The 143,039-nt window shown below is 48.3% G+C and overlaps 1 protein-coding gene across 4 annotated transcripts; it reads left to right on the top strand.

Annotated features, from left to right (window-relative positions):
• Positions 1-49,839: 49,839 nt before the first annotated feature.
• CAB39 (calcium binding protein 39) lies at positions 49,840-142,257 on the top strand. 4 transcript variants are annotated; one of them, XM_075937496.1, is made up of 10 exons: positions 49,840-50,204; positions 51,818-51,964; positions 79,744-79,901; positions 111,469-111,633; positions 126,065-126,183; positions 129,464-129,632; positions 130,339-130,398; positions 131,201-131,266; positions 136,780-136,923; positions 139,676-142,257. In XM_075937496.1, the coding sequence occupies exons 3-10, from the start codon at positions 79,788-79,790 to the stop codon at positions 139,862-139,864; spliced, it is 1,026 nt and encodes a 341-aa protein (XP_075793611.1). In that variant the 5' UTR covers positions 49,840-50,204; positions 51,818-51,964; positions 79,744-79,787; the 3' UTR covers positions 139,865-142,257. The 4 variants fall into 4 exon arrangements, with proteins under 4 accessions (XP_075793611.1, XP_075793612.1, XP_006114306.1 ...); XM_075937497.1 differs by lacking the exon at positions 51,818-51,964 and having other exon boundaries at positions 49,842-50,204; XM_006114244.2 differs by lacking the exons at positions 49,840-50,204; positions 51,818-51,964 and adding an exon at positions 90,382-90,513 and having other exon boundaries at positions 79,766-79,901.
• Positions 142,258-143,039: the final 782 nt, after the last annotated feature.

The following is a 143,039-nucleotide window of genomic DNA, read 5'->3' as shown; positions in this document are numbered from 1 at the left end:
GGCTGGACTTGATGACTCCTGAGGTCTCTGCCAGCTCTATGGTTCTGCGCCAGCTCTTCCAGGTTGTAATCTAGTCTCCACGGGTGAGTAGATTACATTATTTGTCGAGCCCTGGACATTGGAAAAGGTTCATAAAAGGGCAACAAGAATGATTAGGGGGTTTGGAACAGGTCCCATATGAAGAGAGATTAAAAAGACTTGGACTTTTCAGCTTAGAAAAGAAGAGACAAAGGGTGGACATGACAGAGGTCTATAAAATCATGACTGGTGTGGAAAAAATGAATAATGAAAAGTTATTTTATTGTTCCCATAATATAAGAACTAGGGGTCACCAATTGAAATTAATGGGCAAGTAGGATTTAAAACAAACGGAAGGAAGTTTTTCTTCATGCAGTGCACAGTCGACCCGTGGTACTCCTTCCCAGAGGATATTGTAAAGATTAGGACTTTAATAGGGTTCAAAAAAGAACTCAATAAATTCATGGAGGTTAGGTCCATCAATGGCTGTTAGCCAGGATGGGTAGGAATGGTGTCCCCAGCTTCTGTTTGTCTGGAAATGGATGACAGGAGAGGGATCATGTGATGATTATCTGTTGTGATTACTGCCTTTGGAGCATCTGTCATTGTCCACTCTCAGCAGATAGGATACTGGGGTAGATGGACCTTTGGTCTGACCCAAAGGTGCCAGTATGACCTTTCTTATGTTCTTATGTAATGTTTAGCAAATCTGACATGTAAATACCTTGCAAGGCTGGTTATACAAGTGCAATACAAATGCTTGTTTTCACTTTTAAGTAGAGAGACCAGATGTCCCATTTTTAAAGGAAAAGTCCCATATTTAAGCCCTTCTGCAGGTGCTCCTAATTCTTTAAACCAATGGGTAAATTGTCCTGTGTTTTTGGTTTCTTACCTCCCATCACTACTGGTGGATCCTAATGCTGGCCAATTCCTTGCTTGCCAGTCGCACACCTGTAACCCACACACCTATTGAGTGTGGTTCATTGTCCCATGTAGTGGCACTTAAACCATTTTCAGTGAGAGATAAGAATGAGTGTGCTCTACAGCCTAAACTGAGAGCCAGATGGCTGTATAGCTCAAGCTGTAGCGGCACCTACCCTAAGCTCTGGAGGTCCCAGGTTTGAATGTGCCTGCAGGTTATACACGCATGAGCACTGAGCAAGTGGGTCCAGTGCCTGATTATGGGAGTAAATGTGCAAGGCTGAATGTTGGGCAAAGCTGCCACAAGCATGTGGCCATCGCACTCTAGAAACTCTCCATGCCGGATAGCTACCAATCCATAGCAAACCAGTTCGGCGTGCGGAGATCCACCATCAGAGCTGCGCTCATCCAGGAATGGCAATCTCTGGCCACTGTGCCGGGGAGGGGGGAGGACGGTGTGTTCAAGGAGGAGATGGGCTGCCCTAGGGAAAAGACGTGGAGGTGGTGCAAGTCCCCTCCCCAGGAGCATTTGTTCTGTCCCAGCCATGCTATGGGCTGCCCACGGTAGCCAGGATTGCAGGGAGGGTTGCTCGTGGGCGTGTGGGGTAGTGGCGGGGAAGGAGCACTCTCAGCCACCCTGGCACCCCAGTGACTCTGGGTTTTGTGTGTCCCTCTGCAGGTGGTCAAGGCCATCAATAGAGTGCTGCTCTGTAGAGTTATCTGCCTCACTGATTTTGACATGGTCATTGAGGGGTTTGGCGCCCTGGGCTTCCCCAACTGTGGGGGGCGGGGAGAGCAATTGACAGGACACACATCTCCATCCATGCCCCGGAATACCTGGCCTCCCTGTACATCAATTGGAAGGGATACTTCTCGGTCATCCTGCAGGCTGTGTCTGACCACTGGGGCCAGTTCGTGGACATCAACGTGGGTTGGTCTGGCAAAGCACACGACGCGTGGGTTTAAAACAACTCCTCTGTGTGCCAAAGGCTGCACACTGGGACTTTCTTCCTCGACCACCACATCAGGGTCGGGGACGTGGATATGCTTGTGTGCCTGGTGGGGGATGTGGCCTATCTCCTACAACCCTGGCTGATGAAACCCTACACGGGACACCTCAACCCCTCCCAACAGGCCTTTAATACCAAGCTCAGCAGGGCCCACATCTTCGTGGAGGGGGCATTCGGCTGGTTGAAGGCCCATTTTAGATGCCTCCTTACCCATGACTGAGCTGGACCATAGGTGCCCCGTGGGTGCATTTGTGGCTGGAGGAGCCGGAGGAGGGTCTCGCTTGTTCTTGGTGTTTGTGGGATGGGGCTAAGCCCCAGTGCCCGCCGAGCCCCTGAACTCCGCTCCAGTGAGCTGGGAGCTGGCTGCCATGAGCAGCCACCATGGCCGCGGCCTGCCCCACGGGACTCAGCATCACCAGCAGCAGCTGCAGCCGCAGCCGCAGCCATCCCTCACCACCCTCCAGGAAGTGCCCCAGCAGGAGCCGTACCTCAGAGCAGCCAGGTGTGGGGCTCCCAGCTTGGGGCAGCCTCCGTGGGGCTCCCCGCCTGCTCCTCCTTGGACCAGAATACCACCCCTGGCAATGTGCCGCCCCAAGCACGTACTTGTTTTGCTGGTGCCTAGAGTTGGCCCTGCACAGCACAGGCTGCTGCATACTCCACAGTCAGCAAAGCCCACACGCGCGGTCTGTGGGTTCCCTCTCCCTCCTTCCCAAGCCCTGCATAAGGGGACAGTGATGGCACTCACATGTTGAGGCCTCCACATCCTCGGATGACACCGGTGACTGGCTTGCTGGGATGGCTCAGGGGTCCTGGGTGCAGGGCACGCTCCCTCCAGGCTTCTGCAGCTCCTGGCCGTCCTCCTCCTCCTCCTCCTCGGTGTCATGGGCAGGGCCCTCTGCCTCAGTGTCGATGACCACCTGGGGGGCACGGACCATCTGACCCCCCCCCCCCCAGGATGCGGTCCAGGGCATCATAATAGGGGCAGGGATCTGGGTCAGACCCTGTTTGTGAGCTTCCCCGAGGCCCTGGCATAAGCCTGCCGTAGGTCTTTTATTTTCATGGGTACCTGCTCCTGGGTGTGTATGTGGCCTTTGGTGGCCAGGCTGCAGAGCTGGCCCAAGATACAGGCTGACTGGGCTACCACCCAGGGCGCCCCATTGTAGGGGGTGCCACACGAGGCTGCCAGACTGGGCGGGGGCAGAGCCGCGCATATGCCAGGCACCTGAGGCAGGGCCATGCATGTGCTGGGGCGCCTGGGGTGGGGCTGTGCATGTGCCGTACTCTCGGGGGCGGGTCCAAACTCCCAGGGCCCGGGGCGCATGAATGGCTCCCAGCCTGCCCTGCCAGGCTGTCAGCCATCTGCCTGTAGAAGGCCACTTTCCTGCATCTAGTGAGGAGATCGTGGACATTGGAGGCCTCCCCCACAAACCTCAATGAGGTCCACAAGCTCTGCACTAGACCAGGAAGGCACCTGCCTTTTGTGGCCCCTGGCAGGCTTCTGGGAGCTGCCAGCCTGCTCCTGGGGAGTGGTGGAGGGGTGGGTGCCACTGGGTTGCTGGCTCATGCTGGGCAAGGTGAACGGACTGCTGGCTCTGTGCTGGCAGGCTTGCAGCTGGCACAGGCACCGTGGCCAGAGTCTACCCCTTTAAGGGCCAGAGCTGGAGGGCTGGGCGGGGGGAGCAGAAGAGTTTTCCTAGTTGTTCCCAGAGTGGCCACCAGGGCACCCTGGGAAGGGCTGGAGGCCCCCTATTTCTAAATAAGCATCTACACAACGCTTAGTTTGATTTAGCTATTTCGAATTTGGCGCTATTCCTCGTGGAATGAGGTTTACCAAATTCGAAATAAGTGCCCTGTTATTATGAATTAATTTCAAAATAGCAGTTTGGCTGTGTATACGCTAGGAAAGTTATTTTGAAATAACTTTGCTGTGTAGACATACCCTCCCTCACTGCCTCAGGCTGGGCTGGCACCCAGGGAAAGCTGAAAACCTGCTGGCCAGGAGGAGCCAAGCCCTGCATGTGCCAGAGCCCCACACAGGGTTGGCCTGGAGAAGTTTCTCCACACTTCAGCTAAGCTCTGGAGGGGTAGGGAAGATGCTATTTGTAGCCTGTTTGCACCACAACCCTGCAGGTCCTTAGGCAGGGACACTTAGCACCCTCTTCACATTCTGCGCCTGTCCTAGGACTTGCCCCTGGGGAGTGCAGGCCCACCCTGTCCCCGAGGCACCATCTCCTGCTGAGCCAGCTCTCTGGCCTAGTTCAGCCAGGTCCTCTGAGCCCTGATGGTCAATGCATTCTTGGGGCTTAACTCCTTCCTGCCCATGCTGTAGCCAGTGGACTGGAGGCAGCTGGGATATGTCAGTGGCCAGCAGCAGCTGCACTGTTTGGGAGGGAACAGATGACCTATCCCCTCTCTCCCACACAGTGCTGAGAGGCTGCTGCTTGCCACATTCCACTGTGAACAGTGACAAAAATCTGGGGAGGGGCACCTCTGAACCTGGGTGCCCCCCACATATTGCCTTGAGAAGATGTGGTGGCAGATACCAGGAGAAGTGTGTGTGTCCTCCAGGCAAAGCCAGGCATAGAGGGTAGAGAGCACTGGGTAGGGAGAGGTGGGTCAGATTGGTTAATCACCTCCATCTGCTTGGAAGAAGTGTACAGAAATGTGTCTGTTTCACCTTTCCCTGTGCAAACCTTTAAGATAAGAAGATAAAAGATTATTCCAGCTGCACAATATTTTTTAAATAGGAACTCAGTCAATGTTAGTTTTATGTTAATTTGTACATTTGCACTGCATGGTTCTGAATGATTGAACGTGAGTATTGAATATGAATATGAATATCAATATGAATATTTTAACCTGTATTCACAATAGGGAAATATGGTCACCTTATGGGATATGGCAGCGTCCTCTCTATCTGTAAGGAAGTAGGCAAGCCAGGCCTAACTGCAGTTAGGCCACAGCCAGGTTGCCTATATGAAGAGGAGTGAGTTGCATCTCTCTGTATTAGGAAATAGCTGCTTTGTCTCAGGTTAGTGGTTATGGTGTGTAATTGTTCTGAATTCCAAAAAAAAAAGTAATGTTATTTTGCAACCTTCCAGCGAGAGTGTTTTATAATTTTTGTCTACCTTTTCTGTATGTACACCATAACCACAGTCTGGAAATCAAGCTCCTTAATTATAAGACACTCTTTTTAGGAGTCTAAAGTTAGAAAATCTTAGATATGTGAATGCATATAGGTGTATACATATGCTTGTGTTTTGCCTTAGACATGCAAGGAGCATCAAATCTAATCTTGGCTAGTTTTTGCCAGAAGTCTCTTTAGAGGATTCAAATATATATTGGAGTTCTCTCACCTCTTAATGGAGGAGGCATCCTCCAATTATCCATAACATTTAGGCAGATAACACCAGAACTTCTAATGTTCTATATAAGCAGGAAAAAATACTTTAAATTAGGGTTTGTCAATAACTTCTTTATAATGCTTTAACAAAAATAAATACAAAACTAGATTAATCTTTTTCCTTTTCAGACTGTATTTGAAAAGATCATGCAAATTGTTCATTAGCCTGAGACCATCTCATCACCATTTTATGTCACCCTGAGAAGTTCTGTGTAGTTCTCTCAGGTCAGCATTATGATGCCCTGAAGGTTTGGGATATCATTAAACTCTGCTTCAATAGAGAATTTAGAAATTTTAATCTCCCCTCTCATGTAATGTGATGACAAGTCTTGTAGATAAATTTAGGGGAAGTGAGAAAATCTGAAAATAAACCAGAAGCATATTGGGAAGCATGAAGTGAAAAATAGCTAAAAGCCAGAGCATTTGGCTATACAATTAAAGCAGGTTGATATGAAGTTCTGTGTCCAGCTTTGCAGTTTTGTCTTTTTTCCATCCATAAAACATAAACTACTTTGAAGAGTAGAATATGATTCTTTCCTGGTGTAATTCCACTGAAATTAGTTGTGAGAAAATGAGCTAAGTGATTTTGTTTCTTTCATTTATCTGGGGCCCAACCATTCTAAGCTCTATAGGGGTATGTCTACACTACCCCCCTAGTTCGAACTAGGGGGGTAATGTATGCATACCGAACTTGCTAATGAAGCCCGGGATTTGAATTTCTTAACCTTAACCTCTGATATACAATATTCTTATTCTGCATGCTTAGCACGCAAGGGTTTCTTCAGCTCACACAACCACGTCCCTTGGCCTTTTCTCTGAGACCCTGTCTGGGAGAACACGCTAACACTCCACTCATAAAGCTCCTACTTTAAGTCAGTTCCCATGTTGCAACCTTCTGGGAGAGGAGGACTGGATGGGACTTCCTCCAGGGGCCTGTAATCTCTGCTATTAAACTGGCTAGACAGGTCACTCTTGAGCAATGTCAGCACAAGCAGAAGTTCCTTATCCAAAAGAGATGAGGGTGGTAAGTGTGTGATTCATATACACACATGCAATATAAAGTACTTTAAGATTTCAAAGATTAAAATTACACAAGGAGTGTATAGGCATTTTAATTATTTTAACAGGAGCCCATTCCTGAAATGAATTGGTATAACCAATTGATGCTAAGTGTCTTTGGATCAAAGGAACAGAAAGCAATGAAGTATCTGCTAAAACAGCACTCCCTGCCATCATATAGTGCAATATAGGTATTCAGAGCTACTAGTTTGTCTAGACTTATCTCCAAAGAATTGCATTTCCAAGAGTATCACAGTAGGAGATGGATAGTGTTTCTGAGGCTTTTCTTCTTAATGTTGAAAGTGCTGCTTCTAGGAGCAGTGTGAGGTTCCCTTTCTTCAGTAGTCAGAGCCAATTATTACTTGTGATATCCTTACTTAGGTTAGTTGCACCATATTCCACAAATGCCTCATACATTTCAGTGGGGCTATGCATGATGTAGTAGTTTAGGACAGTGATACAGTAAATTCAGGATTCACTGGTGTGGCATTCTGACAGTTCTCCAGTGATGATAAATGTTTGGCTGCATGTATATCTTGCCAGTTCTGTGGAGGTAGCTAGCACTTTACAAGAGTAAGAAAGGATATAGCCAGGGGTAGGAGAATGTACATAAGGAGGAAGGGCAGAGTGGATACTAGTCTAATAGGTCATATTGGAGGTACAATGTCCATGCCAAATGGGGTAAAGAATGTGAGTCAGGTGAAACAGCAAAAATTAAGATGTTTGTACACCAATGCGAGGAGCCTAGGTAACAAAATGGAGGAACTAGAGCTACTGGTCCAGGAAGTGAAACCAGATATTATAGGAATAACAGAAACATGGTGGAATACTAGGCATGACTGGAGTACAGGTATTGATGGGTATGTGCTATTTCGGAAAGACAGAAATAAGGGTAAAGGTGGTGGAGTCGCATTGTATATCAAAGATGAGGTAGATTGTAAAGAAATAAAGAGTGATGGAATGGAGAAGACAGAGTCTGTTTGGGCAAAAATCACATTGGGGAACAAAACTATCAGATCCTCCCCTGGGACAGTGCTTGGGGTGTGTTATAGACCACCAGGATCCAATTTGGATATGGATAGAGACCTCTTTAATGTTTTTAATGAAGTAAATACTCATGGAAACTGCATAATCATGGGAGATTTCAACTTTCCAGATATAGACTGGAGAACAAGTGCTAGTAATAATAATAGGGCTCAGATTTTCCTAGATGTGATAGCTGATGAATTTTTAGATAAAGGAAATGCAGTGGATCTAATCTACCTCGACTTTAGTAAGGCATTTGATATAGTACCACATGGGGAATTATTGGTTAAATGGGAAAAGATAGGGATTAATATGAAAGTAGAGAGGTGGATAAGCAACTGGTTAAAGGGGAGACTACAGCGGGTCATACTGAAAGGTGAACTGTCAGGTTGGATGGAGGTTACTAGCTGAGTTCCTCAGGGATCAGTTTTGGGGCCAATTTTATTTAATCTTTTTATTGCTGACCTTGGCACCAAAAGTGGAAGTGTCCTGATAAAATTTGCAGATGACACAAAGTTGGGAGGTATTGCCAATTCAGAAAAGGATCAGAATATCATGCAGGAAGATCTGGATGACTTTGTAAATTGGAGTGATAGCAATAGGATGAAATTTAATAGTGAGAAGTGTAAGGTTATGCATTTAGGGATTAATAACAAGAATTTTAGTTATAAGCTGGGGACACATCAGTTGGAAGTAACGGAGGAGGAAAAGGACCTCGGAGTCCTGGTTGATTATAGGATGACTATGAGCCGCCATTGTGACATGGCCGTGAAAAAGGCTAATACGGTCTTGGGATGTATTAGGCAAGGTATTTCCAGTAGGGATAAGGAGGTGTTAGTGCCATTATACAAGGCATTGGTGAGACCCCATTTGGAATACTGTGTGCAGTTCTGGTCTCCCATTATTAAGAAGGATGAATTCAAACTGGAACAGGTACAAAGAAGGGCCACTAGGATGATCCGAGGAATGGAAAACCTGTCTTATGAAAGGAGACTGAAGGAGCTTGGCTTGTTTACTTTAACCAAAAGAAGGCTGAGGGGGGACATGATTGCACTCTTTAAATATATTAGAGGGATAAATACCAGGGAGGGAGAGGAATTATTTAAGCTTAATACCAATGTGGACACAAGAACAAATGGATATAAGCTGGCTAGTAGGAAGTTTAGACTTGAGATTAGACGAAGGTTTCTAACCATTAGAGGAGTGAGGTTCTGGAACAGCCTTCCAAGGGAAATAGTGGGGGCAAAAGATCTATCTGGTTTCAAGATTAAACTAGATGGCTACGTCTACACTGGCCACTTTTCCGGAAGGGGCATGTAAATTTCACGAGTCGTCGTAGGGAAATCCGCGGGGGATTTAAATATCCCCCGAGGCATTTAAATAAAAATGTCCGCCGCTTTTTTCCGGCTTTTAAAAAAGCCGGAAAAGAGCGTCTAGACTGGCCCCGATCCTCCGGAAAAAGTGCCCTTTTCCGGAGGCTCTTATTCTTACTTTGAAGAATAAGAATAAGCGGCGGACATTTTTATTTAAATGCCTCGGGGGATATTTAAATCCCCCGCGGATTTCCCTACGACGACACGTGAAATTTACATGCCCCTTCCGGAAAAGTGGCCAGTGTAGACGTAGCCGATGGGTTTATGAAGGGGATGGTTTGATGAGATAACATGATCTTGGTAACTAATTGTCCATTTATTATCAGTGGGAATAGGTCAATGGAGGGATGATAGGAGTTACTATAGAGAACTTTCTGGGTGTCCGGCTCGTGAGTCTTGCCCACATGCTCAGGGTTTAGCTCATTGCCATATTTGGGGTCAGGAAGGAATTTTCCTCCAGGGAAGATTGGCAGAGGCCCTGGAGGTTTTTCGCCTTCCTCTATAGCATGGGACACAGATCACAGCTGGAGGATTCTCTGCATCTTGGGGTCTTCAAACTATTTCTTGGGGGCTTCAATTTCTGAGATATAGGTGAGAGGATTATTCTAGCAGTGGGTGGGTGAGATTCTGTGGCCTGCACTGTGCAGGGGATCAGACTAGATGATCATAATGGTCCCTTCTGACCTTAAAGTCTATGAGCCCCCAAAGACCACAGACCTGAGTCTCTTAAAATAAGGAATAAGAGATCTTTCGGAAAAGACGTTATTTTCCGAAAGATCCACGTCTAGACTGGTGCTTTTTTCCGGCAAAGCTCCGAGCCGGAAAAAAGCGGCAGCCAATTTTATGCAAATGAAGCAGGGGGGATTTAAATACCCGCTTCATTTGCAATTGCTATGTGTCTAATATGCATCCCTTTTATGGAAAAGGGATGCAGTCTAGACACAGCCTCTTTGTTTAATCCTAAGGTGATAGTGTCAAATTTGCAGATGAACTGTAGCTCTGCAGTTTCTTTTTGAAGTCTGTTTTTAAAGTTTTTTTGTTGCAGGATAGCTACTTTTAAATATGCTACTGTGTGTCCAGGGAGATTGAAGTGTTCTCCTACAGGTTTTTTAATATTACCATTCCTGATACCTGATTTGTGTCCGTTAATTCTTCTATGTAGGGACTGTCCAGTTTGGCCAATGTGTATGGCAGAGAGGCATTGCTGGCACATGATGGCATATATTATATTGGTAGATGTGCAGGTGAATGAGCCCATGATGGTGTGGCTGATGTGGTTAGGTCCTGTGATGGTATCGCTGGTGTAGGTATGTGGGCAGAGTTGGCACGGAGGTTTTGTTGCAGGGATTGGTTCCTGAGTTAGAGTTACTGTGGTGCACTGTATAGTTGCTGGTGAGAATTTGCTTCATGTTGGCAGGGTGTCTGTGGGCAATGACTGGCCTGCATCCCAAGGTGTGTGAGAGTGAGGGATCATTGTCCAGGATGGGTTGTAGATCACTGATGATACATTGGAGAAGTTTTATCTGGGGACTGTAGGTGATGGCCAGTGGTGTTCTGTTATTTTCTTTGTTGGGTCTGTCTTGTAGCAGGAGGCTTCTGGGTACACTTCTGACTCTGTCAATCAGTTTCCTCACTTCCTCAGGTGGGTATTATAGTTTCGAGAGTGCTTGGTGAAAATCTTGTAGATGTTTGTCTCTGTCTGAGGGGTAGGAGCAAATGCGGTTGTATCTTAGTACTTGGCTATAGACAGTTGATCGTGTGGTGGGTCTGGGATGGAATCTGGAGGCATGTAGGAAGGCATAGTAGTCAGAAGGTTTTTGGTCAGATGAATCTGGAGATAGGGATGTGTTTATGTGACCATCACCTATTTGCACTGTAGTGTCCAGGAAGTGGATCTCTTGTGTAGACTGGTCCAGGCTGAGGTTGATGGTGAGGTGAAATCACAGTGAAACTCTTCCAGAGCCTTCTTCCCATGGGTCCAGATGAAGATGTCATCAATGTAGCGTAAGTAGAGAAGGGGTGCTAGTGGACGAGAGCTGAGGAAGTGTTGTTCCAGGTCAGCCATTAAAATGTTGGCATATTGTGGGGCCATCCAGGTGCCCATAGCAATGCCACTGGTTTGGAGGTATAAATTGTCCCCAAATCTGAAATAGTTGTGTGTGAGGATAAAGTCACTGAGCTCGGCCACCAGTTGTGCCATGGCATCATCAGGTATACTGTTCCTGACAGCTTGTATTCCATCTACATGTGGGATGTTAGTGTCGAGAGCCTTTATATCCATGGTGGCTAGGATGGTGTTTTCTGGAAGATCACCAATGCATTGTGGTTTTCTCAGGAAGTCAGTGGTGTCTCAGAGATAGCTGGGAGTGTTGGTGGCATAGGGTCTGAGTAGAGAGTCCACATATCCAGAAAATCCTGCAGTGAGAGAAATGCCAGAGATGATGGGTGTCCAGGATTTCCAGATTTATGGATCTTGAGTAGTAGATAGAATAACCCTAGTCGGGGCTCTAGGGCTGTGTCTGTGTAGATTTGTTCCTGTGTTTTGAGCAGATGGTTCAGTTTCTTAGTGTATTCCTCAGTGGGATCTGATCTCTCCAATACCACATTCTACAGGCCACTTCCTCAGATCAGGAATGGTAATATACAAAAACCTGTAGGATAGTGGTTCTGAACCTTTTCGGTCCATGTACCCCTTGGTCTCAGCTAAATACATCACATACCCCTCTCGGTAATAATATTTTTTTATAACTAAATTAAATAAATTACCTATACTTGAACATACTTGAACCTCACATACCCCCTGACAAAGGCTTCACGTACCCCTGGGAGGGTCCATGACCCCCTGGTTCAGAACCTCTGCTGTAGGAGAACACTTCAATCTCCCTGGACACACAATAGCAGATTTAAAACTAGCCATCCTGCAACAAAAAAAACCTTTAAAAACAGACTTCAAAGAGAAACTGCGGAGGGCAGAAGAAGAGGGTCTCTTTCTGGTCTGGTATGGAGATCCTGGATCTCATTGAGGTCTGGGGAGAGGAGGCTAACCTCCAAGATCTCTGCAACAGGTGTAGGAACACAGATGTATATGGCTGGATGGCCAGAAGGATCACATGTGTACCCAGGAGCAGGTGCACATGAAGATCAAGGAACTCTGCCAGGCCTACACAAAGGCTAGGAAATGCAATTCCCAATCAGGAGTTGCACCCCAATCATGCTGTTATTTTGATCAGCTGCACTGCACCCAGAGAGGCGTTTCCCCCACCCCCATCATTTACTGGAGTTGCCAATTTGCCAGCCTCCAGGAGGCTGCCACATAGGAACAAGTTGCCCCTTTTCACAGGGTTTCTGGAGAGGCCTGTCTTACTTCTGACTCCGCGGTTGGACACCTTCCCACCATAAGCCACTGCTAAGGAGGCTGGGGTCACAGACACACACAGCAGTACCACACATTACACACAGTCATACTCACACTCTCGGGTCAGCATCCACTCCCAGCCAAGCATGGCAAGGCAGAGGACGCTGAACACCTGCACGGAAACCTGCTGGGAGGAGGAAAAGGTGGTGACCCCAGTAGCATCCCTCCCTGGCAAGCACCATCTGCTGCTCACACACACCTCCTCCAACAACTTCTCCCCCTCTGCTCAGAGGGCAGGAATAGAAGTCCTCTCCCTATGGAACACCACCTGTGTTGGACTTGCCTCCTCCAGCCTGCAGGCTCCTGGCTTGGCCAGCACCTTCTTATGCCTGCTTGTCCACAGAGCATAGGGGGTAGCGAGGCTCCCCTGAAATGTCCATGCCCCTGCAGGACAGTGCCCACTGCCTAGGCCACAGATGGCTTACTCGAAGCACACCTCCATCGTCTGAACCAAGACCTTTCGGTGTCAGCTCAAAGATGAGGGCTAAGCTTTAGGCACAGTGTTTCCTGGGATGACGGCTTTTCACAGCTGGCCAACTGCAAGTGTGCTGTGCACCTCCCTCACCATCCTCCCAACCACCTCCCTCACCATCCTCCCAGCAAAGCGAGAACTGCTGGTGAAGACAACCCTGTGAGGACCTGGAGCGGGAACACGTCATCTGCCTTCATGCCCTCCAGCAGGGGTCTCAAGCAGGAGGAGCAGAGGGGGGAATGCAGACTTGGAGGAGAACTGTGCTGACCGGCAGCTGCACTGCACCATCTGTCAGGAGCTGTCCCAACAGACCCAGACTCCTGCCCTTGCCCCTGCTCCTGCCCCTCCAGCTTTTCCCTCTATTCCCCCCATGGCCACTAAAGCCCTGAACATGAAACGCTGGGACCACCCAAGGCAGGTGCCAGTCTCAGCCGCATCGCTGAGTCCCCACTCCTTCCCTCCCAGGTTCTTTCCCTAGTCTCTGCAGTTATATTCACTCCATATGAAAATAACAGAAAGTATATTATTTTAAACCACCAAGTCTGGTTTATTTTAACTACCTGGGAGGTCAAGGGAAGGGAGGAGTGGGGGAGGAAAGGCACAGAGGGGCAATGCAGAGACCTCTTGTGGGGAGGCCCTGGCGAGAGTGTCACAGATAGATCTGGCTGAAACACTCCCTCAGGACTTCCTAGATGAGTGCAGCCCCTGGTGGGCCTGCCGGATGGCTGCTCAAAGGCCCTGGCCAACCACTGAGCCTCTGCCCCCCAACCCTGGCAGGAGCCTTATTCTTGCACAGGTTGTGCAGGACACAGCAGGACACTGCCATTTGGGGGATGTTCCATTTGCCAAGGTCCAAGAAGATGAGAAGACACTGAACCTCCCCTTTAAACGGCTGAAGGTACTCTCTACAGCGATGCGGCACCTGCTGGCATTGAACCTTTCCTTGGTCAGGTCCTGGTGTCCCGTGTAGGACTTCATTAGCCAGAGGAGCAAGGGGTAGGCTGTGTCACCCATAATGCACATTGGCATGTCCACATCCCTGACCCTGATGCTGCAATCAGGAAAAAATGTGCTGGCATTCATCCTCTGGAAGAGGCTGGAGTTGTGGAATGTGTGGGTATCGTGCACCTTCCCCAGCCACCAAACGTTAATGTGGGGGCCCCGGTGGTCTATGAGGGCCTACAACACCAGTGAGAAGTACCCATTCCTGTTAATATAATTGGAGGCCCAGTGGTCAGGGGCTGGATGCGGAGGTGGATACTATTAATGTTCTCCCCTCCTTGCAGTTGGGGAAACCCATTGTGGCAAAACCAGTGACGGTGGGGTCCAAATCGCCCAGGATGACAACCCTGCACAACAGGATGGCACTGATGGCCCTCACCACCTGTAGAAGGATACAAACAGAGAATCACAGGGTTGCTAGAGCCCTCAGGAGGTCCCCAAGTCCCTTCCCACACCAGGAGCAACCCCAACTAGCAAATAGCTTCCAAATAGCAATAGTGACTCACTTCTGGAGGGGGATGGTGGGTCGCATACGGGTGTCCTGTTGCCTGAGGGCAGGGGTGAGCCACTTGCACAGCTCCAGGATGGTATTCTTCTGCATGCAGAAGTTCTGGAATCACTGCTTGTCATCCCAGCACTCCATGATGATCCGGTCCCACCATCAGAAAAGGTGTCCCAGTGCCAGAAGTGGCAGTGAAGTGGGCTGGGGGAGGGGGGGTTGTGCTGCATGAGAAGCATGTGAAGTGGGGTAAGGTGATGCCCCAGAGTGAGCTGCGGGTCCTGGTTCTACAGTGCCATGTGGGCAGCCTGCATTAACTGCACCAGAAGGTGCAGCATGAGGTCTAAGCCAGTGACTGCCTTGCAGCAGGTCTGACTCCATGGCAGAAGTGCTATGGCATACACAAGGGCAACCAGAGCACGCAGAGAGACGAGTTTGCTCTCCCTCAAGGAGTTAGGCAAAGGTGAAGAGTCTGAGACATGGCTGTAGAGGGGAATCCCTTTAAGCACAAGCCTCAGCTAGCCTCAGGCAGCAACTCCAGGAAGTGGCAGCTGTCCTGATGCCCTGCCCAGAGTGTTTCAGGGGGATTTTAAATGCAATTCAAGTTCCAATCAGTCTGGACATATGTCAGCATAAATCCGTGCTCTTTCAATGGAGATTTGTAGTGTGAGTGCCAGTAGGATGAAAAACTGTTCTTACTGCTATGAAGGAAGTTAATTTGTAATAGATTTACAGGTATAATTCTGTTGCCAATTCTTTTTCTTTAGCTGGCTAGGTTTACTTTTATCAGAATACAGTAGTATTAAAATTTTATTTAATTATAATTTGAAACCTTCAGTAGAATTAAATAAGTTATAGCTTGCCAGGGAGCAAGTTTTCCCTCTTACTGGCAGCAATGAAATGTATCCATTGTTATACTGTAAATAGTTTTTCCCACTTCTAGTGAATGGAAGTGTGGTGTGACAATAGAGGTATCTTCCAGAAACATTTCCATGGCTAGTGCTATGACATTGAAAAGAAATAAGGGTATGTCTACACTACAGCTTTATTTTGAAATATCTTATTTCAAAATAGTTAATTCAAAATAAGTTATTTCGAAATGATGCGTCTACACAAAAAATACATTTTGAAATAGCTTTTTGCTAAATCAAAAGAGCGTGTCCACACTGATTGGATGCTGAATTGCATTTAAGGAACTGGTTCCGGCAGGGAATTAGGTCAGTAGTTGCTTTGTGTGGCTGCTGTCGGAGGCTATCTGAGGCTTGTGCTTAAAGGGACTCCTCCCCTCGCCCCCCCGGACAGCAAGTTCTCAGTTTTCCTTGTTAGCTTGCCAACCTCACTGAGGATATGTCTACACTACAGGACTAATTCGAACTAAGGGTATGTCTACACTACCACCCTAGTTCGAACTAGGGTGGTAATGTAGGCAACCGGAGTTGCAAATGAAGCCTGGGATTTGAATTTCCCGGGCTTCATTTGCATAAAGCTGGGTGCCGCCATTTTTAAATGTCCCCTAGTGTGGACTCCGTGCCGCGTGTAGCCGGTGTCCTCTGGCTCCTCCTTCTCGGTGTCAGGGACGGGTCCCTCTGCCCCAGGGTCAATCACCACCCGGGGGGCATGGACGGCGTGAGCCCCCAGGATACGGTCCCGGGCCTCAAAGTGGGGGCAGGCCTCCGGGTTGGCCCCTGGCTGGCAGGCCCAGGAGTAGGACTGCCGCAGGTCCTTGATTTTACAGCGGACCTGATCCCGGCTCCGCTGGTGGCCTCTGGTGGCCAGGCTGGCAGCCATGTGGCTGTACACGGCCGTGTTCCTGTGGCTAGTGTGGAGATCGTGGACATTGGAGGCTTCCCCCCAAACCTGGATGAGGTCCACGATCTCCGCACCTGACCAAGCGAGCGCCCGCCTCTTGTGTCCCCGGGCAGGTTCCTGGGAGCTGCCAGCCTGGTCTCGGGAAGAGGGGGAGGGCTGGGTGGCATCGGGTGGCTGGCTCATGTTGTGGCAGGTGCAGGGTCTGCTGGCTGGGTCCTGGCAGGCTTGCAACTGGCACAAACACTGTAGCCAGCCCGTGCCCCTTTAAGGGCTCCGGGGCCGGGAGGGGGGCAGAAGAGTTTCCCTGGTGTTGGCCAGAGTGGCCACCAGGGCAAGTTGGGAAGGGCTAGCCTCCAACTAGTTTGAATTAAGGGGCTACACAGCCCTTAATTCGAACTAGGCGTTAGTCCTCGTAGAATGAGGTTTACCTAGTTCGAATTAAGCGCTCTGCTAGTTCGAATTACGTTCGAACTAGCGGATCGCTAGCGTAGCACCTATCAAAGTTAATTCGAACTAATGGCTGTTAGTTCGAATTAACTTTGTAGTGTAGACATACCCAGAGGGACAGCAAAGCATTTTTCTCTCTGCCTCCTTGGTTGCCCTCACTAGGGACACCACAGCACTCGGCACCATGGAGCCAGAGTCACCCCTGGGCACTCTGATGCTTCTTTTGGATCTTTCGCTGCAAGCCTGGCAGCAAGTGCTGGAGACTGCCTGGCACCATCTGTGGCGGCCCAACCAGCAGCGACTGGTGGGACCACATTGTCCTGGAGTGCTAGCGAGACCAACAGTGGACTCAGAACTTCAGGATGAAGAAGGACACCTTCCTCGAGCTCTGTGAGTGGCTCACCCCTGCTCTGCGGCGATGGGACATACACATGAGGCCCACCATTCCCCTCCACAAGCGTGTGGCCATCACCCTCTGGAAGCTCTCCATGCCAGATAGCTATCGATCCATGGCAACCAGTTCGGCATAGGGAAATCCACCATCAGAGCAGTGCTCATGCAGGTATATGGCAGTCTCCAGCCATCGTGCTGGGAGGGGGGAAGGAGTGGATGGGCTGCCGCAGGGAAAGGTGGGGAGGGGGTGCAAGTCCGCTCCATGGGAGGGTTTGTTCTGTCCCAGCCACACTTCTTGCTGCCTGCGGTGGCCAGGATTGCCGGGGCAGGGCAGGACGGGGTGGGAGGGTGTTGCTCCTGGGGCGCGGGGGGTGCAGGTCAGTGGTGGGGAAGGAACACCCTCGGCCACCCTGGCACCCCAGTGACTCTCAGTTTTATGTGTCTCTCTGCAGGTGATCAAAGCCATCAATAGAGTGCTGCTCTGCAGAGTCATCCGCCTCACGGATTTGTACACGGTCATCGAGGGGTTTGGCACCCTGGGATTCCCCAACTGTGTGTGGGGGGGAATCGACGGGACACACATCCCCATCCATGCCCCAGAACACCGGGCCTCCCTCCACATTAGCTGGAAGGGGTACTTCTCGGTCATCCTGCAGGCTGTGTCTGACCACCGGGGCCACTTCCTGGACATCGATGTGGGCTGGTCTGGCAAAGCACACAATGCGCGGATGTTCCGCAACTCCTCCGTGTGCCAGAGGCTGCACGCCAGGATCTTCTTCCCCGACCACCACATCAGGGTCGAGGATGTGGACAAGTCTGTCTGCCTGGTGGGGATTGCGGCCTACCCGCTACAACCCTGGCTCATGAAGCCCTATATGGGACACGTCAACCCCTCCCGGCAGGCGTTTAATGCCAGGCTCAGCAGGGCCCACATTGTGGTGGAGGGGGCTTTGGCCAGCCAGAGGCCCGATTTTGATCCCTGCTCGACCTCTCCAAGAGGAATATTCCGCACGTGGTGGCGGTGTGCTGTGTGCTGCACTTGTGTGAGCAGAAGGGGGAGGCTTTCCTGACAGCCTGGATAGCAGAGGCTGACCACTTGGCTGGCCTGTATGTGCAGCCCTGCATGGCTGCCAGCCGGGAGGCCCATCGGGGGGCTGTCCATATCTGGGAGGCCCTGTGGGAAAGCTTCCAGCCAGAGGAGGAGGGGTGAAGTCTCCCTGGCGTGCCCCACTTGGGCCTTGGGCCTTATTCCAGCCTCAATCCTTCCACTTACCCCTCCCTAGCCTCCCTTTCTGATGTCAAATAAAATGTATTTTCAAAAATATAAACTCTGTTTATTTAACAAAACGGGGGGAGGGTTATGAAACTCTGGGGAGACTGGGGAAAGGAGAGGGGAGAAAAGAGGGTGGGAGAGGAGAGGGGGAAAACTGGGAGGAGGGAGCTGAAAGGGGGAAGCAAGGGGAGGAAGGGGGAGGAGAAGCTCAGGGATCAGGGGTGGGGATCTCACCGGGCCAACTGTCTCCCAGCACGACGGGTGCGGGGACCTCGGGGATGGGGAGGAGGATGTGGAAGTTGAGGTTGGGGGGTGTGGAGATTGAGGAAGGAGAGGCAGGAGGGGGAGAAGGAGTGGGAGGAGGAGCAGGAGCTGGGGAGGCAGCACGCTATGCACCACGGTCTGCAGATGGGCACAGATGGCATGACCCTGGGCAAGCTGCTCCCGCCAGAGCTCCAAATCTCGTTCCACTCAGCGGTCGAGCGTGTGGTGTAGGGTTCGCAGTGCTCCCAGGTGCTTCTTTCAGTATCCCTGCAGTGTTCCGCTGGTCCTCCTGCGGAGCCCTGGTGCGCTGTAATTTCAAATTAACTTTGATGTGTAGACATACCGTAAGTGTCCAACGTCAGCAGCAGCCCAAGGAATGAAAAGGAGGAATCAATCAGATTGTTGACCACTTGCAGAGCCCAGGTGGGATGGTGCGCCCTGCACGTGCAGCTGGTGTGGCTGTGGAGAAAGAAGAGAAGTGGTCAGTTCACCCTAGGGACACAGTGGATGAAGCCCAGCCCCCCTCTACAAGGTGAGGATGACTGTTCCCTGCACCATCAGATCCGATGTATTTGAACAGAGGCCATGGTCGGATTGTCCGGCTACCCCCGGGAATGGGAGCTGCCCCGAGACTGCACCCATGCCCCTGTGCTGTGTATAGTGTGGCCGAGGTGGGGGAAAAATGTCCCATGCTTCTGTGTAGAGGGGGCTTGTGAAGGAAAGGTGTCCTGATGTGTCCCACCCCGGGGTCAGGAGCACGTCAGGTCTCTTCACACGTGCATGTGGCTATCAGGCCATGACCTCTGTGTGGCTCGGAGCTGGAGTCACCTGCCCAGGGTGGCACGGCATGTGCTCGCACGTGCACAGGTTGCTGCGTGATCCGTGGTAAGTAAGGCCCCCAAGCGCGGTCCCTGGTCTCTCTCCCCACCCCCCCAGGAAGGGGATAATGATGGCACTTACATGATGTGGCCTCCCCGGACGACCCTGGTGATTCCACTGCTGGGACAGCTTGGGGGTCTGGGCGGCGTGGCACCCTCCATGGCATCCTCCATGGCGGCTCTTCCTCTGCACTCTGGTCAGGGCCCTCTGCTCCCGGCTCGCTGACCCCTGGGTTGGCACAGACCATCCCACCCCCCCAGGGCCTCGAAATAGGGGCAGGTGTATGCCCCTGTTGGGGAGCTGCGCCGTGTGGCCCTGGCATATCCCTGCTTCAGTTCTTTAATTTTCATGTGCACCTGTTCTTGGATGAGCATGTGGCCTCCCCCCAAACCTCAATGAGGTCCTTGATCTCCGCACTAGTCCAGGATGGCGCCCGCCTTCTCCAGCCCCTGGCTGGCTCCTGGGAGCTGGGGGACTGGGTGGTAGAGGGCTGGCTGGATCTGGCTGCCTGGTTTATATTGGGGCCACTGGGTCAGGGTCAGTGACTGCTAGCTCTGTTCTTGCAGGCCTGTAGCTGGCACATGCAGTGTGGCCAGAGTCTACCCCTTTAAGGGCTCCGGGGCTGGGGAGAGGAGAGGAGTTTTCCTGGTTTGGCCCAGAGTGGCCACCAGGGCTCCCTGGGAAGGGCTGAAGGCCCCCTATTTCAAAATAAGCGTCTATACAGCGCTTAGTTCATATTAGCTATTTCGAATTTGACATTATTCCTCGCAGAATGAGGTTTAACTAATTCAAATTAAGCACCCCGCTATTTCGAATTTATTTCAAAATAGCGGTTTGCCTGTATAGACGCTATTAAAGTTAATTCAAAATAACGGCTGTTATTTCTAATTAACTTCGATGTGTAGACATACCTTAAGGCTACGTCTATACTGGCAGCTTCTTGCGCAAGAACTCTTTTGCGGAAGAGTTCTTGTGCAAAAACTCTTCCAGAAGAGAGCGTCTACACTGGCATGTGCTTTTGCACAAGAGATGTGCTTTTGCGCAAGAGCATCCATGCCAGTGTAGACGCTCTTTTGCGCAAGAAAGCTCTGATGGCCATTTTAACCATAGGACTTTCTTGTGCAAGAAATTCATGTTGCCTGTCTTCACTGGCCTCTTGCGCAAGAACAGTTGCGCAAAAGGGCTTATTCCCGAGTGGGAGCATCAGAGTTCTGGCGCAAGAAGCACTGATTTCATACATTAGAACATCAGTTTACTTGCGCAAGAACATGCAGCCAGTGTAGACAGGCAGCAAGTTTTTGCACAAGATCACGCCAGTGTAGACACAGCCTAAATGTCCAACTTCAGCAGCAGCCCGGGGAATGACAAGGAAGAATCAATCAGATTCTTGACCATTTGCAGAGCTCTGGCAGTTCAATTTAGTTGTTTCAGTCTGGGTCTGATCCAGAGTCCAATGAAGATAATGAAAAGACTCCAAGCTTTTTTTTATTCATGGTCAGGTAGCAGAGGATCTTCAGCATAAATTAAGGATTTCATAGTCCTGACATTTTTCACCAAACTATTTTCTCCTAGATTAGCTGTCAGGAATTACCAGGCTGAATGTTGGTCTCTGTGTGATATTATTAATATTACATATTTGTATTATGGTGGCCCACAGGATCCCTAGTTATGGACCATCATCCATAGCACTAGGCACTGTGCAAACCTAGAATAAAAAGTTTCAGAGGGGTAGCCGAGTCAGTCTGTAATAGGAAAAACTTAAAAAACAACAAATAGTCTAGTAGCACTTTAAAGACTAACAAAACATGTAGATGGTATCATGAACTTTCATGGTCATCTGAAGAAGTGGGCTGTGCCCATGAAAGCTCATGATACCATCTACATGTTTTGTTAGTCTTTAAAGTGCTACCAGACTATTTGTTGTTTTTTAAGTTTTCCAGAATAAAAAGACAGTCACTGATCCAAAGAGCTGACAGTAACTGATGTCTAACGGGGCTACTGTATTCTTGAATATTGTATCTGATATTTTTACATTATTCACTCATGAAAAGAATGTGGGAATAGGGCCACGAAGGCAGAAATAAATACATTAAACCAGCTACTCTGCCTTCATAAGTCCCTTACTATATATGCTAACTGTTTTTATTAAAAAAATCTGTTCCATCTTGCATTTTTCTAGGACGTTGGCAGTCCCTTAACCAGCCCAGGATAATAGCTTTGTGTGGCTGGATAGCTTGTCTCTCACCAACAGAAATTGGTCCAATAAAGGAGCATCTGGTCTCTCAAAAACACAGTGTCAGACTACAGAACATTAAAGTTATATTCAAATGAACACCTCTCAGAAAAGATTTAAAAAAAATACTGTAACAAAGTCGCATTACTAAGATATAATTATTCTTATATCATGAACCTCTGTACTTCAGTACCTTAGGGTATGTCTACACTACAAAGTTAATTCGAACTAACAGACGTTAATTCGAATTAACTTTCATAGGCGCTATTCTAGCGCTCTGCTAGTTCGAACTTAATTCGAACTAGCGGAGTGCTTAGTTCAAACTAGGTAAACCTCATTTTACAAGGACTAATGCCTAGTTCGAATTAACTACAGTGAACCCTCGTTTATCGCGGTAGATAGGTTCCAAACCCTACCGCGATAGATGAAAATCCGCGAAGTAGAAGTAGGATCCTCAAAGCCTCGGGGGAAGCCGGCGGGGGGGGGGGGGGGGGGCATCCCAGGCGCGCCTGGGCTGCTCCCCCGCCGGAGCCCCTCCGCGGCTTTCAAAGCCTCGGGGGAAGCCGGCGGGGGGGGCATCCCAGGCGCGCCTGGGCTGCTCCCCCGCCGGAGCCCCTCCGCGGCTTTCAAAGCCTTGGGGGAAGCCGGCGGGGGGGGCATCCCAGGCGCGCCTGGGCTGCTCCCCCGCCGGAGCCCCTCCGCGGCTTTCAAAGCCTCGGGGGAAGCCGGCGGGGGGGCATCCCAGGCGCGCCTGGGCTGCTCCCCCGCCGGAGCCCCTCCGCGGCTTTCAAAGCCTCGGGGGAAGCCGGCGGGGGGGGCATCCCAGGCGCGCCTGGGCTGCTCCCCCGCCGGAGCCCCTCCGCGGCTTTCAAAGCCTCCGGGGAAGCCGGCGGGGGGGCATCCCAGGCGCGCCTGGGCTGCTCCCCCGCCGGCTTCCCCCGAGGCTTTGAAAGCCGCGGAGGGGCTCCGGCGGGGGAGCAGCCCAGGCGCGCCTGGGATGCCCCCCCGCCGGCTTCCCCCGAGGCTTTGAAAGCCGCGGAGGGGCTCCGGCGGGGGAGCAGCCCAGGCGCGCCTGGGATGCCCCCCCGCCGGCTTCCCCGGAGGCTTTGAAAGCCGCGGAGGGGCTCCGGCGGGGGAGCAGCCCAGGCGCGCCTGGGATGCCCCCCCGCCGGCTTCCCCGGAGGCTTTGAAAGCCGCGGAGGGGCTCCGGCGGGGGAGCAGCCCAGGCGCGCCTGGGATGCCCCCCCGCCGGCTTCCCCGGAGGCTTTTTAAAGTTTTGGTAACCGCTACTTCGCGGTTCGACCATCGCGGATTCACGTATATACATAATGTAATGAAAAAAGTCCGCGAAGTCGTGAATCCGCGATAGTCGAACCGCGAAGTAGCGAGGGTTCACTGTAGTTCGAATTAAGGGCTGTGTAGCCACTTAATTCGAACTAGTGGGAGGCTAGCCCTTCCCAGCTTGCCCTGGTGGCCACTCTGGCCAACACTAGGCAAATTCTACTGCCCCCCTCCCGGCCCCGGAGCCCTTAAAGGGCCACGGGCTGGCTACAGTGTTTGTGCCAGTTGCAAGTCTGCCAGCACCCAGCCAGCAGACCCTGCACCTGCCACAACATGAGCCAGCCACCCGCTGCCCCCCAGCCCTCCCTCTCTTCCTGGGACCAGGCTGGCGGCTCACAGGAGCCTGCCTGGGGCCGCAAGAGACAGGCGCACGCTTGGTCAAGTGCGGAGATCGTGGACCTCATCCAGGTTTGGGGGGAAGCCTCCAATGTCCACGATCTCTGCACTAGCCACAGGAACGCAGCCGTCTACAGCCACATGCCTGCCAGCCTGGCCGCCAGAAGGCACCAGCGCAGCCGGGAGCAGGTCCGGTGCAAAATTAAGGACCTGCGGCAGTCCTACTCCTGGGCCTGCCAGACAGGGGGTGACCTGGAGGCTTGCCCCCACTTTCAGGCTCTGGACCGCATCCTCGGAGTTCACACCATCCATGCCCCCCCGGGTGGTGATTGACCCCAGGGCAGAGGGATCACTCCCGGACACGGAGGAGGAGGAGCCGGAGGACGCTGAGAGCCAGGAGTCTGCCGGGAGCCTGCCCAGGACCCAGGACCCCCGAGGCACCCCACTGAGCACGTGTCCTGTGTCGTTCGAGGCTGGGGAAGCCTCCACCTGTGAGTACCAATATGCTCCCCTTATGTGTACGGGGGGGAGGGGTGGGTGGGAGAGGGAGCCCAGGGACCGTGCGCCTGGGCCTTGCCCACCATGGAGCAGCAGCTCGGTGTCATGCAGGGGCCCTGGCCTTGCAGAGGGGGGCTGGGTTTCACCCACCTGGGCCCCAGGGAGAATTGACCGCTGCTCTTGTTTCACCACAGCCGCAGCACCTGAGACTGCAGAGCGCACCACCCCGCCTGCAACAGCCACCCGCGCCCGAGCCAGCAGGTGTGCCAGGAAGGACCTTCGGCTGCGCCAGCGGAGTTTGGAGGTGCTGGAGGAGCAGAGCCGTGCCCTCAGAGGCCACCTCCAGACCCTGGTGGACAGGTTCCTGCCTCCTCCTGCTCCAGCTCCTGCAGCTGCCCTAGCTCTCGCTCCTCCTCCAACCCCTGCTGCCCCTGCTCCCCCTGCTCCTGCTCCCCCTCCCACTCCTGCTCCCCCTCCCGCTTCCTCCGCCCCCCCGTCCCTCCTGCCCCACCCTCCACAGTCATTGCCCCCTGAGGCCCCCGCACCCACAGTGCTGTGAGACGGGAGAGCCAGCCCAACCCCCAACCCTGAGCTTTCCCTTCCCTTCCTCCCTCCTCCCTTTCCAACTCCCCCCCCATGTTTCCCCCTCCCCTCTCCCACCCTCACTCCTCCCTCCCCCCACGCCAGTTATATACAATAAAAAAAGATTTTGTTTGCCAAAACAGGTGTCTTTATTTTACATTACTTAGGAGGGGCGGTTAAGGAATGGAAAGGGGAAGGGGGGGAGGGTGGAAGAAGGCCCCAGTGGGGCATGCAGGGAGAGTTCAGTCCTCCTCCTCCACCTGGAAGCTCTCCCGCAGGGCTTCCCAGATCCGGACGGCCCCCCGCTGACGGACAGCGGCGGTGCGGGGCTGAGCGTAGTGTCCAGCCATGCGGTCAGCCTCAGCCATCCAGGCTGGCAGGAAAGCCTCCCCCTTTCGCTCACACAAATTGTGTAGCACAGAACATGCTGCCACCACGGGAGGGATGTTGTGCTTGGCGAGGTCAAGGCGGGTGAGGAGACGCTCCACTTCTGCTATTTCAAAATAGCCCCTCACCAGGGCCATTCTAAGTTATTCCTCCTGGGGCTCTGCCTCAGAGTGCAGAAATCGGGCTTTCAGTCGCCCGAAGGCCCCCTCTATCACGATGCAGGCCCTGGTCAGCCTCGCATTGAAGGCCTGGCGGGATGGGTTGAGGTGCCCCGTGTAGGGCTTCATGAGCCAGGGCTGTAGGGGGTAGGCCGCATCCCCCACCAGGCACACGGGCATTTCCACGTCCCCAACCCTGACGTGGTGGTAGGGGAAGAAGGTCCCAGCCTGAAGCCTCTGGCACACGGAGGAGTTCCGGTACACCCTGACATCGTGTGCCTTGCTGGACCAGCTCACATTAATGTCCATGAACTGTCCCCGGTGGTCACACACAGCCTGCAGGATCACGGTGAAGTACCCCTTACAGTTCACATACTGGGAGGCCTGGTGTTCCGGGGCACGGATGGAGATGTGTGTCCCGTCGATGGCCCACCGCAGTTGGGGAAGCCGAGGGCGCCGAACCCCCGGATGACGGCGTCCGGGTCAGCGAGGTGGACCACCCTGCGGAGCAGCACCCGGTTGATGGCCTTGACCACCTGCGGAGAGACACAGCAAAGTACGAATCACTGGGGCGCCTGGGTGGCTGGGAGAGTTCGTGCCCTGGCAGTGCCCCGCGCCCCACTCCCGGAAGCAACCCCCCCCGGGCGGCGTGTAGTACGGCTGGGAGAGACCGGCCCCTCCGGTGCGGCGCACTTTTGCCTCCTTCCCCCCCAACCCCCGTTTTCCCTGGGGTGGCACATCCCCTCCTTGCAGTCCCCCGTCGCCCCCGGTAGGGAAAAGACTTTCTTTCTGTCTTCTTCAGTAGCTGGAGAGAAACTGCCCAAAGTCAAAGGAGGGAAAAACCAAACATTCCTTTGTCCCAGTTTGAAATTTCTACCTATATTCCTATTGGCCAACTCTACCTGGCTTAGGTATAGTTATCCTTTTAGTCCCCAAGCTATTGGCTACCCCTCATGATCATAGCACCTCCCTATCTCTGTAGTCCAGCAATGTCAGTGGTCCTGTTGGACCAGGGACGTTGCCGGACCAGAGAGTTCCGCTTTAGGGAGGTACAAACTGTACCAGTAAAACCCAGGGAAATTTAACATTGGGAATTAACTAAGTGAAACGTATCGGAGGGGTAGCTGAATTAGTCTGTATTCACAAAAACAATTAATAGTCCTTTGGCACCTTACAGACTAAGGGTATGTCTACACTACCACCCTAGTTCGAACTAGGGTGGTTAATGTGGTCAATCGAAGTTGCAAATGAAGCCCGGGATTTAAATATCCCGGGCTTCATTTGCATCTTGCCGGGCGCCTCCATTTTAAAATCCCCGGTAGTTTGGACTCTGTGCCTGCGGCTACACACGGCACGGAGTAGGTAGTTCAAATTAGAAAGCCTAATTCGAACTACCTACTCTGTGCCCCGTGTAGCCACGGGCACGGAGTCCGAACTACCAGGGATTTAAAAATGACGGTGCCCGGCAAGATGCAAATGATGCCCGGGATATTTAAATCCCGGGCTTCATTTACAACTTCGATTGACAACATTAACCACCCTAGTTCGAACTAGGGTGGTAGTGTAGACATACCCTAATAGATTTATTTGGGTGCAAGCTTTCATGGGCAAAACCCCACTTTGTCAGAAGCATTTGTTAATATTTAAGGGTATGTCTACACTACCCTCCTAATTCGAACTAGGAGGGTAATGTAGGCATACCGCACTTGCAAATGAAGCCCAGGATTTGAATTTCCCGGGCTTCATTTGCATGAAGCCGGCTGGCGCCATTTTTAAATGCCGGCCGTTCGAACCCCGTGCCGCGCGGCACACGCGGCACAGAGTAGCTAGTTTGGATTAGGCTTCCTAATCCGAACTAGCTGTACTCCTCATTCCACCCTTGTGTCCTGCCCCAACACCAAATGGTGGGACTACCTGACACCACGAGGTGTACCGGTAGTTCGGAATAGGAAGCCTAGTCCGAACTACCTAGTTCGAGCCCCGGATAGCCGCGCTGCACGGGGTTCGAACCAGCGGGGTTTTAAAAATGGCGGCTCCCCGCTTATGCAAATGAAGCCTGGGAAATTCAAATCCCGGCCTTCATTTGCAAGTGCAGTATGCCTACATTACCCTCCTAGTTCGAACTAGGAGGGTAGTGTAGACATACCCTCAGGGAATTTGTTTGGGGATTTTATTACAAGTTGCATATTAAACCTGCGGAGGGATTTACTGCCTTCTCTCATGTGTGAGTCCTTTGGGTTGTACTGGACCTAGTCAGCCTCACTGCTAAACCACTGCAGAGAAGAATTTTGCAGTCAAAAGTCATCAAGGGCCCCAACAAAGTACACGTACCACCGGGACACTGATCTTACAGTTGCTGGGCACCGGCGACCCTAAAAATAGTGTTTTACCCTGTTCTGTTATATTTGTCTCCTGTTTAATATAATTGTGTTTATTATAGTGTATGGCTGTGTCTAGACTGGCAAGTTTTTCCGCAAAATCATCTACTTTTGTGGAAAAACTTGCCAGCTGTCTACACTGGCCGCTTGAATTTCCGGAAAAGCACTGATGATCTCATGTAAAATCATCAGTGCTTTTCCGGAAAAACTATGCTGCTCCCATTCAGGCAAAATCTTTTTCCGAAAGACTTTTGTGCAAAAGGGCCAGTGTAGACAGCATAGTACTGTTTTCCGCAAAAAAGCCCCGATCGTGAAAAAGGCGATCGGGGCTTTTTTGATGATTGTGAAAGACCATGTTTGATGAATACTTTATACCACAAAGAAATTTGGTTTATGAAGAGCATGTTTTCACCTGAGAATTTAAACAAAGGGGAAAATGCTGGTTGTTTGATAAGAGCTTTGCATATGTTTACTGAAAAATGTGTTGTTATCCTTTGCAAAGTTTGAATTGTGGTAGCTATGGTAGAACTCCCAGTATAGATAAGACCCTAGGGGTTATGGAATTCAACTACTATGTTATCCTGAATTCCCCTGAACACCATGGCTGTGTCTAGACTGGCCAGTTTTTCTGGAAAATCAGCCACTTTTCCGGAAAAACTTGCCAGCTGTCTACACTGGCCGCTTGAATTTCCGCAAAAGCACTGGCGATCTCATGTAAGATTGTCAGTGTTCTTGCGGAAATACTATGTTGCTCCCGTCTGGGCAAAAGTCCTTTTGCGCAAAACTTTTGCGCAAAAGGGCCAGTGTAGACAGCCCAGATTTGTTTTCCGCAAAAAAGTCGTAATTGCGAAAATGGCGATCGGGGCTTTTTTGCGGAAAAGCGTGTCTAGATTGGCATGGACGCTTTTCCGCAAAAAGTGCTTTTGCGGAAAAGTGTCCATTCCAATCTAGACGCTCTGTTCCGCAAATGCTTTTAAAGGAAAACTTTTCCGTTAAAAGCATATGCGGAAAATCATGCCTGTCTAGATGTAGCCCATAAGATGATTTGTGGAATTGTTCTTCTAGTAACCAAGATGGGAAATTTCAGGGAAAAGGCTAGACTAGAAACAGTTTGGCTATGTCTACACTGGCCAGTCTTGCGCAAGAATATATGCAAATGAGGCGTGGTGATGAATATTGCCACGCCTCATTTGCATACTTAATGAGCTGCCATTTTGTGCAAGGAGTTGAAAATAAGCAGCAGAATGGCTCTTAAGTAAGAGGGGGCTTTTGCGCAAGAAGGAGCAGTCTACACTGTGTCCCAGATAGTCTCATTTATGTACCTCTCTGCCTCCCTTAGCTCCTCCTGTTCAGCCACCTTGGTCCCAAAGCCCATACATGGTCTTCAAGGGTCAGAAGTTCTTTGCACCAAATACACACATACGCCACCTACCACCCTACTGCGTGCAGTGGTTGAGGAGTGGTGCTGTGGGGGGCATTGTGTGCTGTGCATGGGGGGCTGGAGCTATGAGGAGTAGTGTTCTGTGGCTGGTAGTGGTTCTGTGGTGTGGGAGTAAGGCATGGGAAGGGCATGGGTTTATTTAATCTACAGAAGAGATGAGAGGGGGTATTTGATAGCAGCCTTCAGTTACCTTAAGGGGGGTTCCAAAGAGGATGGGGAAAGGCTGTTCTCACTGGTGACAGATGACAGGACAAGAAGCAATGGTCTCAGGTTGCAGTGAGGGAGATCTTGGTTGGATATTAGGAAAAACTATTTCACCAGACAAGCGGTGAAATACTGGAATGGGTTACTAGGGAGGTGGTGGAATCTCCATTCCTTATTTTTCAGAGGAGCAGCCATGCTAGTCTCTAATTGAAAAAAACCTTAAAATACTGCTAATAGTGCTGCAGTACTTTAGGGTGCTTCTACATAGCACAGTTATTTTGAAATAACTAACGTTATTTCGAAATAATAATATGAATTCTACACAGCAATTCCAGTATTTCGAAATAAATTTGAAATTATGGATGGCTTATTCCAACTTCTGTAAACCTCATTCCACGACGAATAACCCCTATCCTGAAATAGCTATTTCAAAATAGCTGTAATATGGATGTTCCACTGCTGCTATTTTGAAATAGCTCTTCCCTAGGGCCACTCAAACTAATTACTGCCCAGTGCCTCCTTGGGCTCTAAATTGAGGTAGCACATCTCCATTAGGGAAGTCTACCTCAGACTAATTTTGAGGCTTCCGTATAGTGTAGACATGCTATTTTGAAATAATTTATTTCAGAGTAGTTTTTTTCTCCAGAATAACTTATTTTGAAATAAGTGTGCAGTGTAGACATCCCCTTAGGGTATGTCTACACTAGCCCCCTAGTTCGAACTAGGGAAGCTAATGTAGGCATTCGAACTTGCAAATGAAGCCCGGGATTTAAATATCCTGGGCTTCATTTGCATCGTACCATCTGGGTGCCATTTTTAAATCCCCATAGTCCGAACTAACAGCCCCCCGCTACACTTAGTTCGAGTTAACTGTTACACCTCATTCCACAAGGTGGGGGCCAAACTAACCCCTATTGGTAGGAGGATGGTGGGAAAAGTTCTTGGGGGGGGGGTCACATGACACCTTTTACTTCTGGTCATGTGTCCATCTTGCCCCGAGAATGTTACCTCCAGAGGTGTGGCCAATGGGGGTCAGGGGCGTGGTTAATGGGGTCAGGGGTGTGGCTAACGGTGGTCAAAGTGCATTTTAAAAAAAAATTCTTTGGGTGCACACCCTAATGAAATGTGCTGCACACGCCTATGATTCTAAGGTTAGTCTATGCTGTGGTTGCATGGGGCATAGGAATGATTCTCAGTTGGATCAGTGTGTGGGGCAGTGAGTGTGCACCTCAGGTGGATGAATGTGCTTTGTGGGGAGGCACATGGGAGAGATTAATCTGTACTATGGTTGCAAGCCACAGTGCTGTGGGCAGTTTGTGTGTGCTGTGTCTGTGGGGGGCTGTGGGCAATGCTGTGGGTGGTTAATGTGTGCTGTATCCTTGGGGGGCAGTGGGCAATGCTGTGGGGCAGTCATTGTGTGATATGTCTGGTGGGAGGATGGTGCTGAGGGACAGTTAGGGTACGTCTAGTGTGTGCTGTGTCAGTGGGGAACAGAGAGCGGTGCTGTGAGGTGATTAGTGTGTACTGTGTCCACTGGAGACAGGGAGCAGTGCTGTGGACAGAATTTGCTATGTCCCAGATGAAAAAGGGGTGATGAAATCTCATGATACCATCTACACGTTTTGTCTATAAACTGCTGATCATTTGTTGTTGTTTTTTTTACAGTGGGGGCAGTGTGTGATGTGTCTGTGGGGGTAGCCATTGGTGCTGTGGAGGAGGTTAGTGTGTGCTGTGTCAGTGGGGGACAGAGGGCAGCGCTGTGGGGGTGGATAGTGTGTGCTGTGTCCGTGAGGGATGGGCAGTGCTGTGAGGGTGGATAGTGTGTGCTGTGTCCGTGAGGGATGGGCAGCGCTGTGAGGGTGGATAGTGTGTGCTGTGTCCGTGAGGGATGGGCAGCGTTGTGGGGGTGGATAGTGTGTGCTGTGTCCTGAGGGATGGGGCAGCGCTGTGGGGCCGGTTAGTGTGTGCTGTGTCCCTGAGGGATGGGTAGCGCTGTGGGGCCGGTTAGTGTGTGCTGTGTCCCTGAGGGATAGGGCAGTACTGTGAGGCCGGTTAGTGTGTGCTGTGTCCCTGAGGGATGGGCAGCGCTGTGGGGCTGGTTAGTATGTGCTGTGCCCTGAGGGATGGGCAGCGCTGTGGGGCTGGTTAGTGTGTGCTGTGTCCCTGAGGGATGGGCAGCGCTGTGGGGCCGGTTAGTGTGTGGTGTATCCCTGAGGGATGGGCAGCGCTGTGGGGCCGGTTAGGGTGTGGTGTGTCCCTGAGGGATGGGCAGAGCTGTGGGTCCGGTTGGTGTGTGCTGTGCCCTGAGGGATGGGCAGCACTGTGGGTCCGGTTCGTGTGTGCTGTGCCCTGAGGGATGGGCAGCGCTGTGGGGTCGGTTAGTATGTGCTGTGTCCTGAGGGATGGGCAGCGCTGTGGGGTCGGTTAGTGTGTGCTGTGTCCCTGAGGGATGGGCAGCGCTGTGGGGTCGGTTAGTGTGTGCTGTGTCCCTGAGGGATGGGCAGCACTGTGGGGCCGGTTAGTATGTGCTGTGTCCTGAGGGATGGGCAGCGCTGCGGGGCCAGTTAGTGTGTGCTGTGTCCCTGAGGGATGGGCAGCGCTGTGGGGTCGGTTAGTGTGTGCTGTGTCCCTGAGGGATGGGCAGCACTGTGGGGCCGGTTAGTATGTGCTGTGTCCTGAGGGATGGCCAGCGCTGTGGGGACGGTTCGTGTGTGCTGTGTCCCTGAGGGATGGGCAGCGCTGTGGGGACGGTTCGTGTGTGCTGTGTCCCTGAGGGATGGGCAGCGCTGTGGGGCCGGTTAGTGTGTGGTGTGCTCTGAGGGATGGGCAGTGCTGTGGGGCTGGTTAGTCTGTGCTGTGTCCCTGAGGGATGGGCAGTGCTGTGAGGCCAGTTAGTGTGTGCTGTGTCCCTGAGGGATGGGCAGCGCTGTGGGGTCGGTTAATGTGTGCTGTGCCCTGAGGGATGGGCAGCGCTGTGGGGTCGGTTAGTGTGTGCTGTGTCCCTGAGGGATGGGCAGAGCTGTGGGGTCGGTTAGTGTGTGCTGTGCCCTGAGGGATGGGCAGCGCTGTGGGGCCGGTTACTGTGTGCTGTGTCCCTGAGGGATGGGCAGCGCTGTGGAGCCGGTTAGTGTGTGCTGTGCCCTGAGGGATGGGCAGCGCTGTGGGGCCGGTTAGTGTGTGCTGTGCCCTGAGGGATGGGCAGCGCTGTGGGGCCGGTTAGTGTGTGCTGTGCCCTGAGGGATGGGCAGAGCTGTGGGGCCGGTTAGTGTGTGCTGTGCCCTGAGGGATGGGCAGCGCTGTGGGGCCGGTTAGTGTGTGCTGTGTCCCTGAGCGATGGGCAGCACTGTGGGGCTGGTTAGTGTGTGCTGTGTCCCTGAGGGATGGGCAGAGCTGTGGGGCCGGTTAGTGTGTGCTGTGTCCTGAGGGATGGGCAGCGCTGTGGGGCCGGTTAGTGTGTGCTGTGCCCTGAGGGATGGGCAGCGCTGTGGGGCCGGTTCGTGTGTGCTGTGCCCTGAGGGATGGGCAGCGCTGTGGGGCCGGTTCGTGTGTGCTGTGCCCTGAGGGATGGGCAGCGCTGTGGGGCCGGTTAGTGTGTGCTGTGCCCTGAGGGATGGGCAGCGCTGTGGGGCCGGTTAGTGTGTGCTGTGCCCCTGAGGGATGGGCAGCGCTGTGGGGCCGGTTAGTGTGTGCTGTGTCCTGAGGGATGGGCAGCGCTGTGGGGCCGGTTAGTCTGTGCTGTGTCCTGAGGGATGGGCAGCGCTGTGGGGCCGGTTAGTGTGGGCTGTGTCCTGAGGGATGGGCAGCGCTGTGGGGCCGGTTAGTGTGTGCTGTGTCCTGAGGGATGGGCAGCGCTGTGGGGCCGGTTAGTGTGTGCTGTGTCCCTGAGGGATGGGCAGCGCTGTGGGGCCGGTTAGTGTGTGCTGTGCCCTGAGGGATGGGCAGCGCTGTGGGGCTGGTTAGTGTGTGCTGTGCCCTGAGGGATGGGCAGCGCTGTGGGGCCGGTTAGTCTGTGCTGTGTCCTGAGGGATGGGCAGTGCTGTGGGGTCGGTTAGTCTGTGCTGTGCCCTGAGGGATGGGCAGCGCTGTGGGGTCGGTTAGTGTGTGCTGTGTCCCTGAGGGATGGGCAGAGCTGTGGGGCCGGTTAGTGTGTGCTGTGCCCTGAGGGATGGGCGGCGCTGTGGGGCCGGTTAGTGTGTGCTGTGTCCCTGAGGGATGGGCGGCGCTGTGGGGCCGGTTAGTGTGTGCTGTGTCCCTGAGGGATGGGCAGAGCTGTGGGGCCGGTTAGTGTGTGCTGTGTCCCTGATGGATGGGCAGCGCTGTGGGGCCGGTTAGTGTGTGCTGTGCCCTGAGGGATGGGCAGCGCTGTGGGGTCGGTTAGTGTGTGCTGTGTCCCTGATGGATGGGCAGCGCTGTGGGGCCGGTTAGTGTGTGCTGTGCCCTGAGGGATGGGCAGAGCTGTGGGGCCGGTTAGTGTGTGCTGTGCCCTGAGGGATGGGCAGCGCTGTGGGGCCGGTTAGTGTGTGCTGTTTCCTGAGGGATGGGCAGCGCTGTGGGGCCGGTTCGTGTGTGCTGTGCCCTGAGCGATGGGCAGCGCTGTGGGGCCGGTTCGTGTGTGCTGTGTCCTGAGGGATGGGCAGCGCTGTGGGGCCGGTTAGTGTGTGCTGTGCCCCTGAGGGATGGGCAGTGCTGTGGGGCCGGTTAGTGTGTGCTGTGCCCCTGAGGGATGGGCAGCGCTGTGGGGCCGGTTCGTGTGTGCTGTGTCCTGAGGGATGGGCAGCGCTGTGGGGCCGGTTAGTGTGTGCTGTGCCCTGAGGGATGGGCAGCGCTGTGGGGCCGGTTAGTGTGTGCTGTGCCCTGAGGGATGGGCAGAGCTGTGGGGCCGGTTAGTGTGTGCTGTGCCCTGAGGGATGGGCAGAGCTGTGGGGCCGGTTAGTGTGCGCTGTGTCCTGAGGGATGGGCAGCGCTGTGGGGTCGGTTAGTGTGTGCTGTGTACCTGAGGGATGGGCAGAGCTGTGGGGCCGGTTAGTGTGCGCTGTGTCCTGAGGGATGGGCAGCGCTGTGGGGTCGGTTAGTGTGTGCTGTGTACCTGAGGGATGGGCAGAGCTGTGGGGCCGGTTAGTGTGTGCTGTGTCCCTGAGGGATGGGCAGCGCTGTGGGGCCGGTTAGTGTGTGCTGTGTCCCTGAGGGATGGGCAGCGCTGTGGGGCCGGTTAGTGTGTGCTGTGCCCTGAGGGATGGGCAGCGCTGTGGGGCCGGTTAGTGTGTGCTGTGCCCTGAGGGATGGGCAGCGCTGTGGGGCCGGTTAGTGTGTGCTGTGCCCTGAGGGATGGGCAGTGCTGTGGGGTCGGTTAGTGTGTGCTGTGCCCTGAGGGATGGGCAGCGCTGTGGGGTCGGTTAGTGTGTGCTGTGTCCCTGAGGGATGGGCAGAGCTGTGGGGCCGGTTAGTGTGTGCTGTGCCCTGAGGGATGGGCGGCGCTGTGGGGCCGGTTAGTGTGTGCTGTGTCCCTGAGGGATGGGCAGCGCTGTGGGGCCGGTTAGTGTGTGCTGTGTCCCTGAGGGATGGGCAGAGCTGTGGGGCCGGTTAGTGTGTGCTGTGTCCCTGATGGATGGGCAGCGCTGTGGGGCCGGTTAGTGTGTGCTGTGCCCTGAGGGATGGGCAGAGCTGTGGGGCCGGTTAGTGTGTGCTGTGCCCTGAGGGATGGGCAGCGCTGTGGGGCCGGTTAGTGTGTGCTGTTTCCTGAGGGATGGGCAGCGCTGTGGGGCCGGTTAGTGTGTGCTGTGCCCTGAGGGATGGGCAGAGCTGTGGGGCCGGTTAGTGTGTGCTGTGCCCTGAGGGATGGGCAGAGCTGTGGGGTCGGTTAGTGTGTGCTGTGTCCCTGAGGGATGGGCAGAGCTGTGGGGTCGGTTAGTGTGTGCTGTGTCCCTGAGGGATGGGCAGTGCTGTGGGGTCGGTTAGTGTGTGCTGTGCCCTGAGGGATGGGCAGTGCTGTGGGGCCGGTTAGTGTGTGCTGTGTCCTGAGGGATGGGCAGCGCTGTGGGGTCGGTTAGTGTGTGCTGTGCCCTGAGGGATGGGCAGCGCTGTGGGGTCGGTTAGTGTGTGCTGTGCCCTGAGGGATGGGCAGCGCTGTGGGGTCGGTTAGTGTGTGCTGTGCCCTGAGGGATGGGCAGCGCTGTGGGGCCGGTTAGTGTGTGCTGTGTCCTGAGGGATGGGCAGCGCTGTGGGGCCGGTTAGTGTGTGCTGTGCCCTGAGGGATGGGCAGCGCTGTGGGGCCGGTTCGTGTGCGCTGTGCCCTGAGGGATGGGCAGCGCTGTGGGGCCGGTTAGTGTGTGCTGTGCCCTGAGGGATGGGCAGCGCTGTGGGGCCGGTTAGTGTGTGCTGTGCCCTGAGGGATGGGCAGCGCTGTGGGGTCGGTTAGTGTGTGCTGTGTCCCTGAGGGATGGGCAGTGCTGCGGGGCCGGTTAGTCTGTGCTGTGTCCTGAGGGATGGGCAGCGCTGTGGGGCCGGTTAGTGTGTGCTGTGCCCCTGAGGGATGGGCAGCGCTGTGGGGCCGGTTAGTGTGTGCTGTGCCCTGAGGCATGGGCAGCGCTGTGGGGCCGGTTAGTGTGTGCTGTGTCCCTGAGGGATGGGCAGCGCTGTGGGGCCGGTTAGTGTGTGCTGTGCCCTGAGGGATGGGCAGCGCTGTGGGGCCGGTTCGTGTGTGCTGTGCCCTGAGGGATGGGCAGCGCTGTGGGGCCGGTTAGTGTGTGCTGTGTCCTGAGGGATGGGCAGCGCTGTGGGGCCGGTTCGTGTGTGCTGTGTCCTGAGGGATGGGCAGCGCTGTGGGGCCGGTTAGTGTGTGCTGTGCCCCTGAGGGATGGGCAGTGCTGTGGGGTCGGTTAGTGTGTGCTGTGTCCTGAGCGATGGGCAGCGCTGCGGGGCCGGTTCGTGTGTGCTGTGTCCTGAGGGATGGGCAGCGCTGTGGGGCCGGTTAGTGTGTGCTGTGCCCCTGAGGGATGGGCAGTGCTGTGGGGCCGGTTAGTGTGTGCTGTGCCCCTGAGGGATGGGCAGCGCTGTGGGGCCGGTTCGTGTGTGCTGTGTCCTGAGGGATGGGCAGGGCTGTGGGGCCGGTTAGTGTGTGCTGTGCCCTGAGGGATGGGCAGCGCTGTGGGGCCGGTTAGTGTGTGCTGTGCCCTGAGGGATGGGCAGAGCTGTGGGGCCGGTTAGTGTGTGCTGTGCCCTGAGGGATGGGCAGAGCTGTGGGGCCGGTTAGTGTGCGCTGTGTCCTGAGGGATGGGCAGCGCTGTGGGGTCGGTTAGTGTGTGCTGTGTCCCTGAGGGATGGGCAGAGCTGTGGGGCCGGTTAGTGTGTGCTGTGTCCCTGAGGGATGGGCAGCGCTGTGGGGCCGGTTAGTGTGTGCTGTGTCCCTGAGGGATGGGCAGCGCTGTGGGGCCGGTTAGTGTGTGCTGTGCCCTGAGGGATGGGCAGCGCTGTGGGGCCGGTTAGTGTGTGCTGTGCCCTGAGGGATGGGCAGCGCTGTGGGGCCGGTTAGTGTGTGCTGTGTCCCTGAGGGATGGGCAGCGCTGTGGGGCCGGTTAGTGTGTGCTGTGCCCTGAGGGATGGGCAGTGCTGTGGGGTCGGTTAGTGTGTGCTGTGCCCTGAGGGATGGGCAGCGCTGTGGGGTCGGTTAGTGTGTGCTGTGTCCCTGAGGGATGGGCAGAGCTGTGGGGCCGGTTAGTGTGTGCTGTGCCCTGAGGGATGGGCGGCGCTGTGGGGCCGGTTAGTGTGTGCTGTGTCCCTGAGGGATGGGCAGCGCTGTGGGGCCGGTTAGTGTGTGCTGTGTCCCTGAGGGATGGGCAGAGCTGTGGGGCCGGTTAGTGTGTGCTGTGTCCCTGATGGATGGGCAGCGCTGTGGGGCCGGTTAGTGTGTGCTGTGCCCTGAGGGATGGGCAGCGCTGTGGGGTCGGTTAGTGTGTGCTGTGTCCCTGATGGATGGGCAGCGCTGTGGGGCCGGTTAGTGTGTGCTGTGCCCTGAGGGATGGGCAGAGCTGTGGGGCCGGTTAGTGTGTGCTGTGCCCTGAGGGATGGGCAGCGCTGTGGGGCCGGTTAGTGTGTGCTGTTTCCTGAGGGATGGGCAGCGCTGTGGGGCCGGTTCGTGTGTGCTGTGCCCTGAGCGATGGGCAGCGCTGTGGGGCCGGTTCGTGTGTGCTGTGTCCTGAGGGATGGGCAGCGCTGTGGGGCCGGTTAGTGTGTGCTGTGCCCCTGAGGGATGGGCAGTGCTGTGGGGCCGGTTAGTGTGTGCTGTGCCCCTGAGGGATGGGCAGCGCTGTGGGGCCGGTTCGTGTGTGCTGTGTCCTGAGGGATGGGCAGCGCTGTGGGGCCGGTTAGTGTGTGCTGTGCCCTGAGGGATGGGCAGCGCTGTGGGGCCGGTTAGTGTGTGCTGTGCCCTGAGGGATGGGCAGAGCTGTGGGGCCGGTTAGTGTGTGCTGTGCCCTGAGGGATGGGCAGAGCTGTGGGGCCGGTTAGTGTGCGCTGTGTCCTGAGGGATGGGCAGCGCTGTGGGGTCGGTTAGTGTGTGCTGTGTCCCTGAGGGATGGGCAGAGCTGTGGGGCCGGTTAGTGTGTGCTGTGTCCCTGAGGGATGGGCAGCGCTGTGGGGCCGGTTAGTGTGTGCTGTGTCCCTGAGGGATGGGCAGCGCTGTGGGGCCGGTTAGTGTGTGCTGTGCCCTGAGGGATGGGCAGCGCTGTGGGGCCGGTTAGTGTGTGCTGTGCCCTGAGGGATGGGCAGCGCTGTGGGGCCGGTTAGTGTGTGCTGTGCCCTGAGGGATGGGCAGTGCTGTGGGGTCGGTTAGTGTGTGCTGTGCCCTGAGGGATGGGCAGCGCTGTGGGGTCGGTTAGTGTGTGCTGTGTCCCTGAGGGATGGGCAGAGCTGTGGGGCCGGTTAGTGTGTGCTGTGCCCTGAGGGATGGGCGGCGCTGTGGGGCCGGTTAGTGTGTGCTGTGTCCATGAGGGATGGGCAGCGCTGTGGGGCCGGTTAGTGTGTGCTGTGTCCCTGAGGGATGGGCAGAGCTGTGGGGCCGGTTAGTGTGTGCTGTGTCCCTGATGGATGGGCAGCGCTGTGGGGCCGGTTAGTGTGTGCTGTGCCCTGAGGGATGGGCAGAGCTGTGGGGCCGGTTAGTGTGTGCTGTGCCCTGAGGGATGGGCAGCGCTGTGGGGCCGGTTAGTGTGTGCTGTTTCCTGAGGGATGGGCAGCGCTGTGGGGCCGGTTCGTGTGTGCTGTGCCCTGAGGGATGGGCAGCGCTGTGGGGCCGGTTAGTGTGTGCTGTGCCCTGAGGGATGGGCAGAGCTGTGGGGCCGGTTAGTGTGTGCTGTGCCCTGAGGGATGGGCAGCGCTGTGGGGCCGGTTAGTGTGTGCTGTGTCCCTGAGCGATGGGCAGCACTGTGGGGCTGGTTAGTGTGTGCTGTGTCCCTGAGGGATGGGCAGAGCTGTGGGGCCGGTTAGTGTGTGCTGTGTCCTGAGGGATGGGCAGCGCTGTGGGGCCGGTTAGTGTGTGCTGTGCCCTGAGGGATGGGCAGCGCTGTGGGGCCGGTTCGTGTGTGCTGTGCCCTGAGGGATGGGCAGCGCTGTGGGGCCGGTTCGTGTGTGCTGTGCCCTGAGGGATGGGCAGCGCTGTGGGGCCGGTTAGTGTGTGCTGTGCCCTGAGGGATGGGCAGCGCTGTGGGGCCGGTTAGTGTGTGCTGTGCCCCTGAGGGATGGGCAGCGCTGTGGGGCCGGTTAGTGTGTGCTGTGTCCTGAGGGATGGGCAGCGCTGTGGGGCCGGTTAGTCTGTGCTGTGTCCTGAGGGATGGGCAGTGCTGTGGGGCCGGTTAGTGTGTGCTGTGTCCTGAGGGATGGGCAGCGCTGTGGGGCCGGTTAGTGTGTGCTGTGTCGTGAGGGATGGGCAGTGCTGTGGGGCCGGTTAGTCTGTGCTGTGTCCTGAGGGATGGGCAGCGCTGTGGGGCCGGTTAGTGTGTGCTGTGTCCCTGAGGGATGGGCAGCGCTGTGGGGCCGGTTAGTGTGTGCTGTGCCCTGAGGGATGGGCAGCGCTGTGGGGCCGGTTAGTGTGTGCTGTGTCCCTGAGGGATGGGCAGCGCTGTGGGGCCGGTTAGTGTGTGCTGTGCCCTGAGGGATGGGCAGAGCTGTGGGGTCGGTTAGTGTGTGCTGTGCCCTGAGGGATGGGCAGCGCTGTGGGGCCGGTTAGTCTGTGCTGTGTCCTGAGGGATGGGCAGTGCTGTGGGGTCGGTTAGTGTGTGCTGTGCCCTGAGGGATGGGCAGCGCTGTGGGGTCGGTTAGTGTGTGCTGTGTCCCTGAGGGATGGGCAGAGCTGTGGGGCCGGTTAGTGTGTGCTGTGTCCCTGATGGATGGGCAGCGCTGTGGGGCCGGTTAGTGTGTGCTGTGCCCTGAGGGATGGGCAGCGCTGTGGGGTCGGTTAGTGTGTGCTGTGCCCTGAGGGATGGGCAGAGCTGTGGGGCCGGTTAGTGTGTGCTGTGTCCCTGATGGATGGGCAGCGCTGTGGGGCCGGTTAGTGTGTGCTGTGCCCTGAGGGATGGGCAGCGCTGTGGGGTCGGTTAGTGTGTGCTGTGTCCCTGATGGATGGGCAGCGCTGTGGGGCCGGTTAGTGTGTGCTGTGCCCTGAGGGATGGACAGAGCTGTGGGGCCGGTTAGTGTGTGCTGTGCCCTGAGGGATGGGCAGCGCTGTGGGGCCGGTTAGTGTGTGCTGTTTCCTGAGGGATGGGCAGCGCTGTGGGGCCGGTTCGTGTGTGCTGTGCCCTGAGCGATGGGCAGCGCTGTGGGGCCGGTTCGTGTGTGCTGTGTCCTGAGGAATGGGCAGCGCTGTGGGGCCGGTTAGTGTGTGCTGTGCCCCTGAGGGATGGGCAGTGCTGTGGGGCCGGTTAGTGTGTGCTGTGCCCCTGAGGGATGGGCAGCGCTGTGGGGCCGGTTCGTGTGTGCTGTGTCCTGAGGGATGGGCAGCGCTGTGGGGCCGGTTAGTGTGTGCTGTGCCCTGAGGGATGGGCAGCGCTGTGGGGCCGGTTAGTGTATGCTGTGCCCTGAGGGATGGGCAGAGCTGTGGGGCCGGTTAGTGTGTGCTGTGCCCTGAGGGATGGGCAGAGCTGTGGGGCCGGTTAGTGTGCGCTGTGTCCTGAGGGATGGGCAGCGCTGTGGGGTCGGTTAGTGTGTGCTGTGTCCCTGAGGGATGGGCAGAGCTGTGGGGCCGGTTAGTGTGTGCTGTGTCCCTGAGGGATGGGCAGCGCTGTGGGGCCGGTTAGTGTGTGCTGTGTCCCTGAGGGATGGGCAGCGCTGTGGGGCCGGTTAGTGTGTGCTGTGCCCTGAGGGATGGGCAGCGCTGTGGGGCCGGTTAGTGTGTGCTGTGCCCTGAGGGATGGGCAGCGCTGTGGGGCCGGTTAGTGTGTGCTGTGCCCTGAGGGATGGGCAGTGCTGTGGGGTCGGTTAGTGTGTGCTGTGCCCTGAGGGATGGGCAGCGCTGTGGGGTCGGTTAGTGTGTGCTGTGTCCCTGAGGGATGGGCAGAGCTGTGGGGCCGGTTAGTGTGTGCTGTGCCCTGAGGGATGGGCGGCGCTGTGGGGCCGGTTAGTGTGTGCTGTGTCCCTGAGGGATGGGCAGCGCTGTGGGGCCGGTTAGTGTGTGCTGTGTCCCTGAGGGATGGGCAGAGCTGTGGGGCCGGTTAGTGTGTGCTGTGTCCCTGATGGATGGGCAGCGCTGTGGGGCCGGTTAGTGTGTGCTGTGCCCTGAGGGATGGGCAGAGCTGTGGGGCCGGTTAGTGTGTGCTGTGCCCTGAGGGATGGGCAGCGCTGTGGGGCCGGTTAGTGTGTGCTGTTTCCTGAGGGATGGGCAGCGCTGTGGGGCCGGTTTGTGTGTGCTGTGCCCTGAGGGATGGGCAGCGCTGTGGGGCCGGTTAGTGTGTGCTGTGCCCTGAGGGATGGGCAGAGCTGTGGGGCCGGTTAGTGTGTGCTGTGCCCTGAGGGATGGGCAGCGCTGTGGGGCCGGTTAGTGTGTGCTGTGTCCCTGAGCGATGGGCAGCACTGTGGGGCTGGTTAGTGTGTGCTGTGTCCCTGAGGGATGGGGAGAGCTGTGGGGCCGGTTAGTGTGTGCTGTGTCCTGAGGGATGGGCAGCGCTGTGGGGCCGGTTAGTGTGTGCTGTGCCCTGAGGGATGGGCAGCGCTGTGGGGCCGGTTCGTGTGTGCTGTGCCCTGAGGGATGGGCAGCGCTGTGGGGCCGGTTCGTGTGTGCTGTGCCCTGAGGGATGGGCAGCGCTGTGGGGCCGGTTAGTGTGTGCTGTGCCCTGAGGGATGGGCAGCGCTGTGGGGCCGGTTAGTGTGTGCTGTGCCCCTGAGGGATGGGCAGCGCTGTGGGGCCGGTTAGTGTGTGCTGTGTCCTGAGGGATGGGCAGCGCTGTGGGGCCGGTTAGTCTGTGCTGTGTCCTGAGGGATGGGCAGTGCTGTGGGGCCGGTTAGTGTGTGCTGTGTCCTGAGGGATGGGCAGCGCTGTGGGGCCGGTTAGTGTGTGCTGTGTCCTGAGGGATGGGCAGTGCTGTGGGGCCGGTTAGTCTGTGCTGTGTCCTGAGGGATGGGCAGCGCTGTGGGGCCGGTTAGTGTGTGCTGTGTCCTGAGGGATGGGCAGCGCTGTGGGGCCGGTTAGTGTGTGCTGTGCCCTGAGGGATGGGCAGAGCTGTGGGGCCGGTTAGTGTGTGCTGTGCCCTGAGGGATGGGCAGAGTTGTGGGGCCGGTTAGTGTGCGCTGTGTCCTGAGGGATGGGCAGCGCTGTGGGGTCGGTTAGTGTGTGCTGTGTCCCTGAGGGATGGGCAGAGCTGTGGGGCCGGTTAGTGTGTGCTGTGTCCCTGAGGGATGGGCAGCGCTGTGGGGCCGGTTAGTGTGTGCTGTGTCCCTGAGGGATGGGCAGCGCTGTGGGGCCGGTTAGTGTGTGCTGTGCCCTGAGGGATGGGCAGCGCTGTGGGGCCGGTTAGTGTGTGCTGTGCCCTGAGGGATGGGCAGCGCTGTGGGGCCGGTTAGTGTGTGCTGTGCCCTGAGGGATGGGCAGTGCTGTGGGGTCGGTTAGTGTGTGCTGTGCCCTGAGGGATGGGCAGCGCTGTGGGGTCGGTTAGTGTGTGCTGTGTCCCTGAGGGATGGGCAGAGCTGTGGGGCCGGTTAGTGTGTGCTGTGCCCTGAGGGATGGGCGGCGCTGTGGGGCCGGTTAGTGTGTGCTGTGTCCCTGAGGGATGGGCAGCGCTGTGGGGCCGGTTAGTGTGTGCTGTGTCCCTGAGGGATGGGCAGAGCTGTGGGGCCGGTTAGTGTGTGCTGTGTCCCTGATGGATGGGCAGCGCTGTGGGGCCGGTTAGTGTGTGCTGTGCCCTGAGGGATGGGCAGAGCTGTGGGGCCGGTTAGTGTGTGCTGTGCCCTGAGGGATGGGCAGCGCTGTGGGGCCGGTTAGTGTGTGCTGTTTCCTGAGGGATGGGCAGCGCTGTGGGGCCGGTTCGTGTGTGCTGTGCCCTGAGGGATGGGCAGCGCTGTGGGGCCGGTTAGTGTGTGCTGTGCCCTGAGGGATGGGCAGAGCTGTGGGGCCGGTTAGTGTGTGCTGTGCCCTGAGGGATGGGCAGCGCTGTGGGGCCGGTTAGTGTGTGCTGTGTCCCTGAGCGATGGGCAGCGCTGTGGGGCTGGTTAGTGTGTGCTGTGTCCCTGAGGGATGGGCAGAGCTGTGGGGCCGGTTAGTGTGTGCTGTGCCCTGAGGGATGGGCAGCGCTGTGGGGCCGGTTAGTGTGTGCTGTGCCCTGAGGGATGGGCAGCGCTGTGGGGCCGGTTCGTGTGTGCTGTGCCCTGAGGGATGGGCAGCGCTGTGGGGCCGGTTCGTGTGTGCTGTGCCCTGAGGGATGGGCAGCGCTGTGGGGCCGGTTAGTGTGTGCTGTGCCCTGAGGGATGGGCAGCGCTGTGGGGCCGGTTAGTGTGTGCTGTGCCCCTGAGGGATGGGCAGCGCTGTGGGGCCGGTTAGTGTGTGCTGTGTCCTGAGGAATGGGCAGCGCTGTGGGGCCGGTTAGTCTGTGCTGTGTCCTGAGGGATGGGCAGCGCTGTGGGGCCGGTTAGTGTGTGCTGTGTCCTGAGGGATGGGCAGCGCTGTGGGGCCGGTTAGTGTGTGCTGTGCCCTGAGGGATGGGCAGCGCTGTGGGGCCGGTTAGTGTGTGCTGTGTCCTGAGGGATGGGCAGTGCTGTGGGGCCGGTTAGTCTGTGCTGTGTCCTGAGGGATGGGCAGCGCTGTGGGGCCGGTTAGTGTGTGCTGTGTCCTGAGGGATGGGCAGTGCTGTGGGGCCGGTTAGTCTGTGCTGTGTCCTGAGGGATGGGCAGCGCTGTGGGGCCGGTTAGTGTGTGCTGTGTCCTGAGGGATGGGCAGTGCTGTGGGGCCGGTTAGTCTGTGCTGTGTCCTGAGGGATGGGCAGAGCTGTGGGGCCGGTTAGTGTGTGCTGTGCCCTGAGGGATGGGCAGCGCTGTGGGGCCGGTTAGTGTGTGCTGTGCCCTGAGGGATGGGCAGCGCTGTGGGGCCGGTTAGTGTGTGCTGTGCCCTGAGGGATGGGCAGCGCTGTGGGGCCGGTTAGTGTGTGCTGTGTCCTGATGGATGGGCAGCGCTGTGGGGCCGGTTAGTGTGTGCTGTGCCCTGAGGGATGGGCAGCGCTGTGGGGCCGGTTAGTGTGTGCTGTGCCCTGAGGGATGGGCAGCGCTGTGGGGCCGGTTAGTGTGTGCTGTGCCCTGAGGGATGGGCAGCGCTGTGGGGCTGGTTAGTGTGTGCTGTGTCCTGATGGATGGGCAGTGCTGTGGGGTCGGTTAGTGTGTGCTGTGCCCTGAGGGATGGGCAGAGCTGTGGGGTCGGTTAGTGTGTGCTGTGTCCTGATGGATGGGCAGTGCTGTGGGGTCGGTTAGTGTGTGCTGTGCCCTGAGGGATGGGCAGCGCTGTGGGGCTGGTTAGTGTGTGCTGTGTCCTGAGGGATGGGCAGTGCCGTGGGGTCGGTTAGTGTGTGCTGTGCCCCTGAGGGATGGGCAGCGCTGTGGGCCCGGTTAGTGTGTGCTGTGCCCCTGAGGGATGGGCAGCGCTGTGGGGCCGGTTAGTGTGTGCTGTGTCCTGATGGATGGGCAGCGCTGTGGGGCCGGTTAGTGTGTGCTGTGCCCTGAGGGATGGGCAGCGCTGTGGGGCTGGTTAGTGTGTGCTGTGCCCTGAGGGATGGGCAGCGCTGTGGGGCCGGTTAGTGTGTGCTGTGCCCCTGAGGGATGGGCAGCGCTGTGGGGTCGGTTAGTGTGTGCTGTGCCCCTGAGGGATGGGCAGCGCTGTGGGGTCGGTTAGTGTGTGCTGTGCCCCTGAGGGATGGGCAGCGCTGTGGGGTCGGTTAGTGTGTGCTGTGCCCCTGAGGGATGGGCAGCGCTGTGGGGTCGGTTAGTGTGTGCTGTGTCCTGAGGGATGGGCAGCGCTGTGGGGTCGGTTAGTGTGTGCTGTGCCCTGAGGGATGGGCAGCGCTGTGGGGTCGGTTAGTGTGTGCTGTGCCCCTGAGGGATGGGCAGCGCTGTGGGGTCGGTTAGTGTGTGCTGTGTCCTGAGGGATGGGCAGCGCTGTGGGGTCGGTTAGTGTGTGCTGTGCCCTGAGGGATGGGCAGCGCTGCGGGGCCGGTTAGTGTGTGCTGTGCCCTGAGGGATGGGCAGCGCTGTGGGGTCGGTTACTGTGTGCTGTGCCCTGAGGGATGGGCAGCGCTGTGGGGCCGGTTAGTGTGTGCTGTGCCCCTGAGGGATGGGCAGCGCTGTGGGGCCGGTTAGTGTGTGCTGTGCCCCTGAGGGATGGGCAGCGCTGTGGGGTCGGTTAGTGTGTGCTGTGCCCTGAGGGATGGGCAGCGCTGGGGGGTCGGTTAGTGTGTGCTGTGTCCTGAGGGATGGGCAGCGCTGTGGGGTCGGTTAGTGTGTGCTGTGCCCTGAGGGATGGGCAGCGCTGCGGGGCCGGTTAGTGTGTGCTGTGCCCTGAGGGATGGGCAGAGCTGTGGGGCCGGTTAGTGTGTGCTGTGCCCCTGAGGGATGGGCAGCGCTGTGGGGCCGGTTAGTGTGTGCTGTGCCCTGAGGGATGGGCAGAGCTGTGGGGCCGGTTAGTGTGTGCTGTGCCCCTGAGGGATGGGCAGCGCTGTGGGGCCGGTTAGTGTGTGCTGTGCCCTGAGGGATGGGAAGCGCTGTGGGGCCGGTTAGTGTGTGCTGTGTCCCTGAGGGATGGGCAGCGCTGTGGGGTCGGTTAGTGTGTGCTGTGCCCCTGAGGGATGGGCAGCGCTGTGGGGTCGGTTAGTGTGTGCTGTGTCCTGAGGGATGGGCAGCGCTGTGGGGTCGGTTAGTGTGTGCTGTGTCCCTGAGGGATGGGCAGCGCTGTGGGGCCGGTTAGTGTGTGCTGTGTCCCTGAGGGATGGGCAGCGCTGTGGGGTCGGTTAGTGTGTGCTGTGCCCTGAGGGATGGGCAGCGCTGTGGGGTCGGTTAGTGTGTGCTGTGTCCCTGAGGGATGGGCAGCGCTGTGGGGTCGGTTAGTGTGTGCTGTGCCCTGAGGGATGGGCAGCGCTGTGGGGTCGGTTAGTGTGTGCTGTGCCCTGATGGATGGGCAGCGCTGTGGGGCCGGTTAGTGTGTGCTGTGCCCTGAGGGATGGGCAGTGCTGTGGGGCCGGTTAGTGTGTGCTGTGTCCTGAGGGATGGGCAGTGCCGTGGGGTCGGTTAGTGTGTGCTGTGCCCTGAGGGATGGGCAGCGCTGTGGGGCCGGTTAGTGTGTGCTGTGTCCCTGAGGGATGGGCAGCGCTGTGGGGTCGGTTAGTGTGTGCTGTGCCCTGAGGGATGGGCAGCGCTGTGGGGTCGGTTAGTGTGTGCTGTGTCCCTGAGGGATGGGCAGCGCTGTGGGGCCGGTTAGTGTGTGCTGTGCCCTGAGGGATGGGCAGCGCTGTGGGGTCGGTTAGTGTGTGCTGTGTCCCTGAGGGATGGGCAGCGCTGTGGGGCCGGTTAGTGTGTGCTGTGTCCCTGAGGGATGGGCAGCGCTGTGGGGCCGGTTAGTGTGTGCTGTGTCCCTGAGGGATGGGCAGCGCTGTGGGGCCGGTTCGTGTGTGCTGTGCCCTGAGGGATGGGCAGCGCTGTGGGGCCGGTTAGTGTGTGCTGTGCCCTGAGGGATGGGCAGAGCTGTGGGGCCGGTTAGTGTGTGCTGTGCCCTGAGGGATGGGCAGCGCTGTGGGGCCGGTTAGTGTGTGCTGTGTCCCTGAGCGATGGGCAGCGCTGTGGGGCTGGTTAGTGTGTGCTGTGTCCCTGAGGGATGGGCAGAGCTGTGGGGCCGGTTAGTGTGTGCTGTGCCCTGAGGGATGGGCAGCGCTGTGGGGCCGGTTAGTGTGTGCTGTGCCCTGAGGGATGGGCAGCGCTGTGGGGCCGGTTCGTGTGTGCTGTGCCCTGAGGGATGGGCAGCGCTGTGGGGCCGGTTCGTGTGTGCTGTGCCCTGAGGGATGGGCAGCGCTGTGGGGCCGGTTAGTGTGTGCTGTGCCCTGAGGGATGGGCAGCGCTGTGGGGCCGGTTAGTGTGTGCTGTGCCCCTGAGGGATGGGCAGCGCTGTGGGGCCGGTTAGTGTGTGCTGTGTCCTGAGGAATGGGCAGCGCTGTGGGGCCGGTTAGTCTGTGCTGTGTCCTGAGGGATGGGCAGCGCTGTGGGGCCGGTTAGTGTGTGCTGTGTCCTGAGGGATGGGCAGCGCTGTGGGGCCGGTTAGTGTGTGCTGTGCCCTGAGGGATGGGCAGCGCTGTGGGGCCGGTTAGTGTGTGCTGTGTCCTGAGGGATGGGCAGTGCTGTGGGGCCGGTTAGTCTGTGCTGTGTCCTGAGGGATGGGCAGCGCTGTGGGGCCGGTTAGTGTGTGCTGTGTCCTGAGGGATGGGCAGTGCTGTGGGGCCGGTTAGTCTGTGCTGTGTCCTGAGGGATGGGCAGCGCTGTGGGGCCGGTTAGTGTGTGCTGTGTCCTGAGGGATGGGCAGTGCTGTGGGGCCGGTTAGTCTGTGCTGTGTCCTGAGGGATGGGCAGAGCTGTGGGGCCGGTTAGTGTGTGCTGTGCCCTGAGGGATGGGCAGCGCTGTGGGGCCGGTTAGTGTGTGCTGTGCCCTGAGGGATGGGCAGCGCTGTGGGGCCGGTTAGTGTGTGCTGTGCCCTGAGGGATGGGCAGCGCTGTGGGGCCGGTTAGTGTGTGCTGTGTCCTGATGGATGGGCAGCGCTGTGGGGCCGGTTAGTGTGTGCTGTGCCCTGAGGGATGGGCAGCGCTGTGGGGCCGGTTAGTGTGTGCTGTGCCCTGAGGGATGGGCAGCGCTGTGGGGCCGGTTAGTGTGTGCTGTGCCCTGAGGGATGGGCAGCGCTGTGGGGCTGGTTAGTGTGTGCTGTGTCCTGATGGATGGGCAGTGCTGTGGGGTCGGTTAGTGTGTGCTGTGCCCTGAGGGATGGGCAGAGCTGTGGGGTCGGTTAGTGTGTGCTGTGTCCTGATGGATGGGCAGTGCTGTGGGGTCGGTTAGTGTGTGCTGTGCCCTGAGGGATGGGCAGCGCTGTGGGGCTGGTTAGTGTGTGCTGTGTCCTGAGGGATGGGCAGTGCCGTGGGGTCGGTTAGTGTGTGCTGTGCCCCTGAGGGATGGGCAGCGCTGTGGGCCCGGTTAGTGTGTGCTGTGCCCCTGAGGGATGGGCAGCGCTGTGGGGCCGGTTAGTGTGTGCTGTGTCCTGATGGATGGGCAGCGCTGTGGGGCCGGTTAGTGTGTGCTGTGCCCTGAGGGATGGGCAGCGCTGTGGGGCTGGTTAGTGTGTGCTGTGCCCTGAGGGATGGGCAGCGCTGTGGGGCCGGTTAGTGTGTGCTGTGCCCCTGAGGGATGGGCAGCGCTGTGGGGTCGGTTAGTGTGTGCTGTGCCCCTGAGGGATGGGCAGCGCTGTGGGGTCGGTTAGTGTGTGCTGTGCCCCTGAGGGATGGGCAGCGCTGTGGGGTCGGTTAGTGTGTGCTGTGCCCCTGAGGGATGGGCAGCGCTGTGGGGTCGGTTAGTGTGTGCTGTGTCCTGAGGGATGGGCAGCGCTGTGGGGTCGGTTAGTGTGTGCTGTGCCCTGAGGGATGGGCAGCGCTGTGGGGTCGGTTAGTGTGTGCTGTGCCCCTGAGGGATGGGCAGCGCTGTGGGGTCGGTTAGTATGTGCTGTGTCCTGAGGGATGGGCAGCGCTGTGGGGTCGGTTAGTGTGTGCTGTGCCCTGAGGGATGGGCAGCGCTGCGGGGCCGGTTAGTGTGTGCTGTGCCCTGAGGGATGGGCAGCGCTGTGGGGTCGGTTACTGTGTGCTGTGCCCTGAGGGATGGGCAGCGCTGTGGGGCCGGTTAGTGTGTGCTGTGCCCCTGAGGGATGGGCAGCGCTGTGGGGCCGGTTAGTGTGTGCTGTGCCCCTGAGGGATGGGCAGCGCTGTGGGGTCGGTTAGTGTGTGCTGTGCCCTGAGGGATGGGCAGCGCTGGGGGGTCGGTTAGTGTGTGCTGTGTCCTGAGGGATGGGCAGCGCTGTGGGGTCGGTTAGTGTGTGCTGTGCCCTGAGGGATGGGCAGCGCTGCGGGGCCGGTTAGTGTGTGCTGTGCCCTGAGGGATGGGCAGAGCTGTGGGGCCGGTTAGTGTGTGCTGTGCCCCTGAGGGATGGGCAGCGCTGTGGGGCCGGTTAGTGTGTGCTGTGCCCTGAGGGATGGGCAGAGCTGTGGGGCCGGTTAGTGTGTGCTGTGCCCCTGAGGGATGGGCAGCGCTGTGGGGCCGGTTAGTGTGTGCTGTGCCCTGAGGGATGGGAAGCGCTGTGGGGCCGGTTAGTGTGTGCTGTGTCCCTGAGGGATGGGCAGCGCTGTGGGGTCGGTTAGTGTGTGCTGTGCCCCTGAGGGATGGGCAGCGCTGTGGGGTCGGTTAGTGTGTGCTGTGTCCTGAGGGATGGGCAGCGCTGTGGGGTCGGTTAGTGTGTGCTGTGTCCCTGAGGGATGGGCAGCGCTGTGGGGCCGGTTAGTGTGTGCTGTGTCCCTGAGGGATGGGCAGCGCTGTGGGGTCGGTTAGTGTGTGCTGTGCCCTGAGGGATGGGCAGCGCTGTGGGGTCGGTTAGTGTGTGCTGTGTCCCTGAGGGATGGGCAGCGCTGTGGGGTCGGTTAGTGTGTGCTGTGCCCTGAGGGATGGGCAGCGCTGTGGGGTCGGTTAGTGTGTGCTGTGCCCTGATGGATGGGCAGCGCTGTGGGGCCGGTTAGTGTGTGCTGTGCCCTGAGGGATGGGCAGTGCTGTGGGGCCGGTTAGTGTGTGCTGTGTCCTGAGGGATGGGCAGTGCCGTGGGGTCGGTTAGTGTGTGCTGTGCCCTGAGGGATGGGCAGCGCTGTGGGGCCGGTTAGTGTGTGCTGTGTCCCTGAGGGATGGGCAGCGCTGTGGGGTCGGTTAGTGTGTGCTGTGCCCTGAGGGATGGGCAGCGCTGTGGGGTCGGTTAGTGTGTGCTGTGTCCCTGAGGGATGGGCAGCGCTGTGGGGCCGGTTAGTGTGTGCTGTGCCCTGAGGGATGGGCAGCGCTGTGGGGCCGGTTAGTGTGTGCTGTGCCCTGAGGGATGGGCAGCGCTGTGGGGCCGGTTAGTGTGTGCTGTGTCCCTGAGGGATGGGCAGCGCTGCGGGGCCGGTTAGTGTGTGCTGTGTCCTGAGGGATGGGCAGCGCTGCGGGGCCGGTTCGTTGCGCTGAGGGGCAGGATGCCGGAGGCCGGGTCTGTGTGTACCCCGCAGGGTGAGTGCTACGTGTGCTGTGGCCGGAGAGGGTCCGAGGACGGTCACTGCGCGCTGGGCCCGTGGGCGGCGGGGGCGGTGCTGTGGGCGGGAGGGTTTAGTGCCGAGGGTGGGGGCGGCCATTGTGTTTGCGCTACCAGCATAGCAGTGGTGCGGGGCTAAGCGTGTCCAAGGGCCGTTCCCAACCGAGTTTATTGGCAGACCCGTTCCGGTTGCTAAGCGCCGGTTCCGGTCGCGCAGTCGCGGCGCGGGGTACAGTTGGGAGCGGCCGCGGCTGCCAGGCAGGCGGTGCCTACACCGGGCGCGTTTGTTCCGCCGCGCCGCCAGGGGCAGCAGAGCGGCTGCGGTAGGGAGTCGGGCGCAGGCCGCCGCAGCTGCAGGGCGCTGAAGGGCCGCTGCGCAGCACCGTGGGGCGGGGGAGGGAGCGAGCGACAGACCGTCAGGCGAGCGCCTCGCGTCGTGTACCTCCTCCAGAGCCGCTAGGGTGGGAGCGGGCTCAGCCGGCAAGGTCCCGCTGGAGACGCCAACGACCTGTCTCCCGGCCGCAGACACGACCCCAAGAAGAGGGAGGCACCCGCCACCAGGCCCAGTCCGCGCCGAGCGAAGGTACAGTCACGCTGCCGCCGCGAGTCCCGGCTGGCCTTTGCCGCCGAGCGCGGGCCTGGGCTGGCGGCGGATTGCGGCCGTGGAGCCCTTAGGGCCTGAAGGCGGTAGTGTCTGGAGCCTCCCCCCACTTTACGTCCCGCGGGCCTGTGATGGGGGATGCTAGTGTGAAACCTCCCCCCCCCCCCCGACCCCTCGGGAAGAGAAGAAGGCTCCTGTTGAACTTTGCTCCTGCCTCCCCAGGCCCCGTGGCGGGGAGAGGGAGAGGCTGGGGTGAAGGTCTCTGTGGTCTTTCTCTTCCTCAGTACTTGAGTGAGGAACTTCCCCTGTGGGTAGAGCTGGGTTATCTGGAAACTGTCTCTACTTTCGCCTCCCCCACATCAGGGTAGGCCCTTTCTCTGTAGGGCAGGCCTAGACTCTTGGTCTCTGCTCGAGACAATTCTGTGTCTTCGGCTTGACAAATATTTAGGGGGAGGGCTTCCATGCTTCACTAGCTGCTTCTGCTGCTCTTGGGTTGATGTTGACACGCATTGTTTCCTCTTTAGAGCTGGGGTTTGAACAGACTTCCTGTTACAAAACCGGCAGAGACAAAAATCTGCTTGTCAGTGTCTTGAGAGGGGAAAAAGATCTGCCTTAATGAGAGGAGGATGTACTTCACCTTTTCAGCTGTGGAGAATGAATTGTAGTCTGACTAAAGAGAAATTAATGGCCTTGCTAGTGAGTTGATCTCCCAGGGCAGTAATGATGAGGAAAAAGAATAGAGTAAGTGACTTCACCTTTGCAAAATTGCAGCACACAGTAGCCCAGAGTAGGTCAATATACAAAAGATAAATGAGGCCTTTCAGTAATTGGGCTGTTTTAATCTGTATAATTAACAAGCCCAGTACCTGGTTTTTTTAGTTGCTTTGTACTGAAATAGTAAATAGTGGGGTAGAATTTGGGAATGCCAACAAGGATGGTGACTAGGAAGGGTCAAAGCCCCTCTGCTCCTGACACATTACATAATTTTTTTGCCTAGGGCTGATAGAGTTCACCCTCTGTTTTAGACCCCTCCCCAAAACAGAACCCATGATTAAGGTTGAGAATTACCTTTGGTTAGAATGCTCAGTCCCTTGCAAATTAACAGATTAGAATCTAGGGTCACATCTAGACTTGTGGGAAGATTGACACTGCCGCGGTTGAGCTTCTGTTGTTCTATTTAGTAGGTCTAGTAAAGACCTGCTAAATCGAATGCTGAGGATGTCCCTGTCGGTGCCATTTCTCCCATTGACCTCTTGCTGTGGGAATAGTGCTGAAGTTTGGCTTAAGGTACAGCAACTCATAGTTGAAATTGAGTACCTTAAGATGACCTTCCCCCGTAGTATAGACCTGGCCTAGGACATTTCATTATAAGTTTATTTTAGATTTTAGCAGTTTGTAAATGAGAGGCTTTTAGTGGTGATATAGCTTTGTGCACATCTTGAATTGCTTTGTGTGTGTAGATTGGTTTTAGGTCTATTTTGAAGAGGATGAATGACAGCTAATGTTGTTTATATTTAATTTGTATGCTGCCTTTCATTCTGAAGGTTCCCCAAATGCTTTACAAATGTAACAAATTGATATATAAACTATAACAGGGACCACTTCATCCATCACTGAAATGGAACCACTTCTGGGATGTAAAACGGCTACTGTTTAACAACGCTCAGCAACACTGCACAACAGTTTAGGATGGAACTGAAGAAGAATACTGTTTCCAAATGAAACCACAGGGAGAATTTTAGGTAGGCAAACTAATTATCTAAGTTAGAATTTGGTTAGGAGGACTGCACAACATTTGCCCCTATTTCGGTTACATGCTTTTTTATCTTTATATTACAGGAGACTGACTCTCAAATATTGTATATATATATAAAATTTTCCAATGTGACACAATTGCCAGTACTAGGGCCTGATCATACAAATTTACTTATATGCATAGTCCTCATAGGACTCAATGCAGGAATAACTCTGGATGTGAAAATAACTTGGCAGGATTGGGCTATCACTTAGCAAAGGGCTCCCATAAAATCTAATGTGACCTAACATTTTTGTGAAGGGACTATTTTCTCTTGTTTTGTCAGAGATTACATTTTGATTTTAACTCATTTTTATTTTTATGAAAAATAGTAATCTAGTTGTAATTTATTTAAAACTTGTATTTTACCTGAAGAAAATATGTTAGTTAACACATCCGGTGCATGGGAAAAGATTAAACTTTACCACTTTTCAATTTCTTTAAGACAAGAGACTTATTCTTTTAAAAATAATTATATAAAATGTGGCTCTAAAAAGGTACTTTGCCTTTAAAAACAAAATATTTGAAAATTAATATTTTTTTACTTCTCTGTCAAACACTCCAGTACAAGTTCTGTGCTTCCCTTACAGCAGTTCAAGGTATCATCAGGTACTAGGGATTTTAAAATTTGGTTAAATAGATAATCATGCGACAGTTGAAAAATCTCAGCGGTTATATGGTTACGTGCTGTGGGCTCTGCCGTATAAATAAGCTTAAATAACATAATATCTTAAATAAGCTTTATACCACAGAGCCTGCAGCGAAGCCTCCTTGGGAGCTGGGTGGCTAGCCCCTGCCATCTCCACTCCCAGGGAGGTGGTTTCTCTGCCACAGTGAAGCCACTTCTCAGGGATCCAGGCAGTCAGTCCTTGCCCACCGAGCTCCCGGGGAGGTAGCTTTGCTGCCCTGCTGCAGAGAAGCTGCCTCCCTGGCAGCCTGAGTGTGATTGACACTGACTATATCAATAAGCTGATGCCTATTGGTTTATGGGGGGGGAACCTTTTTTAGGTTGGGGGCTTCTGACCCACAGAAAAATCAGTTGGGGGCCACACACAAGCGAGAAGAAAAAAAAAATACCTACAAACCCTCACTGACGTCCACCCCATCTGAGAAGGAGAAAGACACTCCTCACATTCCCCTCGCACACCAGAGCTTAGGGAGGATCCAGGCTAGTAGACTTTGTGTACTTCAGTCCTGCACGGGGGGAAGTGTTGGTGGGGGGCTGGAGAGCTAGCATGGGCTCCTCAATACTGGGGTGGGGAGAGCTCTGAACCCCGAGGGCCAGATCCAGACAAGCTGGGGGCTGCAATCGACCCTCAGGTGTTAGATTCCCCACTGCTGAAACAGTTACTCAGTTATACTTTATCGTTCCTATCAGGAAATGCAACTTTCTTTACGGTGTTTAGGTGTTTATGAGGTCATAAACAGAGGAAATACAATACTATGATCCGAAAATATTATTTTGTTCACTTTTAAGTAATACAGAGAGTTTCTTATTTAACAAAGTATATTTTAATTATTATATACATATACATACACACACACGTATGTATGCATGCATGCATGGCTTTTCTAGTTAAAGAAGTTTAACGGAATAATATTGCATAAACCAGAATAAGCAAATTAGTTGTTAGTGTCAGAAGTTAGTTGCTATTGTGAGAAGTATCATTTGACACTTCATTCAGTCTTCTTGTGCAATGGTACAAAACTGATCTTTAAAAATAACAAAAAGCATAAAATATTGTCCCACAGACCTACTTGTGTTTGTAAGAGTGCCATTGACTTGCTATTATAAGAGAATTTTTTACATTTAGTATCCATAGTTGTTTGTGACATAAGTGATTGAGCCATATAGTTTTAAGATTTTTCTTGAATTGCCTTATTGTGTAGTTGGTTGACTGATGATAGTTTAAGATTTCTCTCATAGAAGATACAGCCTCATCTTATGCAGGGGTACTTTATCTTATCATAAATTTCTGGTAACATAGAATCATAGAATACTAGGACTGGAAGGGATGTCCAGACGTCATTTAGTCCAGTCCCCTGCCCTCATGGCAGGATCAAATACTGTCTAGAACATCCCTGATAGACATTTATCTAACCTACTCTTAAATATCTCCAGAGATGGAGATTCTACAACCTCCCTGGACAGTTTATTCCAGTGTTTGACTACCTTGACAGTTAGGAACTTTTTCCTAATGTCCAGTCTTAACTTACCTTGCTGCAGTTTAAGCCCATTGCTTCTTGTTCTATCCTCAGAGGCCAAGATGGACAGGTTTTCTCCCTCCTCCTTATGACACCCTTTTAGATACCTGAAAACTGCTATCATGTCCCCCCTCAATCTTCTCTTTTCTAAACTAATCAAACCCAGTCTTTTCAGCCTTCCTTCATAGGTCATGTTCTCTAGACCTTTAATCATTCTTGTTGCTCTCATGTCTTGCTCACAGCACACCTGTTAATGCATCCCAGAATCATGTTTGCTTTTTTTGCAACAGCGTCACACTGCTGACTCATTCAGCTTGTGGTCCACTATAACCCCTATATCCCTTTCTGCCATACTCCTTTCTAGGCAGTCGCTTCCCATTCTGTATGTGTGAAACTGATTGTTCCTTCCTAAGTGGAGCACTTTGCATTTGTCTTTATTAAACATCATCCTGTTTACCTCAGACCATTTCTCCAATTTGTCCAGATCATTTTGAATTATGACCCTAAACTAGATGCAGACAAAAGTGTACAAACATGCTAAGAAAACACCATCTCTTGGAAATCCTTGATTTCTGTTGTAAAATGTTTATTCAGTAAGACAGTGGTCACTAACCAGTAGATTGGGATCTACCAGTTGATCTTGGAGCCTCTGGCAGGTGATCCTGCTGGTTTGATCAGGAAGCTCTCAAGCTCTGGTACATCAGTTGTCCTTCCACCTGCTGTCATGGTGTACCTGCCCTCTGCTTTGGAGCTGCTGGCCTGGGAGCCTCCTGCTTGCTTTGCAGGGTGTGGTAGGGAGGTGTGTGTGTGTGTTGGGGGGGGGGGCCCTAATATCAGTGTCCCCCCACCACCACTTCTATTCCTGATCTCCACACAGAAAGAAGGGGATGGAGGGAGCTTGGCAATGCAAATCTGTCACTCTCACACACTCTGTGTGTGTCATTCTCACAAACACACACTGTCCTTCACTCATCTCCCGACCCAACACATACATGAAGGGTTGTTGTTACTCTTCACTGCTGGCAAAGTGTGCTTTTTTTGGTTTTGGACTGGTCTCTGCATTTCATCATTTTTGTTTCTCTCTATTGCTTACATTTAATTATTTTAGTAGTGAGTTCTAAATTTCTAACACATAAAATGCCTAAAATATGGTGCTGTATTCTGTCTACTGTGTGGTTCCTCAAGTTCTTTTTGAAACCTGGAATTACTAGGCTCTAGTGCCTCCAGAGTTCATTCTAGATCATGTGAGGTTTTTGTGAGAGGTAAAAATGAGATCACTATTTATGTATAATAGAATCAGATGCAGAGCTGAATGTTTTAAGCATATTGAGGTTACAGCTAAAGGTTTATTTAGGATCCTCTGTTTAAAACTTAGTAATGACTGTAGTACACTTCTGGGTTTCATAAATAGTAGGTAAATTAAGAGGATTTTTTGCCATAAGTAGAATTCTGGTAATGACATTTTAATGTAGATAAGGTTAAAAGAGTGATTATTGGGAACACATTATGATTGCACATATTTATTCTGAGGGCCTTTTCCAAGGCTTTTCTGCTGTTTGTACAAATCAAGATGTTATTACTGTGCACAAAATGAATGGTAATAGTTGCAAAGACACAACAACATTGGTAGCTATGTTCCAGAACTTTTATTTGCATGGTGTATGTACAAAGCAAAGTAACAGTTTGGTTTTTAAATATAGAGTAATTTTAAAAAATCTTGAAAATTTCTGCAATTTCCTTATAGAATATGAACTAGGGATAAAAAATCCCATTTACTTAGCTAAGCAGTTAAACATGGTTAACGGTTAACTGGAACTGGTAAGCATCACCTAGTAACCGGTTAACCTTTCACATACCTAATATGGACCATGTGATGTCATGTTTAGTTGCTCTTTTCACTAATTTACATTTTTAATACCAACTATAATAGCAATCTTAATTACAGGATTTGCTATCTAGCCGTGAAAGCTTCGTTTGATTTAATGTGGATGTCTTTTGTATCTAACGTGAATCCATAAAAAACATTAATTTTCCCCTGCTATATTATCTTCCGCTGGTTAAAATGCATGCATGCGAAGCTTGATGTTTCTTTTAGATGTTCCAGGCATGAATTATTTGAGTTAGAAATGCAAGTGACTAGTTGACTATCCAAGAAGCATATGTTTACCGAACAGTTGACTAATGACTCTTTCCCCCTCCTCTCACCTCTATTAGAGAGAAGCAGCAAGTTGGGGGAGCAGGAGCCAGTGCTGGGGGGTGCCAGTTTAAAAGCCGGTCTCCTCCTCCTCCCCTGAACACCATCTGGGGGTGGAGCACAGTGGGGAACTGATGGTGCTTCTGTCTTTTAAAAGCAGAAGTGCTGCAGAGACCATGGGTGTGTGGGGAACTCAAGCAGCCCCCTGCTGGCCCTGTGCTCCCTGCCCTTATCGACTAATGGAATAGTCGATGCAAATTCCATTAACTATTCAATTAGTTGATTGATCTAAATTAATCCCTATTGAGTAAGAGAACTATTTTTGAAAATTACCTGTCTGGTTACCTAACTTTCTGTGCTCAATATTATGAATGTTTTATATGTTTTAATTGCCTCCACACTCTCTCTTCAAACCTCATAATAAAGCTTATGTTGTACCTGTGGCACACTAAAAGTTGTCTCTGTTAATGAAATTAAATTCTACTTTAGTAGGAAAGAGGAGAGCATGATAGGAGAAACACAAAAAATAAAAGTAAGGTGATGCTGAGTTGGCTTGCCTTAAAAGCCTGGCTAAGTGGTTTTTTTTGTTTGTTTGTTTTTAAATATGTGCTTTAAACTTAGTTTGCTAAATCTGTATTTAGGTACATACATAAGTGGCCTGAGTTAAAAAAGTTAAGACTCCGGTAACTTAAATTGAAGTCATTTGAGTTGAGTTCCTCTGTTACTAAACAGAATTATACTTTCTTCTTAGATTACCTCATAATCAAATAACATATTAACATGTCATCTATTTAAATACTGTTTGTAAAGGGATGAATTTAGGAATGAACCAAGCTATAAGAAGATACACATTCAGTGTATACAGAAATAATCATGTAAATTCCTCAAACCATTGCAATTTTTTTTTTAAGAAGAAACATCAATTCAGGAAGTAATTTTGTTATTTTAAATTACTACTGCTACTTACATTCAGACACCAGAGTTTTGGATGTTTTATCTAGTACCCTATTCACACAGCACCATAAAAGTATGCTGAACATATATATTATAAACATGTAGAAAAGTGTGTGTTTTTTGGACATAATTCACACTTAGTTACCTCTTGAAAACCTATAAAAAGGGGAATCACATTTTTGGAAGAAATATCTAAGGGCATGTCTACACTGCCACCCTAGTTCGAACTAGGGTGGCTAATGTAGGCATTCGAAGTTGCACCGCCGTTTTTAAATCCCTGTTAGTGCGGACTCCGTGCCCGCGGCTACACGTGGCACGGAGTAGGTAGTTCGAATTAGGCTCTCTAATTCGAACTGCCGGTACATCTCGTCTGCACTAACGGGGATTTAAAAATGGCGGCGCCCGGCAAGATTCAAATGAAGCCCGGGATATTTAAATCCCGGGCTTCATCTGCAAGTTCGAATGCCTACATTATCCACCCTAGTTCGAACTAGGGTGGCAGTGTAGACATACCCTAACACTGTAGCTCATCTATCCATATAATGGTAACATTGTACTGCTTTCTAATAAAATATCAACTTTGATTATAAGTTCTTTTTAAAAGCCCACTAAATGTTATACTGATTTTTTTTTCGATCTTGAAAGTCTCAGTTGAAAAGCATAATAGCATTTTGTATGTGTTTCAGAAATATTAAAAGTTTTAATTGGTGCAGGGATATTTAAATATCAGTTGAACAGTGGAACTCTGGGAATGCAAAGATTTGTCTACGTATAAAACACCTCACCTTTAGCTAGATTAAATCTTTAATCTTAAAATGTTTTTGAGTGCATCTTTCTTTACATGTATATAAATTACTCCATGGCTGTGTCTAGACTACATGCCTCTGTCGGCAGAGGCATGTAGATTAGACAGATAGGAAAAGGCAAATGAAGCCGCGATTTAAATGATTGCGGCTTCATTTACATTTACATGGCTGCCGCGCTGAGCCGACAAACAGCTGATCAGCTGTTTGTCGGCTCGCGCGCTAGTCTGGACGTTCCCCCTGTCGACATCAAAGCCCTTTGTCGGCAGCCCCGTTATTCCTGTTTGTCGGCTCAGTGCGGCAGCCATGTAAATGTAAATGAAGCCGCGATCATTTAAATCGCGGCTTCATTTGCCTTTGCTGAACAAACAAATCTACATGCCTCTGCCGACAGAGGGATGTAGTTTAGACGTACCCCATATGTAAAATAAAGTAATTTACTGCTTTTGGTAATTGCCTTGTATATCAATTATCAACATTGCTGAAAATGTACAATAGGGGTGTTCAATTGCATGTATTTAGATAAACGTGTAACTGCTGAAAATTTCAGCAGTTACACATTTACAGGCAGGGGGAGGTGGCTCCCCACCTTTGCAGCCTAAAAGCTGGCTTTATCATGCGTAGCAGTTCCTGCTTGCTCACTGCACTGCTGCTTCTGTATCAGAGGCACGAGCACGGGCAGGTGAGTGGGGGAGCCAGCACTTAAACACACTGGAAACACGGGGTGGGGACAGACTGTGTAACATTGAAGGTTAACCGATGAGCCCAGGCACACGTGCACACGTTTACACTTTCACATCCCTAATGTACAAGTACTTCATTTTGTTACTAAAGGAAGTGTGACTAACAGTTTAACTAATAGAAAAACAGATTTCAAACTCTTAATAAAGGAGTGCTGCTTAGGAAGAACTGAGACTTCAATGAAGTGCTTAAATACCTACTTTTCCAATGTGTTTAGGATCAATTTTTGTGGGGGATTAATACATTTATTCCCGTACAACTTCAAACAGTTTCACAGCTTCACAGATTTGTTTAGTGGGCAGAAATATACATCTCTGTTTATACCCTTATGAAGGTAGATTATCAAAAGTGATAATTATGAAAACAAGTATCAGAGGGGTAGCCGTATTAGTCTGAATCTGCAAAAGCGGTGAGGAGTCCTGTGGCACCTTATAGATTAACCGAATTATGAAAACAAGCATTCTTGGATATGTAGAGCATGAGATCTCCAGGTTCCATTGGTGAGAAGAAGTCTTTCTCTGGCCAGTAGAGAAATAATCAGTTTAAATCTAACAAAATATGTGTCTCCAGAACTTGTTTACACTTTTCAAAAGAGTCTTTAAAATAATGGAGAATCTTTCAAATATAAAAGGATACTATTTTGTCTTGCTGACTCTTCATTCATCTTCAGTATTGTTTTTCTGTACTAATTTGATCCTTAGAAAGTAACTCACTTCAGAACAGTGGTCACCAATCAGTAGATTGGGATCTACCAGTAGATCTTGGAGCTGCTGACGGGTGATCCTGACTGGTTTGGCCAGGAAGCTATCAAGTGCTGGCATTTTAGTTGCCCCTCCACCCACTCTTATGCTGCTCCGACCCTCTGCCTTGGAGCTGCCCCCTTGGGAGCTTCCTGCTTGCTGTGCAGGGTGTATTGGGGGGGGGGGGGTTAGCGGTGCTGATGCCAGGGTGTCCTTGGTCCCCCCACTTCTGTACCCTATCTCCACACTGAGAGAAAGGGATGGAGCTTGGCAATGCAAATTTCTGTTACTCTCACAAAATGTGTATGTCTCTGACATGCTCACAAACACACTCTGTTCCTTATCTCCCAACACGGCACATGGGGGGGGGGGGGGGGAGAGAGGGTTTTTACTGCTTGCAAAGTGGGTTATTTTTGGTTTTTGACTCGTCCGTGCATTTCATCATTTTCATTTCTGTCTTATGCTTGCATTTAATTCTTTGAGTAGTAAGTTCTAAAATACCTAACCTATTGTGGCTGGAGTAATTATCCCCATGGTAATTGCTGCTCCTGGAATTGACTGGTGTTTCCCTGCAGCCCCTGAGAGAGGCAGATTGGGGGGGTTCCATGTGCCATCCTTGCCTGCAGATACTGCTCCTGAAGCTCCCATTGATCAACAACGGGGAACTTTGACCAGTAGAAGCTGTGGGCTCAGTGCCTATAGATGAGGGGCAGCACGTGGTGCCATGGAGCCACTGCTGTACAGGCCAGCTGCTTTCAGGAGTGGTGCAGGGCCAGGTCAGGAGTAAGCCTGCCTTAATTCCACTGCTCTACTACTCAGAAGCAGTCTCAGTTAGATGGTGCCCAGGTAGAGGCTGTTCCGTGAACCCCTGTCCTAGCCCTGAACCTCTTTCTACTCCCAACCTCCTGCCCCAGATGTGAGTTCTCCTGCCCTCAAATTCCTTCCCAGAGCTTGCATCTTGAAACCTCTCCTGGACCCCCAAATCATCACCCTGGGCTAAGACAAGAGCCCCTCCCACACTCCAAATCCCTTGGCCCAAGACCAGAACCTGCACCCCACCCCTTACCCCAGCTTGGTGAAAGTAAATACAGTTCAGGGAGGAAGGGGGATGGAATTGAGCAGGGTGAGGCCATGGAGCAGAGGTAGGGCCTCAAAGAAGGGGGATGGGAAGGAAGTGGAAGAAGAGTATTTGGGTTTCAGGTAGAACTTACATTGCATTTAAATTGAAAAAGTGATATTGTGGTTAAAAAGGTTGGAGACCACTGCCTTAGAAAGTAGCAAGCTTTATCTAGAGATGCGTTTACACTGCACCATTATTCCAGATTAATTACCATTATTCCAGAAAAACAGTACTAGTGTCCACACAGCAATTGTGTTATTTCAAAAGAAAATTGAAACAATAGAGGGCTTTTTCTAACATTGGTAAACCTCATTCCACGAGGAATAAAGCCTCTTCTGAAAAAGGTCTTTCAGAAGAGGGTATGTGTGGATGCTCCACTGCTGCTGTGTTGAAATAGCTTCTCATCATGGCCATTCTAAGTTATTCCTCCCCAGTGCCTCCTGGGGCTCTAAATCGAGATAGCGCATCCACATTAGGGATTAATTTTGAGGCTTCCCTGTAGTGTGAATGCTCTATTTCTAAATAGCTTTTCTGAAATAAGCTTGCAGTGTAGCTGTACCCTAGGTGAATGCGTTTTTCAAGCACTGGTCCTTTGGCGGGGGTGGGGAAGGCAGGTTCTTTCTAGCATTTGTGTTTAGAAGTGCATAGTGGAGAGACAGAATTCCCTTCCACCCCTGCCAAGGGCAGCCAGCTTCAACAGTGTTAGTGAGCATGCTTAGTATAAGCCAAGAAGCAAATCTGGGGGGGTGGGAAGGAAGGACATTCATGACCCTGCATTTCCTCCCATCCCTGTAACATTGTCTTAAACTGAGTAAAATGCAAACTGGCTCTGAGAAGATTTTCAAAACATCTTACAATGCATACTCCAAATCTGCAATACTTGCCATGCCAGTCCTAAACTTTTCTTGAGGAGAGATTGGCAATAATTCAGGATTGTTTGAGGAGCTGTAAGTAATGTCCATTAGAGATGTCAGCGTTTATCCACTACTTGATTTACCGATAAGCCATGGCTTCTCAGTTAATCTTATCTGTTACATGCAACCTCCCCCCCCCCCCCCCCCGCTTGCTGCCTCTATCAGAGGCAGCAAGGTGAGAAGGGAGTAGGAGCAGGTGCCCATGAGGAGCTGGCTTTAATTAGGCTACCCATGAGCACCAGATCCGCTTGCCCCGCCCATCCCAACGCAGCTTCATCTGATAGAGAGGCAGTGATGCAGAGAGTGAGGGGGTACACTGAAGCCATTACATACAGGGAGCTGGCTTTTGGATCTTCACATGTGCCAGATCTGTGGACTGGTCTGCCCCCCGTCGCTGCCTCCTACAGAGGCAGCGGTGTGGGGGGAAGGGGTGGCAGGAGCCAGTGCTGGTGAAGAGCCATCTTAAAAGCCAGATACCCAAACACCAGCTCCAGAGTGCCACCTCCCTCCTCTCCCCCTCCCACCACACTGCATGGAGGGGGGAGTGGTGGGGGAGGCTGCCACAAAGCAGCCTCTGTCCGCAGCAGCCTAGGCTTGCGGCAGCAGCCCCTGTCTGCTGCGGATTGGTGCAGTAGGGCTGCTAAGGCAGGCTTCCTGCCTCTCCTGGCACTGCAGATCATGCGGTACCCCAGAAGTAGCCAGCTGCAGGTTCCCAGCCAGTGGGAATGTTGAGCTAGTGCTCAGGGTAGGTACAATGCAAGGAGCCCTGTGCACTCTTCCCGCCCCACCTACGAGCTGGGCCTGTTGCTGGCTGCTTTTGGGGTACAGTGTAATCTGTGGTGCCAGGCAAGCCAGGTAGTCTGCCTTAGCACCCTCATTGGCCACATGATTACTCTGCAGCAATGAGGTCCAATGCCATGACCCTGTTACTGGGTTGCGACCGAAAGTTTAAAAACCACTGCTTTAGTGACTTGAGGGAACACAGTTAATTCAGGGACAGAGAGGGTGGCAAGTGAATAGTGATTGTTGCACTTAAGATCTAAATTTGTACCTTTTAAACACAGCACTGACCTATCGCTTCTACTAACCTGAATTTCAAGGTTGTGTCTACATTGGCAAGATTTAGCGCAAAAGCAAGTGCTTTTGCAGCAAAATCTTGCCGCCTGTCTACACCGGCCGCGAGTATTTGCGCAAGAACACTGACATTCTACTGTATGAAATCAGTGCTGCTTGCGCAAATTCTCTGACGCTCCTGCTCTTGCACAAGAAGCCAATGTAGAGAGGTGACATCAATTTCTTGCGCAAGAAAGCTCGATGGCTAAAATGGCATCGGAGCTTTCTTGTGCAAGAGAGCATCTACACTGGCATTGATACTTTTGCGCAAAAGCAAATCTTTTGCGCAAAGACACATGCCAGTATAGACGCTGTCTTACTCAAATACTCTTAATGCAAAAACTCTTGCGTTTAGAGTATTTGCGCTAATTCTTGCCAGTCTAGACATAACCAAAGTATATGTATGCTGTTAGGAGGAAAAGTTATTGTAGTTCATCTTCTCTAATAAGCCAGCTCCCTTAGCATCTGGGAAATTACTGGGGTTCAAAAATTTATTAACTTCTAGAGGTGGATTAAGATTTATTGGGACATAAAGAACATTTGCCCCTGTCCCGTTCTCCTCTCCCCAGCCCCCCAAGTCTTTGCTGTCTGACCTAGTTGGAAGCTAGGCTGTGGTAAGAGCTGCTGTGGAGAGACCTAGACCCTCCACTTGACCTAGACTAGACAGTGCGCCGTGGGGAGCAGGGAGGCGGGCCATAGACTGCTTTCCAGCAGTGAAGTGGGCAATATGGTCACCCTATCACTGCTGGTTTTCAGCTTCTAATTGTAAGGGGGCAGGGCCCCAAGAGGAAGAGGAGAAGCAGGGAGCTAGGGCAGTGCTAATCTGCCATTGCTAATTTCTTTCTTTCTTTAAGAATGTTTAGAAAGATTAAATCATGTTAGGATGTACAAAAATACTTCTAGGCTGTGTCTAGACTGGCAAGTTTTTCCGTGAAATCATCTGCTTTTGCGGAAAAACTTGCCAACTGTCTACATTGGCCGCTTGAATTTCCGCAAGAACACTGACGATCTCATGTAAGATCCTCAGTGTTCTTGCGGAAATACTATGCTGCTCCCGTTCGGAGCAAAATCATTTGCGCAAGAGGGCCAGTGTAGACAGCACAGTACTGTTTTGCGCAAAAAAGCCCCGATGGCTAAAATGGCGATCGGGGCTTTTTTTTTGTGCAAAAGTGTGTCTAGATTGGCACGGACGCTTTTCCGCAAAAAGTGCTTTTGCGGAAAAGCGTTCGTGCCAATCTAGATGCTCTTTTCCGAAAATGCTTTTAACGGAAAACTTTTCCGTTAAAAGCATTTCGGGAAAATCATGCCAGTGTAGACGTAGCCCTACTGTTTACTCAGTTTCATGCTGGAACTGGAATACACTAAACCAAATTAAGGACACTTGAATTCTGAACGAGTGTGTTCACATAGGACTTTAATATGGCTTAACTAATTTATTCACACCTTTACTTCACTTTAATTTTCCTCTGTGTTCCCATATAGAGAACATCTAGTAAAGCTGGAAAACTCAGCCCTTTTATCCAAACTATAGAAATAGATACTACATAATTCAGCTAAATACAACTTTGAAGGCGCTTTATACTTAATATGAAGCATAAAAATAAACTTTCAGGAGTTAGCTAGGAAGTTGTAAATGAGTGTAGAGAGAGATGATAAAATACAGGGATGTTAATTTTTAATTAGTTAAAATTCTTAGTAATTAATTAGAAAAATATGTAAACATCTGATAGCTAGCTGGGTTATATGAAATGGATTATTTCCGTTTGGTAACTTTGCAGAAATCGCCATTGCAGTCTCTACCTATTTTGGTAATCGTAGGAGTGTTGAAAACAGAATATTTTTATCGTTTCTTTTGTACTAACTTTGTCCAGGAGTATGCTTTGACTTTGGCGAAAAACTACTAGGGTCTCCAAATACAATATGTAAAAGTCCTTCTAAATTTAAAATTTCTGCCAATCTATTATGTATTTGAGAGAGTTTGCATGTCTGTTCAAGAACTCCTGTTAAATGGTAAGAGCTAGGACCATCACATTTGGTGTACAGTTTCCTCTTATCATAACTTAAAACAAGGTAGGAGTTTGGGTTTGCCAGGAAAATGGAATATGCCTGGAATGGGATTACTTCTCATAAAACCATGGAGAAAAGAGACAGTATCAAGCCATCTGGTACTGCACCCAAACCCAAGCCTCTCACTCTCCAGATGCCCATTAGGGAGGACAGGGGGTGAAGCTTCTCCTCTCCCCTTCCCTCCCCTCCCCCAATTCATATGGAAACATTGCTGGCTGTTCTCCTTCATCAGGGATTGAGGGGAAAGTGTACAGTTAGCTGCATTCCTCACTCTGGCTAGGGAGCAGATGAAACTTAGAACTGCCCTCTAGGGCTGCAGAGGCTACGGAGAGGTGCTTCTCCCCTGGCCCCAAGCTGCTGCGGTAAGAAAGGACTTGGATAGCCTTTTCTCCGTGGGGAACCCTGCATGCTTGAACCCCTCATCCCCAGCCCCATCTCCAAGCAATGATTTAAATAAAGCATGTATATTTTCATTTTATTTTCCAGAAAACAATAATTAATTGAATTTAGGACTAGAGCAATGCCAGTAAATCTTCTAATATAATTTTAGTTGTCATTGGAAATACAAACAGAAATTAAATAAATGCTAGTCAGAGTTTCTGCTGACTTGCTTCCATAAGACTACTTTTTCAGCTTTGGAAACAACAGAAAAATATATTGGACTTCATAAATAATTTTTAAGTTTATCAAAGGCAATTTTTGAGAGTATAGTATTCCTATAAATCAGATTTTTAGTACCGCTCAATCTGTCTTCTGGTATTGAAAAGTTTACTATTTCACTACTGTGGACTAGTGTACCAGAGGAATATGCAAATAAATTTTTCCCTGTAAAAGATTGTGAGGAAGAGATTTAGTCCCCAGCAGATTTTGTCAGAACAAAAGAAAAAAAAATTCCTTTGTGGTTTTACTAGAGCAGGAGTTGGCAATTCCTCCCCCCCCCCTTAGGGAGTATGTGCTGGTGCTCGAGCCTTGTGCCACCCTGCAAGATTACAGTGTCAGTGCCAGCTTCCCGGGGGGGAGGGGGGGGAGCCCCAAGCCTCCCAGCTGGATCAGGCTCGCAGGGAAGAAGCCAGAGCTAGAAATGGCTCCACACACTACCACTTTCCCTTCCCTGTCTATGGGAACAGCAGCACACAGATGTGCTTCTTGGAGGCTTTCCTTGCTGCCCCCATTGGAGCAGCGGAGAAAGCTTTGGATGCCTGGAAGCAGTGTGCATCATGAAAACAAGGCCCCTCATGACCAGCCTTCTCATGCACTCTCTTCCCTCCAGCCCCCTCATGCACTTCCTCCCCTGTGGAGTCCCTGCACCCTCAGCCTGCTCCTGCACCCTCTCCTGCTTCTGCATGCTCCCCCAAGTCAGACACCCTGCTCTCACTCTGCTTCTGTCCCCTTGCCCTGGCCAGACACATACCCATAGCCTGCTCCTGACCCTCTCCCCTCTCTAGACCCCCCTCCTCTGCTCCTTCCCCCTCCACCCTGCTCAGACACCTATCCCCAGCCTGCTCCTTCACCCTCCTCCTGGCCAGATACCTACCCTGAGTTTGTTCCTGAATCTTCCCTCCTGACCAGACACCCTGCCCCCAGCCCTCTGCCCTGGACAAACACCTTGCCCCCTCTGCTGGTCAGACACTTGCTGTCAGCTTGCTTCTGCCCCCTCCCCCTCTCCAGACACCCTGCACAGCCTGCTCCTCCACCCTCTCCCTCAACAGATACACTACTCTCAGCCTGCTCCTGCCTGGCTAACAAGGACTCAGTCAGGGCCCAGCCCTCATCTGGCTATAGTGCCCTGTCCACGGCCCTAATCCTATTTCTCACTCCCAGTGCTCTGCCCTCTGTACCTCTGACACACTCAAACCCTCTGTCCTGAGCCCCTCATACACTCCAACCCTGACTCTGCACACCCACATCCACAAATTGCACCCTAGCATAGGGATGTAAGTGACTAGTTGCTTCCTCCCCCTTGCTACCTCTATCAAAGAGAGGCAGCATTGGTAGGAGCAGGAGCTGGCTTAAAAGCTGGTTCCCCCCAGCACCATCTCCGTGCGGGGCCAGGGGTAGAGGTGCAACAGGGAACTGGTGGCACTTCCAACTTTGAAAGAGTGGGGCTTCTGCTTTCAGAAACAGTGAGCATGGGGCCAGCAGAGGACTGCTTGAGTCTCCCACTCACCCTGTGCTCCTGCACATTTAAGTAGTTGATGGAAATACCATCGACTATTTGATTAGTTGATTAATTTTAATTAATCAGTCATGCAAATGGGCATTCTTATACTGGCTCTTTGTTAACCACTTGTTCTGAATTCTGATGTAATTTGGCTCTTTGGTTTGAAAAATTTGCCAACCCCTCAACTAGAATATCTGGCATTCTAGAAAATGTACACTAAAAAAGATTAATTTAGAGTTTTATAGTTGTTTTATCAGTCAGTAATCTGAGTAAATCTCAGATTAAATTGATTGGTGTGACAAAGTCCCTAGTGGATTTTGTGAAGTCTGGTAGGGATGTGCATCTGTATCAGAAGTAGCAGCACGGGGTGGCCACTGGGATGTGCATCTGTATCAGAATCAGCAGCATGAGGTGGCCACTTGTGGAGCCTCTTGCCCCTTGTTGCTGCCTCCTACAGAGGCAGCAGCATATGTGTGGGGAACAGACAGGAGCCAGGGTTCGCTGGAAGCTGTCTTAAAACCCAGCCCTGGCATAGCCACCTGCCCCCTGCGCCACTGTCTCTGCATCAGAGGCAGCAGATGTGGGGAACGAGCTGATTGCTGTGAGCACTGACTCTCCCCCCCCCCCCCCTTTAAATGTGTAATTGCTGGTTAATTACAGAAATATACACACTGTAACATCCCTAGTCTATGACTCGTCTCCTTTTCCTAGTTCCGGGAAACTCTTCTTTGAGCATGGTATGTTTTTTGTGGGGGGATGTGGATTGAACTTTTTTTTTTAAAACCATAACCAGAACTTTTACTACAAAAGACCTTAAAATGATCTGATGCTAGATTAGTCTGTTATCTTCTGAAAACTTGTTCCACAGCTGGATCCCCTTACCTCAGCATGTCTCATCTGGTTTTTATGACCTGTGTTGCCCCCGAGGAGCACAATTGTCTTGGCTGTTTAGCGATGGCAATGTAGTTTCTTTTGTACCTGGTGGTAATCCATTAATTGCTGTCAGAGCTTGGTTGGGCCTTTAGGGATGATGGACTCAGCCACACAGGTGATGAATTAGCTTCTGCCCTCTTACTCATCCCCCAGCTGTGTGTGTGTGTTTGTGTGTTTGTTTTTAAAGGGTCAAAGACCAGACAACAGCAGAGGGGGTTTGCTTACTGATCTATTAATCAGAGAGAGAGTTAGTCAAGATGGGTAAGTGCCTGGGGAAGGATTCCAGCTAGGAGAGGCCTCGGAGTAGTAGCTGGAATTATTTTTAATTCATGAAAGCCCTTTGTGACATCTTTTTTTTTAATTGAAGAGAGGAAACTGAGGCACGGTGTCTTTGCTACATGAGGGTTCTTCAGTGGCAATTGCCCCTGTTATGATGATTTTGAATAGCAAGCTTGAAATATTAGTGGGAGCAGAATGGGAGTCAGTTGCGGAACTAGGAAAAAGGCACATTTTGCACAAGCTGGAGTCTTTGCACTGTTTTCATATCACCTTTAGATAGAGAATTATAGTAATCTAGTCTGCAGATGACAAATACATGAATCACTGTAGCCAGGTCTGTATAGGGGAAAAAATAGTGTGGTAGTGAAAGACAGCATTTTTTTGTCACTGGCATGCTAGCTGATGAGTAAGCTTGACAGGATTTGAGTTTAATCATTAAATGTCTGTAAACATAGATTTCAGCTGACCTACTGAAATTCATGGAAAAATCATTTGGAAATGGTTTTTGTTCCTGCAGGGGTCAGGGGTTATTCTCTCTCCTCTTCCCTCCCGCCCCACCATTTGCAGCTCACTGTCACATCCCACACACTCTTACTTTTCAGCTAGGGATGTAATAGATCTCTGCTTTGTTCCACCGTATCAGCAACCTTCTCCACACATCGCAGGTGTAAGGATTAGGCTTCATTGGCCCTTCAGCTATGCATGAAGCCCTCTCCAACTTCACTGTTATGGCCCCACTGCTCATTCACTAGCCAGAAATGTGGGAGTCATCCCTGGAATTGTTTAGCAATTGGATGACCTCCTTTTCAGTCAGGAGCTCATTGTCCTTAGTCTTGGATGAAGGGGGTTTCTGCTTTGCCATGCCATTTCTGCAACTGCTTCTCCTGCATCTTACCTCCTGTTTGTCTTAAGTCCCTCAGCTGCACAGTTTGCTTCCCATAGTCAGTGTCCTGACCGAAAAAATCTTAATTGACCAGTTTGCCACTTCTTTTCTCTTCTTGAGCAAGAGTCATGATCTGTAGATAGAGGGATTCAAGATGTTGACAGTGCCATGGCTCCAAGTCTGAGAATAGAAACTTGTATATTGACTGCTGTCACTTGCTTTCTCCATTAATTAGTATAGAAATTCCAGTGTGCCTTTCAAAATAAATGTTGAAATATGGCATCTTTAAATTATATACTAAGCTCAGTTAGTTTGTCATTTTCATATTACAAGTGTCAATTACATCTTGGATTCATGAGTACTAGTTAATCTCAAAATGACTATACATTATATTATATAGTCATTGTTTATATTTTCACATCAGTATACATTTTTCAAAACAGTAAGTTGCAAAGAGACGTACTTTGTGGCTGCAGAGCTCTTTAGTCCAGCACACTCTGGTCTGACAATATCCATAGTCCATCATGATTTCAGTTATCTGGATAACTTAACATGGGTGTGGCCAAGTTTCCTGTGGTCTCATGAAATTTGTTTATAGTCACCAATCTTGGTTCTCCGTGTTCTGTGCTCATCTTTAGCCCTAAATTATCCATCTTCTAACAGCCCAGTAAGTATTGAAAGTGTTGCTAATGCTGCTAGGCAATATTGACCTCCTATGGTTCGGCAAATTCTTTGGTTTCGCTCCAGTCAGGTCCCAAGGGTGTCAGACTAGAGATGTTCAATCTGTGTATAAAAACTATAGTTTTGTGTGTTCAGTTGGTCATGGGAAAACATGGGTTATATTTGTTAGGAATGGAAACCTCTGACAATGAGCTAATGAACCATAATAAAAATCTAGAATTTTTTGTGTCATGGTGTTAGTGATCTTGTTCCTCATTTCTGAGGCAAGTAGAATCTTAAAGTCTTTGAGAACTGGAGAGAAGTAAGGATATTAAATATCGACTTATTGAGTAGTTGATGCATTTTTGCATCGACTATTCGATTAGTTGATAGGGCACCTCTGCCTTTGGATTGTAGCAACAGCCCTAGGGTTGTTGCTACACTTCAAAGACAAAAGCGTCACATGGAGCCCGGGGTTAGCAGGGGACTGACCCTGGGCTCCATGTGGCACTGTCGTTTGGAAATGCTGTGGGGAGCCCAGCATCAGGCTCCTTGCAGTGTTTCAAAGCAACAACGCTGCACAGAGGCGGGGTCAGCTGTGGCGTTCCCAGCTGATCCTGAGCTCCATGTGATGCTGCCACTTTGAAATGCCACATGCAGCCTGGGGACACCCCAGCTGGCCCCGGGCTGCAAGTAGCGTTTCAAAGCAGCAGCACCATGTGGAGTCTGTCCCCAGGCTTCAAGTGGTGCTGCCATTTGCAAGTACCCCCTTCTCTCCCCCCCTCCCCCTGGCCTCTTTCTGATAGAGGCAGCAAGGCAGCGGAACAACTAGTCGACTAGTCCTTTACGTCCCTAGAAAGGCAAGTGTGATTAGTAAGTGGAATCAGCTGTCTTTGGGTCTTTGAGTGGAATGTGTAAGTATGGTTGTAAGTTTCATTGCTAATTTTGTTTTTCAGTGTTAGGTTGAATTTACTAGGTCAGCAGTTCTCAAATTGTGGATGATGTCACCAAGGGGTGGGGAGTCACCAGGCCCACACCCCTTCTGCAGTCAGATGTGACTCTTAGCCAGCAAGTAGAACAGGAGGTTTATTAGTTGACAGGGACACAGCGTAGAACAGACTTGTCAGCTCAATAAACAGAAGCAGTGAGTACAGTCCATCTTTGGGAGAGGGGAGCTCAGAGCCAAGGCCCTGATCCCCTCCCTGTACTCTAAGCCAGCAAGACTAACCCACACTCAGCAGCCCATCCCAGCCCTGCAGCTAGCTCTGCCTCCGACCTTTGTCCTGCTTCCCAGGCAAAAGGTGTCAGCTGGTCACACATTCCTCTCATGCTCAGGTTACAGAAGGCATCAGCCATTGTGTATGTGGGGAAGGCTATCTCACCAAAATTCCCATCTCCATCTAGGTATTGCTGCAGTGCTCAGGGAAACTGGGGCACACTTGGGGTTACTCCAGGACAGTAGAAATCTGTAGCATAACAAGGGAAATAAAATTCTCATAATCTCCATTTTGTCATAGGTGGAGATCCCACAGTGAGTCACAACTTCATTTTGATGGGGACACTAGGGCTGACTTAGACTTACTGGGACCCAGAATGAAAGCTGAACCAGAGTGGCAGAACATGGGTTACAGGCCTCCAACTTGGAGCTGAAGCCTTTGGACTTCACTTTTGTCCCCTTCTGTCTTCTCCAGCCCGGGGCAACAGGGATCATGCAGGCTCAGTCTTCAGTCTCGTGTTCCTAGCGTCACAAAGTAATTTTTGTTGCTGGAAAGTTTGAGAACTTTTGGTGCAGTGAAGTTTGAGAACCCCTGTATTAGGTTGGGATTTTTTAGACAGACTGTATGTAATAAATGTGAAACATGTTTGTAAATAGTGCTAGTAGGTGATTAGTAGTTGTCAAACATCCGTGTATGAATTCATCTCACTCAACATGCCTAAAACAGATGGAAGAGGTAGGAAACAATACACTAAATTAAAATAATTAGAACAATCTGTCTAAAGTGAAATTTAAACATCATCAAACAAGTTAACATGAAAAAAGGATTTGTGCTTATCTCAACAAGAGCAGAAAACATTTTATTTGATTCTCAGAAATCAAATATACCATTGAATGGAACTTTCATTATAAAAGTAGAAGAGAATAACATTGATGAATTTGATCCTACGAGATGTTTTAGTGATTAGCACTAAAATGTACCTATGATTATACTCTTCAGCATGAGTCTCTGTTATCCCAAAAATGGTAAAGATGTGATTGTTGCTAAATTGGATGAAAAGCCAAGATTGAAATTTGGCAGAATCTATCCTTTCATGCTAACATCTTAAACATAGCACTAAATGAGCATTTTAAAGAAAAGGGGTCGTCATAGTTCACTGCTAGAATATTGTGTAAGTATAATCATGAAAGGTTTAAAATTGAATTGAGAATTTTATTTGTTTTTAAAAAGACTTGCATTCTGGTCTAACCAGCTCAGAATCAGTGTTTTAGCCCATTATTACTATAGAACACTAGAACTGCAAGGGACCTCAAGAGGTCTTCGAGTCTAGTCCCCTGCCCTCATAGCAGGACCCAGTACCATCTAGACCATCCCAGATAGATGTCTATTTTGAGAGAGGGAGATAGATAGATGCATTGGTATTTGAGGGAGGAGATGCAAAAAGTGATCGATCTAAGTCAGTGGTTACGGGATCTACTTGTAGATGTTAGAGCTAGGGATATAAAATCCTGATTACAGTAAAACTCCAATTGTCTGGCATCGTGTGGTCTGGCACTCCCGATAGTCAGGCACCAACTGGAACCCAGAAGTGCTCTGGCAGCTGCTTCAAGAAGTTGTTAGTCAATTACACTACCTCCGGCTAGATCAGCAGGTGACAGGCTTGCAATGTATCATAGAATCATAGAACTGGAAGAGACCTCAGAAGGTCATCAAGTCCAGCCCCCTGCTCTAGCCAGGACCAATTCCAACTAAATCAACCCTGCCAGGACTTTGTCAAGCCGAGACTTAAACACCTCTAGGGATGGAGACTCCACTACTTCCCTAGGTAACCCATTCCAGTGCTTCACCACCCTCCTAGTGAAATAGTTTTTCCTAATATCCAACCTGGACCTCTCCCACCACAACTTGAGACCATTGTTCCTTGTTCTACCATCTGTCACTACTGAGAACAGCCTCTCTCCATCCTCTTTGAAACCTCCCTTCAGGAAGTTGAAGGCTGCTATCAGATCCCCCCCCCCCCCACTCTTTGCTTCTACAGACTAAACAGACCCAAGTTCCTCAGCCTCTCCTCATAAGTCATATGCTCCAGCCCCCTAATCATTTTGGTTGCCCTCCGCTGGACCCTCTCCAATACGTCCACATCCTTTTTGTAGTAGGGGGGCCCAGAACTGGACACAATACTCCAGATGCGGCCTCACCAAAGCTGAATAAAGGGGAATAATGACATCTCTGGATCTGCTGGCAATGCTCCTCTTAATGCAACCTAATATGCCATTAGCCTTCTTGGCTACAAGGGCACACTGTTGACTCATATCCAGCTTCTCATCCACTGTAACCCTCAGGTACTTTTCTGCAGAACTACTACTTAATCGGTTGATCCCTAGCTTGTAACTATGCTTGGGATTCTTCCGTCCAAGTGCAGGACTCTATACTTGTCCTTGTTAAACCTCATCAGATTTCTTGTGGCCCAATGCTCCAATTTGTCTGTGTCATTCTGGACCCTATCTCTGCCCTTAAGCGTATCTACCTCTCCCCCCAGCTTAGTGTCATCCGCAAACTTGCTGAAGGTGCAATCCATCCCCTCATCCAGATCATTAATAAAGCTATTGAACAAAACTGGTCCTAGAACTGAACCTTGGGGCACTACACTAGAAACCGACCGCCATCCTGACATTGAGCCATTGATCACTACCCGCTGGGCCCAGCCTTCTAGCCATCTTTCTATCCATCTTACCGTCCATTTATCCAGTCCACATTCCCTTAACTTGCTGGCAAGAATATTGTGGGAGACCGTATCAAAAGCCTTGCTAAAGTCAAGGTATATAACATCCATTGACTTCCCCATGTCCACAGAGCCAGTTACCTCATCATAGAAGCTAATCAGATTGGTCAGGCACGACTTGCCCTTTGTGAATCCATGCTGACTATTCCTAATCACTTTCCTCCATTCCAAGTGCCTCAAAATGGATTCCTTAAGGATCCCTTCCATGATTTTTCCAGGAACCGAGGTAAGACTGACTGGCCTATCTTTCCTTTCCTGCCTCTGGTGGTGGCAGGGAATGGCGCGGTGAGGGCCGAACCCTCCGCCGTTTTGCAGGGAGGCAAAGCCTGCAAGCGGTGGCTGCAGAGAGGGGGCGAGAGGCAGGCAGCTGCTTCAAGAAGTTGTTAGTCAATTACACTACCACTGGCTCAGTACCTCCTGATAGTCCGGCATATCCAATAATCTGGCATCACCTGGGTCCCAAAGGTGCCGGATTATCGGAAGTCTACTGTAATTGGTTAACCAGTTAAACATGCGCAGGCAGGAAGGCCCACACCAGTCTGGCTGACCTGGAGCGCCCCTGCCTGCCATGGGCAGAGTCTGCTCCAGTCAGGCTGGAGTGCCCCTGGCACAGGCGGGGACTGCTCCAGCCACCACCTGTTCACCATTCTCATCCCTGTTTGGAGCCTCTGACAGGTATCCTGACTGGTTTGGCCAGGAGATTATCAAGTGTCTACACTTCAGCTGTCCCTTCCCCCACTGCCATGCTTCTTCTGCCCTCTGCCTTAAAGCTACCCTCCCCACGGCTGCTGTGCAGGGAAGGAGAGACGGAGGAGTGGGTGCTGATATCGGGTCCCCTAAATCCCACCCTTTTCAGAGTGGAGGGTCATAACAGGGCTTGGGCTGGAGGGAGTTTGTTGGCTTCTTTTAGGAGTGGTACAGGGCCCGAGCAGAGGTGAGCCTGCCTTAGCCACACTGTACCCTACCCAGGAACCACCTGACATAAGCAGTCCCCAGCTGAGGCCTGTATCCCAAACCCCTGATCCTGTTATGAACCCTTTCTTTCATTTCAAACCTCTGCCCTAGCCCTGACTCCCTCTGCACTCAAACTCCCTCCCAGAATCTTCATTCTCAGGGCTCAACAAAGTATTGAATCTACTCGTCCATGGCGAGTAGATTTCAGCTGGGCTCCCTGTTCATTTGCGGCGCATGTGTGCTCAATGTGGATCTTGCGCATGCGCAGTACGGGGCTAGCGAGCGGCTTTCGCCTCTGTTCGTCAAGTCCTATTCATTCTGAATCCCCTTCTGCATCCTTGTCCCAGCCCTGAGCCGCCCAACACACTCAAACTCCCTCTCAGATCCTGCTCCTTGCTTCAGCCCTGAACCCTCTCCTGCTCTCAATTCCCTGCCCCAGGCTCAGCTCAGGGTGTGTCTAGACTACAGGGTTTTGTTAACAAAAGGGGACTTTTGTCAACAAAACTATACCTACGAACTATACTACACTGCTGCTGAATTCTGTCAACATAATGTTGACAGAACTCAGCAGTTTTGTCGACGGCTGTAAACCTCATTCTACGGGGAATAACGCCTCATTCTATGGGGAATAACGCCTTTTGTCGACAGAACTCTGTCGACAGAAGGCATTATGCATCTACACTGTCACGTTGACAAAGTTGTCTGCTTTGTCGACAGAACTGGATGTAGTCTAGACGCTCTTTGTCAACAGAAGCTTTGTCGACAGATACTGTCGACAACTTCTGTCGACAAAAGCCTGTAGTCTAGACGTGTACCGTCTGAGCCCCTCCTACACTCAAAATCCTGCAGCCCTCTGTCCCAGCCTGATGAAAGTGAGTGAGGATGCGGGAGGGAGGGAAGATAGAAAAGCCATTAATAGCTTTTATAATAGCTTTTCTTTAGAAAATCCCTTAATAGGTGACATTTATGATCTTTCATTCAAAAGTCTGTTCTCTGGCTAGAGAAGAGGATTTTTTTTCAAATTTACCACCTTTTGGGTAATATCACAAATAATTCATTACTGCATGAAACAAGGTGGTAAACAATAGCACTTGCAGTAGTACACAGGGAAGGACTAGAACTACAGTTCATTCACAAGTTTGATACTCTTGCTAATGGATTAAATAAAGATACCTGATGTCTGGGACATTATCAACCTACCAAACAATGAAGGTGCCAATAGTTCTTTGTATAGTATCTGCTGTTAGTACTCTTCCTCTCTTATTGCCTACTAATGGTTCTTGTGTGCCTCTTTTGACTATCCAGTCTTTAGGTCCTGATACATTCCAGCTCCTCTTTCCCCTTGATATTTTTATACCCACTGCCTCTTCTTGTCCCCTCCTCCCATTTTTTCCCTCCTCCCCCCACTTTTCCCCCTATTTATTTTAGTTCTGGACATCCAACATTCTGGTCATTTGAGGAAGTGGGTTGTGCCCACAAAAGCTCATGATACCATCTTCATGTTTTGTTAGTCTTTAAAGTGCTACCAGACTATTTGTTGTTTTTTTAAGTTTTATTGTAAAAAAGATGTCATGGTTTGGATTTTTAGGTGCTACTGCATGATAATTGATAGTGTTTCTATCAGACAAGCACAATGCTGATATTTTGCATTGGATGGAGCATGATAATTTTGACAAGAAATGTAGGCACTTTTGGCCCTAAAGTATAATTTCTTCTTTGAGTGTTTATGTTGATTCCAATTAGGTACGTGCACATGCACGTACGCAGTTGCCAGAAGACTTTTCCCCTAGCACAGCGGTTCCCAACCTTTTCCAGATGGGGACCCATTTTGACAATTCAGGAACACTTGGTGACCCATGGCAATTCAGAAACGGGGAGGAGGGACGGCAGAGCCACCTGAGGAGACACTTGGCAACCCTTTTGAAATGTAATGGCGACCTATATTTGGGTCCCGACTCATAGGTTGGGAAACCCTGCCTTTGCAGCTAGTTGTAGCATCGGCCTAAGCACCCCCTATAGTCATGCCTTCATGGCTCCCTATGTGGAGCCCTGCTGACCTACCCCCTCCTCCAGTCCTACTTACCGCCAGTGACGGTTGGCTGGAACTTCTCTGTGCTCTTGTTTCAACAAGCACAGCAGCAGCTGTTTACATAATTTTTATTTGTTTTCTAGGATTTAGTAGTAGTGGTATTGAATAGGGTTAGTTAGATTATATTCCTTTGGGAAAGGCGGCATTTCCAGTGCATACCTGAGTCTCTGGGCTTTAAAGCCTGTGAAATCTACTTGAAGTGTACAATGTGTACCTGCTGTACTTGACATATAGTGGAAGGACGTAAAGCAAAGGACATTTTTTTTTTCCCGTGGCTGACTTCAGTTTGCGGAAATTGGTCTTTTTTGCGTGATGGGAGAGTGGGGAATGGGATGACTTAAAATGGAACAGTTCCCACAAGCGTCAGTGACGCTAGTGCAGAACCCCAGCGTATAGCGGGTGACTTATAGCGGGGATGCCCTGTATACCCAAAAATGATCCTTACACTTGTTGCTTGTTTGAAGTGCTTAGGAGAGAGCTATCAGAAGGCTCTTTATGCCATCTGTAAGATCTTCTGGCACCAGACTTTAGAAGATAGAGATCAACGCTTGACAGTTTCTCTAATACAGAGGTGGGCAAGAGGCTGCCAGCGTGCCAAATCCGGCCCACTAAGCCACCAAATCTGGCCCATGGCCCCCTCGCTGGAACCCTTAAACAGAGATCAGTTCATGTTTTAGAATGTATGAAGTGGAGGACAACTGGCAGCTGGGGAGGGAGGAAGGAGACTTCTCATGCTGTACCTGCCCCCAGCAAAATCTCTTAGCTTCCATTGGCCAATCTCTCAGTTTCCGGCCAATAGGAGCCAAGAATTTTTGCTGGGAGCAGGGCCAGTGTAAGAAGCCTTCTCCCTTCCTACTTGTCCCCTCCTTCTCCTCCCTCTCATGCCCAAGTGGAGCCACATGGAACAACAAGCCACCTTCTCTCAGAGCCTACCTCTGGCACGCCTGCCCCTCCCTTCCCTAACCCACTGCCCCCCCACATACCCAAACCTTCTGCCCCCTTCTGTACAAATAACCCTTCTCAGATCCGGCACCCCAATCTCCTGCCCCAGATCACAAGTCCCTCCTAGCCTAGATCACATCCCCAAATCCTGCATCCCAGACTCCCTGCCCTAGGTCACAACCACCCCTCCTTCACCCATACTCCCTCACAGACCCCATTCTCCCTCCTGCACCACACTCCCTTAGCCCAAGCTCCTTTTTGCACCCAACCTCTATCCCAGACCTTGCACCTTCTCCATTAATATCCTGGAAGAGTGCGACCCTTGACCACTTTCCAAAATCTTGGAGTGACCCTCTCCCCATCAAAAATTATTGCCCAACCATGCTCTAATGGAAGCAGCACTCTGATCCTGGGTTGACGGACCCTGCAACAAGTACCTCATCCTCTATGTGGAGTGCTCCGGCACTGTCAGCATGGCCAGTGCTGAGAGAACAAGACCTTGTAGTGCCGCACGATCAGTCTCTGCTGCCACAGCAAAAAAAAAGGCCAGACAGGACCATCTCCCACTCTTAGATCTACGGAGCCGGTGACTGTGATACCTGAGTTGGGCCACACTAGTGCAACTCCACCACTGGTGGAGATCATATTGATTTCTGCCCATGGGGTTGGGCATTTGAGTCTGGACCTGCCTTGTTCATCCAGGCAGGATGCATGTAACAGTTATGTTACAGTAAATTTTATCATGTACCTGGTTCACATATTTATTGGGATTTTCTGTGATAAAATCTTAAATAGATGTTCAATTCTTCAGATTGTTGAATTATACCAGACATGTAACAAGCTGTAACTTTTGCAAATGACTACGCCTAATTCACCAGTAAAAATGTTTGAAATCTTAAAACTGAAATGCTTTTAGTGACCTGTGATGGAAAGATCAAACTAAACTTTGAAGCCCATAATCAGTGAACGTACCAAATTTCAGTATTTATATCTATGAGTTGAGGGAGAAACTTGTTAAGTAACATATAAAAGGTGTTTGTATTAGATGAGAAGTTTTGTTGTAAATTAGATGTTAATGTTTTATACTGATCCATGCTGACTCATTATCTTTCTCATTGGCAGGTGTGGATAGAAAAATAACTGATGTTCAGAATGACATCTTTTGTTTGTAATGATATTATCATTTGTTTCCCACAGAAGTAACCCATCAGTATTTTTCAGTGCAGTATTTTCTGTTTACTTGTAGCTGGTCTAGAATTCTGGAAATAGAGTTTGTGAAATTTATGGGGAAGCTATTGTGTGAATGAAGATACTCAAGTTTAGGAATTAAGGCTCTGGTATTAGAGAAAAAGTTTTTCCTATTTAATTTATATAAAGGCATTAATATATTGAATGCAGATGCTAACTATCCCTTCAAAAGGTTTGCTAATACAAGGCAGAGGGCACACCACACCTTCAAAAGAACTGTCTCTGTTAATGTGATCTTCAGTTGGATAGAGTATGACCCTAAACGCTCTAAGTCCTGGTAATAAAATCATGTTGTCAGCAGCCACTTATTTGAAAATAAGTTTCAGCATTCAGCAACAATGAGCCATGTCAGATCTTATTGTTAGTGATTTGATGTTTCTTGCCAACATAAATTGAAATAATCATATTTTTTATCTTTCTAGCATGTGACTTTCAACTGTGCCATTTGTATGCTACTCTGGTTCTAGGTATAATTTTTAATTTCTAGCTGAAGCATGAAATAACTTCAGTGTGATTTCTTGGATTCTTTGTTGAAAGTTCTTGAAAATTAGATACTCAAATTGTGTACAACTTAGTGTTCAGGATGACATCTTTTTGTGTTCTGGTTTAATTGAATTACATTGCATAGTATACTGATGCCTTTATAATGCTTTCTAGATCTTCACATATGTTGTTACTGTTGACTCACTGTTTCTTCCTTTGATATTCTTTTATTTTCTGTTTACAGGTGAAGCAAGAGCTACAGAAGGAAGACCTTTATAGCTTGCAATAATGCCATTCCCCTTTGGCAAGTCCCACAAGTCTCCTGCAGATATAGTGAAAAATCTGAAGGAGAGTATGGCAGTTCTAGAAAAGCAGGATATCTCTGACAAAAAGGCAGAAAAGGTATATTTATGGTACTTTTTATAGTGTTTATTCTTTTGCTATTGAAATATTAAACTTCAGTTGTGGGAGGGTAATCAATATTTACAGGATTTAAAAATTAATGTGTATTAACTATATAGGAAATATTTTGATTTCCCTTCACACACTAAAGATGAAGAAAAGTTGTATATTTTTTGAGTGCTTGTTCTTGTGCATTCGAATCAGGTGTATGCATATGCACAGTAGCTGGAAGATTTTCTCTTTAGCGGCCTTAGAATGTTGGAACCTTAGAGCAGTGGTCTCCAACTTTTTACACCCAAGATCACTTTTTAAATGAGAGAACAGCCAAGATCTACTGCCCCACCCCTTCCTTGAAGCCCCACCCTGCCCTCTCTGTTCTCCTCCTCTCCATCACTTGCTATCCCCAACCCTTATACTGCTGCTTTTTTTCCCAATCCTTCTGTAGGAAGAGGTTTTTCCAATATTTGGCCTGTCTAGACTAGACCAAATGTCAGAAAACCCCGTTCTTTTGGAAGTCCCCTTATTCCTCATGGAAAGAGGAATATAGGGGTTACTGAAAGAGCATATTTTCTCTTTCGCTTAAAAAAAGTGGAAGAACAAATGCATCCCTGTATGCAGAAGAGTTTTTCTGGGATACCTCTAGAATCCTGGAAAAACTCCTGCAGTCTAGCTGTACCCTCACTGGGTTGAGACAGGATGTGTAGGCTCTGGGGTGGGAATGAGGGGTTTGGGTGTGGGAAGGGGCGAGAGGTGCAAGGTCTGGGAGGGAATTTGGATGCAGGAGAAGGGGGAGGAGGGGATGCTGGCTCAGGGAGGGTGCTCCAGGCTGGGAAGTGTTGGACTCAGGTGGAGGGTTGGGGTACTGAGCAAGCCACAGGCTTGTGGATGTGAGGGTGGGTGCAGGAGTTTGGGTTGGGGGATGGGAAGGGCTCAGGGCAGGGAGGTTTAGGAGTATAATGGGCTCAGGACACAGATTTGTAGTGTGTGGATAGTGTAGGAGTGTTGTGGCATAAGACTGAGGATGTGGGGGTGCAGGAGTTTGGGGATGTGAGAAGCTCAGGACAGGGGGTTCCAGTGTATGATAGGTTCAAACCTAGAGTCTGGGAGTGCGTGTGCAGGAGTGTTATGATGCTGTGGACAGATGGGGGTTTGTTGGCCAGGCATCATTTTTAAATAAAATATGTCAAACGCAAAAAGTTTCAGCATTGTTTTTATTTATGAGAACCTGTTTTGATTCAGGGGTCACCGAAAAGTCACACAAGTGAGAGGCACAAAAAAAAAAAAAAAACACACCCCTCCTCCAAAGCTTCGCTAATGTGGCCCCAACTGTGCTGGTGGGAGCAGGGGACATGGTACTGGGGAAGAGTGCTAGTGGGTGCTGGGGCAGAGAACAGGGTGTCAGTGGAGGCAAGGGACAGGATGCCAGTGGGAGCAGAGTGCCAGTGGGAACAGGGGGCAGGGTGTTGGCTGGGGCAGGGAATTGTCAGCACTTGCTTCCCTCCCACCCCTCCCCCCTCCCCCCCACAGAGGAGGGAAGCTCTGGCAAGAGCCTCCTCCTGGGACTCCTCCTCCCTCCCCCACAAAGGAGGAAAGCCCCGGCTCGCATTTCCCCCCGGGACTCCTTTCCCCTCCCCGACATGCACTTCCCCCCCAGGACTCCTACCTCTTCCCCTGCAGAGGAGGGGAGCCCCGGTGCACGCCTCCCTTCCCCTCTTTCCCCCGCCCCCTTCCAGGAGGGAAGCGCTAGTGCACGCTTCCCCCCCGGGACTCCTCCCCTCTCCCCCGCAGAGGAGGGGAGCCCCGGCACACGCTTCCCCCCCAGGACTCCTCCCCCCTCCCCGGCACACGGTTCCCCTCTGGACTCATACCTCCTCCCCCGCAGAGGAGGAGAGCCCTGGTTCATGCCTCCCCTCCCCAGGATGGAAGCCCTAGTGCGCGCTTCCCCCCGGGACTCCTCCCTGGCGTGCACTTACCCTTGAGACTCCTACCTCCTCCCCTGCAGAGGAGGCGAGCCCCAGTGCACGCTTCCCCTTATCCCTTCCCCCAACCCCTCCCCCGCCCCAATAAGCCCCAGCACACGACTTCCTCCAGGACTCCTACCTCCTCCCAGCACACCACAGACCTGGAGGAGGGGAGCAGGCAGCGCACTTCCAGAAACCCTGGAAGTGGTGCGCAGCTGCCGGACTTCCTTCCACCCCATGGGAAGCCACCACTACCTCCATTTTCGGAGGTAGGTAGTGGGGCTTCTTCAGGATGGGGAGAATTGGGGGGGGCCCCTGAATGCTTCACGATCGACTGGTCGATCCCTCCCGATCAACCAGTTGATCACGATCAACAAGTTGGTGACCACAGCCTTAGAGAGAGCTACCCGTGGACCTTTTGAATGGAGTGCTCTGCAGACCACAGTTTGAGAACCTGTGCTCTGGATCTTTTAATTTAAAAAAAAAAAAAAAAAAAAAGAAGAAGAAATAATCGTTCATTCTGTGTATAATTCTGTGTACATATAGCATTTTGTAGGGAAATTCCTCAGGCATTTAGTGGAGATTAATGAAAGGTCAGTCAGCATTTGACAATGATTTCTGAAAAGGGATAATCAGTAACCTAAAGAAAAGAATGTGATTACAATTTACATCAAACACTAGTACTATGGATTTATTTAAAATTTCTATAACCAGCGTGTAAACATTTTTGGTTGAAATCAACAATTGTTTGTGTGAAAGTCTAAACCTAGAGCGTCTTCAGTTTAAAGATCTTTGTTTAAAATTATGTATATATTACCTTAAATGCTCACATAACCAAAGCCTTGATGCATACATACTATATCTCTGAATGCAGAATGTTTTTAGTACACTGAATTTTGGAGAAAAAAAAGTTGAAGAATAAGCTGTACATGTTATCTGTAGAACCAAATCAAAGGGACATTCAGTGCTCAGACGATTTTAAAATTTTTGTGTTTTTCAGGATATAAACTAGTAACTTTCAAATCCGCATTATATTTAAACAGATAATTTTCCTTCCTCTGCAAAGCTTCCTTTTTGGGCTCAGTGTTGGGTAGAATATGCAGCACCTACATAGACATTTCTTCTGCAACATATTTCTTTGGTTCTTGAGGTCACTTACATATAAACATTCAGATTAGGGATGCAAATGCTTATTGGATAGTAGACAGGATAGTCAACTAGTCCTTAATTCCTTTTTTTATTATTGTGCCTTCCCTGTTGCTCGATGTTGTAATGCTTTAATCTATTTCTTAAAAATATTTTATTGGTAATTTGCTTAGTGCAAACTTCAACTGTGTAAATTTGGTAAATTAGTTTAATGTATGGATTTGAAAGATGGAGGATTACCATTTAAATTGGAAGGTTTTTGAGACGGTTTCATTTGAAATGAGCTTTCATTTTGAAATGAAAAGACATGTAACAAACAATAGGAGGAAATTGGGAAGGGCATACATTTTAGGTTGTGCTGTTGCACAATTGCATAGTTCCAAATCATAAGATTTTTTTCCCCCTCATATAAATATATATAGGTATTTATTGCATAATTCAAATATCATTTTTGGCTGATTTCTTGTAGATGCCATATGCATTCAGGCATTATGCCTCCTATCCAGTGGAGATGAAGGCACATTTACTGTCTGAAATGTGTGGGGAAAGGGCATTCACTAAGAGACTTCTCAGAATATGCTTGATTTAACCAGTGGACCCATCTGGAATACGCATATGGAATGATTTTGAAAGCCCATTTTCTAGCCTCTGAATTTGAGACTGATCATGCTTGGTTTGGGAACAAGGCCCCTGTGGATTTGTGGTGTTTGATTATGCTACCCAAATAATTGTATTCCCAGATGGGAAACAATTGTAGAGCTGTTTCCTCTGTCCTCCTGGAGAAGTGAGGGCAGTGTTGTACCATGGCCAGGGACTCTAATGCATCATAAGAGATGTAGTCTAGCTAGAGAATCATGCTTAAAGAGAATTGGAGACATGATAAAATGAGAGTCCCATTTAATAACATTATGTAATGGTAGACAGCTAAATAGTGACAAGTTTTTAAAGTACTTATATACAAACGCTAGTAATTTAAATAATAAGATGGGTGAATTAGAGTACCTTGTATTAAATGAGGTTATTGATAAAATAGGCATCACAAAAACTTAGTGGAATAAGGATAATCAATGGGACCCAGTAATACTAGCCTAACCTAGTTTGTCAGAAGCTGGGAATGGGCGACAGAGGATAGATCACTTTATGATTGCCTGTTCTTTGAGTGATTGCTCCTGTGCATTCCAAGTTGGGTGTGGCAAGGTATATAGCCCACTGTCCACCAGTGATATTAATTGAAGCTATCTCTCTCTCTTTCCTCAGAGCAAGTTTTAATCCCTAGCTTTGTTCCTGTAGTTAGTTAAGTGTTAGATAGTTGCCAGTAGTTGTTAAATAGTTTTCTTAGCAGGGAGTATTTGTTCCCATCCCCAGCACAGGAACGTGCCTTGGATCCATGGTTTTAAACTGTATACTAAGTGCCAGAAGTTTATGCCTATAAGGATCCCCATGACTCCTGTCTTGAATGTCTAATTGAACCTGCATACACCCTCCACCCAACACAAACATTTGAAGCTCCTGTCCTGATACCTGTTTCATCATAGGCAGGATTCTGATAGAAGTGGCAACCGTAGGAGACACCAGCGCCCTCCAAATGCTAATAATAATAGTGTGTGTGGGGGTGGAGGGGATAAACACAAGCACGCCTCTTCCAGGCAGTCACCAGGGCTTAGGAAAAGTTTTTGAAGTTGTGTGCGAGGGTGGCATTCCATTTCTTATCCTGGATCCAGTTTCCGCATTTGGGAACCGTTATCTCAGTTTTATCCTGTCTGGGCCCAGATCATGACAGACAAGTGGGTGCTAGACACAGTCAGACTGGGATATTCCCTCTGGTTCTCTTCTATCCCACCCCCCCACCTTCCTTTCATGTCCCTCTTCAGGGACCCTTCTCACAAGCAGCTCCTTCAGAAGGTGCAGGCCTAAGTTGGTGACTAAAAAAGCTGAAGTTTCGAATGACCTTCCTGGCATCGTTCCATGCCTGGATCTGGGAGATTGTTTTGCTGCCCTCAATTTGAAGGACGTGTATTTTCATTTTTCCTGGGGTTATCTGATTAACAGTTTATGATATGACCCTTTGGCCTATCTGTGGCGCCCAGGGTTTTCACAAAGTGCATGGAAGTGGTTGCTGCTTTCCTCCAGTGCTGCAATGTCCAGGTATATCCTTACCTGGACAACTGGCTAGTCAAGGGACCGTCCAAGACGCTTGTGGAAGGTCACACGGACCTTGTCAGAAGAATGTTTCTGTGGCTGGGTTTGGTGTTGAATGCCCAGAAGTTTATCTCATCTTGGACAATAGAGTTTATAGGGGGTCACATAGACTCAGTTGCTGCCAAAGCTTCGCTTCTCCAATCCCATTTTGAAAGTGTGTGAACTGATACAGGGGTTGGGGCCTTCCCCATGACTACAGTCACAATCTGACTAACTCTTCCACATCCAGTGCTGAACTCTTTCCAATGGTGGCCAGACCCTCTCAGAATGTGTGAGGGGATTCCATTTTGTGCACCCCACCCTGTTTTGACACTAATCACGGATGCCTCAATCCTGAGGTGGAGCACCCGTCTGGGCAAATTAAAGATGCAGGAGATGAGGTCACAGGTGGAGTTTTCCCTGCAAATCAATGTCAAAGAATGCAGGGCAGTCCAATTGTCTATAAGTTCTTTGGAAGGGAGCTTTGAAGCAGATGCATTTCGGTCCAGACAGACAATATCACAGCGATGTTTTATATCAACAGACCAGGGTGATGCTTACTCTTCTCCCATGTCATGAAGCATTCATGTCATGGGAGGTATGTATTCGGAATGTACCTTATGACACCTCATCTGCTGGGGTCTTAAAATTCCATAGCAGACTGCGCCTGATGATTGTTTCACTGTCACAGTTGGTCCCTGCAACGGAATATAGTCCAAGGCATTTTCCAGAGGTGGGGACATCCCTGTCTGGATCTATTTGCCACCAGGCAGAATAGGAAGTGCTCTATTTTTTTTTGTTCCTACCTCAATCTTGGCAGGGGTCATTGGAAGATGTGTTCCTGATTCATTGGAGATCAGGCCTAGTGAATGCCTTCCCTCCCCCCCCCCCCCCCCCCCCCGATTTACAAGGTGCTGCTCAAAATATGCCAGGACAGGGAAGGTATGGTTTTGGTAGCACCTGTTTGGCCCAGGCAGCACTGGTATACAATGCTGCTAGAAACATCTGTAGACTCGCCTGTCCCTCTTGCCATGGTTCTAGACTTGCTCTCTCAGGACCAGGGCAGGCTCCTGCACCGAGTCTCCAGGCCTTCCACCTGACATACTGGAGACTCAGTGGTTGAACTTGATAGAGCAGACTTGTTCATAGAGGGTGCCTCTTGGTCCTCCTCAGTAGCGGGAAGCCTTCCATGCGGGCCACCTACATGGCAAAGTGGAAAAAGTTCTCAGTATGGTCCCTGCAACAAAATGTTCAGCCTTTGCAGGCACCATTTCCCCTAATTTTGGACTACCTCATGAGTTTGCAGCAGCATGAACTTGCAGCCACATCAATTAGAGTGCTCCTGGACATAATCTCAGTGTTCTACCCTCAGTCTGGGGGGCGCTCGGTGTTTGTAGACTGATTGGTGGGATGGTTCCTGAAGGGTTTGGACGGGTTATACCCACCAGTGGGGGACCCAATACCACAATGGGACCTGAACTTGGTTTTGTCAAGGTTGATAGCACCCCCTATTGAACCGTTAACAATATTTTCCCTATTGTATTGGTCAATGAAAGTTGTGTTTCTGGTGGCCATTACTTTGGCCAGAAGGATTTCTGAACTTAAAGCATTAATGCGTGAAGCTCTCTATACTGTGTTCTTTAAAGATAAGGTACATCTAAGACCCCACTCTGTATTCCTCCTGAAAGTTGTCTCCTGGGCTATGTCTACACTATAGGTAATACTACTTGTGCAAGCGCACATCCACACAGCAAAAGCGCATCAAAAAAGCGATGTGCTTTTGCGCAAGAGAGCATCCAGACTGCATGGATGCGCTCTCAAAAGGAAACTGATTGCTACTTACAGAATAGCTACCAGGACACCTATGCTTTTTTGATTTGAGCAAAAAAAACCCTGTTCCACTTCCACACGCACCTTTTTGCACAAGAGCTCTTGCACAAAAAGGAGTTATTCCTTGTAGTAGGAGGAATACCTACACCAGAAAAACCCCTCTGTTCTTGCGCAAAAACATGCTTGAGGTGTGGACACTCCATGAGTTTTTGCAGAAAAATGGCCGGTTTTGTGCAAAAGCTCTTAGGCTGTGTCTAGACTGGCCATTTTTTCCAGAAAATCAGCCACTTTTCCGGAAAAACTTGCCAGCTGTTTACACTGGCCGCTTGAATTTCCGCAAAAGCACTGACGTTCTCATGTAAGATTGTCAGTGTTTTTGTGGAAATACTATGCTGCTCCCGTTCAGGCAAAAGTCCTTTTGCGCGAAACTTTTGCGCAAAAGGGCCAGTGTAGACAGCTGAGATTTGTTTTCCGCAAAAAAGCCCCGATTGTGAAAAGGGTGATCGGGGCTTTTTTGCGGAAAAGCGCGTCTAGATTGGCACGGACGCTTTTCCGCAAAAAGTGCTTTTGCGGAAAAGCGTCCATGCCAATCTAGACGCTCTTTTCCAAAAATGCTTTTAACGGAAAACTTTTCCGTTAAAAGCATTTCCGGAAGATCATGCCAGTCTAGACATAGCCTTAAGGTGTAGACCTAGCCCCATTTTCATGTTTCTCAGGATATTTTCCTGCTGGTTTTTCACCCAGAACTGTACCTTACCTTGAGGGACTGGTCCCTACATATCCTAAATGTCAGGCATGCGTTAGCTTTTTACCTTGAGTGCACTAGGCTGGTTAGGAAGTCTAATCAGTTATTTGTGGTAATAGCTGACAATTAAAGGGAGTCCTTGTCACCTACCAGAGGATCTCCTTGTGGATTATGTCTTGTATCTGCACATGCTATTACTTAGCATGGGTTCCAGCCCCCCAGCTGTCAGCCCATTCAACCTGGGCACAGGCCTCATCAACAGCCTTTCTTGCTCATGTCTCGATCCAAGACATTTGTAGAGCAACTGTGTGGGTATCTGTTTATACATTCATGTCCCATATTCAGTCCCACACCAGGCTAGAGATGACTCTGTGTTTGGAAGGGCAGTGTTGCAAATGGCTGACCAGTTAACTCCAGCTCCTCCGTATAGCAGCTTGGGAGTCACCTAACTTGGAATGCACATGAGCAATCACTCGAAGAAGAAAAGATGGTTATGTACTTTCTGTAACTGGTGGTCTTCAAGATGTGTTGCTCATGTCCATTCCAAAACCCTCTCAATTCTTCTTGTAGAAATTTACTCTGACAGCGGGGGGAGGCTGGTCGGCAGTGGACTATACACCTTGCCATACTGACACCACTCTAGAGGTCTCCACTGCCAACTTAAGGGCCCCATAAGGTAAAAGCTTTACAACAACTGTACACAAGGTGTGTACACAGTTAACTTGGAATGAACATCAGTAACATCTCGAAAAACATCAGTTATGGAAGGTACATAACTATCTTTTGGTAGACCAACTTTTCATAGCAGTAGCTTCCCCTGCAGGCACAGAGAGAATATTTTAATTGTTTTAATATTTACTCAAAGCTAAGAAATAGACTGGAAGTTGAAAAAGCAGGAAAACTTGTATTTCTGTTTCAGTCAATGAATAAAGATGTTCATGTGAATGGGGAGGATGAGAGATAGTTGTAGAAGTTTTAAGGACATTGTACATTTAGTGTTGTGATGACTTGTCTGTTAGTTAATTACATTTTAAATGTTTGTAAAAAAAAAAACAAAGTATAAGGACAGCTGGCAGCTGGCAACTCAGGAGACTGCTGCAGCTGTTAATGTGAAACTTGTAACATTTAAGATTTAAATAAAATATAAATGCTTTTGTATTTGAGTGAATGATTTAAATCTTACCCATTTGTAATGTACTACTGCTAAATATAGGTCAGATCACTTCTCCAATGGGTCTCCAATACAAAAAGTTTGACAGCCACTGGTGTTTAAACTTCATGAAAACTAATGGGACACTTTCTGCATTGTTTTCACTATTTGCTCTTGTTGTAAATATGTGATAAATAACTCATCAGTCATCAGAGAAGCCTTGGACTTTGTTAGAAAAGATGCTAATTCCAAATCAAAAGGCCGCTGTGCTGGGACTTGCTGTCAGAGGCTCAAAGTGCATTCCACACTCATCAAAGGAAAAGTCCATGTGGGTAGAGACAATAAGTTTGTTTTCTGTGGGAAGATATTGTAAGTATGGATTTAAAGAAAGATCCTATATCTGTACTTTTTGGATTATAGCAGGATGAAATAATTGAACTAGAAGGAGGAGATCCCTAGATATGGGTAGCCCTTTTGGAAATTTTTTGGGAAACTAGCAGTTTTATATCACTGCCACTGTATGGAGTTAACAACTGTGATTTTTATCTATTGCTGTATTTTACTTGCTTTAACCTCTCTGACTCTTTGCTAATAAATCTTAAGTTAGTTTATACCATTAATATGGTAACACAGACTGTTTTCAACTGCTGGGATACATGTCAGATCAAATTGTGGAAGAAAATTGGCATGACCATATATACCAAAGGGATATAATCAAAAAAGTGAATACACATAAAATAGACAAATCAGATTTTAGAACAGAGGGGGGATGTCTATGAGATAATATTAGAGGTGATAATTGGGGAAGCTATCTTTGTAATGGGTAAGATAATTAGCATCTTTGTTAAGGCTCATTCATAAAGTGTCAAACTTAAGAATGAATGACAGTTCAGAGGCTTCTCTTTGAAGTCTTGGGTTAAAATCTCTTTGGAGCAGGATGCAGGTAATCAGGTCGTTGAGACAATGCCCATTCTGGTTGAAATGGCAAGAAACTGTTTTTTCTTTGTGAAACTGTCTGATGTCTTTTGTGTGCATTGATTCTTTGGCAAAGTGTCTGAGAAGTTTGTCCAATATACATAGCAGATGGACACTGTTGGCACATGATGGCATAAATTATATTTCTGGATGAGCAGGAATATGTGTTCTTGATCTTAGAACTGAAATGGTTAGGTCCAATGATGATGGTGTTGCTTGTCTTAAGTTAACCTTCCAGTTTGGTATAGACCTGTCTATAGTTGTAGACAGGTTACTGTCTGTTCTACAGTCATTCAACTGTAGAAAGACATTACAAAAATTCATCAACTATTGTTCAAGAGGGGAGTCTCAATCCCAATCCCTAAGAGTTACTTTTCTCATCTCATGGACAAAGGTTCTCAACAAGACCAAACAAAAGATTGGGCCAGTGTACTATTGATTGCACCAAGATGAGTTTGGTGTCCATATCTATTGAGATTTATTCTCTCCCTCTAGGGCATCTTCTGAACAGTCCTTTTTTTGCTGATTCAAGATGCCAGTCGAACATGTCACCCCAACCTACATATTCTAAGGCTCTCAGCATGGTTCTTCAACAGTTATCAGGACTAGAGATACCCTGTTTCACAGGTACAACATGTTTTAAGATGCAGGCGAAAAAAGAAGCTACTTTTACAAGAAGTATCTCCAGAAATGGGAATGTTATTTTTGGTGTAGCAGTTGTCAGATTTGGTTAACTCACTCTCCTCCTCTAAGGTATTGGATTACCTGTTGCAGCTGAAAACATCTGGTGCAAGAAATATGCAAATGAGGGAAAGCATGGCATATTGCCAAGCCTCATTTACATAATTAATGAGGCTCCGTTTTTGCGCAAAAACCCCTTCTTGTGCAAGAGCCATTCTTCCTGAAAAATATGTGGAAGAATGGCTCTTGCGCAAGGGGGGGTTTTGTGCAAAAGCCTCTTGCGCAAAAACGAAGCCTCTTTGTCTCATTTGCATATTTCTTGTGCTAAACGGGCACAGTGTAGCCATAGCCATGGTGTCTTTCTATGAATTTTGTTAGGTTTTTGCTTAGTAGCAATACTAGCTGTTCACACACCCCTAGTAGGCTTTTCCATTCTTTTCTCACCCAGCTATGGTTCTTAACAGATTTGCTCAATGAGTCCCCACAGATAGGTGGTGCTACTCCTACTTGGGACTTGAACCGAGGCCTTAATTACATTATGAAACTTCTTTTTAAGATGTTAGCTGCATGCTATTTAATAGTTTTTTGTCAATGAAGAGCGCCTTTTGGCTAGGTTTCATTTATACCCAAAGGGTTGGAGAATTGGAGCCTAGAACTGTTGGAGAATTGGGAACGTTAATATCAGGAACTCTCCCTCCCCTCTTTACAACATTTACTACAGAGTAAGTGTTGCTGTAGGTCTGTTCAAGATCTTTAGCTAAGGTGTCTCCAGAATTTCATGTTAATTAAACCATTCATCTTTTCTTTTTTCCCAAAAAAAACCCGCATGGGACTAGTTAAAACACATTCCATTCCCTAGCTGTCAGGAAGGTATTATTCTTTTGCTTAGACAGACCAAACTATTTAGAAGATCTTCTAGACCAGCTTGCCTGGTTCCAGCCCTGGCTCACAGTTTTTTCCCCTTCCCCTCCCCCCAGCATTGGGGAGCCAACGCCCATTGCAAGACCGGGCCACACAAAGTCTACTAGCTTGGGCCCAGTTAGATTCTGGTGTGCAAGGGGAACGCTGGGAGTATCTTTCTCCTTCTCAGTCAGGGACCACATCGGTGAGGCTTTCTCTTGATTTTGCTGAGGTCGAGCGTAGCCAATAAATTGTACCAGCATCTCTTTAAATGCCCAAAGGCATATGCTACCACACAAAAAAGGTTCCCCACCCCTGTCGTAGGCTATATGTATCTGTTGTGGTCAGAAGTAAGGGTTAAGTAATTTCAAAAAAGTGGTTATCAAAGGGCATTTCCAGTTGTATTTAGATAGTAATAGCATTCTACAATAGCATTGTCTGCATCTATAACCTTACTTTTAAAAGTATATCAATTGTATGCATTTGTAGAGTGGCAATTTGTAGAGTGGCAATTTGTTCATGCTGTTGCTAATCATTATACAGGCAGTCCCTGAGTTACGCAGATCCGACTTACGTCGGATCCGCAGTTACAAACGGGTCCCGTCTCCCTGGTCTCCAGCAGACCAGGGAGAGGAAGCAAAGCGGCGGAGCACGTGGGCAGTGGACAGCCCAGACGTGTCTGGGCTGTCTACTGCCCACGTGTTCCGCGGCTTTGCTCCCCGTCCCCCTGGTCTGCAGACCAGGGAGACGGGGAGCAAAGCAGAGCAAAGCCGCGGAGCCCAAGGGCAGCAGGACAGCCTCCGACTTGCGACACTTCCTCCAGAACTGATTGCGTCGCAAGTAGGGGGCCTCCTGTAGTTCTAATCTACCTGGATTTCAGCAAGGTATTTGATACAATTTCACATGGGAAATTAGTTAAATTGAAGAAAATGAGGATTAATATGATCTGAAAGGTGAATAAGAAGCTGATAAAAGGCAGACTATAAAGGGTAATACTGAGTGGTGAACTGTCAAGCTGGAGGGAGGTTACTAGTGGACTTCTTCAGGGATTGGTCTTGGGACCGGTTTTATTTAATATTTTTATTACTGAACGTGGCACAAAATATGGGAGTATGCTAGTAACATTTGCAGATGACACAATGTTGGGAGGTATTGCCAATATGGAAGAGGACCAGAATATCATACAACGGTATTGGCCAACCCGCAGCTCTCAAGCCGCTTGCGTCTCTTTGCTCAAAGTAATGCAGCTCTTGCGAGTTTGGAGCCATGTGTTTGGACTGCTTATAGTCACTCTGCGCATGTACCCCAGCGCTTGGAGGAAGAAGCGCATGGCTGTGGTGGTGGCTCTGGTGCGACTCAGGCATTGGGTTAGAGCCGGGAGGTGCCTGGCTCTGGGGCAGGGGAAGGGGATTGGATTAGAGCAGGGAGGCTGAAGGTGCCTGGCTCTGGGGGAGGCAAGGGGAATTGGGTTGGAGTGGCGGGGGGGGGGGGGGGGGGGAGGGAAGGGGCTGGAGGTGCCTGGCTCTGGGGGAGGAGAGGGCATTGGGTTTAGAGCAGGGAGGCTAAGGGGGCATCTGGCTCTGTGGAAGAGGGGGGTGCATTGGGTTAGACCGGGAAGGGGGCTGAAGCACCTTAAACTCAAAAACTTCATGGATGCAGAATAAGGCAGCCAACACAGATGTCATATTTAAATTCCAGGGCAAAAAAAGAATCAGAATGTACCTGGTTTGCACTGTATTTCTTTAAAGAAAATTGAAAGGCTATTGTTTGCCAGGCTGAAGCAATTATTCTGAGATAGGAGTCTCTCCTTTATTGTTTTTAAGCCTGCCGAATTTGCAGTGTGGAACAGACCTGAATTTTTAGAACTATAAAATAGGCATAATCTTCGTAAGTTTAAAAAAAAAAAAAAAAAAAAAAAAGAAACCATCCCAGAGATTAACAAATTGGAGTGAAATAGGCACTTCTTCTTCGAGATTTGTGTTCCTGTGGTTGCTCCACTGTAAGTGTTGGGCTTGTCTCAGTGTCACAGATCGGAGAATAGTCAGCAGTTGTCTGCCTGTGCCGTTTGCGCCATTAGTGTACAGTCCAGCTCCTGCCAGTTACCTCTGTCTGTGGCTGTGGATGGTTAGAAGGATTTCACTCTCCTCAGATCCTATCAGAGAAACAGTCTTGAAGTTAATTCTTAGTTAGCAGTTAGTTATAGTATTAATAGTTTGTTAGTTGACAATAGTTATATAAAGTTAAAAAAGAGACACAGGCGGCAGACACGTACTCCACCCTCAAAAAAAAGAAAAAAGGGAGAGAAAAGAAAGACAAAGAAGAACTACAAAACCATGCTGGAAACCATATAAAATAATATAGCGCCTATCAGGAAGCCATATCCGCCTCAGATGGGCACTCCTGCTGTATCAAGTGCTTGGGCAAAGGGCATATTCCACAAAAATGCCCCTATTGTTCAAAATTCATGACATGAGCAAGAAGGGATAGGGAGATGAGGCTCAACATGCTTTTATTCAATAGGGCACTGCAGCCCTCACAAACTGAGCCCTCCCCACCAGAGTCGGACCCCATTAATTCCAAGAAACTTTGGGCTGACTCGCCAGGGTCTCACACTATCACAAAAAGGAGGCCCTCTCCCACTCGCTCGCTACCACCAACCCTCATTAGTGTCGGAGATAAGCCTGGCACCTTAGGGATGTCTTGGGCTCGCGACCCGCCAAAAGCAAAGCCAAGCCACAGCGCATTGGCACCGGGGCCGACTGTCCCACGAAAATCATCAATGACCCTCAGTGCAGGAATCAGCACCGGAAATTATACCTGCGCCACCGATGCAGCTGGCACCACCAGCACGGTTGGAATGGGGCAGACCGGCATCATCTCTGGTACCGCAGTGGGCATCGATGCCAATACTACAGCTGACGCTGGCCCCGGCACCACAGTTGGCACCAACCATACCCACTATGCAGCTGTCAGATGACTTTGCTCTAGTACGCTCATTGGCACCTGAAAAAGCCATCTGTAAAACTCATTCTCCTTTACTGGTGCCATCTGCTCCTCTTGAGATCTCCCTGTGACACTGTGCCAAATACCATGATACGTCAGCACACTCTTTCTCCTCATGCACTATTGGCACCAGAGAGCGCCTTTATCTCCTAGATCAACAAGGCAGCCCTCACCAGTCAGACACTACCATAGCCATCATCAGGATCACAGATACTGTGACCACTACCGAGATGCATGTCATTCTTATTCACCACATTACCCACGTTGTTGGTCACCATGTTGTTACCGGTCAGATTCCAGATGAGCAGGGGTCAACTCCCCCACCTCAGCTGCTACAAGACACCCCACTCCTATGCAAGGTGCACCCAGGATCCCCAGCACTCTGAGCTTGAAGAAGGTCAGCTTTCTGACCAGGATCAACCTCAGGGAGCCTCTCTGATGGATCCATCTTCAACCTCAGGGAGCCTCTCTGATGGATCCATCTTCTTTGTCACCAGATGATGCAGTGTTCCCAGGGGATTCATCACCGACCGATGACATATGGCAGTTTCAAGACCTTTTCGAATGCATCACAGACAGTCAAGAAGTCCAGCTCACTGAGGTATGGGGAAAGCAGCACTGCCTTTTGAAGAATTTGTAACTCTCTCAAAAGTCCAAGATTGCTTGACTGCTTGATGAGGCTATCCTAGAAATAGAGGATGACATATGGCAGACACCAGCATCTGCTCCTGCGACCAATAAGAGGGCCAATAAAAAATATTTTGTCCCTGCGAAGGGGATGGATTTTCTGTTTACACATCCGCAGCCTAACTTCCTTATAGTGGATGTGGCTCAAGAGAGGGCCAAGGCCCCACATTACAAGTCTACTTCCAACGAAAAGGAGAGTAAATGCCTAGACCTTTTTGGTAGAAAGGTTTATTTGTTGGCGACTCTCACTTTGAGAATGGCCAACTATGCAGCCCTCCTGCTAAGCACAATTTCGATAACTATTCCAAGTTAACAACTTTGATAGAGCATCTCCCAGATAACAAACTCCAGATCTTATTATCTGTGGTTCAGGAGGTATACACTGCTTTGCACACAGCTCTGCAGATTGCGCTAGATATTGCCGACACGGCCGCACGCTCCGCTGCAACCTCAGTGGTATTGCACAGAGTTTCATGGCTCCACGCTGCAAGAGTCCCAAGGGAGCTACAGTCAAAGGTGGAGGACTTCCCCTTCAAACAGTTTTTGTCTGTCACACAGAAAATAGATAAGGTCCTCCACATTGGAAAGAACTCCAGAACCACTTTTAAGAAGGTTAGGCATGTACATGACACTGTACAGATGCAAGCACTACCAGCCTTATTAGAGATACAGGCCCTTCTGTTGTTTTGCTCCTCAATGTAGGCCATTCGATCAGCACTGTGCTAGACAACAGCCGCAAAAGCTACGTCCCCAAAACAACAAGATGTCCCAACAATCGGACACCAGGCAGCCAGGAGTGGCCTGAGGCTGGCTGCGGCAGCTGGCGCCCCAGGCGAGCAGCGTGATGGGTGCTCCCGCCTGCACGGCCGTCATCATCGGGCGCCCGGGCCAGCGGTGCTCTAGGCAACTGCCTAGTTCGCCTAGGCTCACGGGCCGCCCCTGCAGGCAGCAGATTGGATGCCTTGGTCGGGGTCTGCAAACCATTCCACTAGTTAGCAAAACAAAGAGACCCGTCTGTTCTATCATCCCTTAAGACAATCCAACAACGGTGGGACGCCATCACCATCAGTCGATGGGTCCTTGAGATAGTACCATCCAGGCTACTCAATCCCCTTTACTTCGCTCTCCCCTCCTCCTCGCCTGTTCTCCTTCAGGGACTCTTCTCACGAGACCCTCTTGAGGCAAGAGGTCCAACATTTCCTCGCCATCGGAGCAATAGAAAAAGTGCCTGCAGAGTTCAGGGGCCGTGGGGTTTATTCCCATTATTTCCTCACTCAGAAGTAGTCAAGGGGATGGAGGCTAATATTAGGCCTTCGTCTCAATCGATACCTACGCAAGCAGAGATTCAAAATGGTGACCCTAGCATCTATTATCCCAGCACTCGACAGCAAGGATTGGTTGGTTCCCTCGACCTGCAGGACACCTACTTTCATATCACAATTCACCCAGGACACAGACGGTTTCTAAGATTTGTTCTCGGAACAGAGCATTTTCAATACCAAGTTTTACCCTTCAGCCTGTCCTCTTCACCCAGGATGTTTTCAAAGATACTCGCAGTCGTTGCTGCCCACCTTTGCTGAACTGGGATCGTTGTTTTTCCCTATCTCACCAACTGTCTCATCAAGGGCCCATCCTTCTATGACACACTTCAGTGCACTACCACTACAAGGGCAGTATTTGAGGCTCTGGGCCTCATAGTCAATCTTCAAAAGTCATCAATAACTCCACAGCAGTCTCTGGAATTTATCAGCACACGCCTGGACTCATCCACTGCCCGCTCATACCTGCTGCTGCACAGGTACCAGGCCCTGCACAGGTTATTTGGGACCTCGTACAGGTCATCTCCACGAGCCCCATGGTTTCCATACTTATCTGCCTCCAACTTATGGGGCACATGGCAGCTACCACGTATGTAGTAAGGCATGTGAGGCTTCACCTACAGTGCCTTCAACACTGGCTAGCCTCGGTCTATGTTCCCAGCAATCCCAATATGCACAGGACAGTTGCTGTACTGTCACAAGTGACGAAATCCCAAACTTGGTGGACCACCTCCATCAACATGTTAGCTGGTGTACCCTTCCACCAGCCTCAGCCCACAATGCAAGTTACTACTGATGCATCTTTAGTAGGCTGGGGGGCACACTTCAATGGTTGTCACATTCAGAGCCTGTCATGGCTTCTTCTCCACTCTCTGGCATGATAAATGCAGAAGTGGGGGCCAGCAAAAGTACCCCAAAACCTTATCTACCAGGCTTTGGTATAAAACTTCTCTCAAGAGGCACTTCATATATAAACATCACACATGTACACAAGTATCATACATAGAATCAGCAGAGAACAAGCTTTCATTAGACACCTTACATGGACCCCTTTGCACACAATTTGGACCCAGCACCTATTAGTGAGCACAGCAATGCCCTTGCTCAGAGCTAAAAAATTAAATTTATTCATGCCAGCTTTGGCAATGGTGTGAAACCCAATTAACAGTGGGACAATGTATGTACCCTCATTCCCCATAGTGTATGCGTCTTGGCTTTTTGCCACGGACACACTATGTAGTTGTGCCTCAGTTTCCCTTTTCACACAGCACACAAATTTTGGAATTTCTCTTCTCAGGTAAGAAGCTCCAACACTAATTACAAGTATTAACAGTGAACTATTAGTATCACAAGGCTTTTGAACATAGAATGTGTCCTTGGGTACATTTTTAACAGTTTCCAGGGCTTTGGTACAAAATCATGCACATTGAATATTGTTACAATTCTTAGTAACAGCAGTACAGTGGTTATGAAAGTTAACATAAGTAGCAGGAACAAATACATCCCAAGTGTACATTGACAATTCTGGCCTTTTAGATTTAAAAAGCTGCAGCCTTCCTGGGCAAACACAAGTCTTGCCCCTACCCTTGCCCTGTGTGTTCAAATTCAAAACTCCCTGTCCCAAAGACAAAGGGCTGGCTGGGTATGTCTCACTTGCTCCCCATAGCTATGGAATTCCCTTGCTCCCCACAGCTAATCATGAAGCAAGCAGTCCAGCCAGTAATCTGGCACCCTGCTGCTTTCAATCTAGTTTTCCATTTGGTTTTCCAATTGGGCCACTGCCTCACAGAGACAGGGCCTAGGTGAACTAGCCTGATAGACTTATGGATCTTTGGTCCTTTCCCAGAATCAGATTAGAAACATCCCTGAGTTCCTGACATGATACTAACTGGGCCCACCGTAGTTACAGCACCACTGTCCCCAGCAGACACAAACCTAGGGTCCTCCCCTTCCTGGGCTTCAGCTGTCTCCAGAATTAAATCTGGACCTACAGCATTCTCCTTAGACATCCCAGGCTGACAGGCACCCCCTGCAGACAAAAAACTGGGAAGAAACCCTTCCCCCACAGGTATACTGCCCTTCCCAGCAGCCAAACTGCCAGGCTCCACCCACAGAGGTTGCTCACACTGAGCTCCCTCGAGTAAATCATCTCCAGTTTGTGCAGGTCGGTTTTACAAACCTCACCAGCCAACAACTCTTCACCATCCAGAACTTGATCTTTTCCCTCAGCTAAAACTCCACTCTGGTCAGCCACTCCAGACTGCCCCAGAGAAAAACTTCCCTGGTTCCTGGGCTCTTCCTGCCCCGTTTCTGATTCCAGCCTCACATCTGAGGCTTCAAGCAGACGAGCAGAGACCTTACTTACAGACACACAGCTATCTCCCTCAGGAACACACTTAGAGAAACTTTTACCTGGTTCCCCATAGGACTGTCTAGCCACAGACAACTTCCCAGATTCACACTCACCCCCTTCACAAACCTCCCTGTTAGCTACAGGCAACACAGAAGATTTACACTCCTACATGTTCTGGGGCTGGGGTAAAGTATCAGCCTGATTATACATATTAGCCCAGCCATAATCACATCCCATGCCCACACAGTTATATATGGAACTCCTGGAAGGATGCAGTCTCTGTTCTTCCACTCTCTGGATCTGGAGTTTCCTGGGATATTGAACAGTGACTGCAACATTCACAGGAGCAGGATAGTTAGTCGGTGCTTCCGCTCCCATTCGACTCCTCTCTGCCCTTATTTCTTCTATCTCTGATTGCTTCTGCTTCCAGTCATCTGGTCTCTGCCTTTATTTCCACTATTCTTGCCTGTGCTGCTGCTAGCCTCTCCAGATGTTCTTGTTCGGCATGCTTCTCGGCTTCTCGTTGGGTGCGCTTTGCCTCTGCCTCCGCTTCTCGTTGGGCTCACTTCTCCATCCGTAGGAGAAACTCCAGCTCTGTCTGAATCAAAGGTCTTCCAGCTGCTTCCCACATAGAAGGCATTGGTGAGGGGGGAGCAGAGCTGCTATATATTGCTCCTGCCCTCTCCTTGGGGTATGAATCTGTCCTAGAGCTGAACATCATGCCTTAATTAGCGAAAGCTATAAAAAACACCAAACTGTTTGTGTTGGTCTAAGTCTGGCTTAAGCTTAACCTTCTGCCTGCCCCTCCTTGAGGCAGCACAGAAAACAAAAGAAAAAAAAAGGAATGCCTTTCTACTTGACTGGGGCAATCAGTTACTTTACACCTTCCCTCCGACTTCTCCGATATCAAGAGTCTTAGAGAAGATCACTAGGGACAGTGCAACAGTAATCCTCATAGCCCCCTTTTGGCCTTGTCATACATGGCTCACCTGTCTTTTTTTATGTCCCCTCACTCACCATACCCGCTACCCAGTCACCACAACCTGCTGACCCAACATCAGGGAACCCTGGTGCACTCTCAGTCCAACCACCTTCACCTAACAGCGTGGTTCCTAGTTGGTTCCAGGACACAGAAATGATCTGTTCCCAAGATGTCAAATTTGTCCTGTTGCAGAGCAGGAAATGCACCACTTCAACTACCTACATGCACTAGTGGTGCAGATTTCATTCCTGGTGCACAGATAACAATCTAGGCCCAGCCTCTAGCCTCATCCATTGTGTTCTCGATTATATCCTTCACTTGAAGCACTCTGGTCTAGCGCTATTATCTCTCAAGATTCATCTTGCTGCAATCACTGCCTTCTGACAGCCAGTGGAGGGCTATTCAGTGTTCACGCATCTGGTCACTTTCCGTTCATGAAAGGGCTAGAAAACCTCTACCCACCATATAGAGAGCATCCTCAACCATGGAACCTAAAATCAGTTTTGGATGCATTAACACGGCCTCCCTTTGAATCCATGGCGACCTGCTCTCTACTGATCTTAACGATCTTGTTAGCAATAACCTGTACATTCAGGGTAGGAGAGATCACCGCTTTCTCTGCTTCATCTCCCTATGCAGTATTCACAGCTCGGGGTTGTACTCCACCTGCAACCTAAAACTCTTTCCGGAAGTAATTTTGGACTTTCAACGAACCGATTGTCCTCCCTACATTCTACCCCAAGCCACACTCCTCGCAACCAGAAGCAAAGTTTCATACATTAGACGTTTGAAGGACAGTGGCCTTCTACATTGATAGAACAAGACCCTTTTGGAAATCTGAATGACTGTTAATCTTGACAGCTGAGCGTTCGAAAGGCGAACCCCTTTCAGTGCAACGTATCTCTAAGCTCATTGTTTCATGTGTAGTGTGTTGCTACGCATTACAGATCAAACCTCTTCCAGACACACTAAGAGCCCACTCCTCCAGGGCAGTGGCGATTTCCACAGCTTTTCTCAAAGGGGTTCCCCTATGTGCCATTTGTCGGGTGGCCATGTGGTCCTCTAACTATACCTTCGCAAAACACTACACAATCTCCAACATTTTCACTGGTGACTCAGCAGTTGCTGCAGCAGTGCTATCCACAGTGATGAAACCTTAACTCCGAATCCCACCTTCCTTTCTCTTGGACTGTTGCTACGAAGTCACCTACAGTGGAGCACCCATGGGGATACCACTTGAAAAAGAGTAGAAAGTTACTCACCTTGGTGCAGTAACGACAGTTCTTTGAGATGTGTGTCCCCGTGGGTGCACCACTACCTACTCTCCTCCCTACTTTGGAGTTTCTCCTTATGTCTTTCAGACACTCGGTGATTAGGAGGAACTGGCAGGAGCCAGACTGCATGCTAACAAACGGCATGAGGCGCCTGGTGTGCATGCGTGGCCCGGCAGACCACTGATGAATCTTTGATCTGTGGCGCTGGGACAAGCCCGACACCTATAGTGGAGCACCCACAGGGGCACACATGTCAAAGAACTGTTGTTACTGCACCAAGGTGAGTAACTTCCTCGTCAAATTGTGCTAATTTATTTCTCAGTTCAGTTTTAATTTTAAAAATCTCACAGGACATATTAGAGCAGTAGTGTTAAATTTAAAATACATGTGGGGATACTTTTTTTAGTGTGAGAATATTACTGTATTTTCAAAGTTTTTTTTTTTTTTTTTTAATTTGATGTTTGTTCCTTGTCAAGTTCTCTGAAGATCTATGGACTGGCCGTGAATTTTTTAAGTGACTAGAGATTTTTTTATTGGTTTTTAGTAAATCGTCTGTTAATATTTGTCATCTATTACTAATTTTCATTTGCCTGTTGTATACGTTTAAATCTGTACCCTAGTGCTGAATGTGAGCCAATCAGCAAACCATTAAGTGGTCATTAGTAGCCAATCAGCAGACTAGATAACTTTCTGTCAGGTATTCTACAACAGAGCCATTCCACAGAACTTAATATTATTAACCAATCGCGTACCTTGTTATATTAAAAAGTTAGTCTTTCTTGTCATGTTTTTCTAGTGAGACGTTTAGCAGTGTCCGAGATTTTCTTTTTAGTTTGCAGCATATGGTAACCCTCTTTCAACATGGAAGTAAAATGTAAAAATAAGCACAAATATGAAGAACACAGAACATTCTTAATGAAGTGGGAAAGTTCATATTTTTTCGTTGAATGCAATTGCAAACCACTCTGTCTGATAAGCCAGACTTCGTTAGCACATTTCAAGTGTTCAGATCTCCTGTGCCATTTCAACTTACACCATGCTAACATCAATCGGGAATTTCAAAAAGGTACTGAATTACACACTCACATACTAAAAACTTTGAAAAGTCAAATAGAAAAACAGACTGGAGTGTTCCATAAATTTTCCAAGCACTCTCAGACAGTTACATTTACCTCATGTCAAGTCACTTGGAACATTGCCCGCGCTAAAAAAAACTTATAACTAAGGCGAGTTTGTTTAAAAAATGCCTTGTAGATGTTGTTTCCATCTTGTCTCTAGAAAATGACAATCTGAAAAGAATGGTTTTAGACCTTCAACTCTCATGCCACGCAACTGAACACAGAATATCTGACATAAATAATGCACTTGAATCATGTTTATATTCAGATCTTCAGAAAGGCAAGTACCTCAGTATCTCTCTGGACTAATCTTGTGATGTACAGGACAAACCTCAATTGGCAATGTGTGTACAGACTGTATCAGAGGATTGTGTAATCAACGAAGAAGTCCTGGATATCATTACCATTAAAAGACATTGATGTAAAAACACTGATAGAAGTGTTTGCAAGAACAAATCTGCCTTTACCAAAACTTGCAGCAATAGCAATGAATGGGATGCTGTCTGTGATCGGACCTGTGAATGGACTTGTGGAGCTATGTAGAGCTGACGACAGATTCACTGAGTTCTAGATGTTTCGTTGCATCATCCATCGGGACCAACTGATGTTTAAAAACCTGAATTTAGACCACGTAATGAAATCTATGCTAGAAATTGTCAATTATATTCGCACACGTGCTCTTAACCTCAGACAATTCAAGAATCTCATTGCTGCGCTCCACCAAGGTCTTCCAGGAGACCTTCCACAGCACTGCTACTGTAAGGTGGCTTGGAAAGGCAAAGTGCTGTTTCGTTTTCTTGAACTTCAGGTGGACACGCTGCGTCATGTGAACAGACTCAACCTGGACCTACAAGGGAAATTAAAGATGCTGCCTGACCTGGTGCAAAGTTTATTTGCGTTTGTCAACAAACTCAGGCTGTTCAAGGCACAACTTCAAAGGCAGGAACTAACACATTTTCTCTCATAGTTAAATGTGGGTCATCAAGCAGCTGAAGCCTTGAAAAAAAGCACAGCACAATATGCCATACTGGTCAAAAAACTTCAGGATAGTTTTTTAGAGAGATTCTATAATCTACAATTGAAAAAGCCGCAGATTACTCCTAGTTGACCCTTTCACTGGGGAGGCTGACTGTTTGAAAGCCCTGTTAATCACAGATGAAGCATCTTCTCAGATTGAAATGATTGAATTGTCAAAGGATGATAGATTGAAGTCTTTTCCAAAGGAAAGCACACTTGAGTTCTGGAAAACTATACTGATTAAAAAAAAGAACAGTATTAAACGGGCTGCACTCAGACTACTGTCAATGTTTGGATCAATGTACCTTTGAGAGCTAGTTTTTTCTACATTGAAACATGTGAAATCGAAGCATTGATCTATTCCAACTGACTGACACATGAGAGAATTACTTAGAGTGGCCTCAACTGAATTACAAGCACAATTTGAAGAAGATTGTTGAAAGCAAGGATTGCCAAAAGTCCCACTGAGTCAAAAACTCTAACATGCAAGGTAAGAAATAACATTGTGGTTTATTTTTCTTCGCTGATCAAACTAAGAACCCATCTACTAACATTCTTTTAAAATTGACTGCGCTTGTGCTTACATTGAATTCAAAGTGAAGCAATTTAAACTTCTACTCTCAAGTAAGAGGTGTTAGTATGGGACCATCTTATGCCTGTCTATTTGTGGGATTTGTAGAGATGTTTTTTCAGCAGTTTTCTGAAAACAAACCATATCTCTTCTTGACATTTTTGGAATTGCAACTTGCTCTCACAAAGATCTCAACCAATGTATTTTGTCATTCTTTCAGTTCCACTCAGCCTTGGAACTTTGGAACTCTTTGGAATGAATGTTTTGTTTTGAGCATCTTCTGGAACAAAAATTTGAAATAAAGTGCTGTGCTGACGAACAAGCTGTTAACACAGCTAAGGAAGGGCTCTTGTCCAAAATGTCCTGTAAAGATATTTTTATCGCCATATTTTGTGTGCTATATTTAGATAGATATATAAAAATAAATATATAATATGTGGCTCTTTGCACTCTATCCACAGCTATTTTGACTCTTAATCTCTAACTAGTTGGCCACCCCTGACAGTCAAGATCATGTGCATGAGCTAATAAACTGGAAAAACTGGAGTAATAAAAACAGAATGAAATTTGATATTTCAAATAGAAAGATCATTCACCTAGAGATTAACAAAAAGGCTCTACTATAGGGACTCATCAGTTGGAAGCGAGAAGGGAGAGAAAAAAGACACAGGCGTATTGGTTGATCACTTTGGGAGTGAGTTGTCAATGTGATGTAGCTGTGAAAAAGGCTAATACAGTTTCAGGATGCATCAGAGAAGGTATTGCTAGTAGAAACAGGAACATGTTTGTACCACTGTACAAGACACTGTTAAGATCTTATCTGGAATAGTGTGCAGTTCTGATTCCAGGTTTAAGAAAAAATAATTTAAACGGCAACAGGTGCAGAGTAGGGCTACTAGGATGGTCTGAGAAATGAGAAAAAATCTTATGGGAGGAGACTGGGAGTTTGGCTTGTTTAGCCTCACTAAGGGCTAATCTACACTGGGGCTGTGTCTAGACTGGCAAGCTTTTCCGGAAAATCAGCTGCTTTTCCGGAAAAACTTGCCAGCTGTCTACACTGAATTTCCGGAAAAGCACTGACGATCTCATGTAAGATTATCAGTGCTTTTCCGGAAATACTATGATGCTCCCGTTCGGAAAGACTTTTGCGCAAAAGGGCCAGTGTAGACAGCACAGTACTGTTTTCCGCAAAAAAAGCCCCGATTGCAAAAATGGCGATCAGGGTTTTTTTGTGGAAAAGTGCGTCTAGATTGGCCACGGACGCTTTTCCACAAAAAGTGCTTTTCCGGAAAAGCGTCCTGCCAATCTAGACGCGCTTTTCCGAAAATGCTTTTAACGGAAAACTTTTCCGTTAAAAGCATTTCTGGAAAATCATACCAAATCATGCCAGTGTAGACGTAGCCTGGGAGTTTAGGTCAAATTTAACCATATTAGGTTGATTTTCTAAACCAGTGTTTCTTAAACTTTTTAAGATGGAGGAACACCAAACAATATTTTTTTATGAAGAACACCAAGGACTTTTTGATGAGCAAAAAAAAAGGCCAGGGAAGTTATTGAGCAGAAAGGAAAAAAAAATAGGATGGGGAGGAGTTATTGAGGGGGAGGGGGAAAAGTTGCCTGTCCCTTTAAGGGTGGCCATTTTTAATTCTGTTGTTTTCTGTGGCATATCTCAAACTGCCTCGCAGCACACCAGTGTACCACAGAACACAGTTTAAGAAATACTGTTCTAAACAATGAGGCCACACCACTAAGCCCATTCCGTCAACTTTGAAAGCCATTAAAAGTTGATTTTGGTACTCCTGCTTTTCACAAGGGGTAACAGCAAATTCATGAGAATGGCCATACTGGGTCAGACCAAAGATCCATCTAGCTCAGTATCTTGTCTGCCAACAGCGGCCAATACCAGATGCCCTAGAGGGAGGGAACACAACAGGTAATCCTATCACCCATTTCCAAACAAACAGAAGCTAGGGACACCATTCCTACCCATCCTGGCTAATAACCATTGATGGACATAACCTTCAGGAATCAATCTAGCTCTTTTTTGAACCCTTTTAAAGTCCTAGTTTTTACCACATCCTCTGGCAAAGGAGTTCCACAGATTGCTGAGTGAAGAAAATTTCCTTTTGTTTGTTTTAAACCTGCTGCCAACTTATTTCATTTAGTGACCCCTAGTTCTTATATTGTGGGAATAAGTAAATAACTTTTCCTTATTCACTTTTTCCACACGAGTCATGATTTTATAGACCTCTATCATATCCCCCCTTTAGTCTCCTCTTTTCTAAGCTGCAAAGTCCAAATCTTTTTAATCTCTCTTCATATGGAACTTGTTGCAAACCTCTAATCATTTTGTTGCCCTTTTCTGAACCTTGTGTGGTTGATTCTAGTGCAGACACAGTATTACAAAAGTCAACATTGTTGGCTTCCAGGAGGTGTCCCACAGTGCCTTGCTGTGATCACTCTGGCCAGGACTTTGAACTGTGCTTCTCTCTAAGGACACAGGAAAAGCCCCAGGAAATTTTTAATTTCTTTTTCTGTGTAGCCAGCGTGGTAGGCTGACCTGATAGCAGGCAAGCAGCATACCTGGCTATGAATGCCAAGGGTCACGGTATTCCCTCAAAATTTTACATCCATGAGCAGCGTGAGTTTTGTCTTGTGCAACAATATTGAGGCCATGTGTGCTTGCTCGGATGTGTGATACTGTGGCACCCAAGTTATAAACCTCTTCCTTTTCCCCTTTGCTGCCATGTCTCCCACCCTCCCCTCAGCCCATCTGCTCCCCTGGTTTCTGCTGCTGCCCCTCACCCATCTCTGCTGTCCTCACTCGTGCCTTTTTCACTCCCCTCAGCCCTTCTGGGACCTACCCCTCTGCCCATCCTTTCTGATCCCTGCACCCGCCCTTCCCTTCCCCCCTATGCCCACCTGTCCTCCCCCTCTCCATTCCGTTTCCTAACACCTCACTCTAGCCACTTGCCCAGCCTCTCTCCTCTGCCCTTTGGTGCCCATCCCTCCCCTGGCACCTGCACCTTTCCTTACCCCCTATACCCACCTGGTGCTCCCTCTTCCTTCGCTGCCCCTGCCCTCCCAGCACACACCCTTGCCCTCTTCATCCCTGGTGCCCCTTCACAACTCTATGCCCCAGTTCTCTTCCTGCTGTCAGCCGACGGTCAGGGCAGTGAGTCTCTTATGACCGGCTGAAGTTCTTTAAATTGTGCTTGGTTCTGTTACAGCAACTGAAGGAGTCAGGTTAAAGCTTAAACAGTTACTATTTTATTGTTACTGGGTGAACTTAGTTGTTAAATGCTACTGCTGTGTTACAGATAACACAGACACTACAAAGGACAGGACAGAAATTACACTAATAAGTCACTTACAGGTACCATGAAACCCTTTTGGTTCTCTGAGCTCTTATTAAATGCATGCAAAATAGACACATAGCAGGTATATATTCTCACCCCTGCGTTCCAGACTTGGCGTGGCCAGCGCCTTTCTCTCAATCCCTCAGGAAGAAGTAGGGCGAGGTTGGGCGTCCCACAGACCTTGGGAGACAATCAATACCTGCCAGCAGGTATAGATGATTGGAGCTCAAATGGGGTGGGCTGCTGAACCTCTTTTTATACCCCTTGGGTCATGTAGGCTTCTTCCTGGTCTCAAGTGGCCAATTAGGAAAAATGGCTTTGAACACCAAGTTTCCCACGAAGGGTGCAAAGCATAATTTACACCTGGGAAAATGCAGAGAATGGGCACCTCTGGTATGTGATGGGCGAAGATTCCTCTCCTGGGACAGTGCAGGCGTGTCAATTACTGGTACTAGCCATCAGGGCAACGGGAGGCCCCGGGTCGTCAGCTACTGTCTGGTTTCTGTTTATGGTAGAGTCAGGGACAGGAAGCACACCTGCGTTCCCAGGGCATCAAAGGCTGACTGCCTTTCTCTTGCCCCCGGGGGGGGGGGACAAGATGGGGTTCATGGAAAAACAAGATGGGGTTTGTGTCTGTCTACACCTGCCCCCTCTGCGCCTTTACACATGATTTGCTCCATTCCCCTCCTTCCTCATGCTAATCCCTCCTTTAAACTCCTCTTCTCCCAACACCCACTGCTATTTTTATTACTGTGGCCCAGGCTCCAGCAGCTGTCACGTAGGTCATGTGGTGGCTTCCCAGCTGTTCCTGGGGCGGGAGAGCCACCCACCCTGCGGCCCTGCCCCCAGAGCAGCTGGAGCCCATGGCTTCATGGCTCTGCTGTGGGCATGGGTGAGACTGAAATCCTTGGTGCATGCCTGCCCAGGGAACCCTGGTCACAGATGAGCACCAGCAAGGAGCATGTATGAGATCATGGAGCTGTGTGGGGAAAAGAATCCGTTCAGGCAGAACTACAAAACAGCAAAAGAAATACTGATATCTATGCCTAGATCGCAAAGGGCATGGTGGAAAAAGAATACACCAGAGACTCCCTGCAGTGCCGCTTGAAAAATAAAGGAGTTCAGGCAGGCATAGTGGAAGACAAAGGAGGTAAATGAACAGTCTGTGTCACTACAAAATTAGGGTATGTCTACACTACCACCCTAGTTCGAACTAGCGGGGTAATGTAGGCATACCGCACTTGCAAATGAAGCCCGGGATTTGAATTTCCCGGGCTTCATTTGCATAAGCCGGCTGGCGCCATTTTTAAATGCTGGCTTGTTCGAACCCCGTGCCGCGCGGCTACACGCGGCACGGGCTAGATAGTGCGGAATGGCTTGCTAGTTCGAACTATCTAGCCCGTGCCGCGTGTAGCCGCAGGGCACGGGGTTCAAACAAGCCGGCATTTAAAAATGGCGCCGGGCAGCTTATGCAAATGAAGCCCGGGAAATTCAAATCCCGGGCTTCATTTGCAAGTGCGGTATGCCTACATTACCCCGCTAGTTCGAACTAGTGGGGTAGTGTAGACATACCCTTACTTCTCTCCAAACCTGTTAATAGTTTCTCTCCTGACTCTGATTTCCTTGGTCCCCCCCTCTACTTTCTGTGTTCTCGTCTGCACTGTGTTGACAGTGACTTTTTTGCTGGCACTGCATGTCTTAGGCTGTGAGGGGGCAATATTAACAGGTAACATTGCATATTAGCTATCCACAGTGCATCACTTTCAAAGTTGATGGTAGCCATTCTCGTGAGGACATGCTGTGTCAAACTCTTGCACAGAGCGGGAACATGTACCTTCAACTTTACAAAATTGGGTGCTAGAAAATCAACCTTATATCCATGTAGACTAGGCCTAAAAGAAGGCTATGAGGAGATAAGATTGCTCTTTATAAATACATCAGAATAAATGCTGCAAGGGAGAGGAATTTAATTGTGCCATTGTGCACCTAAGAACAAATGATGGACAGTTTATATCTAACAAGTTTAGGCATGAAATTAGGTGAAGATTTATAATAATCAGAGGAGTGAAATTCTGGAACAGCTTTCTAAGAGGAGGAGTGGGGGCAAAAAACCTAACTGGTTTCAAGACTTAGCTTTATAGGTTTATGAAGGGGATGGTATGATGAGACTGTCTACAGTGGCATGTAGCTAATCTGTGACTGCAATATAAATCTCAAATGCCTCAGAAACTAGATGGCAGGGCTCTGAATTAAAACCAAATTCTTTCCTAGGTGTCTGGCTGGTGTGACTTGCCCACATGCTCAGGGGATAACCCATCACCATATTTGTGAATGAATTTTCAACCAGAATTCTGTAGGTTAGGCAAGTCCTTAGAGTTAGATGTCTTCACTACTGTACTGCAAAATAAGCTATTGGTCTTCTGTGTGAGTGAGACCAAGAGAGGACTCTGCTAGCAGGGCACACCTTCCCCATTTTCAGGGAGACTCCAGTATGTTTGTTCATTCAGCCCTTTGATATTGTACACTGTTGGTTACGTTTTAGAGATGCAGCAGATAGAACTTTTTAATAGGCCTACACCGATGGTGTCAGCTATATGGGCACTTTTCTCATCTCTCTTACAGATGTCATTGACAGAGAGGTGAAGGTAAGCTTGTACGGTACCACCAGTAAGAACTTTAAAATGCTGCCATCGCAGTGCTTTAATGTTGCTGCCCTTTTTGTTTTCCCCGGTCAGCGGCCCTGCCATAAGATTCGGCAGCAGTGCTTCACCCAGAGGCAGAGGTCACTGACATTAAAATGCTGCCATGAGCCTGACAATATAAAAAGACGTAGGGCTCTCGGCCTCTGTGGCAACAGCCAGGAGCCATGGACCCTTCAAATCACTGCTACTACCTCTGCAGCCCCCACAGCTCCTGGCAGACACTGGGGAAGGTCTGCCTTCAGCCTCACCCCTTCCATCCAAGACTCAGCCCCTTCCAGGAGCACTGAGCTGTCCTCGCCTGCCAAGCACTCTGTACCTGGTGCAGGTCTTCGCGTAAGTCCTGACATCTACTGCCCTCCTGCATAGACATCTTTTTTTCATCAGGCTGTGATTTTTGGCCTAGGATGATCACTTAAAACCAGAGTACTTTGCTTCAGCCTAGGCCCAGGGCCTTATGTTTCCTGAGAGAGTAGAATCCATAGATGTGGTTTCTCCAACTGACTAACCTGAGGGACATCAGTAGCAAATGGTGTTACAGACTATTCCATGTGGACTTCTTCAGTTCTATATATGGATAAGTTCTGTGTTCCTTGTCAGAGTCTGATCCTTCCTGAACCCAGTTCTTTTGATTTATCAGAAGAAAGGTATAGCAGAGTCTCCCTGGCTCTTCTTCAGATTCATCAACTGAAATGGAAATGTCCTTTTTATGTTAACTAGAATGGAGGCCTAACAGCAGAAAAGAGACTTGAAAGGCACAGTTTATAGCAGGAGTCGGCAAAAGGGCCTCTGTGGGCTGGATCCGGCCTGCCAAGTGGGTTGATCCGGCCTGGGGAGGCGCTGCCATTTGCTCGCCCCGAGGCCACTTAGGTCCTGGGGGCGGAGGGAGCACGCGAAGCCTCCTTCTGCCCTGTGAGGAGCGCATGGCACTTTGAAGTGCTGCATGCTCCTGACGGTGGAGGGGCGAGGGTGGGAGGAGGCTTCACGTGCTTCTCCTGCCCCCAAGCCCTGATTGACCTTGGGGTGGGGGAGTGTGTGAAGCTACTTCCCGCCCTGCCAGGGGCATGGGTGCCTAGTGGGAAGGGGGGGCAAAGGGGCTTCTCCAGCCCCAGACCAATCATGGTCTGGGGATTTGGAAGCCTAGAGGCATCCTGGCCAAAAATTATTGCCCATTCCTGGTTTATAGAAATGTATTTGGGCTACCTGAGTAATTTATTAGTGATGGGAATGTTTCCAGGTAACTTCTTCTGGGTTGATCAAATGCACAAATCCCTTTTACAGATTGGAAACAATTTTCCCCGTATCTTTTCTATGTTATTACTGAAAGGCTTTTGTAAGTGCAATGTTAAGAGGCTGAGGAAGGGAAAATATATTTATTGTAGGTAGCATAACTGTGTTGTCAACATCTTGTCTCTGGCATCTTGTCTCTAAGTCAGATTCTTTATACGCCAAATAATTTAATTCCCCAGAATCTCAAGATTTTTTTTTTTTACAGTTGATTTTTTTTTTTTTTAAGTTTGCAGTTTATCGGGGGGAAAAAAAGTGTGGATGACAAAAAGATAAGCAGAATTTTCTTAGCTGTGAAAGTTACCTATCTATTTTTTATTTTGTTTCTTTAGGCCACCGAAGAGGTTTCAAAAAATCTGGTTGCCATGAAAGAAATATTATATGGCACAAATGAAAAAGAGCCCCAGACAGAAGCTGTGGCACAACTTGCTCAAGAACTGTACAATAGTGGTCTTCTTAGTACCCTAGTAGCAGACTTACAGCTCATTGATTTTGAGGTAAGAAAATAGTTGCAAAATTTCATGAACTACATGCTTGGTAAGTTGCATTTTGATCATGTGATTATCCTGTTTTAATGCAGTAAGAAGTTCACTTCCTATTTACACAATTGTATTTTTTCAGTGCTGCTAACTATAGGAATTGTCTTAAGATTTAAATAGGAAACATTACTACACGAGTTTGGAAGGCTAGATCATGTAAAAATGAACAGTAGATAAATAGCTCAAATCTTTATCCCAAAACTCTATCAGAGGTATTTCTTAATATCTCATTTAATTGAATTGAATTGCTGTGTTCAGTGAAAAATAAAATCCTGGAAAGCATAAATACCATAATGTCCATAATCTCATTTAAATCCCTTTTGAGTTACTACTGCATGATAATACTCTGTGACTCTCATCACTATTCTCATTTGTCTGTTCATTAATAAATTTCCATTCTTCAAGTGATGTCCCCAGGGGTGCTCCACTGTTGGTGTCGGCACTGCAGATCAGAGACTTTTCCAGCAGTGTCCAATTGGACTGTGCATGTGTGAAAGCGGTGCATGCGATCACACCCCTGGAGTTCACATGCCCCTTGACCCCCCCCTTGGTCCTTCTTGACTCCCCCTTGGTCGCAGACAGAGCTCCATCGCTCTCTTCCTTCCTACAATTTTACTATAAACAGGAATTTGAGTAATTAGCTGGAAATCATTCCTTTCTCATGTTTATAGTCAGTAGTACTTAGTTAAAAAAATGAAGAATGGTTGTAAATAGTTAACCCGTAGCTGCTGAGGGGCGACGCACCTTCAGCCGGAATGTTGCAGCACTCAGGCATAAAGAAGAGAGAGAGAAGAGACAAGAAAGAGGAGAGAAGTGTGTGGCACAGATGACAGGAGATTAATTAAATGCCAGCCTCCACTGGCATTAAAAAATACGAAACATGCCGAAACCCTATTTCCGCATCTGACGGCCACGAGTAATGCATTCGATACCTGGGGGAAACTCATGTGCCCCAGAAGTGTGCTCACTGTTGCAGCCTTACATCCAGAGCCCATAAAAAGCAGAAACATAGCCAGAACTCGCCACTATATAAAGCCCTTCTTTGACCCTTCAGCTGCGAATAGCTAACTAACCTGTTCTTTTAGCAAATCACAATTTTGACAATTATGCTAAGCTGACAGAATTGATGCGGCACCTTCCTGATGATAAAAGACCCATTTTAAGATCTGTAATCCAGGAAGGCTATGCCATAACCCGAACAGTGCTACAAATGGCACTTGACACTGCTGCAAGAGCAATCACGACATCTGTCGTCATGAAACGCACATCATGGTTACAAATAGCTAGGGTCCCCAAAGAGCTCCAGGACATTTGATAAGGACAAACTGTTTGCAGCTAAAATTGAAGTAAGGATTCAAGGACCAGCAGATTTGAGGTTTTGGTCAGGGGCCTGCAAGACTGCTCCAACTCACGTATGCTGTATTTCATCACTGTCTACGCCCCTTCTACAACCAGTAGGCAGCAATAACCACCGACCGTTGGGTTTTAGAAATTAGGTGTAAACACTCCATCTCCCTTCTCTCAATCCCACCAACTTCCCCGTCCTCCCCGACTCTCTTCAGAGACCCCTCTCATGAGACATTGCTATGCAAAGAGGTAGAACACCTCCTACATATAGGAGCCATAGAGAGGGTACCCGAACAATATCAGGGCAGGGGCTTTTACTCAAATGTCTTCCTCACGGAAAAAAGAATGGGAGGATGGAGACCCATCCTTGACCTCCATCACCTAAACAAATATCTCCACAAACAATTGTTCAGGATGGTCACTGGCGACAATAATCCCAGCGCTGGGCAAGGGAGACTTGTTCGCAGCCCTCGACCTTCAAAATACGTACTTTCACATAACAATTCACCCTGTGTCCAGGTGCTTTCTTCAGTTCACACTTGTTCAAGAACACTTCCAATACAGAGTTCTGCTGTTGGGTCTTTCATCAGCCCCCAGAGTCTTTTCCAAGACCCTGATAGTTGCAGTGGTGCATCTTCATCAAGATATTCCCATATCTCGACGATTACCTCATTTCTCTCTTCACAAAGACTCTCGTCACAAAGAATTTCTTAAAATCATTAGGGTTCATTATGAACATGTAAAAATCTACCCTTCTTCCAACCCAATCTCTAGAGTTCAGAGGAGCACATCTCGACTCCACTACAGCCTGTGCATGCTTCCCAAATCAACGCTTTGAAACAATAAAGATCCTGATTCTAGCCATGCAACTGAGCCACACAATCCCTATATTTACCTATCTACGGCTCATGGGGCACGTGGCAGCTGCAACGTATGTCAAAACGTAACAGAGAGGTAACTGTGTTAGTCTGATCTTGGTAAAACAAAAAAAAAAGCAGTCATGTAGCACTTTAAAGTCTAACAAGATAGTTGATTAGGTGATGAGCTTTCGTCGCTCAGTCGCACTATAGATGATCTGAAGAAGTGGGTCTGCGCCACGAAAGCTCATCACCTAATAAACTATCTTGTTAGACTTTAAAGTGCTACATGACTGCTTTTTTTTGTTTTTACAATGTATATCATCAGACATGCATGCCTACATTTCAGATGTCTCCAGCACTAGCTTGTCTCGATATACTCCTCATCCAAACATGCACAGGCACGTGTCGGTTCCCTCTACTGTCCTCTTGTTGCTACGATGGTGGACCAACCCAGGAAACCTTCTTGCAGGCATACTGTTTCATCAGTAGCAGCCATCTAATCATAGCACCACAGACATCTCCATCCTAGGATGGGGAGCCCATTTTCAACATCATGCCACACAAGGTAGATGGTCCACCAATGAGTCCAAGCTTCACATCCATCTTTGGTGCTCCGAGCAGTACACTATGCTTGCAAACAATTCCAACAATACATCCTCCGTTCCACAATCTGCATTCTTATAGACAACATCACAACAATGTATTATATCAACTATCAAGGGGGTGCACATTCCTTCTCCCTTTGTGCGGAAGCTGTCTGCCTTTGGAATTGGTGCATCCAGCACAATATTATCATCCCTGTGTCGTATCTACCTGGCATCAAGAATGTCCTTGCAGATTCGCTCAGCTGCAACTTTACAACAGAGCATGAGTGGGAAATACATACCATGGTCTCTCACCATTTTCCACTGCTGCTAATAGACCTCTTTGCCAAAAAGCACAATACCAAACTCCCTTACTACTGTTCGGGGGGGGGGGGGGCTGCATAGGGTCCAGATCTTTGGAGGATGCTCTCCTCGTTTTATGGGATATTAAGCTCCTTTATGCATTTCCTCCCATCCCACTCATCTCCAGAGTACTCCGTAAGATAGAATCAGACAGTGCCTTCTCATAGCCCCCGGCTGGCCAGGCAGATTTGGTTTCCCTATTTCTATCAGATGTCTCTTTGACTGAACCACCCAAATCTCTTCTCACAGAAAGGGGGAACCCTCCACTACCTGCAGAGGGAATCGTCAACTTTTTATACAAAGAAAATAATTTATTTTTCTAAAAAGAAAAGTCAAATAGAATTAGTACAGTGTAAAAAGGATTTTGAAAATAAAAACCAATGGAAATTATTTTCTCCCCACATAAATGTTTCTATCATATATTTAACAGAAATCAATGGAAATTCAGAGTGAAAGCAATTGAGATGGGCTCTAGCTGTTGAGAAATTACATGTGGATTCAGCTGACTTTCAAAATCTTTCAGCCCAGTTTTTAATCTTTCTGATTATCCAGAAAGCATTCTTCTGGTGATGGACAATGGTTGTGTACACATTGATTTTATTAGATCTGTAATGGCATGGAATTGTTCTGTATTAGAAGTAGCTGTACATTTCAGTGTGAGAGGACTGCTGATTGTTAGAAATACCTTCCTATTTTTGGACTCCCAACTGCTCTGTTACCTGAGAAGGACATGGCTTTTCTTTGCTGAGATAAAGATATTACCGCACCACCTTGTCCCTCTAATATTTTATTGGACCAACTTTTATTTGTGAGACAAGCTTTCCAGACCTTTCTTCAACTCATGTTAAGACTCATTTTCAGCAGTGTTCTTTAATGCAAAATGTAGCATTAAAGATATCAACACACCTGTACTCCACCACCTGTACTAACTTTCCTTCAGTTAATGAATGCAATTCAACATCTTGGTTCCTGCCCCTTAGTGGTTTCCAAAAATAGTAATGGCTATGTCCAGAGCTGAAAACACATGATGTTTGCTTATGTTTATTTACTCCTTCCGGTGGTATAACAGAATCTGAAGTTGTTAGTACATGGATCAGGGCACATCAACTTGGGTTTTTTCCCCCCAATTGTTGCACTCTGTCTACAGTCTGTTTGGATATAAATACCACAGTAGTGGGCCCCTAATGTAAACGAAATTATTTTAGGTCCTCATTTAAGAAATTTCCCTGATATCCTGATAAGGTCCTTTATTTGAAATTACAACCATATATCTATATTGCAATTAACAAAACTGTTCAGAGAATAACTTGTCAATCAGTTCCCTGTTAATTTGTATTAAAGTATCTGTTGCTGGGCATAGTTAAATCCTTTTAAAAGTTTTAAAAAGAAAGAGGAAAACCAAACCATACTTTCTCTTTCCATCAAGGAGGTACAGTCTGACACTGCTGGAACACTTTTACACTATCCTTAGGAATCGCAACTGTTAGCATGAGAATTTATTTGTATGTGTGTGTCCCTCAGCATCTCCTCAGGTCATGTGCTCGAGCCCCCTAATCATTTTGGTCGCTCTCTGCTAGACCCTCTCCAATGCATCCACATCCTTTCTATAGTGGGGGAGCCCAGAACTGGACACACTACTCCGGATGTGGCCTCACCAGAGCCGAATAAAGCGGAATAATCACTTCTCGAGATCTGCTGGCAATGCTCCTCCTAATGCAACCTAATATGCCATTAGCCTTTTTTGCTACAAGGGCACACTGACTCATATCCAGCTTCTCATCCACTGTAATCCCCAGGTCCTTTTCTGCAGAACTCTTATTTAGCCAGTCGGTCCCCAGCCTGTAACAATGCTTGGGATTTTTCCATCCCAAGAGCAGGACTCTACACTTGCCCCTGTTGAACCTCATCAATCTTTTGTCCCAGTCCTCTAACCTGTCTAAGTCACTCTGGACCCTATCCCTGCCCTCCAGCATATCTACCTCTCCCCTAGCTTAATGTCATCTGCAATTTGCTGAGGATGCAATCCATCCCCTCATCCAGGTAATTAATAAAGATGTTGAACAAAACTGCACTAGAACCGATCCTTGGGGCACTCCGCTAGAAACAGACTGCCAATCTGGCATCGAGTCATTAATCACTACCCGTTGGGCAAGACAGTCTAGCCAGCTTTCTATCTGTCTTACAGCTCATTTATCCTATCCATACTTTCTTAATTTGCTTGCAAGAATATTGTGGGAGACCATATCAGAAGCTTTGCTAAAGTCAAGGTATATAACATCCACTGACTTCCCCATATCCGCAGAGCTAGTTGCGTCATCATAGAAGCTAATCACATTGGTGAGGCATGACTTGCCCTTTGTGAATCCATGTTGACTATTCCTGATCACTTTCCCCTCTTCTAAGTGCTTCAAAATGGATTCCTTGAGGATCCCCTACATGATTTTTCCAGGGACTGAGGTAAGGCTGACTGGTCTGTAGTTCCCTGGATTGTCCTTCTTCCGTTTTTTAAAGATGGGCACTACATTTGCCTTTTTCCAATCATTTGGGATCTTTCCCGTTCTCCACAAGTTTTCAGAGATAATGACCAAAGGCTCTGCAGTAAAATTTGCCAGCTCCCTCAGTTGTATTAAATCTCTCCTGGACTGCCATGTCTCCTAGACTCCTTTGCCCTTCATGTTAGCATCCCAGAAAATCCTACCCATGAGTTCTCTGAGGAAGTCAGTCTGCTTTTCTAAAGTCCAAAGTGTGTATTTTGCTACTCTCTTTTCTTCCTTTTGTTAGGATCCTGAAATCTGCCATCTCATGATCACTGCTTCCCAGGTTGTCACCCACCTCTACTTCCCCTGTTAGTTCCTCCCTGTTTGTGAGCAGCAGATCAAGCTGCGCATGGCCCCTAATCACTTCCTTCAGCACTTGTACCAAGAAGTTATCCCCAACATTCTCCAAAAACTTCCTGGATTGTCTGTGTATTGCTGTATTGGTTTCCCAACAGATCTCAGGGTGATTGAAGTCCTTCATGAGAACCAGGGCCTGTGATCTGGAAGCTTCTCTCAGTTGTCTGAAGAAAGCCTTGACTACCTCATCTACCTGATCCTGTGGTCTATAGCAAACACCAACCACAACATCACTCCTGTTGCTTCTACCGCTAAACTTAACCCATAGACTGTCAACAAGCTTTTCTCCCTCTATATACTGGAGCTCTGAGCAATCCTACTTCTCTCTTACAGACAGTGCAACTCCTCCTCCTTTTCTCCCCCACCTGTTCTTCTTGAACATTTTCTACCCTTCCATGACAGCGCTCCAGTCATGCGAGTCATCCCACCAAGTCTCCGTTATTCCAATCAAATCATAGTTCTTTGACTGGGCCAGGGCTTTTAATTCTTCTTGTTTTTTTCCCAGGCTTCTTGCATTTGTGTATAAACACTTTAGATAACCAGTTGATCGCACTACCTTCTCCATTTGGATCCTTTGTTCAGATGGGGTCCTCCTTTGTTGCTCATTCCTCCTTCTGTTTCTTCCCAGTATCCGACATCCCCACTTACCTCGGGGCTTAGGTCACCATCCCCCAATGAACCTAGTTTAAAGCTCTCCTCACTAGGTTTGTAAGCCTGCCCGCGAAAATGCTCTTTCGTCTCTTGGTTAGGTGTATCCTATCTCTTTCTAGCAATCCTTGTGCCCAAAACAGAGTCCCATGGTCAAAGAATCCAAAGCCCTCTCTCCAACACCACCTGCACAAACATGCATTTACTTCCTCAGTTTGATGATCCCTACCTGGACTTTTTCCTTCAACAGGGAGGATGGATAAGAATACTGCTTGCACTTCAAATTCCTTCTTCCCAGCACTACATAATCTGCAGTGACCCACTCAGTCATTCTTGGCCATATCATTAGTTCCCACATGAAGAAGCAGGAAGGGGGTAATGATCTGAAGGTTTAATCAGTTTTGGAAGACTCTCGGTCACATCCTGAATTCGATCGAGCTCCTGGTAAGCAGCACACTTCTCGAGATTCCAGGCCTGGATGGCAGATGAATGACTCAGTCCCTCTTAGGAGGGAGTCCCCGACCACCGCCACCCGTCTTCTTTTGGGGGTGATGGTGGTCATGGAACCCCCATCCCTAGCACTATGCACCCCATGCCTTCTGGTAGATGGTGTCCCATTCTGATTTCTTCCCTGAGAGGTCCCTGCCAAAGCATTCTCTACCGTAGTGCCTGTTGAGAGAGCCTGAGAGTGGTTACTTACCTCTACATGAATGGGAGATATCTGAGTTGGCTGCCTTCTTCTCTTAGGGTACGTCTAAACTACATGGCTCCGTCGACAGAGCCATGTAGATTTGTAGTTTTGGCAAAGTCAAATGAAGCTGCGATTTAAATGATCGCGGCTTCATTTAAATTTACATGGCTGCCGTGCTGAGCCGACAAACAGCTGATCGGCTGTTTGTCCGCTCAGCGTGCTAGTCTGGACGCTCCCCTACCGGCATCAAAGCCCTTTGTCCGCAGCCCCGGTAAACCTCATCCCATGAGGAATAACTGGGCTGCCGACAAAGGGCTTTGATGTTGGCAGGGGAGCGTCCAGACTAGAGCGCTGAGCGGACAAACAGCTGATCAGCTGTTTGTTGGCTCAGCGCGGCAACCATGTAAATTTAAATGAAGCCGCGATCATTTAAATCGCGGCTTCATTTGACTTTGCCTATGTGTCTAATCTACATGCCTCTGACGACAGAGGCATGTAGTCTAGACACAACCTTAGAGGTTACATGCTGCCAGTTTCCTTCCTTGTTCTGTACTGCCCTCACTGGCTCTTAGCCTGCTGTGCCTGTAGGATTAAATGCTGCCTTCTATCAAGGAAGTCTTCATCCTTTCTGATGGAACATAAGGTTGATACTTGGGCCTCAACTCCTCTAATTTTTTCTTCTGAAATGGCAAGAAGTGCAGATGAAATCCTTTCTATATTTTGGGAGGAAGACAATCATAGATCATAGAATCATAGAATAATAGGACTGGAAGGGACCTCGAGAGGTCATCGAGTCCAGCCCCCCGCCCTCAAGGCAGGATCAAGCTCCGTCTACACCATCCCTGACCGATGTCTATCTAACCTGTTCTTAAATATCTCCAGAGAGGGAGATTCCACCACCTCCCTTGGCAATTTATTCCAATATTTGACCACCCTGACAGTTAGGAATTTTTTCCTAATGTCCAATCTAAACCTCCCCTGCTGCACTTTAAGCCCATTACTCCTTGTCCTGTCCTCAGAAACCAAGAGGAACAAATTTTCGCCTTCCTCCTTGTGACACCCTTTTAGATATTTGAAAACCGCTATCATGTCCCCCCCTTAATCTTCTTTTTTCCAAACTAAACAAGCCCAGTTCATGAAGCCTGGCTTCATAGGTCATGTTCTCTAGACCTTTAATCATTCTTGTCGCTCTTCTCTGTACCCTTTCCAATTTCTCCACATCTTTCTTGAAATGTGGCGCCCAGAACTGGACACAGTACTCCAGCTGAGGCCTAACTAGTGCAGAGTAGAGCGGCAGAATGACTTCACGAGTTTTGCTTACAACACACCTGTTGATACAACCTAGAATCATATTTGCTTTTTTTGCAACAGCATCACACTGTTGACTCATATTCAACTTGTGGTCCACTATGACCCCTAGATCCCTTTCCGCCATGCTCCTTCCTAGACAGTCGCTTCCCATCTTGTATGTATGGAACTGATTGTTCCTTCCTAAGTGGAGCACTTTGCATTTCTCTTTATTAAACCTCATCCTGTTTACCTCTGACCATTTCTCTAACTTGCTAAGGTCATTTTGAATTATGTCCCTATCCTCCAAAGAAGTCGCAACCCCACCCAGTTTGGTATCATCTGCAAACTTAATAAGAGTACTCTCTATCCCAATATCTACATCATTGATGAAGATATTGAATAGTACGGGTCCCAAAACAGACCCTTGAGGAACTCCACTTGTTATCCCTTTCCAGCAGGATTTAGAACCGTTAACAACAACTCTCTGACTACGGTTATCCAGCCAATTATGCACCCACCTTATCGTGGCCCTATCTAAGTTATATTTGCCTAGTTTATCAATAAGAATATCATGCGAGACTGTATCAAATGCCTTACTAAAGTCTAGGTATATGACATCCACCGCTTCTCCCTTATCCACAAGGCTCGTTATCTTATCAAAGAATACGATAAGAATACGATAAGGAAGGCAGGTATAGATAACGAGATGGAAAATGCTGTGCTGGTAACAACAGCAGACCTCTCGTTATCTATACCTGCCTTCCTTCTGAGAGATTCCTTAGATGTTTTTAAATGCCTCCTTGAAGGGCAGAAGAGAAAAAAAAATACAAGAAAAGACCACCAACCACTATGGGGCTTCCCCCAGGGCAAACCCCCAGACAAACTGACCTGTTGGCTGCTGCCCTGTTCGCTGCTCTTTGCATTCACTCTGGCTGCCTTTTTATAAGACTGAGGCTAGGCCTGACTCAAAGCCTTGCCCCTATTGCAATCAACCTCTGAAGGCCCACCTGGAACAAAGCACTCCCAATTCACACTTTTCAAACTTTCCAACTGCTGCTCTTTTCAGACCTCCAAACACACAGTCAAAGAGATGCTCACAGACAAACACTTTGATACTCACCCCACCAGCTCACAACACAGGCCCCCAAAAGCCACACTTACCCTAGCTCCTCTCGGATTTCACCCAGGCAAACTCCCCTGTTGGCTGCTGGAAGTAATAGATGCTTCTAAGAATAACTAGATTTAGAATTACTGTGCACCACCACCACCTCAGTTATAGGAAGAAAGAGGAAGAGCTGTTGCTGGCAAAAAAAATAAGGAGAATAATGATATTCTGGGAGAAAAAATGTCAGTGTTAATGAATGAGACTTGATTGCTGTATTGTTCAAAACACTGCTTTACTCATTAACAGAACAAAGGGTTCTGATATTTCTTTGGACTGGTTTTCAATAGAATTATAATTCAGAAAACGAGCATTTACAAAACAAACTAACACTTATTTCCTGACAATAGTGCAGGGGTGGCCAATCCATTCTGGGCAAAGAGCCAAGATAGCAGTGGATCCAGCACGAAGAGCTGGGGCAAAGTTGTCAAGCCAAAACAAAAAAAAAGGCTCTGCTCCTTTAAGAAAATGCATTTTGAGGCTTTTTGGCCACTGCAGGCTCCTGCTGCCATTTTTATTTCAGCATCTTTCATGGTCGCGCCAGACGGCTCCCCTGCCCAGGTCAGCACAGGGAGCCGGGAGGAGAGGGCCATTTTTGGGGGTTTGAGGGCGGATTTTGAGCCACCGGAGGGGGGGGGGGGCTTCACAAGCTGCACTGGGGGTAGGGGCAGAGAAGAGCTGCATGCGGCTTGCGAGTCTCAGGCTGGCCACCCCTGCAGTAGTGCAACAAACTCTCTATGCTAATTAACAAATGCATTATTTTTTTTAAAGACTATGATCTTCCTAGCTTTTTCTGAATTATTAATTTTCTACTCATGCACCATCCATTGCCGCAGCACCAGGAATCCAATATTATAATTAAAACAAATCTAAAATAACAAGCTGTCATTCTGTCATATTTGTTAGAAGTATTCATCAAGTATAAAGTATATTTCTTTACCTTAAAGCACGATACACACTGATTAGGATGTTGTCAGAATAAGTTCATTCTGCAAACAAGGATCATCAATAATAATGGCATGCTTCTAGTCATAGATTATAAAATTCAAGTAACCATGAATAAGAATTATTTAACTGCGAGCTCTGGACCTATAGCTAGATCCTGTTCTACCTAAGGTGAAAACCAGCTTCTTGAGTTGCAAATAGAAACAAATAATTTCCAAGCCCTCTTCAAGGGCCAACCCTAGGGACCCTGGAGGGGATGGACCGAAGACAGTGACCAAGCCATTTGTCTCGTGCCATCCCTCTCCAGCCTTCCACAAACCTTGGGCAGGGACCCCACTCCTACCCCCTGGCTAATAGCACTCCATGGACCCAACCTCCATGACTTGATCTCACTTCCCTTTAAACTCTGTTCTAGTTCTAGCCTTCACAGCCTTCTGCAGCAAGGAGTTCCACAGGTTGACACTTTGCTTTGTGAAGAACAACTTTCTTTTACTAGTTTGAAGCCTGCTACCCATTCCTTTCCTTTGGTGTCCTCTAGTCCTTCTTTATGGGAACTAATGAAGAACTTTTCTGTATGCACCCTCTCCACCCAACTCCTGCTTTTAGAGACCTCTATCCTGTCCCCCCTCAGTCTCCTCTTTTCTAAGCTGAAAAGTCCCAGTCTCTTTAGCCTCTCTTCATATGGGACCTGTTCCCAACCCCTGATCATTTTAGTTGCCCTCCCCTCTCCCACCTCCTTTTCCCAGTCTCCCCCAGTTTTGTTCAATAAAGACAGATTCCATTTTTGAACACAATTGTCCTTTATTTTGTACATCAAGAAGAGGGGCTAGGGAAGGGTAAGCGGAAGGAGGCGAGGGAGGAATGGGGTACACTCCCCCGATGGGGAGGACTGGGCTGGCTCTGTGGGCTTTTGGGGGTGGAAGCTCTCCTGCAGCCCCCCAATTGCCCCCTCTCCCCAGGTGGCAGCCTGCGGCTAGTGCAGCCGGGCTGATGGCCGAGTGCTGTGATGTGCCCAGTGTGGGTAGTCCGGGCAATCCAAGCCAGGACTGCTTTGCAAGCGGGGCACCCCTGAGAACTGTCTGTCCGGGGTGGGGGTCGGGACCCTTTAAGCACAGCCCTTGTCTAGCCTGAGACAGCATCTCCACGCTCTAAGTCCTCCTCTGATGCCCTGCCGGCACTGCTTCCGGCCATCCTTAAGCCTGGTTCAGGGTCCACTTAATGTGGACATGCTAGTTCGAATTAGCAAAACGCTAATTCGAACTAGTTTTTTAGTCTGGATCCGTTAGTTCGAATTAGCTTAGTTCGAATTAGTTCGGAATTAACGTTGTAGTGTAGACATACCCTGACAGTGGCAAGTACCAGATGCCCTAGAGGGAGGGGACACAACAAGTAATCCTCATGTGATCCCTCCCCTGTCACCCACCTCTAGAGAAACAGTCTAGGGACATCATTCCTACCCATCATCGCTAATAGCCATTGTTGAACCTAACCTCCATGAATCTATCTAGCTCTTTTTTGAGCCCTGTTAAAGTCCTAGACTTCACCACATCCTCTGGCAAGGAGTTCTGTAGATTGACTATGCACTGTGTGAAGAAAACTTCCTTCTATTTCTTTTAAACCCTACTGTCTATTAATTTCATTTGGTGACCCCATGTTGTTATATTGTGGGAATATGTAAGTAACTTTTTCTTATTCACTTTTTCCACACCAGTCATGATTTTATAGACCTCTATCATATCTCCCTCCCCCCCCAGTCTCCTCTTTTCTAAGCTGAAAAGTCCACATCTTTTGAATTTTCTCTTCATATGGGACCCGTTCCAAATCCCTAATCATTTTTGTTGCCCTTTTCTGAATCTTTTCTAATGCCAATATATCTTTTTTGAGATGAAGCGACCACATCTGTACGCAGTACAGATGTGGGCATTACCATGGTTTTATATAGAGGCATTAAAATATTTTCTGTCTTATTCTCTATCCTTTTTAAAATTATTCCTAACATTCTATTTGCTTTTTTGACTGCCACTGCACACTGGGTGGATGTTTCCAGAGAACTGTCCACAATGACTCCAAGATCTCTCTCTTGGATAGTTGTAGCTAAATTAGTCATCATTATATTGTACATATAGTTGGGATTATTTTTTCCAATGTGCATTGCTTTGCATTTATCAACATTACATTTCATTTGCCATTTTGTTGCCCAATCACTTAGTTTGGTGACATCTTTTTGAAGCTCTTCACAGTCTGCTTCGGTCTTAACTATCTTGAGCAGTTTGGTATCATCTTGAAATTTTGCCACCACATTGTTTACCCTTCCTCTAGATCATTTATAAATGTGATGTGAATGTGTAACTGGTGGGCTGGAGCAGCAGCCTGCCTGTTGTGGGCAAGGAGCTGATTTCAGCCCTGTGGGCCCGCCGCAAGTTGGGGGCTGCTCCACCCTGGACGAAGCAGCCCCAGCCTGAAGTGGGCCCTGTCTGGTGTGCCACAGGTGGAGGGGCCACTCCAGCCTGGCCTCAGCAAGTGAGGGGACCAATCTAGCCCAGTCAGGCCCCCCGCTCATCACCATTTAATTGGTTAACCAGTTAAATATAACATTTAACCTGCTAACTGATTAACCGGGGTTTTACAACCCTAATGAGGAATATACCTTTATGCAATACTTACCTTTGACTTTATTGAATTATAATTGTTTTTCCATCATAAAACAAAAATACATAATTAAAAGAATAAATCCCCATTCACCTGGGGATCCCAGGGTTGTGGGTTCATGCCCCGCCCACCTGGGGAGCGTCACCACAGCCAGCACCAGTGCCTCATCAAGAAGGTCAGATAAGGGGCACCCTGATGGTAGGGTGGGTTAGTGCATTGGCCTGGGAACCCCAGGGTTGTGGGTTCAAGCCCCGCCCACCCAGGAGCATGTTCTTGGTATTGCAAAGCAAGATGTGTTTTAGTCTTCCCTAGTGGAAGCACATTCACCTCTTGTTTTCAGTGTGCAGATGTGTAAGAGTAGAACAGGGGTGGTCAGTAATTTTTGATGGATGCCACTCCCAAGATTTTGGTTAAGTGGTCCAGTGTCCCACTTTTCTATGGAGGGAGTGCAGGATATGGGAGGTAGTTATGACCATGCAAGTTGTGTGTGTATGTTCAGAGAGTTTGGGTTGAGACCTCCAAGGTTGCTTACCTAGACGGATCCCAACCAGCAACTCTCAGGCAGGTTCTCTGCTTGCTTCAGCCCCAGGCTACTTAAAGCATGTGGCTGCTTCATGTGCATTTTTGCTCTTGGGTGGTGGGGGGAACATCTGAACTGCCCAGTGGGAGCTGACAGATTGTGCTGGATGAGAGTAGTATACAGTGCTCACCCACGGAGTGCACAGTGCAGAGAGGCACATGGAGCAGCCAGACTGGGGCTTGGGGCTGCTTCCCTGCCTGCTCTTGGGTCCTGGCAAGAGTGAGTCATGGGCCAGAAGCAGAGACTTGGTGTGCTGAATCTGGCCCAGAGGCCATATCTTGCCCTCCCCAGAATAGAACATGGAAGAATGCCAGCTTACTCAGGACTGTGATGTTGCACTAAATATTATGTGTTTAACTGCTTACGTTTTTTACAGGGCAAAAAAGATGTCGCTCAGATTTTCAACAACATTCTCAGACGGCAAATTGGTACAAGAACTCCCACAGTGGAATACATCTGCACTCAACAAAATATATTGTTCATGCTATTAAAAGGGTATGTACAGTTTTTAGCACTGGTCCCACTCCCAGGAAGCCCCCAGACGCTTCGTCCTGCTGTCTCTGTATCAGAGGCAGCAGCGTATTATGGCAGGTGGAGATGGTTCACAAAGGGTGTGTCTAAACTATACCCCTCTGCCGACAGAAGGATGTAGATTAGGCACATCGCTATTGCAAATGAAGCGGGGATTTAAATATCCCACGATTCATTTGAATTAAAATGGCTGCCGCGTTTTGCCGATGCGACACTTTGCCGGCAAAAAGCAGCAGTCTAGACGGGGATCGGTCAGTTGGTTGCACGAGTCATAAGGGATCAGTCGGAAAAGGCTTTCCTTGTAGACTGATCCCCGTCTAGACTGCCGCTTTTGCCGGCAAAGTGCCACGTCTGGAAAAAAGTGGCCATTTTTATTCAAATGAAGCACGGGATATTTAAATCCCCGCTTCATTTGCAATAGCGATGTGCTTAATCTACATCCCTCTGATGGCAGAGGGGTGTAGTTTAGACACACCCAAAGAGAGCCAGTTTAAAAATTGGCTCCCTACATAGACCGCCTGCTGCCCTGTGCTGCTGTGGTTGGGGGCGGGGGAGGAATAGCTCCTCAGAACCAGTCTACCCCATACAATAGAGAATAGAAGCCCCTAGACCTGTTTGAGAGACAGGCCTATTCGTAGGCCACGCTCCAGTTGAGAATTGCTAAGCATACAGTGCTATTAGCCAAATATACATACAGTTTGTTCTCACAAATGTCCTCATTTATTGAACAACTACTGGACACAAAAAAGGAACAGTACAAATCCAGTTTATTAGAAGGTTCTCTAATTGCCCACACAGCCCTGCAGGCGGCGCTTGATTTGGTTGACACCATGGCCCAATCCATCTCTAGCTCCAGATATCTGGGTTTCCCAGGGAGGTTTAAACCATGGTGGAAGACCTGCCTTTCAAAGGAACTAAGTTGTTCTTCAAATCCACTGATGCAGTTCTCCATACCCTTAAGGGTTCCAGATCCACCCTGAAAACTCTGGGAATACATATACGTGCTACAAAGACAAAACAGGGCAAAGTCTTTAACCAGTGCTGCAAGCCTACTCCCTACGTGCAACCCTCCAGACACTGATGATAGGAGGAAGCAATGGCAAGACAAATGCAGACAAAGGCCTGACCATTCATCTAATTCACAGCCTTCACCTCTGGGCAGGCCTTTTGAAGGGTTGGTCAAGGGACAGATAGCATCACAAACTCCAGTCCAGGATTCTAGCCTTTCTATCCCATTTGGGAACTGCCTAGCACCCTTTTACACAGCATGGCATGACATCACCACAGACCGATGGTTGTTAGAAATCTTCAAGTTGGTTATTCTATCCAGTTTTCTTCTACCACCCCTTTTACCCATCCCTCTTCAGGGACCCATCTCACAAGGAGCATATTTTAACCTCCATGGGCACATATTAATGGATTTAAAAGTAGCCATTCTTCTACAAAAGAATTTCAAAAATCAACTACAGAGAGAAAATCTGGAACTGGCCTTCATATGCAAATTTTACACAGTCTCTCATGACCTAAACAAAGACATGAACTGGATGAGCCATTATATTCAACACCCAAATGATATCAAAAGCTAAGTATGGGACACTTCCAGCCAACTCAATTAGCCTCATTGTCACAGGCATCACAATAGACAGGGTTTTTTCCTCTCCCTTTCCCTTTTTCTGCTTATAAATTAGGAGGTGCCTCCTTTTTTCGCTGCTACTCATCTGAGGAAGTGGGTTTTGCCTACAAAAGCTCATGATATAGATATATTTGTTAGTCTGTAAGGGTATGGCTACACTGCCACCCTAGTTCAAACTAGGGTGGCCAATGTAGGCATTTGAACTTGCAAATGAAACCCAGGATTTAAATATCCCGGGCTTCATTTGCATGTTCCCGGGCGGGCGCCAATTTTAAATGCCCGTAGTTTGAACTACCTGCCTGCAGCTACACGCGGCACGGACTAGATAGTTCAAATTAAAGCTTCTAATTTGAACTCCATTAACCCTCTGCCCGGGAACATGCAAATGAAGCCCGGGATATTTAAATCCCGGGCTTCATTTGCAAGTTCGAATGCCTTCATTAGCCACCCTAGTTCGAACTAGGATGGCAGTGTAGACATACCCTAAGGTGCAACAGGACTACTTTTTAAAAAAAAGTTAGACTAACATGGTACCCCTCTGAGACTTTTATAGTATAATATAAAAATAATAACATATAATTATACTAAAATCTTGTATATGCTTTCTGAAATAGCTTTACCAAAGGTATGCATAGAAACTGAAGCACAGAGAGATGAAATAGCTTGCCCAAACTATCAGACTGTTAACTGGCAAAGTCTTCTCCTAACTGCAAGTCCAGGATTGTGTTCATTGGACCACACTACTGCTTTTTAAGACATCATAACCTACAACAGCAACTATGAAACACTTTTGTGTGTGCATGACTAAAATGTTTGAAAGGTGTTTGTTTATAATTTATAGAAGTACTTATTGATCTGTCTTTACTGCAGCTGGTATAGCCAAATTTAATCATTTTAAGATTTTATGGTGAATGTGAACCAACCACTAGCAGAAGGATCTAGGCTTTTGAAAAGTATGAAAGGTATGATTTACCAGAATCCTGCAGATTTAAATATGTGAATATACAGGAGGCCCTGAGATTTCAGATTACTTTCAAATTTTGATGGAGTGTATGTGCTTGCAGTACAACTGTTTATTCTTTTGAGCATATAGAATGATCTTTCTGTTCATTTATGAAGTTCACTTAAGAAGTCAGACTCAGTATTCCATATAAAATTAACAAGTCGACAGGCTGTTCCAAAATAATAAAATTCTGCTGCCCAGGACACATACTACACATTTTTAAAAGCCCGCTCTGAATCAAGTTTCACCTAAGACGACAGCATTGATTTTTTTTTTTTTTTTTTTTTTTTAAGTCTGAACATAAAGTTCTTGCATTTCTTACTCCTCTTGTTGTTACCTACAGTCCACAACACAGACCTCTCCAATGCATTATACACAATCTATAACCCATTTTATACAAGTAATTTATACAAGCAGCAGGTTGATCACCTGGTTTTGGTAGTATTTTGTAGAACATCTGAAAGTAGAATTTAATGTTTACAGATAAACATTTCACTAATTAATAGGCGTTTAAGTTAACTTGATAACATAATGTGGTATATTGTTAATTATATATAAAGTACAGTACTACATTTTAAAGATATTTATATAAGTTTCTCATTTTGCAGGTACGAATCTCCAGAAATTGCTCTAAATTGTGGAATAATGTTAAGAGAATGTATCAGACATGAGCCACTCGCTAAAATAATCTTGTTGTCAGAACAGTTCTATGATTTCTTCAGATATGTGGAAATGTCAACGTTTGACATAGCTTCAGATGCGTTCGCCACATTCAAGGTTAACTTTCATACCATATCTAAATAGTTACAATAGCATACATTGTAACATTGTATCCAGCATCTTAAATCTATACCTCCAGATGTCAAGTGTTGGTCACATATGGAGTCAGCATACCAAGATAAAGAACAAAGTTTGTGACACAATTTGTGAAGTGGCTGGATCAACTGAACATTTCTTCCATCCTGTTCCTAAGCATATGGCAATAAAATGTTGTTTCAGATATATTGTGCTATGTTCAGGCTAACATTTATTCCAGAACTAAAATTTAATACTTTTACTAAAATTTAAAGAATTCTGGGCAGGAACTGTGTGCTTATTTGTATGAGGCCTTGCATGATGGGTTCTGATTCATAATTAGGACCTCTCTATATTAACACTGTACAAATAAGGAATAGGAGCCTTTGTTGCTGTAGAGCTCCTATGGTGATATGGTGGCAGATGTTTCATTCCTGTTGCAAAACCCTATGCCTGGGTTTTCGGGTGCCCCAGTGATCCAAGCAGCTCTAAAATAGAGCTCCGAGTTTCCCCCAAACATAACCAAGATCTATGCTACATTCCACTTTTTTAAATTTCTGTAGTACATCAAAATCCTTCGTTGGATTCATTAGACAAACTCTTCAAAGACATCCAGAGTGAATACTTATTATTTGAATAATTTTTTTTTAATGTGAAAATGTTGCTTAAACCTAACACACTTTTTCAGGATTTACTTACAAGACACAAGTTGCTGAGTGCAGAATTTTTGGAACAGCATTATGATCGGGTGAGTAAATATTTAATTCCTCAGAACTTTTTGATATTTGATAGAGAATAATTTTAATTTAAGTGAAAAAGTTAATACTTTTTCATTTCTTGTGTTTTATAGCTTGGTTTATTTTGTTAAGAATGGCAGTTTATATATTTGCTTTAATCAAATTTAGGTTTGCATTCATTTATGCCATAGTGTTTTTCAAATAGTAATAGAGATGTAGCCGTGTTAGTCTGATCTTGCTGAAACAAAAGAAAGGACTATGCGGTGCTTTAAAGACTAACAAGATGGTTTATTATTTATTATTATGATGAAAACTCATCACCTAATAAACCATGTTGTTAGTCTTTAAAGCACCGCATAGTCCTTGCTTTTGTTTTTAAAATAGAAATTTGTTTTGAAATTCTCAGCACTTCAACATCAAAAACTTAAAATTGAGATTCTGAAAAGATGAAAGTGCATTTTCCACTAGAGGGAACCCTTTCCCATGTTTTTCTGTTTTCTGTATAAGAAGCCATATTTACTAAAGTATATTTGATAGTTTTGCTCCATCTGCTGGCCATTTATGATATTTCTGAAAGTTTAAATAATTTCACAGTCTACAAAATTTTGTTGCTTAAAAAATTGCTCAATCTGAGGCTAATGTACCTCCCTTCCATTACTCTTTTGTATCCCTGTGGCCTTGCCCTGTCACAATACCTACTATGGATCCTGCCGCCGCTCTCCTCCCCCTTCCCTCCCCCTGCCCATTTAACAAATTCTTTCAGAAGCAGGGCTTGTGACGCTTGGAAAACTCCTGATTTTTCTCTCCATTCAGTTCTTCAGTGAATATGAGAAGTTACTTCATTCAGAAAATTATGTGACAAAAAGGCAGTCACTTAAGGTAAGATAATTTTACTTTATGAATGCCCCTTTTCCCCCAGGGAGAATTACTTCCATGTCAGGGTGAATTGATTTAAACTGTGAGGGCATAAATAACTGGTTTGAATCCCAATTTAAAACAGTAAAAAAATTCATTTAAGTAACTGTGTTAATGAGGTTTTATTTGTAGACTTACCAAAGAGTTTATTTTCATCACTTGGTCGCATGGTTGAACCAAAGAAGTCTGGGGTGCAGAGAAACAGGGGCTTCTGTGGCCCCATACTTGCAGTATAGCAGTGTCTTCTACGTGAAGTGATTGTAGCAGGGTTAGAGCTTCAGGAGCAGAACTAAAGGGAGGCAGGGACATTATGCAGAACCACAGAGGTTGTAGCAGTGGTAGGGGGTCACTGTTTTCCCCCAGATGTGGCAGTTGAGGCTCCCTCACCTATCCCAGGGTATGTCTACACTACAGCACTAATTCGAACTAACTTAATTCGAATTAGTTAATTCAAACTAAGCTAATTCGAACTAGTGCATCTAGACCTAAAAACTAGTTCGAATTAGCGTTTTGCTAATTCGAACTAGCATGTCCACATTGAGTGGACCCTGAACCGAGGTTAAGGCTGGCCGGAAGCAGTGCCGGCAGGGCATCAGATTAGGACTTAGAGCGTGGAGCTGCTGTCTCAGGCTAGCCGAGGGCTGTGCTTAAAGGGTCCCGACCTCCACCCCGGACAGACATTACTCAGGGGTTCCCCGCTCACTTGTCTAACTCAATGAGGGACAGCAAAGCAGTCCTGTCTTGGAGTGCCCCGAATGCCCACAATTGGCACATCACAGCACTCGGCCATCAGCCCGGCTGCACTTGCCGCAGGCTGCCATACGGGGGGGGGTGTCAATCGGGGGGCTGCAGGAGAGCTTCCACCCCGAGGAGCCCGCAGAGCCACCCCAGTCCTCCCCATCGGGGGCTCGTACCCCATTCCTCCGTCACCTCCTTCCACTTACCCCTCCCTAGCCCCCCTTCCTGATGTACAAAATAAAGGACACGTGTGTTCAAAAATAGAAACTCTCTTTATTGAACAAAACTCGGGGAGACTGGGAAAAGAAGGTGGGAGAGGGGAAGAGAGAAGGTGGGAGAGGGGAGGGCAATTAAAATGATGAGGGGTTTGGAACAGGTCCCATATGAAGAGAGGCTAAAGAGACTGGGACTTTTCAGCTTAGAAAAGAGGAGACGGAGGGTGCATATGATAGAGGTCTATAAAAGCACGAGTGGTGTGGAGAGGGTGCATAAAGAAAAGTTCCCATAATAGAAGGACTAGAGGACACGAAATGAAAGGAATGGGTAGCAGGCTTCAAACTAATAACAGAAAGTTGTTCTTCACAAAGAAAATAGTCAACCTGTGGAACTCCTTGCTGCAGGAGGCTGTGAAGGCTAGAACTAGAACAGAGTTTAAAGAGAAGTTAGATAAATTCATGGAGGCTGGGTCCATGGAGTGCTATTAGCCAGGGGATAGAAATGGTGTCCCTGGCCTCTGTTTTGGAACGCTGGAGATGGATGGCATGAGACAAATGGCTTGGTCATTGTCTTCGGTCCATCCCCTCCGGGGTAGCTGGTGTTGGTCGCTGTCGGCAGACAGGCTACTGGGCTAGATGGACGTTTGGTCTGACCCAGTACGGCCGTTCTAAGCTCAGGGCTCAGGGTCGGGGGTCTCACGGGACCACCTTGATTTTCATGCACACCTGCTCCTGGGTGGCCAGGCTGACAGCTATCCTGCCCTAGCCGGCCACTTTCCTGTGCTTAGTGCGGAAGTCGTGGATGAGGTCTATGATGTCCGCACTAGACCAGGTGGGCGCCTGCCTCTTGCAGCCCCGGGCAGGCTCCTGGGAGCCGCCAGCCTGGTCCTGGGAAGAAGTGGAGGGCTGTGTGGCAGCGGGTAGCTGGCTTGTGCCGTGTCAGGTGCAGGGTCTGCTGGCTGGGTGCTGGCAGGCTTGCACCTGGCACAGGCACCGTAGCCAGACCATGCCCCTTTAAGGGCTCCGGGGCCGGGAGGGGGGCAGAAGAGTTTCTCTGGTGGTGCCCAGAGTGGCCACCAGGGAAAGCTGGGGAGGGCTAGCCTCCCACTAGTTTGAATTAAGTGGCTACACAGCCCTTAATTCGAACTAGTTATTTCGAACTAGGTGTTAGTCCTCGTACAATGAGGTTTACCTAGTTCGAATTTAGTTCGAACTAGCGGTTTGCCTGTGTAGCACCTATCAAAGTTAATTCGAACTAATGCCTGTTAGTTTAAATTAACTTTGAAGTGTAGACATACCCTCAGGAACACAGATTTCACAGAAGGGGAACTCTCCTGGTACTTGCCCCATAAATAGGAGTGGATATATCTGTATGGGTGATACTTCTTGACTGAAAATGTTGTAGCTAGAGACAACTTGATGTTTACTGTCAGCCAGATGTTTCTAACTACAGTTCAAGGATGCAAGAGAGATCTTTCATTGACTTTTATGGAGACTGGCTATTATTCAGTCTTATTATATTATAGAAACTCCCAAAGGCCTAAATGGGATGAGGGCCTCATTGTGTAAGCACTGTACAAACACACATATACCAAAGAGCTTACAGTCAGGCTTTTGGGTGAATCTGTCCAAGAAATGATTTAGACTGGTGTCAGGCTGTTCCCCACTCTAGCACAATGAATGCAGAAGTGGGGGCCCACAAAAGCACCCCAAATCCTGATCTTTACAGGCTTTGGTACAAAAACTTCCCCCAAAATCCTAATACCTAGAGGCTGTGTCTAGACTGCATCCCTTTTCCGTAAAAGGGATGCAAATTAGTTGTATCGCAATTGCAAATGAAGCGGGGATTTAAATATCCCCCTCCCCCCCACTTCATTTTAAGAGGAATAAGGGATCTTTCGGAAAAGGCTTTATATCTAGACTGGCGCTTTTTTCCGGCAAAGCTCCGAGTCAGAAAAAAGCGGCAGCCATTTTTATGCTAATGAAGTGGGGGGATTTAAATCCCTGCTTCATTAGCAATTGCGATACGTCTAATTTGCATCCCTTTTACGAAAAAGGGATATAGTCTAGACACAGCCAGACTGTGGAGAATAAAAACTGCTGCCATCACCCAAGTATTCCAAGAAAAACCAGGGAAGAGGTCACTTGGGAAACCTCCTCCCTAAAAACCTCTGGAGTACCTCAAGCTCTCTTCCCTGAAGAACTTGAAAAAGAAAAGAGAAAATACAAGCTGCAGTCTGTGGTATCTGTCTCCTAGTCACATGCATGCAGATCTCCACAGACAGATTTTCCAGGACACAGAAATGATCCAATACCAGGTTAATAACAAAAAAAGAAACAAACTTTTATCATCAAAACAATACCATAGTTTCAATCCTAATAACATGGCTAGATGAAAAGAGCCACCAATTAATCTCGCTATTCAGGGGAATCCTCTGGGCTCAGGACTTAGTTACAAAAGAGAAGAAAACCCCACTTTTAACAGCACAGACCACATTCCCAAGCCAGGAAAACAAACAATAAAGCCTGATGGGTTAACTAACTTTACTTACATATTGTGCAAAGACTTTTCTTGGAGATAGACAGGCCTTTCCATCTCCTTACTACTTGTAAGAAGCTGCTCTGACAGACAAAGGAGGGAAAAGTTAAAAATTCTTTTGTCCCAGTTTGAAATCCCTACCTGCATTACTGCTGGCTGAGCAGACCAACTGGTCTGCACACTGTTTTTACATTGGTTTAATATATATAATCAGGGGTGCTATTTTGTACAGATGTAAGTGAAGTAGTACAAGCAAAGCAATGTGGATGTTATTACAGTACTGGTATGAAGTTGCCATTTACTGATACAGTTTATCCCCTCTTTTGTGTGGGAATAGCTGTACTGACAAGCACTAATTAGTTTTAGACTTATTTCCACAAAATTCAGGGCCCGTGTACATAATTTAACAAAATACCCTCCAATACGTATAATCACCAATAATAGCAGCATCAACACAGATATCTATTAAACATCCATGCTGGTCAGCTGTGTTAAAGAAATACACAACTAGATACAAGTCCTTGTTTTTAAGTGCTTGAATAATCATGGGTGCGGGGGAGGTGCCCCAGGTTTTATGTAGGGGTCTGGCCCACTTTGATGCCCATCTGCTGGCCCTCTGCCTATGTCCAGAGTCCTGCCCACACCAAGGATTCTGCTCCTGGGGCCCTGGCCTGGTTCCTCATTTCTGGCTCCATCACCAGAGCTCCACTCCCAGTCCTGCACATGGGGTCCCAGCAGCCAGCCTCATGCCCATTGGTCCACTCCTGCTCCCATGCCGGGCACCAGCCTCAACGCTCTTGCCTTCCTCCCATCCTGGAGACACAACCCTGCTCCTGGCCTCAGCTCTGGGGGATGAAGGGAAGTTGACCTGGGAGGGAGGAGGGGCACGTGGTAAAAAGTAAAAACTGTTTTCGGCACTACTATGAGTAGGAGGTTTTCCTGTTAAGCAGCCTTACCTGTTTTTATTTTTTTTCTCTCTCTTGGAATGTTCTTGATTTTTGTTTTTAAAACTATGTACAGAGTTAGTGGAAGACGCAAGTTTTCCCCCAGGCATGCAAATAGGCATGCATTCATGATCAAAGATAATTTCAGGCTTAGGTACAGATCAGTGTTACTATTTGTATTGTTTTTTTTTCTTTTTATCTAAGTTACTATTTGCTTTTTAAATTAAGATGATGCAAAAATAACTAGACACCATAACCACTAGAGACCCCCACCTGAGAAGTACCTATCCAACAGCACACAGGGACGGTGGAGCAATGGGTACAGCCTGGGTCCTCTTATATTCCAGTCCCAGTGCCTTAACCACAACACCATAATATACAGTATCTGATTTTATTATTAATGACTGTTCTGTGTCTCAGTGCTATATAGGGATAATTCTGTTTTACAGATGCTAGAGCCAAGAACACAGATTTGGCCTGATCTTTGTGCAAAGCAGCAGAGCTGTATGAATGAGCTGTTATAGCAGATACTGAGCTTTTATTTCCAGCTTTATTAGAAACGGTCTTGTGCAACCTCTCAGTTCCTCTTTTACTTCATTTATAAAATTGGGAGGATAATACCTTGATTGGGTTGCTGACTTATGACAAGATTGAATTATCCATATAAAATATCAGACATATTGAGAATTGATACAGTACAGTCGCTAGTTATCACTTTGCAAAGGCACTGTCCACATCAGTACTTTGATCAGTGAAATTTGATAGTCAGAGATGTGTGTTCACACAAGTGATAGTGTATTCAAAGCTTAAGGAGAGAGAAAGTCAGACCACTTCTCAGCTGTACTAAAAGAAGGATTAAAAAACACCACATCAAAATAACGCTGGATTAAGAATCAGGAAACCCAAGAGTCTGTTACTACTTTTTTTTGGCTGATGTCAATTATGCAATGTGCGTAATCTACTCAATGAGAACAAATTTTGTTTGAACTCGTAAGATTTCATAATACTTCATTAGTCTAGTCTGTAACATTTTCCCTTTAGTTACTTGGTGAATTGCTCCTGGACAGACACAACTTTACAATTATGACAAAATACATCAGTAAACCTGAAAATCTGAAACTAATGATGAACCTTCTACGAGATAAAAGCCGCAACATTCAGTTTGAGGCCTTTCACGTCTTTAAGGTATCGTTTGAAAAATCATAAAACCATTTAATAGCTTTTTGTAGTATGCCTCACTTATACAGGTAATAATCTTAGTTGGTAATGATGCCAAATCTCAGGTCTTTCTGCTCTGAAAAAATTACTTGATTATTTCTTTTGCTAGAAAGTACTTATTCGGGAAATGCTAAGTGGTTTTTATGTTTATTGTCAGGGCTCGCCGAACAGCAGCGAGCCCCGCTTGCCAGCCACACTGTACGGCGATCTGCGCACATGCAGATTGTTCTGCTCATGCGCAGATCGCCCGAACCCAGCTCTTCCAGGTTGCAATCTACTCACCACAGGCGAGTAGATTGCATTATTTGTCGAGCCCTGAACAGGTCTGTGTCATGTTACATGGTACTATGGAGGGTACATGTATTATTTCAAATGAACTAATCAAATCTGAAAAATCTAAATCTTGGGTTGTGTGTTTAAAAACAAGTTTCTTTTGTGTTTAGTAGTAGACAAACTACTGGTTAGTAATAGGTTGAGGAGTTACCTCCAGTCAGTAGTATTCCAGCAGGAAGGTTTTAAACCATCTCTAATGTCTCTCTAATGCTACATACATAAAATCATGCAACTGCTACAGAACTCAATTTAATTAGGTGCTGAGTGCTTCCTCAGGATGTCCTGGCCAGGTAGTTCCCATTGATATCAGAATAAGGCCTTCAGTTTCTACCTCAGTAATATATAAAACTGGCTTTCATTTCAGATTATTCTTTCCATATGTTCCATATGTTTTTTCATGTGCAGAAATTTGAGAGAGAAAGCAGTCATAATTCTAAACTCAAAATGTGTTAATCACACCGGTCATTAGCACAAAACACATTAACTGGATTTTTAAATGTCATGATTAATCTCACCATTAATAATAGAATACCAATTTAAATATAAATATTTTGGAATTTTTCTACATTTTCAAAATATTTGCAATGTAAAAACGATTATTCAGTTCAACTCATACAAGTACTATGTGCAGTCTCTTTATCATGAAGGTGCAACTTATAAGTGTAGAATTATATTTTTACATAACTGCATTCAAAACCAAAATAATATAAAACTTTAACATCTTACAGATCCACTCAGTCCTTGTTTGGCCAATCACTAAGACAGACAAATTTATTTACATTTACTGGAGATAATACTGCCCACTTACTTAAAACAGCGCCTAAAAGTTAGAACTGTTATTCTCATGGAACCATCAGAGCTGGCGTTACAAAGTTACAGATATTTATACATTCCCATGCTTTTCCATGCATGGTTTATAAGGCTCTAAAGTTTTACATCTTGTTTTTAAGTGCAACTTAAAATTTATTTTACATAAATGCATCTTCACAATAAAGAGTTTGTGCTAACATACTTATGAACTGAACTGAAAAATACTCTTTTGTTTATAAATAATATAAAGAGAGCGTTTTACAGTTTGTATTCTATGTTGTAATTGAAATCAATATATTTTAAAATATAGAAAAACATCCAAAATATTTATAATAAATTACTAGGAGACTGCACCCTCTGCCCCACCTTCCTTCCCCATACACTCCCCCCCAGCCGTTAGACTTGCCAACACTCCTCCAATCTGGTTGCTGTGCTTGCCAACCCCCCTCCAATCCTCACTGATGTGGCCCCCAACTGAAACACCTCACTTCCCTGGTGCTCCAGCCCCAAGGTGGGGAGAGGGGCAGGGATGACTGAGGTTCAAGGCCTCAGGCCAGATTAACTCTTCTGGGGTTCCAGGGTTAGTGGATTTCCTCCCTCCCCCCCAGCTCTGGGGTGGGGCCAAAAACCAAGAGTTAAGTGTGCAGAATAGGGCTGCCAATGAGTGGGATAGGGATGGAGATGCAGGATATGGGAGGGTGGAAGAGGGAGTGGAGAGTGCAGGAGGAGGCTGGGAGTAGGTTATTTGGCCAGGAGAAAGGATGGAGGAGCAGGATGTGGGTAGGTGTGTGGCCAGGGGGAGGGAGCAGGAGTGCAGGGTCTCGGTGGAGGGTGTATGTGAGGGGCGTGGAAGTGCAGGGTATCAGGTTGGGGGGTATGAGTAAGCAGGCTGTGAGTGCAGAGTCTCAGCAGGGCAGTGAGTAAGCAGGCTGAGGGTGTAAGGTCTGGGCATGAGACGAGAGGGGCCACTTACTTGCTTTCGCACGGCTCCCAACAGTGTACTCGAGATACCATCTCCTGTCGCTCTTATTAACCGGATTCTGGGGCAGCGGGAAAAGCCACCAGGAAATGCATCTCTGCGCTGCTGTTCCCCTAGCTGGAGATGGGGAAGGGAAGTGCCCTCCTCCCCCCGGAAGTTGGCGTTGGCACTCCAATCTTGGGGAGCGAGGGGGGTTGAGGCTGGAGCACCAGTGTGCAGTGCAGGTTCCCTGTTGCAGGGGGAGCGAGAGGGAGCTGAACTGGAACTGCAAAAGAGCTGAATTTTGGCTTAGGAATCATTGGTTGCTGACCCTTAGCGTTGGAGGTGGGGCTTTCACAGCCTGAGAGCATGATAAGGTCATTCTGTTGACCGGCAGGAAATACTTTATATAAAGAGAGTAAGAAAATTGATAAGGTATCATTATTTAACAGTAATATTAAAACTATAATTAATCATGACTGTTTTTAATTTTGCAATTATTTTTAATTGTTTGATAGCCCTGTCTTAAACCATTGTCATCGCACTTTCATTAGCTTTGTATTTAACTGAACCTTCAGTTTCCTGTATCTATGCTAAACCCTTGTTCCTTTGTTGCAGGTATTTGTAGCCAATCCTAACAAGACACAGCCTATATTAGATATCCTCTTAAAGAACCAGACCAAACTTATTGAGTTCCTCAGCAAGTTTCAGAATGACAGGACCGAGGATGAACAATTTAATGATGAGAAGACCTATTTAGTTAAACAGATCAGGGATTTGAAGAGACCAGCACAGCAAGAAGCTTAATCTCCAATAAAACCCTAACATATTAAACCCAAATTCAGCATTTGCTGTTAGATATTCAGCATCTGGCACTCTCATCCATTCATGAGGAACATTACTGCTAATCTGCTGTTCAGTGAACGGTTTTTGTTTTTCTCTTTCTTTTTTAGTCCAAGTTGAACAACATAGCTGCTGCTTTCTTGCACAATGTGGACTTTCTTGATATTTGTGTCATTTCAGAATTCAGAGACACTGCTTGTTTTAGGAGTTCTGGGAAAAAATGGTAGATTCATGAAAGCAAACATAGATGATAGTTTGGTTTAGGAAAGAAGGTATTAATGTAGTTAAGCAACAGGTTGCATGCTTGCAAATCTGATTAAATCATATGTTTGCACTTAACCTTGTTTGAGATATTGAGCACAATATGACCTGTGCATACTTGGCACCATAGTATAAATGTATGCCTTGATTTAAAAAAAATGTGCATTGCTTTATTTGTAATCAAAGGGGAAATGTATCTAAAATGTGAGCTTCTTGGGATAAAGAATTGTCTTGCAAATAAACTCAACATAGCAACTTTTAAAAGAATAAAATCTTGAGGTTCATAAGTAAAATGTATATAATATGCCTTTCACTGCTTTATAGATTTTTTTGACATATGAGAAAATTGATTTTTTTTCTGAGAATTGAGTGATGTAAACTTGGAAATATGTTCTAAGGGTTTTGTTAAATTTTACTTTAAAGTTATTCCGGACAGTAGAGCTAGCAGTAACACTTTGCATTTCATTTCAACAATGCTTGCTGGTTACTTTTGTATATAACTCCTAGGCTGCTCATTTCTTTAAAAATATGATTTAATTTGTACAGCAGAGGAATGTTATTGTATTAGTCTGTAACTATTACTTAATATTGAGTTCTGCAAAATGAATGCTCATATGTAACTGAATACTTCAGATCACCTGAGAGTGCTGATTTAACATTCAGATTTAACGTTTCCATCATCAGAAGGAAAAAAACAAGTTTCTTTGTATTCACTCATCTAATGGGGTGCCATCAATTAGGTTAGGCTAAAATATAGAACTGGAACTCTTTAATCTGTATTCTTACTGGTTGATATTAGCCTTATTCACTTAAATTAGCGCTTTATTCTGCAAATGGTCAAGATTATGATGAATTAATATTGAGTGCCCTTTCTTCTGGGAAGTCTACAGAAACTACCCTTGCTTTCTTGCATTAGATATCTCAGTACAGTAGTTGTGAAAGTGAATAATTTCCCCCTTGCTTTTGAGGAAAAATAATTTTATAGATGGCCTAGTTGGAACAAGGATTTAATTATGTCCAGTTCTGTTCTTTAATGCTGCAAACTATCAGTATTTATAAAAACCAAACTGATTTTGCACCGTTAGCTTTTGTTACTGTGACCCTAACAAAAAAAATCTATTAAATCTATCTAAACAATATTAATACAATTGTATCTATTCATCTTATAATTATGTTAAAATCACAACCAACTCATGAACTGTAGTTTGAACATTCAATTTTTGCATGGCTGAATCCGATTGAAAATTCCATAAAATTTATCATTGCTTCCTGTCCTCTTACTAATTAAAATAATTTGCAGTTAGCAAGATGAAACCCCTGATTGACATTTGAGCTCATTTTGAAGCCAGCGTGAGGGAAATTAGATAATAGCTCCTGAAAATTGGTGTTTGCACTCTGGTAATATAAAATGGCTCTTAACATTGCGATTTATATCTTTATGGTACTTAATCTGTCCATTGCAAATTGATTCATATTGTTTTCTGGAAAATAACAAATTAATCTTTCTGAAAATGAGAGAGTTCTATTTTTAAAATTTATATAGATCAGTAAAATTGGCCAATTGATGATGATATAGTTCAGCACTAATAGTTTTATATTTTGGTTTATTGTAGTTGAATGCAAAAAACATAATTTGCCAAATTTTTCTCCATAATACAAGGCTTCCGCTTTAGTAAAATGTAGAAATGCTAAAATTCATAAATGTAAAGAAGTGAAGAAATTTGGATTGAGGTAACTTTTTTTTTCTCTCTCTCTAATTAGGAAATGGTGGATATGATAATTTTTTAACATATGAAAGCATTTGAATGTGGGTGTTAAAGAAAAAGTTTAAATTTAAGATCATTTGACGTGCTATTCATATTAAAAAATCTGCTGTACTGGAAGTAGTTTCTTCTCATCTGTGTGAAGATTTAGAGATATTACTGAAAGTTATTTAATGTGAGGTTGTTGGGTTTTTTTAAAAAAATATTGATGTATACAGTTGTAATTCTACTTCCATGAAAGTATTAAATTTCTCCTAAGAACAAATGCTTTTCTTACCAAAAAATCTGGCTGGCCCCATAATTTAAAATTGAAATAAAATTTTGAAGAAAATCCATTATGTGCTTTATTATGTTTAGAAATCTCAAGTTTCATCTGGATCTGAACATCTAGGATGCCTTAAAAGACTATATGCTGCACCTTTAATGCCTTGAAAGACTATATGCTGCACCTTTTCTGAATTCCAAGTTTGCAGATGAAATAGAATTACTGAAGATAGTTAAAATCCAAAGCACACTTTGAAGACTTACTAATGGATAGTTAAACTCCAAAGTACACTTTGAAGACTTACTAATGGATCTTATAAAAATCTGAGCAACAAAATGGCAGATGAAATTTCATGTTGATAAATGCAAAGTAAAGAACATTGGAAAACATAATATCAACTAAGTGCAAAATGAAGGGGTCTCAATTAGTTATTACCACTCAAGAGAGAGATCTTAGAGTCATTGTGGATAGTTCTCTGAAAATGTCCCCTTTGCTGTGTGTGCAATGGTAGTTTTTTGTTTTGTTTTGTTTTTGGAATACTATGAACCATTAGGAAAGAGAGATAATAAGACTTGCAGACAGTATCATAATGCTTTTATATAAGGCCATTGTATGCTTGTTATGCTTAAACGAAGCACATGAGATCTTTTATAGGGGAAATGGCAGTACGCCACATATATTGAGAATACAACAGTAGCATATGCTTTTCAGTCACTCACGCACATACAGTCCCACCAGATGATGTTATAGTTACCAGTCCGGATCAATCTAGTGGCCAGCCGGATCAATCACGGAGAGCAGGGCCTTTTGTCAGTCGCGATCCGATGTTCTTCTGGAGTTGGTGGCAAGA

Source organism: Pelodiscus sinensis, chromosome 10 (genome assembly GCF_049634645.1).
Source record: "Pelodiscus sinensis isolate JC-2024 chromosome 10, ASM4963464v1, whole genome shotgun sequence".
In the NCBI taxonomy this organism is placed as follows: Eukaryota; Metazoa; Chordata; order Testudines; family Trionychidae; genus Pelodiscus; species Pelodiscus sinensis.
Note: the sequence above shows the minus strand (reverse complement) of the source record. Positions and strands in the feature narration are given on the sequence as shown.

Bases quoted from the DNA above. Each gene is read 5' to 3' on its own strand.
- CAB39 (XM_075937496.1), top strand. From the start codon at position 79,788: ATGCCATTCCCCTTTGGCAAGTCCCACAAGTCTCCTGCAGATATAGTG. The intron at 111,634-126,064 runs GTAAGAAAATAG...CGTTTTTTACAG, and splicing joins TACAGCTCATTGATTTTGAG to GGCAAAAAAGATGTCGCTCA. The intron at 131,267-136,779 runs GTAAGATAATTT...TTTTCCCTTTAG, and splicing joins CAAAAAGGCAGTCACTTAAG to TTACTTGGTGAATTGCTCCT.